Source organism: Cherax quadricarinatus, chromosome 31 (genome assembly GCF_038502225.1).
Source record: "Cherax quadricarinatus isolate ZL_2023a chromosome 31, ASM3850222v1, whole genome shotgun sequence".
In the NCBI taxonomy this organism is placed as follows: Eukaryota; Metazoa; Arthropoda; class Malacostraca; order Decapoda; family Parastacidae; genus Cherax; species Cherax quadricarinatus.
In genome coordinates this window covers 23,193,873-23,311,372 of record NC_091322.1, presented here as the reverse complement: position 1 = coordinate 23,311,372, position 117,500 = coordinate 23,193,873, and the positions used below count along the sequence as shown (strand labels likewise).

General features: G+C 39.4%; 2 protein-coding genes across 4 annotated transcripts; one reads left to right on the top strand and one right to left on the bottom strand.

The window, feature by feature from the left end:
• Window positions 1-10,739: 10,739 nt before the first annotated feature.
• Window positions 10,740-76,630, bottom strand: LOC128697304 (glucose dehydrogenase [FAD, quinone]). Of its 3 annotated transcripts, XM_053788939.2 has the most exons (14): window positions 75,950-76,626; window positions 68,509-68,723; window positions 59,406-59,614; window positions 58,063-58,252; window positions 57,635-57,766; window positions 46,240-46,364; window positions 45,152-45,208; window positions 42,101-42,214; window positions 37,655-37,814; window positions 34,445-34,605; window positions 28,860-29,037; window positions 14,035-14,108; window positions 13,709-13,860; window positions 10,740-13,192 (listed from the first exon to the last, which is right to left on the bottom strand). In XM_053788939.2, exons 2-14 carry the CDS (start codon window positions 68,696-68,698, stop codon window positions 13,021-13,023), a joined length of 1,914 nt encoding a protein of 637 aa, XP_053644914.2. In that variant the 5' UTR covers window positions 68,699-68,723; window positions 75,950-76,626; the 3' UTR covers window positions 10,740-13,020. The 3 variants fall into 3 exon arrangements, with proteins under 3 accessions (XP_053644914.2, XP_053644922.2, XP_053644929.2); XM_053788947.2 differs by lacking the exon at window positions 68,509-68,723 and having other exon boundaries at window positions 75,950-76,022; XM_053788954.2 differs by lacking the exons at window positions 10,740-13,192; window positions 13,709-13,860; window positions 14,035-14,108 and adding an exon at window positions 28,496-28,746 and having other exon boundaries at window positions 75,950-76,630.
• Window positions 76,631-96,915: 20,285 nt separating this feature from the next.
• Window positions 96,916-117,337, top strand: LOC128699002 (phosphatidylinositol N-acetylglucosaminyltransferase subunit H). The gene is made up of 5 exons (XM_070090254.1): window positions 96,916-99,186; window positions 105,682-105,780; window positions 105,919-106,009; window positions 106,705-106,832; window positions 117,110-117,337. The coding sequence occupies exons 1-5, from the start codon at window positions 99,058-99,060 to the stop codon at window positions 117,197-117,199; spliced, it is 537 nt and encodes a 178-aa protein (XP_069946355.1). The 5' UTR covers window positions 96,916-99,057; the 3' UTR covers window positions 117,200-117,337.
• Window positions 117,338-117,500: the final 163 nt, after the last annotated feature.

Sequence of the window (117,500 nt, the reverse complement as noted above, 5' to 3'; positions counted from 1 at the left end):
GATGAATATTATTTACCGATTAGCTGTATAGCCCTTGTGGCTTAGCGCTTCTTTTTGATTATAATAATAATAATATTTACCGATTAATTCGAGACAGCACAACAAAGGTAGCTCGGGGCTAAGGTGATAGCACCTTCAGCTCACATATGAAGGATCTCAGCTCGACCCAAGCACAAGTGGAAAAGTTGGATGTTTCCTGACACTTGTTGCCTCTTGCTAACTTAGCAGTAAGTAGGTAATTGGCTATTAGCCGATTGCTGTGAGTTGCATTCTGGAGATTATTATTATAATCAAGAGGGAAGTGCTAAACCCGTAGGATTATACAGCGCATGTGGGGGGATGTGGAAGGTATTCAGGTTTAATTCAGGGAACTGGAACACAGATTCAATTCCCTAGATCAAGAGCCCCTCACCAGTGTCAAGGAACCTCCCTTGAGGGAATTTTGAAGAGGGTCAAAGGACCCCAGTGGAAATAAGCCAAGCATAGTGGGTTACTAATCCTCCAGATTCTTTTGAGGCTCGGGTGGCTAACGCTCTCGCTTCACACGGCGAGGGCCTGGGTTCGATTCCCAGCTTGAGTAGAAACATTGGGCGTGTTTCTTTCCACCTGTTGTCTACGTTCCCCATCAGTAAAATGGGTACCTGGGTGTTAGTCGACTGGTGTGGGTCGCATCTTGGGACACTGACCTAATTTGCCCGACATGCGGAGCATAACAAGGGGCTTTCTATATAGTAGTATTGTTGTATAGCCCTTGTGGTTTAGCGCTTCTTTTTTATTATAATAATATGTAGTATGTCGTTGTCAGCTAGGCCTGTATACCATGTACATGTAGTAAATAAAGATATTATTATTATTATTATTATTATTATTATTATTATTATTATTATTATTATTATTATTATTATTATTATTAAAAAAGTATGTTTTTTAATTACAGGAATGCTATCTAGACTCCGGCGCAAATTAGTTCTTGTGAAATTATTTTGGGACGTACAGCACGTAAGGACCAGTCAACGATTCAAATTCAAAGTTTATTCTCTATAAGGATTACAATGCTTAGTTTACAGAATTTGGTTATTGTGTGGTTTACATGTAGTAAAATAATAATTACAGAGTGTACCACTAGAACACCTAGCATGGCTAGGCATTTCGGGCAGACTTAGTTTAATTCTTAATTTTAAAATATTACAAATTATGAGGTAAGCTTGGCAGACGATGTCGGAGGATCTCACCTTCAAGGACCATAACATTGTATCAATCGCATCTGCTAGAAAAATGACAGGATGGATAATGAGAACCTTCAAAACTAGGGAGGCCAAGCCCATGATGACACTCTTCAGGTCACTTGTTCTATCTAGGGTGGAATATTGCTGCACACTAACAGCACCTTTCAAGGCAGGTGAAATTGCTGACCTAGAAAATGTACAGAGAACCTTCACGGCGCGCATAACGGAGATAAAACACCTCAATTACTGGGAGCGCTTGAGGTTCCTAAAACTGTATTCCCTGGAATGCAGGCGGGAGAGATACATGATTATATACACCTGGAAAATCCTAGAAGGACTAGTACCGAACTTGCACACGAAAATCACTCACTACGAAAGCAAAAGATTTGGCAGACGATGCAACATCCCCCCAATGAAAAGCAGGGGTGTCACTAGCATGTTAAGAGACCATACAATAAGTGTCAGGGGCCCGAGACTGTTCAACTGCCTCCCAGCATACGTAAGGGGGATTACCAACAGACCCCTGGCAGTCTTCAAGCTGGCACTGGACAAGCACCTAAAGTCGGTTCCTGACCAGCCGGGCTGTGGCTTGTACGTTGGTTTGCATGCAGCCAGCAGCAACAGCCTGGTTGATCAGGTTCTGATCCACCAGGAGGCCTGGTCACAGACCGGGCCGCGGGGGCGTTGACCCCCGGAACTCTCTCCAGGTAAACTCCCCCCAATGAAAAGCAGGGGTGTCACTAGCACGTTAAGAGACCATACAATAAGTGTCAGGGGCCCGAGACCGTTCAACTGCCTCCCAGCATACATAAGGGGGATTACCAACAGACCCCTGGCAGTCTTCAAGCTGGCACTGGACAAGCACCTAAAGTCGGTTCCTGACCAGCCGGGCTGTGGCTCATACGTTGGTTTGCGTGCAACCAGCAGTAACAGCCAGGTTGATCAGGCTCTGATCCGCCAGGAGGCCTGGTCACAGACCGGGCCGTGGGGGCGTTGACCCCCAGAACTCTCTCCAGGTAAACTCCAGTTGGTATTATGAGTAAGTGACTAAATACTAGTTTGTGAGTTTAGCAGTGTGAATGCTTTTGTTTTGGCACAGTACATAGTTTCAGTATTGGAGTATCACAGGATTCATTATTTTAAGATTGAGATTAATATTTCTGTTTATGGTCAAATGGGTGAGTGTAAATGTGAACCACCAGGCGGTATTCATGTAGTTAGTTGACGGGGTGTATCAGGGAGATAAGATGTTTTCTAATGGTAGTTTTGAAGGTGATGAATGTGTCTGCAGTTCTAGAGTTCTCAGGTAGGGTGTTCCAGATTTTAGGGCCTTTGACATACATTGAATTTTTGTAAAGGTTTAGTCGGACATGGGGAATGTCGTAGAGATGTTTGTGTCTGGTGTTATGCCTGTGGGTTCTGTCACAACTATCAAGAAAGCGTTTTAGGTCAAGGTTGATATTGGAGTTTAAGGTCCTGTAGATGTAGATTGCACAGAAGTAAGTGTGGATGTACTGAACAGGGAGTAAGTTTAGATCTATGAAGAATGGGGGGGGGGTGTTGCCAGGGATGGGATTTGGTGATTATTCTTACTGCAGCTTTTTGTTGGGTTATTATTGGCTTTAGGTGTGTTGCTGCAGTTGATCCCCAAGCACAAATAGCATAGGTGAGGTATGGATAAATAAGTGAGTGGTATAGTGTGAGAAGGGCATTTTGCGGCACGTAGTATCGTATCTTGGAGAGGATCCCAACCGTTTTGGATACTTTTTTGGTTATGTGTTGGACATGGGTGCTGATATTCAGGTTGTTGTCAAGGTATAGGCCTAGGAATTTGCCCTCATTATGTCTGGTAATTAGAGTGTTGTCGATCTTAATGTTAATTTGTGCATCTCCTGCTCTGCTACCAAACATAATATAGTAGGTTTTGTCAGTGTTAAGCGTAAGTTTATTGGCTGTCATCCAAGTCGATATTTTGATCAGCTCCTCGTTAACAATGGTGTTGAGGGTGGCAAGATTAGGGTGAGAGATGACATAAGTCGTGTCGTCAGCAAAGAGAATGGGTTTCAGGTGTTGGGATACGTTTGGAAGATCATTGATGTATATGAGGAAGAGCAGGGGACCAAGGACACTTCCCTGCGGAACTCCAGTATCAAGTGGCCGTGTTGTTGATGCTGTGTCTTTAATGGTGACATACTGATACCTATTAGTAAGGTAAGATTTGAAATAAGCAAGTGCATGACCTCTTATACCGCAATGGTCAAGTTTGTGGAGTAGGATGTCGTGGTCTACTGTGTCAAAATTTTTTCTTAGGTCAATAAAAATTCCTAGTGGATATTCCTTATTTTCCAATGCTGTGTAAAGCAGATCTAGCATTTTTATGATTGCATCATTAGTGCTTTTATTTTTCCTGAATCCAAATTGGCAGGGGTTGAGTATGTTTTGTGCCGTTATAAATGAATATAGTCTCCTGTGCACGAGTTTCTCAAAGATTTTGGATAGCAATGGTAAGTTTGATATTGGCCTATAGTTGTTTAAGTCTGTGGGGTCACCACCTTCATGTATTGGTGTAACCCTTGCCATCTTAAGTAGTTTCGGGAAGGTGCTAGTTTCTAGTGACTTGTTAAAAAGTAATGAAATAGCATGCGAAAGGACATGCGCCGCTCGCTTGTACAGTAATGGTGGGACATGAGACAGATTCCCTGAGTTATTTTTAAGTGACTTTATAATCTCGGTGACTTCCGTGGGCTCAGTTGGTGCAAGATAGAAGGAATTTGGGAAATTCACATCTAGGTAGTCCCCGGCATGGGCATTGGTATGTGGGATTTTATTAGCGAGATTAGATCCTATGGTTGAGAAGAAGTCGTTTATCTTGTTAGCTGTGTCAGTGGGATGTAGTGGTGTTTTATTAGGTTTAGTTAGGACAATATTCTTGTTTTTTTTTCAGTTTGTGGGTCCCTAGAATCTGAGAGAGTGTTTTCCAGGTCTTTTTTATATCTCCTCTAGTGTCTGTGAATCTACTGGAGTAGTATAGTTGTTTGGCTTTCTTTATTACTTTGGTGAGAACTGATGAATAGTGTTTAAGAAAATCTTTGTGTATTAAGCCCTGTCTATATTGCTTTTCATATTGGTGTTTCTTATCAATGGATTTTAGAATGGTGCTGGTTAGCCATGGGCAACCAAGCCGTTTGTTTGCGATCTGTTTCGTTTTTATAGGACAATGTTTGTTGTATAGTCTAAGTAATTTGTTAAGAAAAATGTCTGTCCAGTCATCAATACCATTGGCCTTTCAGAATTCTGTAGGGCAGTCAACAGTCTCTAGGTCAGCTGTGAACTTCCTTACTGAGGCCTCATCATGGAGTCTAAATGAGACTTTGTTGTATTCAAGTGGTGGTTTACAAATGTTTGTCAGGAGGAAGGTAGGGTAGTGGTCTGTAATGCTATCTGTGATTATCCCTGATTTAAGGGGGGCCAGTATATTGGTCTATATGTGGTCTATTATGGTTGCACTTGTCTTAGTGAGCCTGGTTGGTTTAGTTATTGTTGGTATGAGAAGTGTGTTGTTCATATTGTTGATGAAATCAGTTACAGGCTGATCATCTAGTATGCCAAGGTTGATATTGAAGTCTCCAGCTAAGAGAAGGTGGTGCTTATTCATTTGTCTGTTTGTTATTAGTGACTTTAATTTCTCACTGAAATTTGGGATGTTTGTGTGGGGTATCCAGTAAATGGCACCGATTGTTTTAGGTGCCTTAAGGTTTTTTACAGTAAAATTAGTATTGATTAGTATTGATGGTCCTGCCCAGTCACAGCTAACATAAACAAAGACGAATCAAATGTAACAAAGACGTGCCAGTCCCATTCTACTTGTAGAAGCCTGGTGGCAAAAGCTCTCGCTTCACACGGTGAGGGGTCCGGGTTCGATTCCTGGCGAAGGGGTGGAAACATTGAGTGTTACCTTACACCAGTTGTCCATATTCATCCATCAGTAAAATGGGTACCTGGGTGCTAGTGGGTGGCATCCTGGGACAAATCTGACCTAATTTGCCCGAAATTTGCCAAAATCACCGACTAGTATGTTTTAAATAAGTGACCCACTGATTAGATCAGATCGACTGGTCCGAACCCTCGACTGGTCCGAACCCTTGATGGTCTGAACCCTTGACTGGTTTCAAATGGATTCGTTGGACAATAAAGCAGACTGTAAACGGATGGGGTTGTAGGCGCCCTTAACAAACACAAACAATAAATATAAATCAGGAACGTACACGGTAAGCTGTCCAACATACAAGTACAGTTAGAAATAGAAATACAAATAGCTAGAGCTTCATTTAAGGAGGTTATTAATAGAGTATTCAAGAGGTTGCTAGTAGAATTACAGTAAATCAACCATTCAAATCATTATGAAGCTCTGTATAGTCTGCAGTCAATCAAACAAACGGGCTTCCACATGGATAAATTGTCATTTTTGTGGAAATTGGTGTCACACCCCTTGTGCAGATATCCAAGAACTATCTACAAGCAGTATTAAAACACGGAAGTGTTTTTGGGTATGCCCAAATGAGGAAAATCTGTGGACTAAAATCACAAGGGTATTAAAAGAGGATAACATCAAAGCTGCTTTCATAGACAACCTGGAAGCTTTCTACAACAGATCGGAACATTAAAAGTCTGGGCTGAATGGTACTGCCCTTGATACTGGCCATGTAGTCAGAAACTGTAAGGCTGGAGGTGATGTCCTGGTAGTCAGTAAATGTGGGGCTGATAGTGCTGTCCTGGGAGACAGTAATGGTGAAGCTGGAGGTGCTGTCCTGGGAGACAGTAATGGTGAAGCTGGAGGTGCTGTCCTGGGAGACAGTAATGGTGAAGCTGGAGGTGCTGTCTTGGGAGACAGTAATGGTGAAGCTGGAGGTGCTGTCCTGGGAGACAGTAATGGTGAAGCTGGAGATTTTGTCCAGGTAGTCGGGAATTATATGCAGGAAGGAATACATATAAATGACCTCATAGGGGACAGGAGCCGTAGTGGGGAAACAAATGTAGTCAAAGATAAGATAAAACCAATATTGCAAACTAGAAATACCACAGGAAATAGCAAACAAGAGGACTCCACTAGCAATAGTGAGGATATATTACCAAAAACAACTGGTGGGAGCTCCATTGTTGGTGCTAGGAGGATAGGAATAAGACAGGGAAACATGCACCAACAGGGAATAGTCACAGAAACCCAAGGCAAACGGAAACCAAGCCTGTGCACATACTTTGCACTTGGTATCTGCAGACATGGGAAATCTGGAAAAACAGACGGGACGTGCAACTATGACCACCCTAGAAAATGCCATGCCCATATGACAACAGGAAAATGCAAACTCCCTTCCTGTAAGCTTTTTCACCCTGAAATGTGTACCTCTTCATTACAGGAAAGACTGTGCTATAACTTAAATTGCCAGGCACACCATCTAAAGGGTACAAAAAGATACAAAACATCCAGGCCATGGGAAAACCTGGGTAGCCACAGCCACTCAAGAGGGAGAGGTTTTTTAGTGTCAGGAAGGAGAAAAAAACTGGCAGGAAATGGCAGAAATCGTACACCAAATCCAGTCATTCCTAGAGTGGAACCACAGTCGATGGCCTCCACTCCAAACCAACAGATACAGATACTAATGCCGGAAAAAAAAATCCCCCCCCAGTACCAACAATACCACCAGTCCGATGACATTCTTCTTTGCAAATATACAGGGTCTAAAGCCAGCAACAAACAACAAAATACCTTTCATCCGTGGCCTGCTTGCAGAGGCAAAGACAATGTTCGCGGCTTTCACTGAGACCCACATAAAGGATCACTTGGACAACGAAATATGGATCCCAGGTTACAACCTATACAGATGTGACAGAGTGAACAGGCAAAAGGTAGGGGGTTGGCCTGTACATTGCAGAGTCACTTGTATGCACAGAACTGCTAAATGCCTCAAATGATGTAGTGGAAGTTTTAGCAGTAAAGGTCGAGAACCAAAACCTAGTCATTGTGGTAGTCTACAAGCCTCCGGATGCAACATTCCAGCAATTCCAGGAACAGCTGTTAAAAATTGACCACTGTCTGGAAAATCTTCCAGCTCCTGCACCCAACATCTTGCTCCTGGGGAATTTCAACTTAAGGCACCTAAAATGGAGGAATATAGCAAATAATATTGTTGCAGTAATAACACCAGGAGGCAGCTCTGATGAAAACTCATACTCACACGAGCTTTTAAATCTCTGCACAAAATTCAATTTAAACCAGCAAATAATAGAGCCTACTAGACTGGAGAATACACTAGACCTCATCTTCACTAACAATGATGATCTGATAAGAAATATCACCATATCAAAAACAATATACTCAGATCACAACATAATTGAGGTTCAGACATGTATGCGTGGAGCCCCAGACAGACATAATGAGACTAGTCACGAGGGAGCATTCACCAAATTCAACTTCAATAACAAAAACATAAAGTGGGACCAAGTAAACCAAGTCCTAACCGATATAAGCTGGGAAGATATACTAAGCAACACAGACCCCAACATATGCCTAGAACAGATTAACTTGGTGACACTCGATGTATGCACAAGGCTTATTCCTCTATGAAAAAGGAGGAGTAGATGTAAAATAGAAAGAGACAGGCGCTCCCTTTACAGGCGACGGAAAAGAATAACAGAGCGGCTAAAAGAGGTCAATATATCTGAAATGCGTAGGGAGACACTGGTCAGAGAAATAGCAAGCATCGAACTTAAGCTAAAGGAATCTTATAGGAGTCAGGAATCGCGGGAAGAACTAAAAGCCATAAATGAAATCGAAAGAAACCCAAAGTATTTCTTCTCCTATGCCAAATCAAAGTCGAGAACAACGTCCAGTATTGGGCCCCTACTTAAACAAGATGGGTCCTACACAGATGACAGCAAGGAAATGAGTGAGCTACTCAAGTCCCAGTATGACTCAGTTTTTAGCAAGCCGCTAACCAGACTGAGAGTCGAAGATCAAAATGAATTTTTTATGAGAGAGCCACAAAATTTGATTAACACAATCCTATCTGATGTTATCCTGACGCCAAATGACTTCGAACAGGTGATAAATGACATGCCCATGCACTCTGCCCCAGGGCCAGACTCATGGAACTCCGTGTTCATCAAAAACTGCAAGAAGCCCCTATCACGAGCCTTTTCCATCCTATGGAGAGGGAGCATGGACACGGGGGTCGTCCCACAGTTACTAAAAACAACAGACATAGCCCCGCTCCACAAAGGGGGCAGTAAAGCAACAGCAAAGAACTACAGACCGATAGCACTAACATCCCATATCATAAAAATCTTTGAAAGGGTCCTAAGAAGCAAGATCACCACCCATCTAGAAACCCATCAGTTACACAACCCAGGGCAACATGGGTTTAGAACAGGTCGCTCCTGTCTGTCTCAACTATTGGATCACTACGACAAGGTCCTAAATGCACTAGAAGATAAAAAGAATGCAGATGTAATATATACAGACTTTGCAAAAGCCTTCGACAAGTGTGACCATGGCGTGATAGCGCACAAAATGCGTGCTAAAGGAATAACAGGAAAAGTCGGTCGATGGATCTATAATTTCCTCACTAACAGAACACAGAGAGTAGTCGTCAACAGAGTAAAGTCCGAGGCAGCTACGGTGAAAAGCTCTGTTCCACAAGGCACAGTACTCGCTCCCATCTTGTTCCTCATCCTCATATCCGACATAGACAATGATGTCAGCCACAGCACCGTGTCTTCCTTTGCAGATGACACCCGAATCTGCATGACAGTGTCTTCCATTGCAGACACTGCAAGGCTCCAGGCGGACATCAACCGAATCTTTCAGTGGGCTGCAGAAAACAATATGAAGTTCAACGATGAGAAATTCAATTACTCAGATATGGTAAACACGAGGAAATTAAATCTTCATCAGAGTACAAAACAAATTCCGGCCACAAAATAGAGCGAAACACCAACGTCAAAGACCTGGGAGTGATCATGTCGGAGGATCTCACCTTCAAGGACCATAACATTGTATCAATCGCATCTGCTAGAAAAATGACAGGATGGACAATGAGAACCTTCAAAACTAGGGAGGCCAAGCCCATGATGACACTCTTCAGGTCACTTGTTCTATCTAGGCTGGAATATTGCTGCACACTAACAGCACCTTTCAAGGCAGGTGAAATTGCTGACCTAGAAAATGTACAGAGAACCTTCATGGTGTGCATAACGGAGATAAAACACCAATTACTGGGAGTGCTTGAGGTTCCTAAAACTGTATTCCCTGGAACGCAGGCGGGAGAGATACATGATTATATACACCTGGAAAATCCTAGAGGGACTAGTACCGAACTTGCACACGAAAATCACTCACTACGAAAGCAAAATACTTGGCAGACGATGCAACATCCCCCCAATGAAAAGCAGGGGCGTCACTAGCACGTTAAGAGACCATACAATAAGTGTCAGGGGCCCGAGACTGTTCAACTGCCTCCCAGCATACATAAGGGGGATTACCAACAGAGCCCTGGCTGTCTTCAAGCTGGCACTGGACAAGCACCTAAAGTCGGTTCCTGACCAGCCGGGCTGTGGCTCGTACGTTGGTTTGCGTGCAGCCAGCAGGAACAGCCTGGTTGATCAGGCTCTGATCCACCAGGAGGCCTGGTCACAGACCGGGCCGCGGGGGCGTTGACCCCCGGAACTCTCTCCAGGTAAACTCCAGGTAATAACAAGTGGCTTTCTGTACAGTAGTATGTTGTTGATGTCAGCTAGGTCTGTATACCTTGTACATGTACTTGTAGAAATAAATATATTATTATTAGTATAACTATCGCTGGTGGAATACGAATAGTATGTTTATTTAGGTATAGGTACACTTAGGTACAGTTATCATACATTCTTCAACGTGTAAATGCCTAGGATAACCAAAAAAGTCAGTGATTTGTTTCCATTGGGTTATTTTAGGTTGGATTTCATTAGGTTAGGTTACATTTCTTACACTTACACAAAATGAAACAACGTCCATGACAAAAACCTACCTAATATTGGACATTTTTAAGACTGAATTAACGCCAAAGTCAAGTAAGGACTGGATCACCATTATTATTGTTATAATCATGGGGAACGCTGAATTCGTAGGATTATATAGCGCATGTGGGAGGATGGAAGGTATTCAGACTTAATTCAAGGAACTGGAGCACAGATCCAATTCCCTAGATCAAAAGCTCCTCACCAGTATCAAGGAACTTTCCTTGAGGGGGTACTGGATCGCCATAATGACCAAATCTTGGAAGGCAAGCATTGTAGCATAATTCCGTTGAGTCCTCTTTCCTAGGATGCGAACTACATTTGTATCCCACAGGGGTCATACAGTGCCTTAAGGTATGAGAGATAATCAGGTTTGAACCAAGCAAGGGAGGGAGGGGGTCAGGTCCAGTTCCTTAAATCAAGAGCCCCTCGCCACGAGATGGAACTTACATAGATGACAGCTAGTTTAATATGTTTATTATGCACCCCATACCCATCCTGTGGGCGGTAGTCAAAGGATTACAGAGATACATAATTGGTCCAGGGACTGGACTCCAAAGTTTTGATAGCTGAGCAAGTTACAGAGGTAATGAACTCACAATTTACAAAGGTAATGAACTCACAATTTACGAAGGTAATGAACTCCAGGTAGGTCTGGTCACAATCATGACAAGTTACAAAGGTATTTACAGATTACAGAGGTACGTAATGGGTCCAGGGACTTGAGTGAAATACTGAAGTCGCAATATGACTCAGCATTTAGTGAGCCGTTAATCAGACTAAGGGTCGATAATCTAAATGAGTTTATGACCGAGACACAAAATTTGGTTAATTCAAGAATTTCTGATATAATCCTGACACCAGAGGACTTTGAAAAAGCAATAGAAGACATGCCTATGCACTTTACCCCAGGTCAAGACTCGTGGAACTCCGTGTTCATCAAGAGCTACAAGAAACCTCTTTCACAAGCCTTACATATTTTATGGAGAGGGAGCATGGACACAGGTGTCATCCCACAGCTACTAAAAATAACGGATATACATAGCCCTACTCCACAAAGGTGGGACTTAAGCAACTGCAAAAAATAGACTGATAGCACTAAAGTCCTGCATTATAAAAATCTTTGAGTTTAAAGAAGCAAGATCGCCAACCAATTTGATATCCAACAGTTGCACAGCCCAGGGCAGCATGGGTTTAGAGCAGGTTGCTCCTGCTTCTCACAACTGCTGGACTTACGATAAAGTCTTGGGTTCACTGGAGGACACACAAAGTGTAAAAGTAGTATACACAGACTTTGCAAAAGCCTTCGACAAGTGCGATCATGATGAAACAGCACACAAAATGCGTGATAAAGGAGTAACAGGAAAAGTGGGTAGATGGATCTATAATTTCCTAAAACAGAACACAAAGTAATAGTAAAGAGAGGTAAAGTCAGAGGCGGCTACAGTATAAAGTTGTTCCACAAAGTACTGTACTCGCTCCCATCCTTTTTCTCATCCAAATATCTGACAGATATGTAAGCCACAGCACCGTGGCTACACTGTCTACAACTCTACCATAGCTCCCCTCAAGGAAGGTTCCTTGATGCCGGTGAGGGGCTCTTGATCTAGGGAACTGGATCTTTGCTCTAGTTCCCTGAATTGACCCTGAATACCTTCCATGCCCCCACAGGAGCTGTATAATCCTACGGGCTTAGCGCTTCCCCTTGATTATAATAATAATAATAATCTACCATAGCTGTGTCTGGCTTCAGACAATATCAAATCACAATTGATACTCATGGAGTTAAGAACATTTATTGATCGATCGACACCATGCCTAGCTCTTCTAGGGTAGGGTAGGTGCCTGAGCTAGAGCTTGCAGCTCAGAAGACTGCCATTCCCATTCCCCCCTTGGGGCGGGGATGGCAGACCAGAGAGGTCTAGCTTGTGGCTAGGCCTGGGGACAGTTGGTCCCAAAGATGAGGAGGTACTTGTGCCTCCTCCCATGGGAGACTTAGGTCTCAGACACTCCCTAAAGAGGGAGCCAAGGCCGGGCCACCACTTGGAAAAGGCCCGGGCAGGGAGAATACCGGCGAATCTTCAATAATAATAAAATAAATAATTTATCGATGATACAGAGACAGACAGTATAATAACCTATGTGACATGTCAAGATATCTTATTAATGAAAATAAGATACCAGATATACTAAGCAAATTTCCTAAATTTGCTTGTAACAGATAAGTGAATTATAGATATGTAGATATAAATCCATATGTATTCCTGTTAACCCTTTGGGGCCTAGTTCCTAGGCCTTTTGTGTATCCATATGCTCTCGCGCTACCCTCCACAGGATGGATATGGGGTGCACAATACACTAGCCACTTCGGTGGCAAAATCTGAAATCTGAAAATCATGTTCAGTTAACGTATCAGCTTTAAATACATTGACACATTTATATTTGAAGGGTGGAAGCCCAATTATTAATACGTGCTACAGTTTCTACATCGCTGCAAGACAACAACTGCACTATCAGCTGCATCACTGGGTTGGTGAACAATCATCAACATAATTTGTGGAAGATAGTGCAATTGTAACTAAAGCATTAATACAACCTAAAGCATAGTGCTAAGCTTCACCACAAAACTCTGATTGTGATCTTTTAACATCTTTGGGAAAAAATGAGGAATACTGATTTGGAAAGTTGGAATTTTTCCATGGTGTAGGAAAATGTAGATGCTGTTATAATTAACTGATGACATTTATTAGGCCTTGCAACAATGGAAGAAGAGAAAATTAGCTGCGAGGTTCCAGTCTTCCTTGATGACGTCAGCGGCTTTCTCTGCTATCATGATTGTTGGGCCGTTGGTGTTACCAGAGACGCTGGAAGGCATGATGGACGCGTCTACCACTCGAAGCCCAGACACTCCACGGACCCTGCCAGGAACAAGAGAGTGTTATCCCGGCATGCTGCAGCAGGTAGGTAATTAGGTGTCTAGACACCGGCAATAGAGTTTATATGGCGATGCCATACCCTAGAACATTTTCTCTTGGTGTCCCAATGTCTAACTGTTTAGAGACACGTCCGAGCAAATACTAAAGGAAATCGCAAATCATTTCCTTGTTAATGATAATGTATCTGAAATCTTGAGACTGTATCCACATTTTTCACCAACATGATTAATGGACTGTTATTTGATAAGACTATAACTTAATAATGGTCAATGTTTTAGTACTAAAGGTAATACGATACATGTACTTGAATGTTCCTATAGTGTAGATTAGCTATGTGAAATATTATATGAAATGGCGATATATATAGCTGTGTCCAGAGGGATCTGATAAAGACTCATTGTGACCTACAATTCTGGTCCTTTTTATTATCGCTCATAGGATGAACACGAGATATATAATAAACTAGCAACACAAAGTAAAAAGTAAGCTGGCATGTACCTCAGGTGAGTGTCGACCACGCCAAGGGGGTCAGAGGGTGGAGCCATCTTGCAGGTGCCGGCCACATGAACATAGGTCGTGGCCATGTGAGTTACGTAGCAGGCCCAGTAGGCGTTGCTGTTGGAGGCTTCCCCAGCACACTCTGGCAGCGGCTGTCCTCATATTGTGTAGATAGAAACATGAATAGAGATAATGCAGTGGCTGCTTTGAAACTTAAAATAGGGCAGAGAAAATGAGAATTAAAATCAAGTATCGAATGTCCATTCACATATGACTTGAGATCCAGGTCAGGTAATTTTTTCTTGACAAATAAATAAACTACTCACCTTATCGAAGAATTTAGCTTGGAAGTCGTTGACAAAGGCTGAAGTATTACCCAAAGCCAGAATGAGCTTGATACCTGCCGGAGCAAACTTATTCTCAAATCTCTTAAAAGGTAGAAATAGTATTTACAAAAATATGAAGTTATACGAATGAAAAATTAGTTACTGTTATATGTTAAGCAGTCAGAAGGATTAATTTTTTGAAGTAGTAAGACCAAGTTTTAATGCTTTGTGGACTAGAAAACTACATTAAACACACACAGAAATACTCGTAGTTATATGTACTTGAAATATTTCCCTCAAACCTCATATACTATATATGCCATCTTTGTACCATCAAAATTTCTTTTAAGCCTTGTTCCCGGTAGGTTTAGCGCTTCATTTTGATTATAATAATAATTTTAAGCCTTGTGTACCATATTATGTAATAAAATATACATATTTGTAAAAAACAAAATAAGAGTGGAAGGGGAAGAGGAATATTCAAATGTCATCAGAATGATTATTACAATAAAAAAGAAGCGCTAAACCTACTAGGGTCATAGGATGAAATCCAAATATTTTTTCTTGAAGCTTTTTTTTATCCAATTTTCCGAGACTATGGGTACTACAATTTGCACTAGAGAGGGACCCCTTTCACACACACACACACACACACACACACGGAGGCGGGAACCATACATAGTTTTAAGGCAAGGTATGATAAAGCTCGTGGGGCAGGGAGAGAGAGGACCTAGTAGCAATCAGCGAAGAGGCGGGGCCAGGAGCTGTGACTCGACCCCTGCAACCACAAATAGGAGAGTACACACAACACACACACACACACATACACACATACACACACACACACCCACATACACCCCCCCCACACACACACACACACATATACACACACCCACATACACACACACACACACACACACACACACACACACACACACACACACACACACACACACACACACACACACACACACACACACACACATACACACACGCACACACACACACTGTAAGTGCGGTAAATCCCAGGAGGTTGGTCAGGTCACAAGAAGGTGTGGGCAGCCAAGGACCACTGAGACTTACCTTAAACGCACAAGCCACCTACCTTTCAGTACATAATAAACCCACACATAATTCCACACACAATTACACACAAAATTACACACTCACACACACACACACACACACACACACACACACACACACACACACACACACACACACACACACATATCCAGACACACACACACTCCCCCCTCACCACCGACATCTCACTACTTCCCCTGATCCATCCCCTCCCTCGATCACCCTCCCCTCCCCCGTTCACCCCAAACCCTCCCCACCCCTCTCCACTCAGCTCCCAAATAGCCACAGTTCCTCCACTACTTCCCCCCCCCCCCACACTCTGACACACACACTACTAACCTAACATACAGAACTACATAGGTTTCCCACTCTGAGGCAATCAGGATAAAACAAAAATGGGTTGCCAGAGAGCAACAAGAAAAACCAAGTGACAGGAGGAGGAAAATGCAAAGGAAGATTGGGCAGCAGAGCTCATAAAAAGGGATCATGAATGGGAAAAGAAACTAGAAGAACTTAGCATGAGAATGGAAGAGAGGATAGATATGGAAAGCAGGAAGTGGGAGGTGCATGTCAAAGCAGCAGAAGCTAGGATACAGAGTTTAGAAGAGGAACTGAAAAATCTGAAACAGCATAAAGAACTAAAGAACATTTTGGGATTGACAACAGAGACTGCTACCTCAGCCACAAATAAGGGGACTGTAGGGAAAGAAGGGGCACAACTGCATGGAGATGCTCTATCAGAGGAGACTGTAGCAAATGAAAGAGCTAAGCTTTATGTGGAGGCCCTAACAGACAACAACAGAGCCCAAGGAAAGCCGAGAAGGGAAAATGACAGGCCACTGAGCCCAAGTACATTAGCCAGTGAAACTGATGAAAGGAAAGCTGCAGTGGAGGAAACCAAATTAAATGAGGGGATACACAGGGATATGCAGTGGGAGAATGAAAGGGTGAGGTCAGTCTTTGTGTATGGGCTCCAGGAAGTCGAAGGGGAAACATATGAAGCAAGAAAACAAGGGGAAAAAAAAGCAATTGAAAGCATCATGAAAGCAATAGGAGAAGACGATATGACCCAGCTGGAAAATTTTCGGAGAATAGGGGGGTTTGTAAAAAAAAGAACCCGGCCAGTGAGAGTGACCTTCAAGGCAGAAGCGACTCGGACCAGGATACTGCAGGAGAAAGCACGATTAAGGGACATGACGGCATACAGGAGGGTGTATCTCGACCGCGACAGAACACAAGAAGAAAGGAAGAAACTGAGAGAGATGGTACAAAGGCGAAAGGAGGAAAGAGAGGGGATGGAGAAGACAGACAGGAGATCCCAGACCCAGGAAGAAGATCTAATACAGCCTCCCTCACAACTTTCTATAGAAGCCTCCCAACCAGGTCAACCCCAGTGCAACCAAACACTCTAAATCAAAACACCCATGCCATATCCAATGCCCCCACCCACTACATTACAAACTTCACCCCCACAGCAACAACCCATAGTTCCTTACCAGGTCTCCCACTTCCCAACCCCAATATACTTCCCAGACCACAGTCTTAGAAAAGAAGTTGAAGGTGTGGTATACAAATGCAGATGGAATAACAAACAAGTATGAGGAGTGGCACGAAAGAATCAAAGAGACATCCCCAGACATAATAGCACTCACAGAAACAAAACTCACCAGAATAATAACAGATTCAATCTTTCCATCCGGATATCAAATCTTCAGGAAAGACAGAGGGAGGAGAGGGGGAGGAGGAGTTGCACTGCTCATTAAAAACCAGTGGGGTTTTGAGAAAATGGAAGGAATGGATGGCATGGGCGAAAGGGACTACTTAGTAGGAACAATCCAGTCTGAGGGACATAAGGTGATAATTGCAGTAATGTACAACCCACCACAGAACTGCAGGAGGCCAAGAGAAGAATACGATGAGAGCAACAGAGCAATGATCAACACACTAGCCGAGGTGGCCAGGAGAGCACACATGGGGGGAGCAAAGTTACTAGTTATGGGTGATTTCAATCACAAGGAGATTGACTGGGAAAACCTGGAGCCCCATGGGGGTCCCGAAACATGGAGAGCCAAGATGATGGATGTGGTACTGGAGAACCTCATGCATCAACATGTTAGAGACACTACCAGAGAGAGAGAGGAGAGGATGAACCAGCAAGGTTGGACCTTGTATTCACCATGAGTAGTTCGGACATCGAGGGTATCATGTATGAAAGGCCCCTGGGAGCTAGTGATCATGTGGTTCTGTGCTTCGACTACATAGTTGAGCTCCAAGTGGAGAGAGTAGCAGGAATAGGCTGGGAAAAACCAAACTACAAAAGGGGGAACTACTCAGGCATGAGGAACTTCCTTCAAGACATTCAGTGGGAGAGGGAACTGACAGGAAAACCAGTACAAGAAATGATGGACTATGTAGCAACAAAATGCAAGGAGGCAGAGGAGAGGTTTGTTCCCAAGGGAAACAGAAATAATGGGAAGAACAGAACGAGTCCTTGGTTCACCCAAAGGTGTAGGGAGGCAAAAACTAGGTGTACTAGAGAATGGAAAAGGTACAGAAGACAGAGAACTCAGGAAAATAAAGAAATCAGCCGAAGAGCCAGAAACGAATATGCACAGATAAGAAGGGAGGCTCAGAGACAATATGAAAATGACATAGCATCAAAAGTAAAGACTGACCCGAAGCTGTTGTACAGCCACATCAGGAGGAAAACAACAGTCAAGGACCAGGTAATCAGACTGAGGAAGGGTGATGGGGAATTCACAAGAAACGACCGAGAGGTATGTCAGGAGCTCAACACAAGATTTAAAGAGGTATTTACAGTGGAAACCAGTAGGACTCCAAGAAATCAGAACAGGGGGGCAACCAGCAAGTGCTGGATGAGGTACATATAACCAAGGAGGAGGTGAAGAAGCTGCTATGCGAACTTGACACCTCAAAGGCGGTGGGACCAGACAACATCTCTCCATGGGTCCTTAAAGAGGGAGCAGAGATATTGTGTGAGCCATTAACAAAGATCTTCAACACATCATTTGAAACTGGGCAACTCCCTGAGGTATGGAAAATGGCAAATGTAGTCCCAATTTTTAAAAAGGGAGACAGACATGAGGCACTAAACTACAGACCTGTATCTCTAACGTGTATAGTATGCAAGGTCATGGAGAAGATCATCAGGAGGAGAGTGGTGGGGCACCTGGAAAGAAACAAGTGTATAATTGACAACCAGCACGGTTTCAGGGAAGGAAAATCCTGTGTCACAAACCTACTAGAGTTTTATGACAAGGTGACAGAAGTAAGACAAGAGAGAGAGGGGTGGATCGACTGCGTATTTTTGCACTGCAAGAAGGCTTTCGACACAGTTCCTCACAAGAGGTTACTGCAAAAGCTAGAGGACCAGGCACACATAACAGGAAAGGCACTGCAATGGATCAGAGAATATCTGACATGGAGGAAACAACGAGTCATGGTACGCGACGAGGTGTCAGAGTGGGTGCCTGTGACAAGCGGGGTTCCACAGGGGTCAGTCCTAGGACCTGTGCTGTTCTTGGTATACGTGAACGACATAACGGAAGGGATAGACTCAGAAGTGTCCTTGTTTGCAGACGATGTGAAGTTAATGAGAAGAATCGAATCGGACGAGGATCAGGCAGGACTACAAAGAGATCTGGACAGGCTACAAGCCTGGTCCAGCAACTGGCTCCTTGAATTTAACCCTGCCAAATGCAAAGTCATGAAGATTGGGGAAGGGCAAAGAAGACCGCAGACACAATATAGTTTAGATGGCCAAAGACTGCAAACCTCACTAAAGGAAAAAGATCTGGGGGTGAGTATAACACCGAGCATATCTCCTGAGGCGCACATCAATCAGATAACTGCTGCAGCATACGGGCGCCTGGCAAACCTACGGATAGCGTTCCGATACCTCAGTAAGGATTTGTTTAAGACTCTGTACACCATCTACGTCAGGCCCATACTGGAGTATGCAGCACCAGTTTGGAATCCACACCTAGTCAAGCACGTCAAGAAATTAGAGAAAGTGCAAAGGTTTGCAACAAGACTAGTCCCAGAGCTACGGGGATTGTCCTATGAAGAAAGGTTGAGGGAAATCGGCCTGACGACACTGGAGGCCAGGAGGGTCAGGGGAGACATGATAACGACATATAAAATACTGCGCGGAATAGACGAGGTGGACAAAGACGGGATGTTCCAGAGATGGGACACAGACACAAGAGGTCACAATTGGAAGTTGAAGACTCAGATGAATCAAAGGGATGTTAGGAAGTATTTCTTCAGTCATAGAGTAGTCAGGCCATGGAATAGCCTAGAAAGTGATGTGGTGGAGGCAGGAACCATACATAGTTTTAAGGCGAGGTATGATAGAGCTCATGGGGCAGGGAGAGAGAGGACCTAGTAGCAATCAGCGAAGAGGCGGGGCCAGGAGCTGTGAATCGACCCCTGCAACCACAAATAGGTGAGTAGGTGAGTACACACACACACACACACACACACACACACATATATAGCGAGCCACTAACCAGATTGAGAGTCAAAGCCCTAAATGAATTTTTTATGAGAGACAGAATTTGGTAGACACACACCTCTCTGATATTATCCTGACGCCAAATGACTTCGAAAAGGCGATAAATGACATGCCCATGCACTCTGCCCCAGGCCCAGATTCATAGAACTCCGTGTAGTTACCAGCGGTCGCAATATACACAACGAGAAGCAATTATTACTACAGAAAAAGCGTCCTTCCTCCAAAATTTCCACCAGTCAACTATAGTGATAATATAGCATTTATTGCGGTGGAGACGAAAAAAAACTAGAAAAGCTAGATACAGCGATTGATAAACAAGGGTTGAGGCTCGACCGTTCGTCATTGTAGGAGCTGCCAGAAATCACCGGTTTCTTCAACACGCAAGTTATACTTTTGTATCAATCAAATCACATATTACTCGGGTAGATAATTTCCAGTAGATCCTTCATGTGTTAGCCCAAATCACCGACCAGTATGTTTTAAATAAGTGACCCACTGATCAGATCAGATCGACTGGTCCGAACCCTCGACTGGTCCGAACCCTTGACTGGTCCGAACCCTTGACTGGTCCAAACCCTTGACTGGTTTCAAACGGATTCGTTGGACAATAAAGCAGACTGTAAACAGATGGGGTTGTAGGCGCCCTTATCAAACACAAACAATAAATATAAATCAGGAACATACACGGTAAGCTGTCCAATATACAAGTACAGTTAGAAATAGAAATACAAATAGCTAGAGCTTCATTTAAGGAGGTTATTAATAGAATATTCAAGAGGTTGCTAGTAGAATTACAGTAAATCAACCATTCAAATCTTTATGAAGCTCTGTGTAGTCTGCGGTCAATCAAACAAACGGGCTTCCACATGGATAAATTGTCATTTTTGTGGAAATTGGAGTCACGCCCCTTGTGCAGATATCCAAAAACTATCTACAAGCAGTATTAAAACAGGGAAGTGTTTTTGGGTATGCCCAAATGAGATAAATCTGTGGACTAAAATCACAAGGGTATTAAAAGAGGATAACATCAAAGCTGCTTTCATAGAAAACCTGGAAGCTTTCTACAACAGATGGGAACATAAAAAGTCTGGGCTGAATAGTACTGCCCTTGATACTGGCCATGTAGTCAGAAACTGTAAGGCTGGAGGTGATGTCCTGGTAGTCAGTAAATGTGGGGCTGATAGTGCTGCCTTGGGAGATAGTAATGGTGAAGCTGGAGGTGCTGTCCTGGGAGACAGTAATGGTGAAGCTGGAGGTGCTGTCCTGGGAGACAGTAATGGTGAAGCTGGAGATTTTGTCCAGGTAGTCGGGAATTATACGCAGGAAGGAATACATATAAATGACCTCATAGGGGACAGGAGCCGTAGTGGGGAAACAAGTGTAGTCAAAGATAAGATAAAACCAATATTGCAAACTAGAAATACCACAGGAAATAGCAAACAAGAGGACTCCACTAGCAATAGTGAGGATATATTACCAAAAACAACTGGTGGGAACTCCATTGTTGGTGCTAGGAGGATAGGAATAAGACAGGGAAACATGCACCAACAGGGAATACAGTCACAGAAACCCAAGGCAAACGGAAACCAAGCCTGTGCACATACTTTGCACTTGGTATCTGCAGACATGGGAAATATGGAAAAACAGACGGGATGTGCAACTATGACCACCCTAGAAAATGCCATGCCCATATGACAACAGGAAAATGCAAACTCCCTCCCTGTAAGCTTTTTCACCCTGAAATGTGTACCTCTTCAGTACAGGAAAGACTGTGCTATAACTTAAATTGCCAGGCACACCATCTAAAGGGTACAAAAAGATACAAAACATCCAGGCCATGGAAAAACCTGGGTAGCCACAGCCACTCAAGAGGGAGAGGTTTTTTAGTGCCAGGAAGGAAAAAAAACTGGCAGGAAATGGCAGAAATCGTACACCAAATCCAGTCATTCCTGGAGTGGAACCACAGTCGATGGCCTTCACTCCAAACCAACAGATACAGATACTAATGCCGGAAAAAAAATCCCCCCCCAGTACCAACAATACCACCAATCCGATGACATTCTTCTTTGCAAATATACAGGGTCTAAAATCAACAACAAACAACAAAATACATTTCATCCGTGGACTGCTTGCAGAGGCAAAGGCAATGTTCGCGGCTTTCACTGAGACCCACATAAAGGATCACTTTGACAACGAAATATGGATCCCAGGTTACAACCTATACAGATGTGACAGAGTGAACAGGCAAAAGGGGGGGGGGGTTGGCCTGTACATTGCAGAGTCACTTGTTTGCACAGAACTGCTTAATGCCTCAAATGATGTAGTGGAAGTTTTAGCAGTAAAGGTCGAGAACCAAAACCTAGTCATTGTGGTAGTCTACAAGCCTCCGGATGCAACATCCCAGCAATTCCAGGAACAGCTGTTAAAAATTGACCACTGTCTGGAAAATCTTCCAGCTCCTGCACCCAACATCTTGCTCCTGGGGGATTTCAACTTAAGGCACCTAAAATGGAGGAATATAGCAAATAATATTGTTGCAGTAATAACACCAGGAGGCAGCTCTGATGAAAACTCACACTCACACGAGCTTTTAAATCTCTGCACAAAATTCAATTTAAACCAGCAAATAATAGAGCCTACTAGACTGGAGAATACACTAGACCTCATCTTCACTAACAATGATGATCTGATAAGAAATGTCACCATATCAAAAACAATATACTCAGATCACAACATAATTGAGGTTCAGACATGTATGCGTGGAGCCCCAGACCGACATAATGAGACTAGTCACGAGGGAGCATTCACCAAATTCAACTTCAATAACAAAAACATAAAGTGGGACCAAGTAAACCAAGTCCTAACAGATATAAGCTGGGAAGATATACTAAGCAACACAGACCCCAACTTATGCCTAGAACAGATTAACTTGGTGACACTCGATGTATCCTCTAAGAAAAAGGAGGAGTAGATGTAAAATAGAAAGAGACAGGCGCTCCCTTTACAGGCGACGGAAAAGAATAACAGAGCGGCTAAAAGAGGTCAATATATCTGAAAAGCGTAGGGAGACACTGGTCAGAGAAATAGCAAGCATCGAACTTAAGCTAAAGGAATCTTATAGGAGTCAGGAATCGCGGGAAGAACTAAAAGCCATAAATGAAATCGAAAGAAACCCAAAGTATTTCTTCTCCTATGCCAAATCAAAGTCGATAACAACGTCCAGTATTGGGCCCCTACTTAAACAAGATGGGTCCTACACAGATGACAGCAAGGAAATGAGTGAGCTACTCAAGTCCCAATATGACTCAGTTTTTAGCAAGCCGCTAACCAGACTGAGAGTCGAAGATCAAAATGAATTTTTTATGAGAGAGCCACAAAATTTGATTAACAATCGCATCTGCTAGAAAAATGACAGGATGGATAATGAGAACCTTCAAAACTAGGGAGGCCAAGCCCATGATGACACTCTTCAGGTCACTTGTTCTATCTAGGCTGGAATATTGCTGCACACTAACAGCACCTTTCAAGGCAGGTGAAATTGCCGACCTAGAAAATGTACAGAGAACTTTCACGGCGCGCATAACGGAGATAAAACACCTCAATTATTGGGAGCGCTTGAGGTTCCTAAACCTGTATTCCCTGGAACGCAGGAGGGAGAGATACATGATTATATACACCTGGAAAATCCTAGAGGGACTAGTACCGAACTTGCACACGAAAATCACCCACTACGAAAGCAAAAGACTTGGCAGACGATGCACCATCCCCCCAATGAAAAGCAGGGGTGTCACTAGCACGTTAAGAGACCATACAATAAGTGTCAGGGGCCCGAGACTGTTCAACTGCCTCCCAGCACACATAAGGGGGATTACCAACAGACCCCTGGCAGTCTTCAAGCTGGCACTGGACAAGCACCTAAAGTCAGTTCCGGATCAGCCGGGCTGTGGCTCGTATGTTGGTTTGCGTGCAGCCAGCAGCAACAGCCTGGTTGATCAGGCTCTGATCCACCAGGAGGCCTGGTCTCAGACCGGGCCGCGGGGGCGTTGACCCCCGGAACTCTCTCCAGGTAAACTCCAGGTATCCGATGTTATCCTGACGCCAAATGACTTCGAACAGGCGATAAATGACATGCCCATGCACTCTGCCCCAGGGCCAGACTCATGGAACTCCGTGTTCATCAAGAACTGCAAGAAGCCCCTATCACGAGCCTTTTCCATCCTATGGAGAGGGAGCATGGGTACGGGGGTAGTCCCACAGTTACTAAAAACAACAGACATAGCCCCACTCCACAAAGGGGGCAGTAAAGCAACAGCAAAGAACTACAGACCAATAGCACTAACATCCCATATCATAAAAATCTTTGAAAGGGTCCTAAGAAGCAAGATCACCACCCATCTAGAAACCCATCAGTTACACAACCCAGGGCAACATGGGTTTAGAACAGGTCGCTCCTGTCTGTCTCAACTATTGGATCACTAAGACAAGGTCCTAAATGCACTAGAAGACAAAAAGAATGCAGATGTAATATATACAGACTTTGCAAAAGCCTTCGACAAGTGTGACCATGGCGTAATAGCGCACAAAATGCGTGCTAAAGGAATAACAGGAAAAGCCGGTCGATTGATCTATAATTTCCTCACTAACAGAACACAGAGAGTAGTCGTCAACAGAGTAAAGTCCGAGGCAGCTACGGTGAAAAGCTCTGTTCCACAAGGCACAGTACTCGCTCCCATCTTGTTCCTCATCCTCATATCCGACATAGACAAGGATGTCAGCCACAGCACCGTGTCTTCCTTTGCAGATGACACCCGAATCTGCATGACAGTGTCTTCCATTGCACACTGCAAGGCTCCAGGCGGACATCAACCAAATCTTTCAGTGGGCTGCAGAAAACAATATGAAGTTCAACGATGAGAAATTTCAATTACTCAGATATGGTAAACACGAGGAAATTAAATCTTCATCAGAGTACAAAACAAATTCTGGCCACAAAATAGAGCGAAACACCAACGTCAAAGACCTGGGAGTGATCATGTCGGAGGATCTCACCTTCAAGGACCATAACATTGTATCAATCGCATCTGCTAGAAAAATGACAGGATGGATAATGAGAACCTTCAAAACTAGGGAGGCCAAGACCATGATGACACTCTTCAGGTCACTTGTTCTATCTAGGCTGGAATATTGCTGCACACTAACAGCACCTTTCAAGGCAGGTGAAATTGCTGACCTAGAAAATGTACAGAGAACCTTCACGGCGCGCATAACGGAGATAAAACACCTCAATTACTGGGAGTGCTTGAGGTTCCTAAACCTGTATTCCCTGGAACGCAGGCGGGAGAGATACATGATTATATACACCTGGAAAATCATAGAGGGACTAGTACCGAACTTGCACACGAAAATCACTCACTACAAAAGCAAAATACTTGGCAGACGATGCAACATCCCCCCAATGAAAAGCAGGGGTGTCACTAGCACGTTAAGAGACCATACAATAAGTGTCAGGGGCCCGAGACTGTTCAACTGCCTCCCAGCATACATAAGGGGGATTACCAACAGACCCCTGGCAGTCTTCAAGCTGGTACTGGACAAGCACCTAAAGTCGGTTCCTGATCAGCCGGGCTGTGGCTCGTACGTTGGTTTGCGTGCAGCCAGCAGGAACAGCCTGGTTGATCAGGCTCTGATCCACCAGGGGGCCTGGTCACAGACCGGGCCGCGGGGGCGTTGACCCCCGGAACTCTCTCCAGGTAAACTCCAGGTTCATCAAGAACTGGAGGAAGCCCTTATCACGTGCTTTTAACATCCTGTGGAGAGGGAGCATGGACATTGGGGTCGTCCCACAGTTACTAAAAACAACATAACCCCACTCTACAAAGGGGGTAGTAAAGCAATAGCAAAGAACTACAGAACGATAGCGCTAACTTCTCATATAAAAATCTTTGAAAGGGTTCTAAGAAGCAAGATCACCCCCCATCTAGATACCTATCAGTTACACAACCCAGGGCAGCATAGGTTTAGAGCAGGTCTCTCCTGTCTGTCCCAATTACTGGACCACTACGACAAGGTCCTGGATGCTCTAGAAGACAAACAGAATGCAGATGTAATGTATACAGACTTTGCAAAAGCCTTTTACAAGTGTGACCATGGTGTAATAGCGCACAAAATGCGTGATAAAGGAATAACAGGAAAAAGTCGGTAGATGGATCGAAAATTTCCCAACGAATAGAACACAAAGAGTAGTAGTCAACAGAATAAAGTCTGAGGCGGCTACGGTGAAAAGCTGTTTCACAAGGCCCAAGACTCGCCCCCATTTTGTTCCTCATCCTCATATCGGACATAGACAGGGATATAAGCCACAGCACCGTGTCTTCCTTTGCAGATGACACTCGAATTTGCGTGACAGTGTCCTCCATTGAAGACACTGCAAGACTCAAGGCGGACATCAACCAAATTTTTAAATGGGCTGCAGAAAACAATATGAAGTTCAATGATGAGAAATTTCAATTACTCCGATATGGAAAACGTGAGGAAATTAAAACCTCATCCGAGTATAAAACAAATTCCAACCACACAATACAGCGATAAACTAATGTCAAAGACCTGGGGGTGATCATGTCAGAGGATGTCACCTTCAAGGACCATAAAATTGTATCAATCGCATCTGCTAGAAAAATGATAGGATGGATAATGAAAACCTTCAAAACCAGAGATGCCAAGCCCATGATGACACTCTTCAGGTCGCTTGTTCTATCTAGGCTGGAATATTGCTGAACACTAACAGCACCTTTCAAGGCAGGTGAAATTGTTGACCTAGAAAACCTTCACGGCGCGCATAACTGGGATAAACCACCTCAATTACTGGGAGCGCTTGAAGTTCCTGAACCTGTACTCCCTAGAACGCAGGAGGGAGAGATACATGATTATATACACCTGGAAAATCCTAGAGGGACTAGTACCAAACTTGCACACAAAAATCACTCCCTACGAACGCAAAAGACTTGGCAGACGATGCAACATCCCCCCAATGAAAAGCAGGGGTGTCACTAGCACGATAAAAGACAACACAATAAGTGTTAAGGGCCAAAGACTGTTCAACTGCCTCCCAGTATACATCAGGGGGATTAGCAATAGACCCCTGGCTGTCTTCAAGCAGGCACCTTAAGTCAGTACCTGACCACCCGGATTACATGTGGCCAGCAGTAATAGCCTGGTTGATCAGGCCCTGATGCACCATGAGGCCTGGTCACAGACAGGGCCCCGGAACTCTCTCCATGTATACTCCAGGTATATATAATGTCGTGCCAAATATTTAAAACTGGCCAATTAAGTCCTTTCAAAAATTTTCTCTTATACATTTAAGATATATTTTTTCATTTATGATAATATAAATGTTAATGATTTTCTACCAAAAGAACCTTAGGAAATTGGACTAACCTTATTATAACAAGCACAATTTAATTTAGCCTACTCCAGCTAAATACATTTTATATTAGTTTATAATATTATTATTATTAAATAACAAAAAAAGGCACAATACCGTGACTGGAACGATACACAAATAACCCGCACATAGAAGAGAGAAGCTTACGACGACATTTCGGTCCGACTCGGACCATTTACAAAGTCACACTTTGTAAATGGCCCAAGTCTGACCGAAACGTCGTCGTTAGCTTCTCTCTTCTATGTGCGGGTTATTTGTGTATTATTATTAAAGATTCGCCGGTATTCTCCCGGCCCGGGCGTTTTGCAAGTGGGGGCCCGGCTAGTAGTGTCTGAGACCTAAGTCTTCCATGGGAGGAGGCACAAGTACCCCCTCATCCTCTGGACCAACTGTCCCCAGGCCCAGCCACATTCCCCGCCCTCACGGGGCTCGTAGGGAGAAGCTAGGCCTCTCTGGTCTGCCATCCCCGCCCCAAGGGTACTAAGGGAATGACAGTCTTGTGAGCTGCAACCTCTGGCTCAGGCACCTACCCTGCCCTAGAAGGGCTGGGCATGGTGTCAATGTCAGTTTATTATTATTATTACAGATTCGCCGGTATTCACTCGGCCTGGGCCTTTTCCAAGTGGTGGCCCGGCCTTGGCTCCCTGTCTAGGGAGTATCTGAGACCTAAGTCTCCCATGGGTGGAGACACAAGTACCCCCTCATCTTTGGGACCAACTGTCCCCAGGCCTAGCTTCGGAGGGAGAAGCTGGCCTCTCTGGTCTGCTATCCCCGCCCCAAGGGGGCTAATGGGAATGACAGTCTTGTGAGTTGAAAGCTCAGGCACCTACCCTACCCGAGAAGGGCTGGGCATGGTGTCGATGAGTTTATAATACTTTAATAATTAACAAAGACAATGAAACATATTTTTTTCATTAGGTTCAGAATGATTTATGCGAAATTATTTCATACACAAATTTTCGCTTGCCCTATTTGGCATATATATATATATATATATATATATATATATATATATATATATATATATATATATATATGCAATAAGATCACAGTAAACAGGTGATTTCAGAATATGCAAAACAACCACTGTGAAAGAATAGAGATTGTTCCTTGATAATGTGTGTAGTCACGAAAGCACTTGGAATTTCTCTATTCTTTCACAGTGGTTGTTTTGCATATATATATATATATATATATATATATATATATATATATATATATATATATATATATATATATATATATATATATATATATATATATATATATATATATATATACATATATATATATCACCATTTCCTAACAGAAATATCAAAATTTGGGTATAAACATTTGTCTAAATGCCTATATTTAAATCATATAATCTGCAAAAAAAAAATTCTAATCAAGTTATTAAAATTTCAGCCCAATAAACAATTACAATAAGGTGTCCCGTAGCTGGATCACTAGCGCACTCAGCTCACACACTGAGGTCCGGAGTTCAAATCTCCTCCGGTACGGCTGGAAAACATTAATAAGGACGTGTTTCCATAAGACACCTGGGGTCCATGTTCACCCATCAGTAAAATTGGTACCTGGTAGTTAGTTGACTAATGTGGGTCGCATCATGGGACAAAAACTGATCTAATTTGCCCGAAATGCTCTGCAAAAGAAGGGTCTTTCTATATAGTAGTATGTCATTGATGTCAGCTAGGACTGTATACAACGTACTTTTAGTAAATAAAGATATTACTAACATTTGAGGTTAGTGCTCACCATTTACGAGGGTGTTGATGTCATCAGGATGGCTCAAATAATTTGGGTTAATAATGGGTAGGTAGGTGGGATCACTGGACTTGAGGGTGATGGAGCCTCTGCTCTTGGGGTGAACGAGAATTGGCGTCATGCTGAACCCATCTCTGCCGTAAATCTCATGTAGGTAATTTCTGAATTTCTAAAATATTAAAAAAAAAGGCAGAATAAGATTATAATGGGTGGTGCTTGTAAGTATTATTGACATGAGTGTAACCTTATGTCAAGAATAATAATATTAAGAAGTTAGTTTTATATCCGTAATAATAATGGTGTTATGAATGAACTCTTATATATGTTTCAAATATTGTTACTGTATCAATTAATGACAGAATAACACCGAGACTTAATTATTGCATCTATTAAAGTAAAGAAAGAGGTATACATAAACGAGTGTCTTACCAAAAAACGTCAGAACCTCCTGTATAGAGTCAGAAAACTTAAGCGGGAGAATAACGGCACAATACACCAATGCTTCACACGGGATGGGAAAATTCTTGTTAGGAAAACAAATGTAGGTCAACTGTACACAATCACGAACGAGAATGATCTATCACGATTTCTCAGGGATACTAATCTTACAGAGAATAACTAAACAATGTCCAACTTAAAAGCCTACGTAGTGTAGTGTATGTTTTGCTCCATTATTGTTCAAATTTCATTGTGCAATCTCTTAGTAATTAAATAATCAACTACCTCATTTTGTGATTTTACTAGTAAGCATAAGTCACCTTATGTGATTTTGTTATTTACTATTGTTCGCTTAAACATTAGCTGAATTGATACTTTCTCTGTCCATATTACTACCTCATATTTTTTTAAATACTATCAATTGATATTACTTACTAAAATTAATAATTATCATTTTTACTAAAATTTCAATTTACTCTTAACATTTTTGACATTTAATAACCATTACTTGTCTAATTACCTTTACCTGTTTTAATACCACATTTACTATCTTAGATTACTCTTAATTACCTTGTACTGCCATATAACCTCAAGTATAACTACCAGTGCAATATTGAATGAAATAAACATTACTTTTTCACTTTTTTTGTAATCATTATTACTTACTAAAATTTTATTAAACACCATATTTACTACCAGTCAATTTTACTTTTGTACATTAAACATTATTTTATACTTCCCATAACATTTTGTTGCCAAATTTTCAAGTTTGTATATTCAACCCCAACCTTTATATTATCCTTTGTACCTGTGTACCTGTGTACCTGTGTACCTGGGTACCTGTCTACCATCTTACTATCATATTATAACCAAGACATTACCATTGTTATTTTTTTACTATTATTCTTTTGGTACTTTAATTGTGAATTTTATTTTGTCAATTTAAATCTAGTTATAATCTTGATCTTGTCAACAACCTATACCAGACTCTAGTGCAATTGCAAGTACCATTTCAAATTGTATTTTTATATTATAAGTTTATATTATAATTCCTACCATCTGTCCATTTAACTTTGTTTACCATTACTTAATTTTAGTCCCTTATATATTTTCTCCTTTATCTTAGCTTTATATAACTACCCTAGTTTATATATTCACAATTGTTAAAATAATCAAGGTGCTATTCTCAGGTGCTAAAGTAGAATAAGTTCACAATTTTGCCATTATATTCCAAAGCTCATTTATTTGATTACCACTTTATTGTTCACCACAACCTATATTAATCCCTTTTATATTATAATTTTATACTATAATTCTAACTTTAAAAAATTACCTTTATAGTACTACCTACTATCATATTCCCAAGCTCCATTATTTGATCATCACTTTATTTGTATTAGTCCCTTTTATATTGTCTCCTTTATTTTAGCTTAAAAAAAAAAAACTACCTTAGCTCATTATCTGGAGAGAGTTCCGGGGGTCAACGCCCCCGCGGCCCGGTCTGTGACCAGGCCTCCTTAGGACAGTGTCCCAGGATGCGACCCACACCAGTCGACTAACACCCAGGTACCCATTTTACTGATGGGGAACATAGACAACAGGTGGAAAGAAACACGTCCAATGTTTCTACTCTGGCTGGGAATCGAACCCAGGCCCTCACCGTGTGAAGCGAGAGCGTTAACCACCAGGCCACCATTTATTTATTTTACATTTGTTAAATAATTCAGGTGCTATTTTTTAGCTTAAGACTATTTACTTTGTTTTATACTTAATTCTAACTATAGATTCACTACAAATCTTATGATTACAAGCATTGATCCTGATACCAACCTCTTATTTAATGACTTAAATGAATCAAACAGTTACTGTAATTACTACACTGCAGAACAAAGGCACTTCTCAGTGCCAACAACAACATAACTATCTTTAACTACAATATCAGATCTTTAAGCAAGCATTACGATGACCTCATAGCATTACTAAATTCCTTACATGCCAATATGTCCATCACTACACTAACTGAAACCTGGCTAAAGCCTGATAGTACAGATGTCTATGCCATTCCTGGTTACACAGCCATACACAACTGTAGGCCAGACCAACAAGGGGGTGGCACAGCCATATACTACTCAGACCAACTAGAATGTATCACTAATACTTGCACAAGGGATGAACATGGGGAATATATAATAGCTAAATTCAAATCCAAATACCTACAAAAACCTCTCGCATTGATAAACATCTACAGAGTTCCACAGTCAAACATTAGCCAATTTAGTCAAAACCTCGGAAGTATGATGACTGATGCACGCATGAACAAAGATCACTTACTACTCTCAGGTGACTTCAATATAAATCTCCTGCAAGACCAGGACCCACACGTTACTGAATTCACAAACACAATGAGTAACTGTATGTTACTACCAACAGTAACAAAACCTACAAGAGTTACAGAGACTAGTGTTTCCCTACTTGACCACATCTGGACCAACACCATATCCCCTTTAAAATCAGGCATAATTACAGATAATACCACAGACTACTACCCTACTTTCCTCATAACAACTCTTGGTAAACTACCCCAAGACACTATTAAAGTCACCTTCAGACTTCACAATGAGGCAGCCATTAATGACTTCACAACAGCAGTAGCAAACATTGATTGGCACACTGAGCTAGAAATCTATACAGATATTGACGAATGTATTAATAATTTTCTAAAAAAGACCAATACCTCTATAACAAGCACTGCCCTAAAAAAACTAAACAGATGACAGCTAAGAGACTGAACAGTCCCTGGCTAACACCCAGCATTCTCAAATCCATAAATACAAAACACCAATATGAAAAACAGTACAGAATGGGTCACATAACCAGAGACCAAACAAAACGTTACTCGTCAGTCCTAACCAGCCTGATAAGAAGGGCAAAAAAATTGTATTATGAGAACAGATTATCCAACTTACGAGGTGATATAAAAAAGACCTGGAAAACCCTATCAGAAATTCTGGGAACAAAAAAGATATCACGAAATAGCGAAATAAAATTAGCAAAATTAGATGAACCCCAACTCCCACCAACAGAAACAGCAAACAGACTCAATGATTTCTTCTCCACTATAGGACAAAACCTTGCCAATAAAATCCCAAGCTCAGATACCCCACCAAATGACTACCTCACCGGCAACTACCCGAACACACTGTTCCTAGCTCCGGCTATCCCATACGAAGTCTCCCTTATTATCAACGCACTAAAAAACAAGGCAGGAGATTTAAATACCTTACCACCCTTTATACACAAAAAAGTGTCACAAGTGCTATCACCAATCATTGCAACACTCTTTAACAAATCCATTGAATCCTCCACCTTCCCTACAGTACTCAAAATAGCAAGGGTCACCCCGATCCACAAAGGAGGAGACCAAACAGAGTTGAATAACTATAGGCCAATATCCAACTTACACCCTCTCTCAAAAATCTTCGAAAAATTAATTCATAAACGAATCTACTCCTACCTTATCTCCCAAAACATACTCAACCCCTGCCAATTTGGATTCAGGCCTAATAAAAATACTAATGATGCTATTATACACATGCTAGAACATATATACACTGCAATAGAGAAAAAAGAAGTCCCACTGGGGATCTTCATTGACTTACGTAAAGCTTTTGATACAGTTGACCATGACTTGCTCCACGTAAAATTGTCACACTATGGTATAAGAGGGCACTCCCTCAACTACCTCAAGTCATACCTCAGCAACAGAAGCCAATATGTGTACGCAAATGGGGCAAACTCTTCTGCGCAACCAATTACAGTTGGTGTCCCACAGGGAAGTGTCCTTGGCCCTCTTCTCTTTCTCCTGTACATAAATGACCTTCCAAATGCTTCGCAATTACTCAAACCCACACTATTTGCAGATGACACTACATACGTCTTCTCTCACCCGAGCCCAGTCACGCTAGCCAATACTGTAAATACCGAATTACAGAAAATATCTACCTGGATGAGGACTAACAAACTTACACTAAACATTGACAAAACCTACTTCATTCAGTTTGGTAACAGAGCTACAGATGTCCCTCTTAACATAATGATAAACGGATCACCTATCACAAAGCTAACAGAGGGAAAATTCTTAGGAATCCACCTTGATAATAGACTCAAATTTCATACACATATACAACAAATTTCTAAGAAAATTTCCAAGACTGTAGGCATACTATCGAAGATACGGTACTATGTTCCACAGTCAGCCCTCCTGGCCCTATATCACTCTCTTATTTACCCCTATCTCACCTATGGAATTTGTGCATGGGGCTCAACAACAATTAACCATCTCAGACCACTAATTACCCAACAAAAGGCTGCAGTTAGAATGATAACAAATTCTCACTACAGGCAGCACACTCCACCAATATTCAATACACTAAACCTACTCACCATACAAAACATCCATACTTATTACTGCACCTATTACATACATAGAACACTCAACTCTGATATTAACCCTCCCCTCAAACATCTCCTTGCCAACCTCAACAGAACACATGACCATAACACAAGGCACAGATCACTCTTTGATGTTCCTCGTGTCCATCTCACACTATGCAAAAACTCAATGCACATAAAAGGCCCTAAAATCTGGAATTCATTACCTGTAAATATAAAAGAAACACTACCTGTTTATAAATTCAAGTCTCTTTTCAAAGATCACTTACTCACCCAAAACCAAATAAATACTGAATAACTGAACCTTATAAATTGTATATCTTAAATGTTTCTCACAATTATATCACATAAATGTTAAACCTAAAACCCAATCTAACTTTATTATTTTTTAAACACACTACCTAACAGAATACTCCATACGACTGAATGTACAACAATGCAAGCAACCATATGACCTGTCTTTGTAATACTCATTTGTGCTTTATAGTTATCTGTTTACAATAATGTATTATCACTGATTTCATCATTGCTTAGTTAATTTTAAGCCAGCCCGTAATGCTATGCATAGTATAAGTGGCTTTGGCATGCTGCTCTTATCATTATTTTTTTGTACCTCTGTATGTATGCTCAAATTGTTAATAAATAAATAAATAAATAAATAAATAAATAAATAAAAGTACCCTTACCTGATCATCAAGACCGAAAACAGCTGGAGAGACGAAGCCGTTGTCATAGGCTAATGAAATAGGTGTTATGATTATTTGTGTGTCTGGCCAGAGGGGGTCTCCGTCTGGCCTCACCTTCACCCAGGCATTGTGCATGTTTTCAGAAGGCGCTGCCATTGGCCCTGCACAAGAAAAGTACAACCTGTAAGTCTAGTTTCGTATTTTTGTGTGTTTGGACGGGCGATATGCTGCTGGTTAATTTAAAAGTTTGACTGTGAATGAAAGGAGTCCTATCCCTTGAAATATATATTTCAGTTAATTTCCATTCAAGGGGATGCCTGGTGATGGTGAAAGGCTTCTGATCCAAGGAATTGGATCTGTCGTACCTTTCCTTGGATCAAACCTGTCTATCTCGTGTTGCCTAAGTGCTGTATGATCCCTGCAGGTGTAGCGCTGCCCATGAATAGAATAATAATAAATTCAGTTAAATCACAGAACGGGTAGGACTCGAACCCAAGGCAGGCGAGTCCCACCACTTCTGTGATTGTTTACAGTTGTCTTATTAGGATTTCGGGAGTCAAAAATTTAGTTAGCCTGTTCATAATGAGGAATTTTAAGGATTCCTAGATTAATAATAGGTATATTTATATATTATATGATATTCCGTTTTCGATGCTTAATGCATTTTAATGAAATCTTTGTTTTAAAATTATTCTTTTCATGTTATTGGCCAAAAAGCAGTACCATGTATTACTGTGAAAAATTAACCATAACATAACATTGTATCAATCACATCTGCTAGAAAAATGACAGGATGGATAATGAGAACCTTCAAAACTAGGGATGCCAAGCCCATGATGACACTCTTCAGGTCACTTGTTCTATCTAGGCTGGAATATTGCTGCACACTAACAGCACCTTTCAAGGCAGGTGAAATTGCTGACCTAGAAAATGTACAGAGAACCTTCACGGCGCGCATAATGGAGATAAAACACCTCAATTACTGGGAGCGCTTGAAGTTCCTGAACCTGTACTCCCTGGAACGCAGGCGGGAGAGATACATGAATATATACACCTGGAAAATCCTAAAGGGACTAGTATCGAACTTGCACACGAAAATCACTCACAACGAAAGCAAAAGACTCGGCAGACGATGCAACATCACCCCAATGAAAAGCAGGGGTGTCACTAGCACGTTAAGAGACAATGCAATAAGTGTCAGGGGCCCAAGACTGTTCAACTGCCTCCCAGCATACATAAGGGGGATTACCAATAGACCCCTGGCAGTCTTCAAGCTGGCACTGGACAAGAACCTAAAGTCGGTACCTGACCAGCCGGGCTGTGGCTCGTACGTTGGATTGTGTGCAGCCAGCAGTAACAGCCTGGTTGATCAGGCTCTGATCCACCATGAGGCCTGGTCACAGACCAGTCCGCGGGGGCGTTGACCCCCGGAACTCTCTCCAGGTAAACTCCAGGACCCCAGTGGAAATAAGTCACTTTGACTTTTTTTTTTTTGGGGGGGGGGTTATCCTAGGTAATTTACACTATGTATGACAATTGTACTAATGTGTACCTGTACCTAAATGAATTTACTTACTGTGAGAAAAGAACCATCGAGGTAGTGGCCTGAGGTTATGCTTAAGCGGTACTGTCACAAGGCACAGTATTTTTCTGACAATCAAATAGTTTGATTAGATTAATACTTATTTACGCGTGACAGTTGATAAATTAGACACATGTGCAACTCTTGGGTATCTTTATTGAGGAAACGTTTCGCCACACAGTGGCTTCATCAGTCCATACAAAGGAGAATATTGAAGAACAGGAGGAGAATGAGGTAATCAGTCCCTCAACCTTGAGTCGATGTGGTCAGTCCATCAATCTTGAATAGAATACGGCATACGTGCGGAGAAGGAGCTTATAAACCGTAGGCAGGAGAGGTGCAGCAGTCATAGGTGGTGTCACATTTGTTCAATGTGGAAGTAGGTCGTGCCCAAGAATTAGGCAAGACCTACTTCCACATTGAACAAATGTGACACCACCTATGACTGCTGCACCTCTCCTGCCTACGGTTTATAAGCTCCTTCTCCGCACGTATGCCGTATTCTATTCAAGATTGATGGACTGACCACATCGACTCAAGGTTGAGGGACTGATTACCTCATTCTCCTCCTGTTCTTCAATATTCTCCTTTGTATGGACTGATGAAGCCACTGTGTGGCGAAACGTTTCCTCAATAAAGATACCCAAGAGTTGCACATGTGACTAATTTATCAACATGTCGGTTCTCTGAACCATTCATCTACAAACGTGTGACAGTGTATGTCACGTAATGTAATATTTATGGTTATGATTTTCATGATAAAATACTTTTCCAGTTGTAACATACTGTCATGTATTAATTGTTTTTGTAATGACAGCTACTCTGAACGGTCTGCTTCAGTCTTTACACAGTCCACTTTAAATTTCTCATTAATTCAATCTTACACTTATTAAAATGATTATCATTAAAAATAAAAGTCCTAAATGTGGTGAATATTCTTCCAGAGTGACAATTTCGGAGGAGACGCCGAGTGAGGACCCTGGAGCTCATTAAACCACTTGGAATGTAAGTAGAACCTATGTTTCCTCAGTGTTTTCTACATGTACCTCACTTTCCAGTATAAAAGCGTCTGGACACATGCTTCTACTTTAGGCTAGGAGTCATGTTATTTTGCACCAAGGTTGATGAACTGATTACATTAAGCTACCTCTCCACCAAGACTGATGTATCCAGAAGTTAACTCGTCGCTATATTCGATCGATGAAGCTTGCAGCGCAGGTGAAACGTTATATCAATAAAGATTCCCAGTAATGCATGTCTTACTCATCATGTTATGTTTTATTGGAAAATATTTAAACACTTTTCTTAATATGTTCATGCAGTTTGATCATTGTAAATATTTGAATTGTCACCCCTTTATTTTTGCAACATTCCAGATTAACATGCAACATTCTAGATTAATACGGAGTGAGCATTCATTTCTCTGATCCTTAAAGGTTTGAGTTTTCTAAGGCCAACTGCTCTCTTTGTTTCATTTAATGCTTTAAGTACGTTCTCAGTGTAAATTCTGAAAAAAAAATGTTTTACTTCTGACAAGTAATTGTTGTTAATATATGAATAAGATTAACCTATTCTACAATAAATTGAGAATAAAAAATCAAATTTAAATGTTTGACGTAAGCACCTACCTGACCTGTTGGCTATGTACTGTTTGAGAGAGGAGGGACTGGCAGAACGTATGATGGTGGAGCTGGAAAGGCCCTTCCTGGTGGTCCAGCTGAGGCCATTCACTGATACATGATCATGCAGGTTCTGGCCCACCCCCGGTACATCTGCCACCATCGTCACCTATATGTAACACAACTACAGTATAATGTGCCATTTGGTTATGCGTTCAGAACGTATTAATTAATATGCAATGCATACTTTCCTGATCATATTTCACGAGCTTTGCAGTCAGCCTACTGACGTCAGTTAGGCAAATCCTATTGAAACTCGGTCATTCCTATTCGCGTACTTGTCTAACTTAAGTTTAGTGCATCTCGAACTTCTTTTTAAACTGTGCTTTCAGAATCTAAATTGATCACACACTTAATCCATTCCTGCAAGTTCTGTCTTAGTTCAAACATTTTTAACACGATTTATATCCCCTTCATTCATGCATACTCACCACTCAGGCACTTTAATTATGTATATATTCCCAAGTTCTTTGCCTTTATCGAAAGAGGAAGTAAAAATTCCAACAACCAACTGACAATAATAAGGGACCCCAAACAAGCAACTTTGTAAGAAACGCCATATTTATAAATAACAGGCTGATTATTACGATTTGAGTAACAATGATTTACATAGATATTTTACACTGAATCATTTACACACACACACAAACACACACACACACACACACACACACACACACACACACACACACACACACACACACACACACACACACACACACAAGAAACTTTATTAACAATACTAATATAGTAATCAATCAAGTGCATTCGCGTGTCTTTAGCAGTAACAGGTGGTGTTGTGGTTCCTTACCTTGAAGCACCACAAGTGGTGTTGTGGTTCCTTACCTTGAAGCACCACAAGTGGTGTTGTGGTTCCTTACCTTGAAGCACCACAAGTGGTGTTGTGGTTCCTTACCTTGAAGCACCACAAGTGGTGTTGTGGTTCCTTACCTTGAAGCACCACAAGTGGTGTTGTGGTTCCTTACCTTGAAGCACCACAAGTGGTGTTGTGGTTCCTTGTTGCACCACAGGTGGTGATGTGGTTCCTTGTTGCACCACAAGTGGTGTTGTGGTTCCTTACCTTGAAGCACCACAAGTGGTGTTGTGGTTCCTTACCTTGAAGCACCACAAGTGGTGTTGTGGTTCCTTACCTTGAAGCACCACAGGTGGTGTTGTGGTTCCTTACCTTGAAGCACCACAAGTGATGTTGTGGTTCCTTGTTGCACCACAGGTGGTGTTGTGGTTCCTTACCTTGAAGCACCACAAGTGGTGTTGTGGTTCCTTACCTTGAAGCACCACAAGTGGTGTTGTGGTTCCTTACCTTGAAGCACCACAAGTGGTGTTGTGGTTCCTTGTTGCACCACAGGTGGTGATGTGGTTCCTTGTTGCACCACAGGTGGTGTTGTGGTTCCTTACCTTGAAGCACCACAAGTGGTGTTGTGGTTCCTTGTTGCACCACAGGTGGTGATGTGGTTCCTTGTTGCACCACAGGTGGTGTTGTGGTTCCTTACCTTGAAGCACCACAAGTGGTGTTGTGGTTCCTTGTTGCACCACAGGTGGTGTTGTGGTTCCTTACCTTGAAGCACCACAAGTGGTGTTGTGGTTCCTTGTTGCACCACAGGTGGTGTTGTGGTTCCTTACCTTGAAGCACCACAAGTGGTGTTGTGGTTCCTTGTTGCACCACAGGTGGTGTTGTGGTTCCTTACCTTGAAGCACCACAAGTGGTGTTGTGGTTCCTTGTTGCACCACAGGTGGTGTTGTGGTTCCTTGTTGCACCACAGGTGGTGTTGTGGTTCCTTACCTTGAAGCACCACAAGTGGTGTTGTGGTTCCTTGTTGCACCACACTTGTTGCACCACAGGTGGTGATGTGGTTCCTTACCTTGAAGCACCACAAGTGGTGTTGTGGTTCCTTGTTGCACCACAGGTGGTGTTGTGGTTCCTTACCTTGAAGCACCACAAGTGTTGTGTTGTGTTTCCTTGTTGCACCACAGGTGGTGTTGTGGTTCCTTACCTTGAAGCACCACAAGTGAAGCACCACAAGTGATGTTGTGGTTCCTTCCTTGTTGCACCACAGGTGGTGTTGTGGTTCCTTGTTGCACCACAGGTGGTGTTGTGGTTCCTTGTTGCACCACAGGTGGTGTTGTGGTTCCTTACCTTGAAGCACCACAAGTGGTGTTGTGGTTCCTTGTTGCACCACAGGTGTTGTGGTTCCTTGTTGCACCACAGGTGGTGTTGTGGTTCCTTGTTGCACCACAGGTGGTGTTGTGGTTCCTTGTTGCACCACAGGTGGTGTTGTGGTTCCTTACCTTGAAGCACCACAAGTGGTGTTGTGGTTCCTTGTTGCACCACAGGTGGTGTTGTGGTTCCTTACCTTGAAGCACCACAAGTGGTGTTGTGGTTCCTTGTTGCACCACAGGTGGTGATGTGGTTCCTTGTTGCACCACAGGTGGTGTTGTGGTTCCTTACCTTGAAGCACCACAAGTGGTGTTGTGGTTCCTTGTTGCACCACAGGTGGTGTTGTGGTTCCTTACCTTGAAGCACCACAAGTGGTGTTGTGGTTCCTTGTTGCACCACAGGTGGTGTTGTGGTTCCTTGTTGCACCACAGGTGGTGATGTGGTTCCTTACCTTGAAGCACCACAAGTGGTGTTGTGGTTCCTTGTTGCACCACAGGTGGTGATGTGGTTCCTTACCTTGAAGCACCACAAGTGGTGTTGTGGTTCCTTGTTGCACCACAGGTGGTGTTGTGGTTCCTTACCTTGAAGCACCACAAGTGGTGTTGTGGTTCCTTACCTTGAAGCACCACAAGTGTTGTTGTGGTTCCTTGTTGCACCACAGGTGGTGATGTGGTTCCTTACCTTGAAGCACCACAAGTGGTGTTGTGGCTCCTTGTTGCACCACAGGTGTTGTGGATCCTTGTTGCACCACAGGTGGTGTTGTGGTTCCTTACCTTGAAGCACCACAAGTGGTGTTGTGGTTCCTTGTTGCACCACAGGTGGTGTTGTGGTTCCTTACCTTGAAGCACCACAAGTGGTGTTGTGGTTCCTTGTTTCCTTGTTGCACCACAGGTGGTGTTGTGGTTCCTTACCTTGAAGCACCACAAGTGGTGTTGTGGTTCCTTGTTGCACCACAGGTGTTGTGGTTCCTTGTTGCACCACAGGTGGTGTTGTGGTTCCTTGTTGCACCACAGGTGGTGCTGTGGTTCCTTACCTTGTAGCACTGAGGAAGTTAAAAGGTGATTCATTGTACTTATAAGTGCCGTGAAAGTTATATTCTCCAGGTCTGCGATTTCGCCTGCCTTAAAAGGCGCCGTTAGAGTACAGCAATATTCCAGCCTAGAGAGAACAAGCGATTTGAAGAGAGTTATCATGGGCTTGGCATCCCTGGTTTTGAAGGTTCTGATTATCCATCCTATCAACCCCCCGAGCTGTGGCTCGTACGTTGGATTGCGTGCAGCCAGCAGTAACAGCCTGGTTGATCAGGCTCTGATCCACCAGGAGGCCTGGTCACAGACCGGGCCGCGGGGGCGTTGACCCCCGGAACTCTCTCCAGGTAAACTCCAGGTCCAGGTATCATTTTCCTAGCAGATGTGGTAGATACATTGTTGTGATCTTTGAAAGTGAGATCCTCTGACATTATCACTCCCAGGTCTTTCACATTGGTTGTTTGCTCTATTGCATGGTTGGAATTTGTTTTATACTCCAATACAGTTTTGATTTCCTCGAGTTTTCCATAGTGGAGTAGTTGAAATTTGTCTTCATTGAACTACATATTTTTTTCTGCGGCCCATTTAAAGAGTTGGTTGATGTCCACTTGGAGACTTGCAGTGTCTTCGACGGATGACACTATCACGCAGATTCGGGTGTCATCCGTAAAGGCTCAAGTCCCCTCAAAGCCGTCATGTTGACGGCTTTGAGAGGACTTGAGCTAGAGTTCATCACGGCCACGCTAGCTGTAGTTTACATCTCTGTCTGTGTCAGATATGAGGATAAGGAACAGGATGAGAGCAAGTACTGTACCTTGTGGACATAACGCTGTCTTACCGGTCCACCCCCTTAAAAATTATGGTTATAGTTATAACCATATATATGTATAAGGCTTAAGGTGAATTTGTTGCCGAGATTTAATAGCTCATATGTGTGTGAATTTTCATCTGAGCTGCCTCCTGGGGTTATCTCTGCTAGAATAAAACTAAGTCTGCCCGAAATGCCTAGCCATGCTAAGCGTTCTAGTGGTACACTCTGTAATCACAATTTTACTACATGTAAACCACACAATAACCAAATTTCTGTAAACTCAACATTGTAATCCTTATAGAGAATAAACTTTGAATTTGAATTTGAATTTGAATTGTGGTTCCTTACCGTGTAGCACCTCAGGTGTTGTTATTCCTTACCTTGTGGTGCTGCAGATGGTCTTGTGGTCCGACCCCTGACACCAACAGCAGATGGGGCGACCGTATTGCTCCGGCAGACAACACTACCTCCTTCCGGGCTCCAATTGTCATCACCTGTCACAACACATTCTTATTGTTTTTATATTCATAGAGAACTGCTAAACACGTAAGAATCATACAACACCTGGGAATGTATAGTAATCAGATCTGATCCAAGAAAAAGGAAGGTAGTTCAAATTCCTTGCTTCACGAGCCCTTCACCAGCTTCAAGGCACTCCAACTGAAGGACAGTTACGTCAACAACCTATGGTGGAAAGTATCTATGTGCAGTCGCATGATTAAGGAATATTAGAGACTGTTGAGGAGTAATACGTCAAGTGTCGTAATTACCCGTGTGTTCTGCAGTGCTCGTAAGACTTCTTTATAAATGCAGCCTCTCTTATCTTGGTCGCATAATTTTAGTGTAATGCACACTTTTCTTGCTTTAACAATCATTTATACTTATCAATATAATGGCTGCATTATAAAAATAACCTGCACATAAGAGAAAGAAACTTACAACGGCGTTTCTGTTCGACCTGGACCACCACACGCCGTCGTAAGTTTCTTCTGTGTGCTGGTTATTTGTCGGTGCCGGATCAGCCGGATTGTGGTTCGTATGTTGGACTACGTGCGACTAGCAGTAACAGCCTGGTTGATCAGCGCTGATCTACTGAGAGGCCTGGTTATGGACCGGGGCGCGGGGGGGGGGCGTTGATCCCCAGACTATCCTCCAGGTAGACTCCAGGTATATTGTTCCAGTAGCCGTATTGTGCCTTTTTATTCTTCATAATGGTTGCATATTTGATTTGGAAAATAACATCATTATAACTGATGAACCCCTCAAGGGAGGTTCCTTGATGCTGGTGAGGGGCTCTTGATCTAGGGAATTGGATCTGTGCTCCAGTTCCCTGAATTGAGCCTAAATGCCTTACATCCCCCTCCTCAGGCGCTGTATAATCCCTACGGGTTTAGCGTTTTCTCATGATAATAATAATAATAATAATAATAATAATAATAATAATAATAATAATATAACCGATGAAAGATATTATTTAATATTATTTAATATTTAACATTTAACCTTGCACTAATATAATGCAATAATCGATATCCGTGGAAAAATAAATATTGCATACACGAGTTGCAACTTACAAGTGAAACAGGTTCTGGTAAGAGCCTGAGGCACCTGCTACTGGACACAGGGTCCAAAGCTACATTTTTTCTTTTTTTTTTTTTTTGCCAGAGTAGCTAGTATGAGGTGCACCCGCACCACAGCCTTTGAAGAATACGGAAAGGATTCCAGTTGTCACAATGGGTCTTTGTTAAAAGTTCATTGGGTAATTATATCATATGGGCTTTAAAAAAAATATATGGATTATTAAATTATCGTAAAACCTTAATTTAATCAAGATTTCAGAAGTAATTAACAATAAAGTCCACAAGTAATTATATAATTATGACCTCATCTTAGATTTTCCCATTTACGCTACAATTTAATTTTACTGTACTATACTTGACTTGGAGGTCTCCAGGTCATATTAGCATTGGACCCGGACCCATTATCTGATCTAGGAAATTCAGAGGTAATAATCTAATCATAATTGTATTTATAATCAAGTTATATGATGCAACCTAAGTAACCTGTCTGAGATTGCTGAGACATTGCTAAGACTATTACTGACCCGGTCACAAATCATCGTATTGAAATTATATTGACTTCCAGACAAACTGAAGTTAGGAACTGAAACAATAGTTTGAGTCATCAGTTTACTTCATCGTATAATTATCAAATTTAAGTATAAATTTGATATTATCAAAAATCTATATTATGAAAAGCAGGGGTGTCACTAGCACGTTAAGAGACAATACAATAAGTGTCAGGGACCCGAGACTGTTCAACTGCCTCCCAGCATACATAAGGGGGATTAGCAATAGACCCCTGGCTGTCTTCAAGCAGGCACTGGACAAGCACCTAAAGTCGGTACCTGACCAGCCGGGCTGTGGCTCGTACGTTGGATTGCGTGCAGCCAGCAGTAACAGCCTGGTTGATCAGGCTCTGATCCACCAGGAGGCCTGCTCACAGACCGGGCCGCGGGGGCGTTGATCCCCGGAACTCTTTCCAGGTAAACTCTAGGTCACACATGACAACATAACCATGCTCTCATTGTGGGTTTTAGCATCCATAAACACGCTTATTACAAGGTGTTTGTGGAATATTTTGAGAATGAATTATAGTTTAGCTCAGATGTCACTTCCTGATCAAATTTGGTTGCGATATGTAGTAACTGTGATATCGTTGGCCTTTCTAAGAGGTTATCCTGTGCATCAACAAAGTCAGAGATGGTCAAATATAGGAATAGACAAATTCAACACAGGATATTTAACTAAGAGACGTTCCACCCAATCTATTACAGAGAACAGAAAATCACAGGGCTAGGAAGTCGGGTGAGCTAAGCAAGACTGTCGAAACTAACGCAAGTTATGCCATCTACGGGAAGTGATAAGGTATATGTTGGTGAGACAGTCAGGAGCTTGAATTAATACCTTGGCGAACCAGCAGCTTGCAGCGTTTCTTCGCTCTTGTGTGAACACAAATAGGCATACAATAGAGACAATATAAATAACGCTTGCATAATATACAGGAATTCGCAAGGGAGTTTACGAGATGGAAAGACGCCAAATTAGTCGATAAGTAGGTTAACCTGAGGAAGCGTCACTTTCTTGAGGGTGCCTTAATCGCTGTTTCTGCAACAATAACCCAGACTTAAGGTAGTTTTATCATCTCGGGAGTACTTACCAAGCTGGTCTACAGTACAGAACTTCAGTCACACTACACGAGCAGATAAGTACCACACAACGCTGAACCTGATCTTACCTTATTTCTTTTCTCCATATTTGTAGTAGTTTTACTATCCTATTATGTTTTGCCTTAACAGTAATTAATTAATGATCCATCTAGAAATTTTAATGGTAATTTATATTCCTGTAGTAAAGATAACGTTAGTTTACCTTTCCTTTGTATTCCAGTTTGACGCCAGCAGCTCTCTTGTTGTTATCAAACACCACCTGTTAATGATAAGGTAATTTAAATTGGCATTATTTTTCATGAAGAACCACTAAACCTGTAGGGGTTATGCAGTATCTTGGGAATGGTAGGTAATCAGGCTTAATATGTGGAAAAAGGAGAATTCTAATTTCTTGGATCAAGAGCCCTTCACCTTTCAAGGAAGTGCAATAATAAAAGCATTAACAAATTAAGCTGAAGCTGTAGTAAACTAAGCATCCTGGGTAGTTGACAAAAAAAATGAGAAAAACTTGCATAAAAAAGTAACATTAAAGTTATATATATAAAAAAAAGAAGCAATTGGAAGCTAGTAGTGCTTAATCCGACTAACAACATGTCTAAAATATTTAAAAAGACAAATGTTCTTAGATCTGTTGACTAAGGTGTGAACTATAACGGCGTTTCAAAAAATGGAGGCCATTTCTTTATTAGTTTTCTTACCACCCTTTTACCCCAGCTTGCCAAAAAAAGTAGTCTATCCTTTTAAAGGCAATTTAGGATGAGTATTTTAACCTCTTTATTTTCATTGTAAATGCCAGATACAATTCTATTTTTTTATTTTCTTCATGCCCATTTCTAGATTTAAATATTAAACTATCAGACATGGTGAATCAAGTTAGAACAGTTGGCAAAAGATTACGATTGCAGCAACAGGTATACCACAGACACACACGGAAGTTATGGGAGGAGGCCAGAGACCTTGGGACTGACCTGGAGGTTGAGGAAAGATGTTGGTGGACTTACGATAAGCCTGTAGATTGAGGGAAAACAGTTGGAGGTTAGCGACTTTAGGACTGACCTGAAGGTTGAGAGATAAAGCTAGTTATCTTAGGATTGACTTGGAGGTTGAGGGAGATCAGAGGCCTTACGGCTGACCTGGAGCCTGAGGGATGGAAGTCAGTGTCCTTAAAATATAGACTTGGAGGTTGAGAGAGGTTAATGGCCTCAGAGTAACTTGGAGGTTGAGGAAGGTCAGTGACCACAAATACTGACCTGGAGGCTGAGGAGGAAGTTAATGGTTTGAAAGACTGACCTGAAGAACGGTGGCACTGTGGAGGATGTGGAGGTTGGGTCTGGAAGAGGCGGGCCTGAGGTAGGCCTCAGAGGTGGAGCTCCGCACACCATCACGAACGGTAAACAGACCATGGGTAGGAAACCCTGAGGCATACCCAAGTATATTGTATATTACTGTGAAGCCTCAGATACGCATTATTGCGAAGTTTTAAGTAAAGAGAAGTATATTCATTACTAAGAAGTTTTAAGCATGCATTACCGCGAAGCCTCAAGCATGAACGAGTATATATATACTGTAACTAAAAAGCCTCAAGTATACATTACTGTGAAGCCTAAAGCTGAAGCTATATAAACAATTAGTTTTAAAGTGGTAGAGGCATCCTCCCCATGGAAATGTATACACATACATACGTAAGAGGCGATTAAAATGCCAGGTGCAAGGGGATAGTAACCCCTTCTCCTATATAAATTACTAAATATAAAAAGAAGAGAAGCTTTCGTTTCTTCTTCTTTCGTGTTTGTTTGTATGTATGTATGTATGTATGTATATATATATATATATATATATATATATATATATATATATATATATATATATATATATATATATATATATATATATATATATATATATATATATATATATATATATATATATATATATATATATATATATATATATATATATATATATATATATATATATATATATATGGTAGGTAAGACACAAAGGCAACAGTTAGGCAACTTTATTCCGAAACGTTTCGCCTACACAGTAGGCTTCTTCAGTCGAATACAGAAAGTAGGCAGGAACAGTAGAGATGTGAAGACGATGTAATCAGTCCATCACCCTTGAAGTCGTAGAATTTGAGGTTGTCAGTCCCTCAGCCTGGAGAGTTCAGTTCCATAGACTATGGAACTGAACTCTTACTGTGTCTTACCTACCAACCTGTCGGTATTTTATACCATTTTGATGTTCATATACATATATATATATATATATATATATATATATATATATATATATATATATATATATATATATATATATATATATATATATATATATACATACATATATATATATGTATATATATATATATATATATATATATATATATATATATATATATATATATATATATATATATATATATATATATATATATATGCAATAAGATCACAGTAAACAGGTGATTTCAGAATAGAGAAATAGAGAAGAATAGAGAAATTCCAAGAGCTTTCGTGACTACTCACATTATCAAGGAACTATGAAAGTAAAGCATCCAAGGAAGCTATATAAGGGGTCTGAAGAATGAGACACTTATGCAGCATATGGGAATCTTTATTCAGGAAACGTTTCGCCACACAGTGGCTTCATCAGTCCAATACAAAGAGGAAGATTGATGGACTGAACACATCGACTCCAGGCTGAAGGACTGATTACCTCATACTCCTCCTCTCCTTACGCCTTCCTCTTTGTATTGGACTGATGAAGCCACTGTGTGGCGAAACGTTTCCTGAATAAAGATTCTCATATGCTGCATAAGTGTCTCATTCTTCAACTTGTCGGTTTTTCCCAGTGATATGAACCAAACAAACAGTAAAGAAATTACTCTGCAGATCATAAAGGACCAAACAAGTGTTATTGTACCAGAGTCTGAAATAAAAGAAGCCAGGTTACTAGGATCCCATGGTAGAAAAAGTGTTATGCTTAGATTCCACTCACATGACAGGAAAAAAGACTTAATTATTGCATCTATTAAAGTAAAGAAAGAGGTATACATAAACGAGTGTCTTACCAAAAAACGTCAGAACCTCCTGTATAGAGTCAGAAAACTTAAGCGGGAGAATAATGACACAATACACCAATGTTTCACACGGGATGGGAAAATTCTTGTTAGGAAAACAAATGTAGGTCAACTGTACACAATCACGAACGAGAATGATCTATCACGATTTCTCAGGGATACTAATCTTACAGAGAATAACTAAACAATGTCCAACTTAAAAGCCTACGTAGTGTAGTGTATGTTTTGCTCCATTATTGTTCAAATTTCATTGTACAACCTCTCAGTAATTAAATAATCAACTACCTCATTTTGTGATTTTACTAGTAAGCATAAGTCACCTTATCTAATTTTCTTATTTACTATTGTTTGCTTAAACATTAGCTGAATTGATACTTTCTCTGTCCATATTACTACCTCATTTTTTAAATACTATCAATTGATATTACTTACTAAAATTAATAATTATCATTTTTACTATAATTTCAATTTACTCTTAACATTTTTGACATTTAATAACCATTACTTGTCTAATTACCTTTACCTGTTTTAATACCACATTTACTATCTTAGAGTACTCTTAATTACCTTGTACTGCCATATAACCTCAAGTATAACTACCAGTGCAATATTGAATGAAATAAACATTACTTTTTCACTTTTTTTGTAATCATTATTACTTACTAAAATTTTATTAAACACCATATTTACTACCAGTCAATTTTACTTTTGTACATTAAACATTATTTTATACTTCCCATAACATTTTGTTGCCAAATTTTCAAGTTTGTATATTCAACCCCAACCTTTATATTATCCTTTGTACCTGTGTACCTGTGTACCTGGGTACCTGTCTACCATCTTACTATCATATTATAACCAAGACATTACCATTGTTATTTTTTACTATTATTCTTTTGGTACTTTAATTGTGAATTTTATTTTGTCAATTTAAATCTAGTTATAATCTTGATCTTGTCAACAACCTATACCAGACTCTAGTGCAATTGCAAGTACCATTTCAATTTGTATTTTTATATTATAAGTATATATTATAAGTCCTACTCTAAGATTGTCTTCATATCTTAGTGACTATATTGTGTGTGCAATTAGTGTATATTTCAATTATATTATTGTACAAGGCCCTTAAATCTTTTGCTAACTAGTACCAACTACCTCATATATCTTTTTTTTTTCTACTTTTTTTTTATTCTTTTGCTACCTTAACTTGTATATTTTATCTTGTCAATTTAAATCTAGTTATACTCTAATTCTTGTAAACAACTTATATAACACCTTAGTGCAATTACAATTGAGAGTCTTGTGCCTTTTTTATATTATTAGATTAAACTCAGTTGTACTATAGTCAATACCAAATTCATTATATTAGACCATATTGCAATTACTAGTGAGAGACTGGTGCTATTTTTAATTTGTATTTTTATATTATAAGATTAAATCTAGTTGGACTATAGCTCATTCTAGCTCAAAACATAGACGCCACAAAAGTCATTATATTAGACCTTAGTGCAATTACAAGTGAGAGTCTTGTTCTATTTTAAATTTGTATTTTTATATTACTAGTTTATACCTAGTTGTACTTTAGTTCATTCCAGCACAACACATAGACAACATCAACTTCATTATGTGTAGTAGTGACTATACTCTATATGACCAAAATACTCTAGCTATATACTTATCCAAGCTTCCCACCACTACAGATATCAGTACTAGAACTCAACACATAACTCAGGATATAAATAACCATAATTTAAACCTAGAAGATGATTGATCACGTTGACCCTGATCTAAACCTCCATAATCTGACACCCAATCAAAACCTATTGGAAAGTAACTGCCTTTATTACACAGCATCACAAGCCAGCACTATCCTAAACAATGCTAAAAGCCTCTCAGTACTTAACTACAACATCAGGTCCTTAAGCAAACACTATGATGACCTCCTGGCACTCCTTGAATCACTAAAGACACCCTTCTCCTGCATTATTCTTACTGAGACCTGGCTTAAGCAGGACACAATAGATATCTACCCTCTACCAGGATACACAGCAATTCACAACTGCAGACCAAACCAAGTTGGGGGTGGTATTGCAATCTATTACTCTAACCAATTATCTTGTATTAGCACCACTTGCTTTAGTGATGAATATGGGGAATACATTTTTGCTAATTTTACTGTAAAAAATCTTAAGACACCTATAACAATCGGTGCCATTTACCGGATACCTCACACAAACATCCCAAATTTCAGTGAGAAATTAAAGTCACTAATAACAAACAGACAAATGAATAAGCACCACCTTCTCTTAGCTGGAGACTTCAACATCAAACTTGGCTTACTAGATGATCATCCTGTAACTGATTTCATCAACAATATGAACAACACACTTCTCATACCAACAATAACTAAACCAACCAGGCTCACTGAGACAAGTGCAACCATAATAGACCACATATGGACCAATATACTAGCCCCCCTTAAATCAGGGATAATCACAGATAGCACTACAGACCACTACCCTACCTTCCTCCTGACAAACATTAATAAACCACCACTTGAATACAACAAAGTCTCATTTAGACTCCATAAGGAAGTTCACAACTGACCTAGAGATTGTTGACTGGCCTACAGAATTCTCCAAGGCCAATGGTATTGATGACTGGACAGACATTTTTCTTAACAAATTACTTAGACTATACAACAAACATTGTCCTATAAAAACAAAACAGATCACAAACAAACGGCTTGGTTGCCCATGGCTAACCAGCACCATTCTGAAATCCATTGACAAGAAACACCAATATGAAAAGCAATATAGACAGGGCTTAATACACAAAGATATTCTTAAACACTATTCATCAGTTCTCACCAAAGTAATAAAGAAAGCCAAACAACTATACTACTCCAGTAGATTCACAGACACTAGAGGAGATATAAAAAAGACCTGGAAAACACTCTCTCAGATTCTAGGAACCCACAAACTGAAAAAAAAAACCAAGAATATTGTCCTAACTAAACCTAATGAAATACCACTACATCCCACTGACACAGCTAACAAGATAAATGATTTCTTCTCAACTATAGGATCTAATCTCGCCAATAAAATCCCACATACTAATGCCCATGCCGGGGACTACTTAGATGGGAATTTCCCAAATTCCTTCTATCTTGCACCAACTGAGCCCTCGGAAGTCACCGAGATTATGAAGTCACTTAAAAACAACTCAGGGAATCTGTCTAATGTCCCACCATTACTGTACAAGCGAGCGGCCCATATCCTTTCGCATGCTATTTCATTACTTTTTAACAAGTCCCTAGAAACTAGCACCTTCCCGAAACTACTCAAGATGGCAAGGGTTACACCAATACATAAAGGTGGTGACCCTACAGACTTAAGCAACTATAGACCAATATCAAACTTACCATTGCTATCCAAAATCTTTGAGAAACTCGTGCACAGGAGACTATATTCATTTATAACAGCACAAAACATACTCAACCCCTGCCAATTTGGATTTAGGAAAAATAAAAGCACTAATGATGCAATCATAAAAATGCTAGATCTGCTTTACACAGCATTGGAAAATAAGGAATATCCACTAGGAATTTTTATTGACCTAAGAAAAGCTTTTGACACAGTAGACCACGACATCCTACTCCACAAACTTGACCATTACGGTATAAGAGGCCATGCGCTTGCTTATTTCAAATCTTACCTTACTAATAGGTATCAGTATGTTACCATTAAAGACACAGCATCAACAACACGGCCACTTGATACTGGAGTTCTGCAGGGAAGTGTCCTTGGTCCCCTGCTCTTCCTCATATACATCAATGACCTTCCAAACGTATCCCAACACCTGAAACCCATTCTCTTTGCTGACGACACGACTTATGTCATCTCTCACCCTAATCTTGCCACCCTCAACACCATTGTTAACGAGGAGCTGATCAAAATATCGACTTGGATGACAGCCAATAAACTTACGCTTAACACTGACAAAACCTACTATATTTTGTTTGGTAGCAGAGCAGGAGATGCACAAATTAACATTAAGATCGACAACACTCTAATTACCAGACATAATGAGGGCAAATTCCTAGGCCTATACCTTGACAACAACCTGAATTTCAGCACCCATATCCAGCACATAACCAAAAAAGTATCCAAAACATTTGGGATCCTCTCCAAGATACGATACTACGTGCCGCAAAATGCCCTTCTCACACTATACCACTCACTTATTTATCCATACCTCACCTATGCTATTTGTGCTTGGGGATCAACTGCAGCAACACACCTAAAGCCAATAATAACCCAACAAAAAGCTGCAGTAAGAATAATCACTAAATCCCATCCCTGGCAACACACCCCCCCACTCTTCATAGATCTAAACTTACCCCCTGTTCAGTACATCCACACTTACTACTGTGCAATCTACATCTACAGGACCTTAAACTCCAATATCAACCTTGACCTAAAATACTTTCTTGATAGTTGTGACAGAACCCACAGGCATAACACCAGACACAAACATCTCTACGACATTCCCCATGTCCGACTAAACCTTTACAAAAATTCAATGTATGTCAAAGGCCCTAAAATCTGGAACACCCTACCTGAGAACTCTAGAACTGCAGACACATTCATCACCTTCAAAACTACCATTAGAAAACATCTTATCTCCCTGATAAACCCCATCAACTAACTACACGAATACCACCTGGTGGTTCACACTTACACTCACTCACCCATTTGACCATAAACAGAAATATTAATCTCAATCTTAAAATAATGAATCCTATGATACTCCAATACTGAAACTATGTACTGTGCCAAAACAAAAGCATTCACATTGCTAAACTCACAAACTAGTATTTAGTCACTTAGCCATAATACCAACTTACCTCATAATTTGTAATATTTTAAAATAAAGAATTAAACTAAGTCTGCCCGAAATGCCTAGCCATGCTAGGCGTTCTAGTGGTACACTCTGTAATCATTATTTAACTACATGTAAACCACACAACCAAATTCTGTAAATTCAACATTGTAATCTTTATAGAGAATAAACTTTGAATTGAATTTGAATTTGAATTCATCATAAGGGGTCTGGCCAGCACCTCACTATCAGATCCCACAACGGTTAAACACGTGACGCGCGCCGACCCAACTTGGATAGGTCCTTTGCACAACTCACCCACAAACTATTCTACCCAAGAAAATTTAAAAATTATTATTTGTCCAGTGTATTATTAAATTCTTCCCAAATTCTATTAATTTTAAATGGATCTAATTTATATAAACCGAAGGAAATATTCATATTATTGTCAAAACTGCTTTTTATGAAACAAGATTCAATTATATTCCTGTCGACCATGGACTTGCTTGATACTACTTTCTCAACTTTTTGAAAATCAATTGGATGGTTAAAATCTCTTACATGAATAAATAGAGCATTGGAAACTTGTCCAGTTCTAATGCTATATTTATGTTGTTTTAATCTTAGTTCGAGATTTTTACCAGTTTGACCGTAATAAACTTTATTGCAAATTTTACAAGGAATCTTATAGACACATCCATCAACATTTTGGGGGGAATTCTTTATCAAAAGTTTTTTTACTGTATCAAGATTTTTGAATACAACTTTAATATTAAAAGTCTTAAGAAGAGAAGGCATATCAACCAAGTTTTCATGGTAAGGGAGAACCAACATATTTTTAGTTGAATAAGGCTGGTTGTCCCTTTTTGGATTGTAAAAAGTATTTCTAGCAACTTTAAAAGATTTTTCAATTACATTTCTTGGGTATTTTAAATCATTACCTATTTCATAAATTTTGGATATTTCCTCATCTATGAACTCAGGACTACAAATTCGTAAAGCTCTCAAAAACATTGATGAGAAAACAGACAGTTTGACTCTATCTTGATGCGAGGAATAATAGTGGACATAGGAACAGTTATTTGTAGGTTTTCTGTAAATTTTAAATTTGAATTCATTATTACCCTTATTATTACCAGTATTGTTTGTAATGGCTTGATAAAGCTCCTGGAGAGCGAAACGTTGCCACAATAAAATGTCACATTAGTTGCACTTGTGTCCTTTTACTTTACACATTATTACCCTTAATAATTAAAACATCTAGAAAAGGCAATGAGTTATTTTCTTCAAACTCAACAGTAAGGTTAATAGAATGGGCTAAGCTATTTAATTTTCCAAGGAAATGGTGTATATCTACATTTTTGGGAATAAGACACAAAATATCATCAACATATCTGAACCATTTAGCTCTATTAGGGAGGATTGCGTTAAGCAACCTTGTTTCAAAAAATTCCATGTATAGGTTACTAAGAACAGGTGAAAGAGGATTTCCCATTGCCATACCAAACTTCTGAGTGTAAAACTTATTAAATACAAATTTTGCATCAACAATGCAAAGTTTAATAAGTTTAATGATAGTAGGAACTGGCAATGGTAAATCATAGTTAACGAGTTCTTCAGATAAGAAACTTAATAAATCATCATCGTAAACAAGGAAGTAACATCAAAACTAACCATGTTAAAATCATTTAAGTCAGTCAAGGAGCTTAATTTATCAACCAAGTCTATGTTGTTTTTAACATTCCCAATTGCCCTCAAAGATTCTTTAAGTCTTATGATACACTTAATAACAATAAAAATTTGCGCCTTACTAAAGTAGACAAAATAAAAGCAATAGTAATTATGAAAGAAAATGATTACCAAGAAAAAATGAATAATCTCTTAGATGATACTGAAACCTATTCTAAACTTAGGAAAAATCCCCTAGAAACCGTTAACAGTAATTTCAATAAAACAATAAAACTTCTACTGAAAGGCAAAGATGAATTAGTCAAACAATTTACTTCCACTAATCCATCTTTACCTTACATGTATGGACTAATAAAAACACACAAACCAGGGAATCCAGTCAGACCAATTATTAGCTCCATAGGGTCAGTTTCATATAAATTATCCAAATGGCTTGTTGATATTTTGAGCCCTATTGTTGGCAAAATTTCTAACTTTAATGTTAAAAACAACATAGACTTGGTTGATAAATTAGGCTCCTTGACTGACTTAAATGATTTTAACATGGTTAGTTTTGATGTTACTTCCTTGTTTACGAAAATTCCTGTTGATGATTTATTAAGTTTCTTATCTGAAGAACTCGTTAACTATGATTTACCATTGCCAGTTCCTACTATCATTAAACTTATTAAACTTTGCATTGTTGATGCAAAATTTGTATTTAATGATAAGTTTTACACTCAGAAGTTTGGTATGGCAATGGGAAATCCTCTTTCACCTGTTCTTAGTAACCTATACATGGAATTTTTTGAAACAAGGTTGGTTAACACAATCCTCCCTAATAGAGCTAAATGGTTCAGATATGTTGATGATATTTTGTATCTTATGCCCAAAAATGTAGATATACACCATTTCCTTGGAAAATTAAATAGCTTAGCCCATTCTATTAACCTTACTGTTGAGTTTGAAGAAAATAACTCATTGCCTTTTCTAGATGTTTTAATTATTAAGGGTAATAATGAATTCAAATTTAAAATTTACAGAAAACCTACAAATAACTGTTCCTATGTCCACTATTATTCCTCGCATCAAGATAGAGTCAAACTGTCTGTTTTCTCATCAATGTTTTTGAGAGCTTTACGAATTTGTAGTTCTGAGTTCATAGATGAGGAAATATCCAAAATTTATGAAATAGGTAATGATTTAAAATACCCAAGAAATGTAATTGAAAAATCTTTTAAAGTTGCTAGAAATACTTTTTACAATCCAAAAAGGGACAACCAGCCTTATTCAACTAAAAATATGTTGGTTCTCCCTTACCATGAAAACTTGGTTGATATGCCTTCTCTTCTTAAGACTTTTAATATTAAAGTTGTATTCAAAAATCTTGATACAGTAAAAAAACTTTTGATAAAGAATTCCCCCCAAAATGCTGATGGATGTGTCTATAAGATTCCTTGTAAAATTTGCGATAAAGTTTATTACGGTCAAACTGGTAAAAATCTCGAACTAAGATTAAAACAACATAAATATATAGCATTAGAACTGGACAAGATTCCAATGCTCTATTTATTCATGTAAGAGATTTTAACCATCCAATTGATTTTCAAAAAGTTGAGAAAGTAGTATCAAGCAAGTCCATGGTCGACAGGAATATAATTGAATCTTGTTTCATAAAAAGCAGTTTTGACAATAATATGAATATTTCCTTCGGTTTATATAAATTAGATCCATTTATAATTAATAGAATTTGGGAAGAATTTAATAATACACTGGACAAATAATAATTTTAAAATTTTCTTGGGTAGAATAGTTTGTGGGTGAGTTGTGCAAAGGACCTATCCAAGTTGGGTCGGCGCGCGTCACATGTTTAACCGTTGTGGGATCTGATAGTGAGGTGCTGGCCTGACCCCTTATATAGCTTCCTTGGATGCTTTACTTTCATAGTTCCTTGATAATGTGAGTAGTCACGAAAGCGCTTGGAATTTCTCTATTCTTTCAGAGTGGTTGTTTTGCATATAATATATATATATATATATATATATATATATATATATAATATATATATATATATATATATATATATATATATATATATATATATATATATATATATATATATATATATATATATAAATGCAACCACAAACAAGTGGTTTTTAAGCAATTAAACTGCTGTTAGCCGGGGATTGAACCCGTGTTATTTTAGCCCGCCTCGTGGGAAGCAAATCAGTATTCCCGACACTAATTACTGGGCCAACAATCCCAAAAAAAAAAAAATTATATACCCAGTAGTACTAGGCATATTTCATGATGCGAAGGCATACGTGGCTGTGGTACGATCGGAATTTCATTCTACTCCCATTTGATAGACCAGCTCTCATGAGCAGTATATATATTAATGCAACCACGAACAAGGGGTTTTTAAACAGTTAACAAACTGCGGCTAGCCGGAGATCAAGCCCATTATTTTAGCCCGCCTCGTAGGAAGCAAGTCAAAATTCACGGTAATATGTATACTGCTCGTGAAGGCTGGCATATCAAACGGGAGTAGAACGAAATTAGTTCTGAGTTTACCACAACCTAGTGCCTAGTGCTACTGGGTACAAGTTTGATGTAGTTAGAGCGTCGTGAAATTTGATTTACTTCCCACGAGGTGGGCTAAAATAACACGGTTTTGATCCCCACAATGTAAAATGCAAATAATGAAATAATATAAATTTTATCACAAAAATATAGCTATTTTATTGACTGCAGTAAAGCATGAGCTTTGTAAATAATAAAGTGTTTGAAATAAATGTTAATCTGAGATTTTCGCAAGCAATTTAAACATTTCCAAACATGAGAAAATAATTACTGGCTTATTAGTCAAACGATATTTATCCTTGACCTGAACAACTAAACACTGTGACAACACAATTAGCAGCCTTACGTTGGACCTTGTACTTCAACCAGAGTTGCCATTTTCATAAAAATACACATTAATTGGCATGACTAAGATCCAAATATGAATAACTGTTTATCATTTTGTGTTTTAATAAAAACTTTTACCTATCTGCTCAGGTCCATTGGGGTCGTTTGACGGGTAGCCCAGCTCACGCCCTCCCTGGATAAAGGCTTGTTGCAAGGACCCTGATAGGCCAGGGATGACCCCCAGAGGACCACTTCTCCCGTAGTACTTCTCTATATCACCACAACAACACTAGTTATTGACATGTAATAATAGCGAAAATATTACAAGTATTATTATTAACAAATAGCAAACCAAAGTTAATAAGATTCTAGCGTAGCTTAGTTTTATGTACAGGAAAGTCCTTTCTGAGGTAAGCGTGGAAGATGGGATAGTTTAAGAATAGGTTGGTGAGAGGGGTGTCATAAGGGAGGGAAAATGCCAGGGCTTAGCCTAGCTACTAGGATTCAAAAGTAGGTACACAAGAGTTGTACATAATTCTAAAATGTTAAAATAACACACAACCCACCTGTACTAGACATCAGTGGACCACTGTAGTTCTCAGCCTTGAGAAAGTATGGAAGAATAGAAGCCGAGTCCCAGCCTTGGTTACCCATGGCTGCCCATCGATCATAATCACGCCTGTTACTGCGGTTGTATATATACCCATTCACTGCTGATCCACCGCCCACTGCCCTACCCTGCATCATTGCCGCCTCCTGAACCAAAAATACAAATTTAGGTAATGGAAAAATTTTCGGCTCATTTCCTTGACCCCATGATGTGCCTCTGTAATCGTTTAATTGCTACCAACACATTAGGTATAGAGTACATAATAAATATTTCAAATCATAAGTAGAATGCGTTAGTAACATTTGTCTTGGATGTGATGTTATTGTAATAGTTAAAAAGTTCCATAAATTTATCATACTCGAAGCTTAAACAAACAGTAGAGGCACACTTTTAATACAAATTAAGTCAATAAGGGCTGCAGCAATGATTGAGGAGTTTTTGATTACTTTGTTTCATTAGATTCTAGTACACGAGAAAAATATTCGTTTTTTTTTTTAAACTATCGGCCATCTCTCACTACGGCAAGGTGATCAAAAAAAGTTTACACATTCTCCATCTTTCATTCAAAAGCTGTCTTGCCAGAAATATACGGTCATCAAAATTCAAATGATCCACCAAAATGTATTATCCATAACCATTGTCTTCGAGTGTAGGCGCTGTACTTCTCACCTCTAAGATGGAAGTCAGGATAACCAGTTTTCCTGAATCCCTACATAAATATTGACTTACATTCTAATAGCACATCAAGGTATTAAAAACTCTTATCTCCACTCCGATCTAACACGACTAATAAACCTGTTTAATGCTTAAGCCATTAGCTCTCACACCTTTCTTGATCCCTTCCATGTATGATTATTTGTCCCTTGAACTAACTGGTCCATTAGGTTTTGTGCTCGTGTGCATTTACACTAAGTTGTCTGAGTTTTACAGGGTTAGAACATGAGCTAACTGTTTAATCTAACACCCATCATGCAGGTGAGCTTTAAAATCATACTGCATCACACAACATCCCTTCATGAGGGAGCTCTAATCTTGGTGAAAAAATCTTGATCCAAGGAACAAACGTTTCCCTACCTTTCCTTTCCACCACAGGAAAATCATCATGTGTGATGGAGTATGAGAGTAAAACCATCTTATAACGGAATATAATAGGAAAAACCATCCTGCATGATGGAGTATGACATGAAATACCATCCTGTGATAGGTTATTAAATTCATTAAGAAACCCTTAAGCCTTAGGAGTTACAAAGCACCCTGGGAAATAGGAGGTCATAAGTAGGAAAAACAAAATTATATTACCTGGTTTACATAATTTTTAAGTCCATGTTTTTGTGGAGTGGATCTGTAATGCCAAAGAGCAGGGCTGTTGGGAAGGAAGGACATTGGTAAAAGAGCAGGTACGTAGGTCTCTGGAGGCGGGGGCTGTCCAGCCTCCACCACCAACACCTTCCAGTCACCCACCTCAGACAACCTGGCAGCCACCACACATCCAGCCGTGCCTCCACCAACTGTTGTAACATTACAATGCAGAAGCTTAGTGCGTAAACTAATTGAAAAAATGTGTTGAGCAACCTGTGAAGCTGGAACTGTAAATAAGTGGTCAACAGAGTTATATAACGTAATGACTTTCGTATGCCTCGGCATATAAATGATGTGACATGAGTTAAAGAAGGCGTCACACCTTCAGTATTTGACCTGGTATTTATTGAAAGGGGAACAAATTTTCATCACAGGCCATCTAAATCCACTTGGATAATGTTCGGGACCCAAGACTGTTCAACTGCCTCTCACAATACATAAGGGGGATTACCAATAGACCCCTGGCTGTCTTCAAGAAGGCACTGGACAGGCACCTAAACTCAGTGCCTGACCAGCCTGGCTGTGGCTCGTACGTTGCGTGCGGCCAGCAGGTGCGGGTTGCGTGCGGCCAGCAGTAACAGCTTGGTTTATCAGGCCCTGAGCCACCATGATGCCTGGTCACAGACCGGGTCGCGGGGCCGTTGACCCCCGAAACCCTCTCCAGGTATACTCCAGGCAATGGAATTAACACATGCTGTTAAATATGACTTAAGCGAGGAGAAAGAAAATACAAACGGGAATGACACGATGATAAGAAAAGATAATACAATATATATACATATTTATAAATATATGTATATATATAAATATATATATATATATAAATATATATATATATTTATATATATATATATATATATATAATATATATATTTATATATATGTGTCGTGCCGAATAGGCAGAACTTGCCATCTTGGCTTAAATAGCAACGCTCATCTTGCCATATAGGACAAGTGAAAATTTGAGTATGCAATAATTTCGCCAAAATCATTCTGAACCTAACGAAAAAAATATATTTGATTGTGTTTGTTTAGTACTAAATTATTGTAAACGTATTTAAAATATATTTAGTTGGGTTAGGTTAAAATAAATTGCTCTTGTTATAATAAGGTTAGGTAAGTTTTCTAAGATTCTTTTGGAGTAAAATTATTTTTTTTTAAATTAACATTAATGAAAAAATATATCCTTAAACGTATAAGAGAAAATTTCAGAAAGGACTTAATTTTAAATGAGTTCTTGCTAATTGACCAGTTTTACATATTCGGCACGACACACACACACACACACACACACACACACACACACACATATATATATATATATATATATATATATATATATATATATATATATGTGTGTGTGTGTGTATGTGTGTGTGTATGTATATATCTTTCTTCTTTCTACAAACCGGCCGTATCCCACCAAGGCAGGGTGGCCAAAAAAGAAAAACAAAAGTTTCTCTTTTCAAATGTAGTAATTTATACGGGAGAAGGGGTTAATAGCCCCTTGCTCCTGTCATTTTAGTCGCCTCTTACAACACGCATGGCTTACGGAGGAAAAATTCTGTTCCACTTCCTCATGGAGATAAGAGGAAATAAACAAGAACAAGAACTAGAAAGAAAATAGCAGAAAACCCAGAGGGGTGTGTATATATATGCTTGTACATGTATGTGTAGTGTGACCTAAGTGTAAGTAGAAGTAGCAAGACGTACCTGAAATCTTGCATGTTCATGAGACAGAAAAAAGGACACCAGAAATCCTACCATCATGTAAAACAATTACAGGCTTTCGTTTTACACTCACTTGGCAGGACGGTAGTACCTCCCTGGGCGGTTGCTGTCTACCAACCTTCTACCTATATATACATATATATATATATATATATATATATATATATATATATATATATATATATATATATATATATATATATATATATATATATATATATATATGTCGTGCCGAATATGTAAAACTGGTCAGTTAGCAAGAACTCATTTAAAATTAAGTCCTTTCTGAAATTTTCTCTTATACGTTTAAAGATATATTTTTTTCATTAAGGCTAATGTAAAAGTTTTTAATTTTACACCAAAAGAATCTTAGAAAACTTACCTAACCTTGTTATAACAAGAACAATTTATTTTAGCATAACCCAACTAAATATATTTAAAATACGTTTACAATAATTTAGTACTAAATAAACACAATCAAATATATTTTATTCGTTAGGTTCAGAATGATTTTGGCGAAATTATTGCATACACAAATTTTCACTTGTCCTATATGGCAAGATGAGCGTTGCTATTTAAGCCAAGATCGCAAGTTCTGCCTATTCGGCACGACATATATATATATATATATATATATATATATATATATATATATATATATATTATATATATATATATATATATATATATATATCTATCTTATATATTTTTCTCTATTTTTAGTAAGAAGATATATATATATATATATATATATATATATATATATATATATATATATATATATATATATATATATATATATATATATATATATATATATATATATACGTATATATTTCTGAAGGAGGGGTGTTAATGTTGCAGCTTAAAAACTGTAGTGTAAAGCACCCTTCTGGCAAGACAGTGATGGAGTGAATGATGGTGAAAGTTTTTCTTTTTCGGGCCATCCTGCCTTGGTGGGAATCGGCCAGTGTGATAATAAAAAAATATTGTATATATATATATATATATATATATATATATATATATATATATATATATATATATATATATATATATATATATATATATATATATATATATATATATGTCGTGCCGAATATGTAAAACTGGTCAATTAGCAAGAACTCATTTAAAATTAAGTCCTTTCTAAAATTTTCTCTTATACGTTTAACGATATATTTTTTCATTAATGTTAATGTAAAAATTTTTAATTTTGGACCAAAAGAATCTTAGAAAACTTACCTAACCTTATTATAACAAGTGCAATTTATTTTAGCCTAACCCATCTAAATATATTTTAGATTTATTTACAGTAATTTAATACTAAACAAATACAGTGAAATATATTTTTTTTCGTTAGGTTAAGAATGATTTTGGCGAAATTATTGCATACACAAATTTTCGCTTGTCCTATATGGCAAGATGAGCGTTGCTGTTTAAGCCAAGATAGCAAGTTCTGCCTATTCGGCACGACATATATATATATATTATATAAATATAAATATATATATATATATATATATATATATATATATATATATATATATATATATATATATATATATATATATATATATATATATATATATATATATATATATATATATATATATATATATATATAAATATGCAATAAGGTCACAATAACAGGAGATATTATCACAATATACAGGACAACCACTGTGAAGAAATAGTGAAATTCCAAGCGCTTTCGTGATTTCTCATATTAGTAATTTATACATGGGTTTTTTTGGATACAAGAGTGCTTAACACAATCCTTCCTAATAGAGCTAAGTGGTTTAAAGATGTTGGTGCTTTTTTGTGTCCTATGCCTAAAAATGTAGATATAAACCATTTCCTTGTTAAATTAAATAGCTTAGCTCATTCTATACATTTTACTGTTGAGTTCGAAGAAAATAACTCATTGCCTTTCCTAGATGCTTTAATTAATAAGGGTAACAATGATTTTAAATTTTAAATTTATAGAAAACCAACAAATAACTGTTCAGTATTCTCATCATTGTTTTAGAGTTTTACGTATTTGTAGTCCAGAGTTCATAGATGAAGAAATATTCAAAATTTATGAAATAACTAATGATCTAAAATATCCAAGAAACTTAACTGATAAATCCTTTAAAATATTTAGAAACACTTTTTACAATTCAAAAAAAGGGATAACCAACCTTATTCAACTAAAAATATGTTAGTTCTCCCTTACCATGAAAATTTGGTTATGTCTTCTCTACATGAGAATTTTAATACCAAAGTTGTGTTTAAAAATCTTGACACTGTTAAAAAACTTTTGATAAAAAATCCCCCTAAAATGCTGGCAGGTGTGTCTATAAGATTCCTTGTTAAATATGTGATAAAGTTTATTACGGTCAAACTGGTAAAAGTCTTGAACTTAGGTTAAAATAACATAAATATAGCATCAGAACTGGACAAGATTCTAAAGTTCTGTTTATTCATGTGAGAGATTTTAACCATCAAGCAAGTCCATGGTCGACACGAATATAATAGAATCATATTTCATAAAAAGTAGTTTTGAAAATAATAAGAATATTTCTTTTGGTTTATATAAATTAGGGATCGATACCATGCCTAACCCTTCTAGGGTAGGGTAGGTGCCTGAGCCCGAGCCTTTAGCTCATAAGACTGTTATTCCCATTTGCTCCCTTGGGGCGGGGATGGCAGACCAGAGAGGCCTAGCTTGTGGCTAGGCCTGGGGACAGTTGGTCCCAAAAATGAGGAGGTACTGGTGCCTCCTCCCATGGGAGACTTAGGTCTCAGACACTCTCTGAAGAAGGAGCCAAGGCCGGGCCACCACTTGGAAAAGGCCCGGGCTGGGAGAATACCGGCGAATAATTAATAATAAATATATAAATTGGATTCATTTATAATTAATAAAATTTGGGAAGAATTTAAGGTACATTAGACAAATTTTTGAGTAGAATATAAGCTGTGTTTCAGGGATCACTGACTACCTACCTACATCATCATAAAAAGTCAGGTGTTGTTATTGGAAGGGAGGGGAGGGAGGGGGGGAGGGGAGTGAGGTGTAGTCTCGTCCTTATAATGTCTTCCTGTTAACCTTTTATTGTCATAGTTCCTTGATAATGTGAGAAGTCACGTAAACCCTTGGAATTTCACTATTTTTACGCAGTAGCGGTTCTGCATATATATATATATATATATATATATATATATATATATATATATATATATATATATATATATATATATATATATATATATATAAAATATATATATATATATATATATATATATATATATATATATATATATATATATATATATATATATATATATATATATATATATATATATATATATATATATATATATATATATATATATATATATATTCTTCCTTGAAGTCTTTTTATGCACTTCTATATATATATATATATATATATATATATATATATATATATATATATATATATATATATATATATAAATATATATATATATATATATATATATATATATATATATATATATATATTCTTCCTTGAAGTCTTTTTATGCACTTCTATATATATATATATATATATATATATATATATATATATATATATGCAATATATATATATATATATATATAATATATACATATATATATATGTAATATATACATATATATATATGTAATATATACATATATATATATATGTAATATATACATATATATATATATATATATATATATATATATATATATATATATATATATATATATATATATATATATATATATATATATATATATATATATAATATAATTTTATTATTTTTTTTTTTTTTTTTTATTATCACACTGGCCGATTCCCACCAAGGCAGGGTGGCCCGAAAAAGAAAAACTTTCACCATCATTCACTCCATCACTGTCTTGCCAGAAGGGTGCTTTACACTTCAGTTTCCAAACTGCAACATTAACACCCCTCCTTCAGAGTGCAGGCACTGTACTTCCCATCTCCAGGACTCAAGTCCGGCCTGCCGGTTTCCCTGAATCCCTTCATAAATGTTACTTTGCTCACACTCCAACAGCACGTCAAGTATTAAAAACCATTTGTCTCCATTCACTCCTATCAAACACGCTCACGCATGCCTGCTGGAAGTCCAAGCCCCTCGCACACAAAACCTCCTTTACCCCCTCCCTCCAACCCTTCCTAGGCCGACCCCTACCCCTATTATATATATTATATATATATATATATATATATATATATATATATATATATATATATATATATATATATATATATATATATATATTATATATATATATATATATATATGTCGTGCCGAATATGTAAAACTGGTCAATTAGCAAGAACTCATATAAAATTAAGTCCGTTCAAAAATTTTCTCTTATACGTTTAAAGATATATTTTTTCATTAATGTTAATGTAAAATTTTTTAATTTTGCACCAAAAGAATCTTAGAAAACTTACCTAACCTTATTATAACAAGAACAATTTATTTTAGCCTAACCTAACTAAATATATTTTAGATTTGTTTACAGTAATTTAATACTAAACAAACACAGTGAAATATATATTTTTCGTTAGGTTCAGAATGATTTTGGCGAAATTATTGCATACACAAATTTTCACTTGTCCTATATGGCAAGATGAACGTTGCTATTTAAGCCAAGATCGCAAGTTCTGCCTATTCGGCACGACATATATATATATATATATATATATATATATATATATATATATATATATATATATATATATATATACATATATATATACAGGATGGGGTCCACCTCTGGTGTAAATTGTGGGACCCATAGCCTCGGAGAAGTGGATAAAAAGGCTTCAAGGAAGAATATTTGGATTTCTTCCTGAAGCCGTTTGAATATTCCACTTCCCCTACCACCCCATCTTTTCATTCTTTTTTTTACCAATAGGAATATTTTATTACATAATATGGTACAGAAGATTTAAGAGATACATTGTTGATATAAAGGTGGCATATACGGTACATGTTGTTACGTGTGTATCACCGATTATAAGGCGAAATCTCATCCAGCTCCTCAGAGCTGGGGCGTGTGCCCAAAATACAGCAGGCATTACCTCTTTGAACAGCCGCACTGACCCGCTGGAACAGAAAACTAGCTGCCCTGGGATCCCTAGTTACCCTGATGAGTCTTTTTCCCAGCTCCTTAAGGAATTTAGATGCATTCTTTCTCCATGAGCCAAGGGTCTCTGAACCTATGGGAATAAACATATAGTGATGGGCAAGTTCTCCATATTTTCTAGACTTTTGGGACTCCCTGAAGCTGGCAGCTGCCCTTCCTTCCTCCCTGGTATATATATATATATATATATATATATATATATATATATATATATATATATATATATATATATATATATATATATATATATATATATATATGCAAAACAACCAATGTGAAAGAATAGAGAAATTCCAAGCGCTTTCGTGACTACTCACATTATCAAGGAACGACATATATATATACACACACACACACACACACACACACACACACACACACACACAAATATATATATATATATATATATATATATATATATATATATATATATATATATATATATATATATATATATATATATATATATATATATATATGTCGTGCCGAATAGGCAGAACTTGCGATGTTGGCCTAAATAGCAACGTTCATCTTGCCATATAGGACAAGTGAAAATTTGTGTATGCATTAATTTCGCCAAAATCATTCTGAACCCAACGAAAAAAATATATTTGATTGTATTTGTTTAGTACTAAATTGTTGTAAACGTATTTAAAATATATTTAGTTGGGTTAGGCTAAAATAAATTGCTCTTGTTATAATAAGGTTAGGTAAGTTTTCTAAGATTCTTTTGGTGCAAAATTAAAAATTTTTACATTAACATTAATGAAAAATATATATCTTTAAACGTAAATAGAAAATTTCAGAAAGGACTTAATTTTAAATGACTTCTTCCTAATTGACCAGTTTTACATATTCGGCACGACATACATACATATATATATATATATATATATATATATATATATATATATATATATATATATATATATATATATATATATATATATATATATATATATATATATATACATATATATATATATATATATATATATATATATATATATATATATATATATATATATATATATATATATATATATATATATATATATATATATATATATATATATATATATGCAAAACAACCACTCTGAAAGAATAGAGAAATTCCAAGCACTTTCGTGACTACTCACATTATCAAGGATAATGTGAGTAGTCACGAAAGTGCTTGGAATTTCTCTATTCTTTCAGAGTGGTTGTTTTGCATATTCTGAAATCACCTGTTTACTGTGATCTTATTGCATATATATATATATATATATATATATATATATATATATATATATATATATATATATATATATATATATATATATATATATATATATATATAATTATTGTGACCACGAACGAGTAGTATTGATCAATAACAACACTGCACTAGCCAAGGACTCGAACCCATGCTGCTTTGGCCTGACTCATGGTGAGAAAAAAAACACATGACGCCCTAATCCACTGGACCATACGATCCTTAAGAGTAGCGCATCCAGCGGAACTGTATGTTGTACTGGCTACCCAAAGACACACGATTGTGTGGATGACTCTAGACCAATTTCATTCTAGTCCCTGTTTGGTGTATTAGTTCAACGAGCAGTATTTTATATTACTGTGACCACGAACGAGTGATATTGATCAATAACAACACTGCACTAGCCAAGGACTCGAACCCATGCTGCTTTGGCCTGCCTCATGGTGAGCTACTCTTAAGGATCGTATGGTCCAGTGGATTAGGGCGGTATGTGTTTTTGCCCACCATGAGGCAGGCCAAAGCAGCATTGGTTCGAGTCCTTGGCTAGTGCAGTGTTGTTATTGATCAATACTACTCGTTCGTGGTCACAATATATATATATATATATATATATATATATATATATATATATATATATATATATATATATATATATATATGTTTGTTTAAAAAGCTTTTTGTAACATTTACGAAATTGGGATTAAACTTTATTGGAAAACTGTATAGCCAACATAATATAGTTAAGGTTTATAGAGGATAATGGAAGAACATTATGTACATGTCTATACAAACTAATAGTTCCTACATAATTCCAAATGAGCAGGAACAAAAACAGTTTTTTACAGTTAGAACTTATCCTTATGACTAAGACAACTTACCAACAATAAAGTCGTACTTGGAAACGAGGGGACTGGAGAGGTCGTAGTCTTTGTGAACAGAGTTATTGATGACTGCGAGCAACAGGAGGCGCAACAGAGGCAACATTCCACTAAGAATCAGTCCTCTGCCCGCCATCATAGTACCATAATTCGTCAGCAGTGCCCTAGTGACTCGAAGTGTAGGCCTCATCCTGCTTCTCGGGGCCTCCCACAAGCTGCAAAACACGAGTAATGCCAACTATCCCACAGTTTGCAGAGGAAATTTTAGGTGGAGGTTTGGTGGTCCAGGACGGACCGAAATGTCATCTCTAGTGCTTCAGATGACATTTATTCATCATTTAAGCAATACGAAAACCGAATGACAATTTACATTAAGCTCATTGTTCTTTATGTGAAATGGGGTATTATATACAGATGTATGCATATAATCCAGTGTAAATACTCTCAGCGTATATACTCTGAGAGTACTTTAATTCCTGTGTATACCTTGAGGGTGTTTCGGGTGCCACCGCTTCTGCGTCCCGGTCCTTGACCAGGCCTTACGGGGCATTAGGGCCTGCTTAACCAGGTTGTTAATGGTAGCCGAACGCAAGCCGACGTACAAACTACAGCCCAGTTAGTCGGGAACTGACTTAATGTGCCTGCCTAGCTCCTTGAAGACAGCCAGGGGTCCATTGGTAATCCACCCATATGTATGTTGGGAGGAAGTTGAACAATCTTGGGCCCCTGACAATTATGTGTTGTCTCTTAACGCAGTTCTTGGCCCGCTTGATTTTCATGGGGGAGGGGGGAATATTACACTTCCTGCCGAGTTTTTTGCTTTCGTAAGGACTGATTTCCGTGTGTAGATTTGGGACTAGTCTCTCTAAGATTTTTCATGTATATATTATCATGTATCTTTCTCGCCTGCATTCCAAGGAGTACAGGTCAAGGGACTTCACCTGTTCCCTGTAACTGAAGTGCTTTATTGTACTTATACGTGCAGTGAAATTTATATATAATATATATATATATATATATATATATATATATATATATATATATATATATATATATATATATATATATATATATATATATATATATATATATCTTCTTCAGGTCTGCAATTTCACCTGCCTTGAAAGGGGGCGTTAATGTACAGCAATATTCCAGCCAAGAGAGAACAAGCGATCTGAAGAAAATCATCATTGGCTTGGCATCCCTACCTATGAAGGTTCTCATTATCCATCCTATCATTTTCCTAGCAGATGTGGTACTCCACATTAGTTTTTCGCTCTGTTTTGTAGTTGGAATTTGTTTTATACTCTGATCCAGTTTTTAATTCCTCGAGTTTTCCATAGTAAGACATTAAAATAACCTTGATTCTTGTGTACAAGTGAATTTTCAGCCTTATTAACGCCATGTAGTCAACAAGCTTCAAACATATTAATTTGACTTTATATTTAGGATATGTCAAAGAAGCAAGTCAGGAACAAGGAGGGCGGTAGGAAGTGAGCAAGTTATCTTCACTCGCCACTACCGCCCACAGGATAGGTGTGCATCATAAAGATATAAAAACATAAGAAAGGAGGAACACTGCAGAAGGCCTACTGGCCCATACAAACTAAATTAACTAAACTAGCAAGAGATAAACTATTAATGTTGCAGTGGTTCTTGACAGATGTACTCGAGTCAGTGGCCTTCTCGATGTAAACATTGGAATTATTGTTACATAAGACTATTCAAGGGAAAGTACCTTGATGTTGGTGAAAGGCCCTTGATCAAAGAAATTGGAGCTTCCCTACCATTTTTTAATCAATCCTGATTAAATCCCATTCCCAGACGCTGTATAACCTTATGGATTTATTGCTTCACCGTGAATATAATAACTTTACAACAGAATTAAACGAAGTTAAACTTAATTTTTAATATGTTATAAGCATACAAATTAATTTAACATATTTGTAGAGGGACTGTAATTAGCTCGTCATGAAGTTGTGTGAATATTATTATTATTATGCGATGTTGCTCCTTCAAGGGCTGTACCTTGATGCTGGTGAAGGCTTTTTGATCCAAGGAATTAGAACTACCATTCCCTCTCCTTGGATTAAATCTGATTGCTTCGGATGGAAACATTAGGACGTGTTTTCTTAAGACACCTGTTGTCCCTGTTCACCCATCAGTAAAATGGGTACCTGGGTGTTAGTCGACTGGTGTGGGTCGCAACCTTGGAAATAAAGTAATTTCCAGTGGGTTTATTGCAGTTTTATTTGGCTATATTTTATAGTTGTAGCAATGACGTCAAACAGGTCTTCAAAAGAAATATTAATGGAGACAGGTCTTCTATTAATGGAGACAGGTCTTCTATAAATAAACTAGTTGAGACAGGTCTTCTTGGCAGTCCAGTGGCCACCCGTCTCCTATTAATTAATGGAGACAGGTCTTCTATTAATGGAGACAGGTCTTCTATTAATGGAGACAGGTCTTCTATTAATGGAGACAGGTCTTCTATTAATGGAGACAGGTCTTCTATTAATGGAGGCAGGTCTTCTATTAATGGAGACAAGTCTTCTATTAATGGAGACAGGTCTTCTATTAATGGAGGCAGGTCTTCTATTAATGGAGACAAGTCTTCTATTAATGGAGACAGGTCTTCTATTAATGGAGACAGGTCTTCTATTAATGGAGACAGGTCTTCTATTAATGGAGACAGGTCTTCTATTAATGGAGACAGGTCTTCTATTAATGGAGACAGGTCTTCTATTAATGGAGACAGGTCTTCTATTAATGGAGACAGGTCTTCTGAAGACAGGTCTTCTCTTTAATGGGACAGGTCTTCTATTAATGGAGACAAGTCTTCTATTAATGGAGACAGGTCTTCTATTAATGGAGACAAGTCTTCTATTAATGGGGACAGGTCTTCTATTAATGGAGACAGGTCTTCTATTAATGGAGACAGGTCTTCTATTAATGGAGACAGGTCTTCTATTAATGGAGACAAGTCTTCTATTAATGGAGACAGGTCTTCTATTAATGGAGACAGGTCTTCTATTAATGGAGACAGGTCTTCTATTAATGGAGACAGGTCTTCTATTAATGGAGACAGGTCTTCTCTTAATGGAGACAGGTCTTCTATTAATGGAGACAGGTCTTCTATTAATGGAGACAGGTCTTCTATTAATGGAGACAGGTCTTCTATTAATGGAGACAGGTCTTCTATTAATGGAGACAGGTCTTCTATTAATGAAGACAGGTCTTCTCTTAATGGAGACAGGTCTTCTGTTAATTGAGACAGGTCTTCTATTAATGGAGACAGGTCTTCTATTAATGGAGACAGGTCTTCTATTAATGGAGACAGGTCTTCTATTAATGGAGACAGGTCTTCTATTAATGGAGACAGGTCTTCTATTAATGGAGACAGGTCTTCTATTAATGGAGACTATTAATGGAGGCAGGTCTTCTATTAATGGAGACAGGTCTTCTATTAATGAAGGCAGGTCTTCAGGTCTTCTATTAATGGAGACTATTAATGGAGATGTCTTCTATTAATGGAGACAGGTCTTCTATTAATGGAGACAGGTCTTCTATTAATGGAGACAGGTCTTCTATTAATGGAGACAGGTCTTCTATTAATGGAGACAGGTCTTCTATTAATGGAGACAGGTCTTCTATTAATGGAGACAGGTCTTCTATTAATGGAGACAAGTCTTCTATTAATGGAGACAGGTCTTCTATTAATGGAGACAAGTCTTCTATTAATGGAGACAAGTCTTCTATTAATGGAAACAGGTCTTCTATTAATGGAGGCAGGTCTTCTATTAATGGAGACAGGTCTTCTATTAATGGAGACAGGTCTTCTATTAATGGAGACAAGTCTTTATTAATGGAGACAGGTCTTCTATTAATGGAGATGTCTTCTATTAATGGAGGCAGGTCTTCTATTAATGGAGATGTCTTCTATTAATGGAGACAAGTCTTCTATTAATGGAGATGTCTTCTATTAATGGAGGCAGGTCTTCTATTAATGGAGACAGGTCTTCTATTAATGGAGACAGGTCTTCTATTAATGGAGACAGGTCTTCTATTAATGGAGACAAGTCTTTATTAATGGAGACAGGTCTTCTATTAATGGAGACAGGTCTTCTATTAATGGAGACAGATCTTCTATTAATGGAGACAGGTCTTCTATTAATGGAGACAGGTCTTCTATTAATGGAGACGAGTCTTCTATTAATGGAGACAGGTCTTCTATTAATGGAGGCAGGTCTTCTATTAATGGAGACAAGTCTTCTATTAATGGAGATGTCTTCTATTAATGGAGGAAGGTCTTCTATTAATGGAGACAGGTCTTCTATTAAAGGAGACAAGTCTTTATTAATGGAGACAGGTCTTCTATTAATGGAGACAGGTCTTCTATTAATGGAGACAAGTCTTCTATTAATGGAGACAAGTCTTCTATTAATGGAAACAGGTCTTCTATTAATGGAGACAGATCTTCTATTAATGGAGACAGGTCTTCTATTAATGGAGACAGGTCTTCTATTAATGGAGACAGGTCTTCTATTAATGGAGACAGGTCTTCTATTAATGAAGACAGGTCTTCTATTAATGGAGACAAGTCTTCTATTAATGGAGACAAGTCTTCTATTAATGGGGACAGGTCTTCTATTAATGGAGACAGGTCTTCTATTAATGGAGACAGATCTTCTATTAATGGAGACAGGTCTTCTATTAATGGAGACAGGTCTTCTATTAATGGAGACAGATCTTCTATTAATGGAGACAGGTCTTCTATTAATGGAGACAGATCTTCTATTAATGGAGACAGGTCTTCTATTAATGGAGACAGGTATCCACTAAGACAGGCCTTTAGTTAATGAAGACTAGCCTCCAATTTCCATTAATGGAGACCATTAGCGGCTAGCAGACACCTCCAACTTTTCTGTGTCAATGTCAATATACCGAGAAATTTATCATAAATGAATGTAAACTGGTAAGCTCGGAGCTTTGGAATGAAGGTACGAATCCAAATGGTTCTCTTCTTGAACTGGCTCATGCTATGACAGGTTTTGATATATGCAGACAGTCTATTCCACTCTTTTATCGCAGTACAAAAAAAAAGTCTTTGAACCCCTTGGAGCATCAATTTTTTTTTTTGTACTCGGACTAGTTTTGACCGGTCCATTGCAGCCCACGTGTCAGTAAGATGAAGGTTGGGTATATGATTTTAGCCAAAGCTGAGAGGCTGCTGGAGGCTTCCCAACCACTGTACCCGCTGGTATTAAACACGACTGATAGTGGGGCGCATGTATTGCTACCTACCACGGCTGGTGTGATGAAGGGACGCACTACAGAGCAAGTTTTTTATTGGAACGACGTTTTGAGTTTTGAGGATCTTTATCAAGATATAGAGAGGGGTCCGTGGTTCGATCCCCGACAAAGTGAAAACGTTTGGCATGTTTCCTTACACCTGCTGTCCCTATTAACCCAATAATAATATAGGTACCTGGGGTGTTAGTCGACCGTTGTGGGTCTACCCCAGAGAGTGGAAGTATACCTTAGATATGCCTGGGCTTTGAAATCAGCATATAATCATGTTAGGGTAAGAAGTATTATTGAGATATTTTATTTTACCTAATTAACTTAAGACACTGTTTTCTTACTTTTACCCTTTAGTGAATATTAGAATCATAACTGACATAGACAGAGATATAAGCCACAGCACCGTGTCCTCCTTTGCTGACGATATCAGAACTTGAATGACAGTGTCATCCACTGAAGACACTGCAAATCTCAAAGCAGACATTAATCAAGTCTTAAATGGACCTCAGAAAATAAAATGAAGTTCAATGAAGACAAATTTCAATTACTCTGCTATGGAAAACTCGAGGAAATAAAAACTGGATCGGAGTATAAAACAAATTCCAACCACATAACAGAGCGAGAAACTAATGTGAAGAACCTAGGAGTGATAATGTAAGAGAATCTCACTTTCAAAGATCACATCAATGTCTCTACCTCATCTGCTAAGAAACTGAAAGGATGGATAATGAGAACCTTCAAAACTAGGGATGCCAAGCCAATGATGATTCCCTTCAAATTGCTTGGTCTCTCTTGGCTGGAATATTTTTATTCACTTTCGGCCCCTTTCAAGACAGGAGAAATTGCAGACCTAGATAATATACAGAGAACTTTCAGTACACATATAAGTACCATAAATTAAAACCTAAATTACTGGGAACGGTTGAAGTTCCTTAACTTATACTCCCTGGAACACAGGCAGGAAAGATATATGAGAATATGAACTTTGGAAATCCTAGAGAGACTAGTCTCAAATCTGCACCCGGAAATCACTCCCTTCGAAAGCAAAAGACTCGGCAGGAGATGCAACATCCCTCCAATGAAAAGCAGGGGCGCCGCGAGTACGAAAAGAGACAACACTACGTGTGTCAGGAGCCCAAGACTGTTCAACTGCCTCGCAGCATACGTAAGGGGGATTACCAATAAGGACCTTAATGAAAATAAGCCACTTTATCTGACTTCTTTGGGTTATCCTAGATTCTCTACACATATGCTGCTGTGTATGATAATCTATGTAACTGTATTTTTGTGTACCTGAATAAACTTACTAATAGACCCCTGGCTGTCTTTAAGGCGGCGCTGGACAGGCACCTAAAGTCAGTTCTTGAGGACAGGAGGGTCAGAGGAGACATGATAACAACATACAAAATACTGCGTGAATAGACAAGGTGGACAAAGACAGGATGTTCCAGAGAGGGGACACAGAAACAAGGGGTCACAATTGGAAGCTGAAGACTCAGACGAGTCACATGGATGTTAGGAAGTACTTCTTCAGTCACAGAGTCGCCAGGAAGTGAAATAGCCTAGCAAGTGATGTAGTGGAGGCAAGAACCATACATAGCTTTAAGACGAGGTATGACAAAGCTCAGGCAGTAGAGAGAGAGGACCTAGTAGCGAGCAGTGAAGAGGCGGGGCCAGGAGCTGAGTATCGACCCCTACAACCACAATTAGGTGAGTAAACACACAAGGTGGACAGAGACAGGATGTTCCAGAGATAGGACACAGAAACAAGGGGTCACAATTGGAAGTTGAAGACTCGGATGAGTCAAAGGGATGTTAGGAAGTATTTCTTCAGCCACAAAGTTGTTAGGAAGTGGAATAGTCTGGGAAGTGATGTAGTGGAGGCAGGATCTATACATAGAGCGGGTAAAGTGACTGAGTAGCGACCAGTGAAGAGGCGGGGCCAGGAGCTGAGACTCAACCCCTGCAATCACAACTAGGTGAAGCGCAATTTATTTCAGCCTAACCCAACTAAATATATTTTAGATTTGTTTACAATAATTTAATACACACACACACACATATATATATATATATATATATATATATATATATATATAGTGTGTGTGTGTGTTAGTATATTCGACTGTGACTTTACCTGTGACTGAACGCTGCACCAATCCCGAGATTAGTTGTCCTCACCTAGGCAGTTCTTCGACTGTGACCACTGTCATGTACATACATCCCACATTAACTCTCTGACCTTGGTGTATCCCACGTCTTTCAGGTTTCATACGCCAGTCTAATTTTCACTAAACCTGTTTTGAGTTACTTGGCAATAAGTGGAAGCTCGATATTACGTCTGCTAAGCGCGAGATCCACCAAACGTACGTAAAGAATAAAAATGGCACAATACCCTGACTGGCTAATGGTCCAAGTCGAACCAAAACGTCGTCGTAAGCTTCAGTCTCCTACGTGCTGGTTATTTGTGTACTCGTGTGTAGCCAGCGATGGGGCTGATTCATCATGTGTGTAGACAACGATGTTGGTGATCCATCAAGTGTGTAGACAACGATGTTAGTGATCCATTATGTGTGTAGACAACGATGTTGGTGATCCATCATGTGTGTAGACAACGATGTTAGTGATCCATTATGTGTGTAGACAACGATGTTAGTGATCCATCATGTGTGTAGACAACGATGTTCGTGATCCATCATATGTGTAGACAACGATGCTGCTGATTCATCCCACTTGTGTTGTCAGTGACGCAGCTGATGTATCACAAGGGTACAACGAGTGATCAACTGGTTTATCGCACGTGTGTAGCCAGTGACGCAGTTGCCTCACACAAGGTCGTCTGGCCTTGACTCTTGCCAATAATCCAGTACCCTGGCAATAAGGAAATTCTTTTAGAATTCTTTTAGAATAATTATATTTGTAAAATTATCTAAACTCTTTCTCTATTACAGAAAAACAGATTTAAGGCCAAAAGGTTCAATTAAGCTCCCAGGTTATCTTATAATTTCATTGCCAGTCCTGATAGTTAAAAAAGAAATCGGTTCTGTCCCCCTGGAACCCAATATTTTTCCATGTTTTCTTATGTATCGAAAGTAAAGCTTGTTTATGTAGAGGTATGAGCATTAAAAACACATAACTCAATCTGCCGTGAGTCAGCGTAACCAGTCTAGCCGATAAATCCCAACAAGTAGCATGAGATATATATAACTTGGCAGTGTCAAGACGCAGGGATTTTCCACGTCCTCTCACAATGTTTCCTAGAAACTCTATCTCTGAGCTTGCATTCTATGCCTTGGTTTTCACGTTGCTGCTCAAATACCCACACTGTTTACTTCTGAGCCTCATTATTCTCCTTGCTGTATCACATCTATTGCCGTTTCCTTGTTACAGCTAAGGAACTCTGTTCTTTAACTGATGTTAAAATGCTAGAGTAACTGACATAACTTGGGGTGGCCCGGTGGCCTGGTGGCTAAAGCTCCCGCTTCACACACGAGGGCCCGGGTTCGATTCCCGGCGGGTGAAAACGTTTCGACACGTTTCCTTACACCTGTTGTCCTGTTCACCTAGCAGCAAATAGGTACCTGGGTGTTAGTCGACTGGTGTGGGTCGCATCCTGGGGGACAAGATTAAGGACCCCAATGGAAATAAGTTAGGCAGTCCTCGATGACGCACTGACTTTCTTGGGTTATCCTGGGTGGCTAACCCTCCGGGGTTAAAAATCCGAACGAAATCTTATCTTAACTTTTGGGTCAGGGTGTTAGTTTGATGCTGCCGTGTTTCACCTGTTCTTGATTGTCTATCATCTACTGTTTCACCTGTTCTTGATTGTCTATCATCTACTGTTTCACCTGTTCTTGATTGTCTATCATCTACTGTTTCACCTGTTCTTGATTGTCTATCATCTACTGTTTCACCTGTTCTTGATTGTCTATCATCTGCTGTTTCACCTGTTCTTGATTGTCTATCATCTGCTGTTTCACCTGTTCTTGATTGTCTATCATCTACTGTTTCACCTGTTCTTGATTGTCTATCATCTACTGTTTCACCTGTTCTTGATTGTCTATCATCTACTGTTTCACCTGTTCTTGATTGTCTATCATCTACTGTTTCACCTGTTCTTGATTGTCTATCATCTGCTGTTTCACCTGTTCTTGATTGTCTATCATCTACTGTTTCACCTGTTCTTGATTGTCTATCATCTACTGTTTCACCTGTTCTTGATTGTCTATCATCTACTGTTTCACCTGTTCTTGATTGTCTATCATCTACTGTTTCACCTGTTCTTGATTGTCTATCATCTACTGTTTCACCTGTTCTTGATTGTCTATCATCTGCTGTTTCACCTGTTCTTGATTGTCTATCATCTACTGTTTCACCTGTTCTTGATTGTCTATCATCTACTGTTTCACCTGTTCTTGATTGTCTATCATCTGCTGTTTCACCTGTTCTTGATTGTCTATCATCTACTGTTTCACCTGTTCTTGATTGTCTATCATCTGCTGTTTCACCTGTTCTTGATTGTCTATCATCTACTGTTTCACCTGTTCTTGATTGTCTATCATCTACTGTTTCACCTGTTCTTGATTGTCTATCATCTACTGTTTCACCTGTTCTTGATTGTCTATCATCTACTGTTTCACCTGTTCTTGATTGTCTATCATCTGCTGTTTCACCTGTTCTTGATTGTCTATCATCTGCTGTTTCACCTGTTCTTGATTGTCTATCATCTACTGTTTCACCTGTTCTTGATTGTCTATCATCTACTGTTTCACCTGTTCTTGATTGTCTATCATCTACTGTTTCACCTGTTCTTGATTGTCTATCATCTGCTGTTTCACCTGTTCTTGATTGTCTATCATCTGCTGTTTCACCTGTTCTTGATTGTCTATCATCTGCTGTTTCACCTGTTCTTGATTGTCTATCATCTACTGTTTCACCTGTTCTTGATTGTCTATCATCTACTGTTTCACCTGTTCTTGATTGTCTATCATCTACTGTTTCACCTGTTCTTGATTGTCTATCATCTACTGTTTCACCTGTTCTTGATTGTCTATCATCTGCTGTTTCACCTGTTCTTGATTGTCTATCATCTACTGTTTCACCTGTTCTTGATTGTCTATCATCTACTGTTTCACCTGTTCTTGATTGTCTATCATCTACTGTTTCACCTGTTCTTGATTGTCTATCATCTACTGTTTCACCTGTTCTTGATTGTCTATCATCTACTGTTTCACCTGTTCTTGATTGTCTATCATCTGCTGTTTCACCTGTTCTTGATTGTCTATCATCTGCTGTTTCACCTGTTCTTGATTGTCTATCATCTGCTGTTTCACCTGTTCTTGATTGTCTATCATCTGCTGTTTCACCTGTTCTTGATTGTCTATCATCTGCTGTTTCACCTGTTCTTGATTGTCTATCATCTACTGTTTCACCTGTTCTTGATTGTCTATCATCTGCTGTTTCACCTGTTCTTGATTGTCTATCATCTACTGTTTCACCTGTTCTTGATTGTCTATCATCTGCTGTATCACCTGTTCTTGATTGGCCATCATGCTGAATATTTTCAGTCACTTTCTCAGGCTATTACAGAGTACAGTATATACTAGCTCCAAATCTGGAAGGCGTGACACAGCTGCAAGTTTTTTTCTACTCTCTTGATCCATGGATACTTAGTGGAGATAACATACCTGAATAACCTTTACAGTTAATTTTTTTGTGTAAAAATAAAATAATAGTAATGGTAACAGACAGTTATTTTTATTTCTGAGTTATACACCAGTCATCCTCACGGTAATAATGTTGGTAGAATTACCAACAATATGTTAGGTAAAAGGACACATGTGCAATTAATGCGACATTTTATTGTGGCAACGTTTCGCTCTCCGGTAGTTTTGTCGCATTATACAATACATTACAACATTATATATTTTCTGCAGTATACAAAATGTAGTTTACAGGTAATAAAATATTGTTAAGCATGCGTGTCCTTTTGCCTAACATCCTCACGGTATTAAGTCTTCATATCCAGAACTTTGACTCCCCACATATACTTGTACTTTGCACTCAGTACTTCTTCAGTTGCATCATAAGCAGATACAAAGCTATTTTTTTTTTTAACTCGGCTCTTGTAAATTAAGGTGTTCTTGGTACACAAAACTGCGATAAAACACCTGGGAACGCTTGAAGTTCCTCAACCTGTGTACTCCATAGAACGCAGACGGGAGAGATACACGATTATATACGCTTGGAAAATCCTAGAAGGATTAGTACCAAACTTGCACACGAAAATCACTCCCTATAAAAGCAAAAGACACGGCAGACGTTGCAACATCCCCGCAATGAAAAGCAGGGGCGCCACTAGCACGATAAGAGACAACACGATAAGTGTCAGGGACCCAAGACTGTTCAACTGCCTCCCAGCATACATAAGGGGGATTACCAGTAGACCCCTGGCTGTCTTCAAGAAGGCTCTGGACAGGCACCTGAAGTCAGTACCTGAGCAGCCGGGCTGTGGTTCGTACGTCGGGTTGCGTGCGGCCAACAGTAACATCCTGGTTGATCAGGCCCTGATCCATCATGAGGCTTGGTTACAGACCGGGCCGTGGGGGCGTTGACCCCCGAAACCCTCTCCAGGTATTCTCCAGGTATACTGAACTCACGGATTCTTCTGTGAGTTCAACTGTTCAAGATCTTTCAACCTCTTAACATGTGCCCTTTTACGAATATTCCAGCACTTTGAGACCATTGGTAAAGTCGCTGATCCTTGAGGGGGAGGCTTTTTGAAGTCTATGAGGGGCTCTTGATCATAAGAATGGGACATCCTCTCCTCTTTGGATCAAACCGGAATGCCTCCCATTTCCCTTGCGCTGAATGACCCCTACGGGTATACCTGGGGAGGGTTTCGGAGGTCAAGTTCCCCTCGGCCCGGTCTGAGACCAGGGCCTGATCAACTAGGCATAGAGTTCCCCTCCTAAATATATTAATAATAATAGTAAGGCCGCTGGCCCTATAATAATTTCCATTATTCGTGTATTTCCACAAGCACACTTCTAAATTATATATGTGATGTAGTTAAAGTTTTGGCGGTAAAGATCGAAAACCAAAACCCTGTCATTGTGGTACCTGGAGAGAGTTCCGGGGGTCAACGCCCCCGCAGCCTGGTCTGTGACCAGGCCTCATGGTGGATCAAGGCCTGATCAACCAGGCTGTTACTGCTGGCTGCACGCAATCCAACGTACGAGCCACAGCCCGGCTGATTAGGTACCGACTGTAGGTGCTTGTCCAGTGCCTGCTTGAAGACAGCCAGGGGTCTGTTGGTAATCCCCCTTATATATGCTGGGAGGCAGTTGAACAGTCTTGGGTCCCTGACATTTACTGTGTTGTCTCTTAACGTGCTAGTGACACCCCTGCTTTTCATTGGGGGGGATGTTGCATCGTCTGCCGAGGCTTTTGCCTTCGTAGAGAGTGATTTTCGTGTGCAAGTTCGGTACTAGTTCCTCTAGGATTTTCCAGGTGTATATAATCATGTATCTCTCCCGCCTGAGTTCCAGGGAGTACAGGTTCAGGAACTTCAAGTGCTCCCAGTAATTGAGGTGTTTTATCTCCGTTATGCGCGCCGTGAAGGTTCTCTGTACATTTTCTAGGTCAGCAATTTCACCTGCCTTGAAAGGTGCTGTTAGTGTGCAGCAATATTCCAGCCTAGATAGAACAAGTGACCTGAAGAGTGTCATCATGGGCTTGGCATCCCTAGTTTTGAAGGTTCTCATTATCCATCCTGTCATTTTTCTAGCAGATGCGATTGATACAATGTTATGGTCCTTGAAGGTGAGATCCTCCGACATGATCACTCCCAGGTCTTTGACGTTAGTTTTTCGCTCTATTGTGTGGCTGGAATTTGTTTTATACTCTGATGAAGTTTTAATTTCCTCATGTTTACCATATCTGAGTAATTGAAATTTCTCATCGTTGAACTTCATATTGTTTTCTGCAGCCCACTGAAAGATTTGGTTGATGTCCGCTTGGAGCCTTGCAGTGTCTGCAATGGAAGACACTGTCATGCAGATTCGGGTGTCATCTGCAAAGGAAGACACGGTGCTGTGGCTGACATCCTTGTCTATGTCAGATATGAGGATGAGAAACAAGATGGGAACGAGTACTGTGTCTTGCGGAACAGAGCTTTTCACAGTAGCCGCCTCAGATTTTACTCTGTTGATTACTACTCTTTGTGTTCTGTTTGTGAGGAAACTATAGATCCATCTGCCAACTTTTCCTGTTATTTCTTTAGCACGCATTTTGTGCGCTATTACCCCATGGTCACACTTGTCGAAGGCTTTTGCAAAGTCTGTATATATTACATCTGCATTCTTTTTGTCTTCTAGTGCATTTAGGACCTTGTCGTAGTGTATACAAATCATGAAGGTCTCTTCACGAAATTCAATTTCAATAACAAAAACATACAGTGGGATCAAGTAAACCATGTCCTAAATGAAACAAGCTGGGAAGATATCCTAAACAACACAGATTCGAACATTTGCCTTGAAAAATGAATTCTGTGGTTGTTGAGATCTGCTCGAGACACATTCCATTAAGAAAAAGAAAGAGAAGATGTAAACTAGAAAGAGAGAGACGTTCCCTATACATACGAAGGTGAAGAGTCACAGAGCTGCTGAGCGGGGTCAATATGTCTGAAATACGAAGGGAGACACTAGTCATTGAAATTGCAAATATCAAACTTAAGCTGAAAGAATCTTATAGGAGACAAGAATCACAGGAAGAACTAAAAGCCATAAAGAAAATTAAAAAAACAAACAAAATACTTCTTCTCTTATGCCAAATCTTAGGGAAAAACAACATTCAGTATTGGGCCCCTGCTTAGACGGGATGGGACATACCCAGATGACAGCCAAGAAATGAGTGAGATACTAAAGTCCCAATATGACTCAGTGTTCAGCGATCCACTGCCCACTCTAAGGGTCGACAATCCAAATGAATCTTTATGAACGAAACCCAAAATTTGGTCATCCCAAAACTCTCGGATATTATTCTAACTCCACAAGATTTTGAAGAGGCAATTAAGTAAGTAAGTTTATTCAGGTATACACAAATACAGTTACATAGATTATCATACATAGCAGCATATGTGTAGAGAACCTAGGTTAACCCAAAAAAGTCACACAGAGTGACTTATTTCCATTGGGGTCCTTAATGACATGCCCATGCACTCTGCCCCAGGCCCAGACTCATGGAACTCCGTGTTCATCAAGAATTGCAAGAAGTACCTATCGCGTGCCTTCAGCATTTTATGGAGAGGAAGCATGGACACAGGGGTCATCCCACACACACCAAAAACAACAAACACAGCCCCACTCCACAAGGTGACACTAAAGCAATTGCAAAGAACTACAGACCGATAGCACTAACATCCCATATCATAAAAATCTTTGAGAGGGTTCTAAGAAGAAAGATGGCCAACCACCTAGATATCCATCAATTACACAACCCAGGGCAACACGGGTTTAGAGCAGGTCGCTCCTGCCTGTCCCAGCTACTGGACCACTATGACAAGGTCCTGGATGCTGTAGACGATAAACAAAATACAGTTGTAGTATACACAGACTTTGCAAAAGCTTTCGACAAGTGCGACCATGGTGTAATACCGCACAAAATGCGGGATAAAGGAATAACGGGAAAAGTTGGTAGATGGATCTACAACTTCCTGACTAACAGAACACAAATAGTAATAGAAAACAGAATAAAGTCCCAGGCAGCCATGGTTAAAAGCTCTGTTCCACAAGGTACAGTACTCGCTCCCATTCTATTCCTCATCCTCATTTCTAGCATAGACATAGCATAGTCTTCCTTTTCGGATGACACTCGGATCACCTTGGCAGTGACCTCCATCGAAGACACTGCGAGACTCCAAGCGAACATCAACCAAATCTTCGAATGGGTCACTCAAAACAATTTGAAGCTCAATGAGAAGAAATTTCATCTACTCAGATATGGAAAACTTGAAAAAATTAAAAATGTGTCAGGGTATACCACAAATTCTAACCATACAATAGAGCGGAAAAGTAATGTGAAGGACCTGGGAGTGATAATGTCAGAGGATCTCGCCTTCAAAGACCACAACAATGTATCTACCTCATCCACTAGGAAAATGATAGGATGGATAACGAGAACCTTCAAAACTAGGGACGCCAAGCCCATGATGATTCTCTTCAAATCGCTTGTGCTCTCTAGGCTGGAATACTGCTGTACACTAATGGCCCCCTTCAAGGCTCGCGACATTGCAGACCTGGAGATTGTACAAAGAACTTTCACGGCACACATAAGTGCGATAAGGCACCTAAACTACTGGGAACGGTTGAAGGTCCTTGATCTGTATTCCCTCGAACGCAGGCGATACATGATAATGTACACTTGGAAGGTCCTGGAGGGATTGGTACAAACCTGCACACGAAAATCACCCCATGTGAAAGCAAGACTCGGCAGGAGATGCAAGATTTCCCCGATGAAAAGCAGGGGCACCACGAGTACACTGAGAGACAACACAATAAGTGTCCGGGGCCCAAGACTGTTGAATTGCCTCCCAGCATACATAAGGAGGATTACCAATAGACCCCTAGCTGTCTTCAAGAAGGCACTAGACAGGCACCTAAAGCCAGTACCTGACCAACCGGGCTATGGTTCGTACGTCAGCTTGCGTGCGGCCAGCAGTAACAGCCTGGTTGATCAGGCCCTGATCCACCATGAGGCCTGGTCTCAGACCGGGCCGCGGGGACGCTGACCCCCGGAACTCTCTCTAGGTAAACTCCAGGAAGGGGAGCTAGTAAGTTTATTTAGGTACAGATACACCTAAGTACAAATCACACAAGTTTTATATGGTTACAACTGTCTTACATAGTAACATATGTGTAAATTACCTAGGATAACCCCAATAAAATGTTAGATAAAGTGGGTTATTGCTATTTTCCTTGTAATATCTTATTATTAGCAGCCTAGCGGTTAGATGCAGTAGAAATCAGTCATAATTATATCTAAAAAAAATTCAAATAATTAAGTATCTGAACTGCGTGAAGATGTTACAATAAAAAAGAGGTACAATAGGAATAAAGTAAACTGGGTAATTCACATCAACAATGAATGGAGAAAATCAGCTGAATATAATAGGCACACGAATGGTAACGATACAAGAAATCACCTTTCTCCTTTTAGCTTCTTTCATTTGGAATCCTAAACTGGCTTGTGCTAAGATTAAACTGGCTTGTGCTAAGACTGGCTTAGGCATGTTCAGGTAAACCATACCACGGGCGGGGTTAGAACCCGCGATCAGAGAGTCTCAAAACTCCAGACCGTCGCATCAGCAACTGGACCAGCTAGCTACAATAAGATTCATCCAACTAGGTATATTTATACACCAGGAAGGTGTATAAATATACCTAGTTAGACTGATTTTATTGTGGCTAGCTGGCCCAGTGGCTAACGCGACGGTCTGGAGTTTTGAGACTCTCTGATCACGGGTTCTAACCCCGCCCGTGGTATAGTATGGTTTGTTTACAATCGTGTCGTTCCGATTTCGTGAGTCATGTTCAGGTAATCCGTTCTGCTCTTTTATTACTGTGTAATAAAAGTTGTTTGATGCTCGACCACCTACTGTAGGAACTATAAAATTGTGTTCGCTTCCACTAGTACCATACTGGTTTTGGTTCCTAACCTTGACAAACGTGGCAGCAAGATATTAAGATAAGATTTCGTTCGGATTTTTAACCCCGGAGGGTTAGCCACCCAGGATAACCCAAGAAAGTCAGTGCGTCATCGAGGACTGTCTAACTTATTTCCATTGGGGTCCTTAATCTTGTCCCCCAGGATGCGACCCACACCAGTCGACTAACACCCAGGTACCTATTTGCTGCTAGGTGAACAGGACAATAGGTGTTAGGAAACGTGTCGGAATTTCCACCCGCCGGGAATCAAACCCGGGCCCTCCGTGTGTGAAGCGGGAGTTTTAGCCACCAGACCACCGGGCCAGTGCTTGTGAGTAATTATTTAAATGATTTAACTCCAGCTTTTTTACTCTTGTTTTCGACATACAGCAAATCCAGTTATAATTTATCTTGACCTTCACGTTCTCTTTATCCCAGATCCGAGATGAAGCCTACCATTTTGTCCATGATTTATAGTCTCTTTCAGGCTTCTATTTTTTATAGAGCATAAAAATAAGAATAATCTACATGACATTATATAAGAACTCGATATAAGCTCATGCGAGTCACAATAGGTAGACATTGTAGCGAAGGACGTAGTTTTCATACTCTAAGTTCCAGAATGTCTGGTTCTTGGTAAATTTCATATTATTAGGGCAGCCGCACAAAACATGTCTATAACTTTGTCAATAAAAAAATGTCCGTCCTAGACCATTATAGGAGTCATAATGTGATATTAGTCCAGAACGGACAAACAATTATGGGTTAGTTGTAGGTTCAACATTGCTACTGATACTGTTTTTTATATTCTTATATCTTATTATTGGTATTATTATCTCCAGGGAGCAACTCCCCATCCTCGGATCAACCCTGATTTCCTAGCATTTCCCTGGTGGGTTTAGACCTTCCTCATGATAATAACGACAAAGACAGTAGCACCAATGACAACAGTTGCATCAACCACAATAATGGCAACAACTACAATAATGTCAACAACGACAGTAGTGGCAACGACAACAGCAGTAGCAACTACGACGACAACAGCAACAACAACAATAATAATGCACAAGAAGCAACTTGAGTTATTAGACGTATGGTTGAGTAAATACAGTAGGGAGTGAAAGTGAGAAATATTATTACTGGACGACATAAGATCATTGACGATTATGTGCAGAAGGTGCAAGAATATGGTGGCGCAGGTATTATGGTGCTGGATTGAAAGTGGGGCTTATACATTATACATTATACATCTTGAGACGATGTGCACTGGGGAGAATTTGTTAAGGTGGTTTTGGACTTTGCACTTCAGGCCAGGTATTCTAATTCAATTACATAGTAAATTAGGTTCTTCTACTTCCTCCCCCCAGGCTTTCTTCCCTTCGCGATTCTGTGTGACTAGTTAATGGTACAAGTCGGATCGAAACGTTGTCATCAGTTTCATTCTCCTACGTGCTGATTATCTGTGTATTGTTCCAGTCTCGGTATTGTGCCTTTTTATTTTTGTCTGGGTAGACAGTAGCATGACCAAAGACATCTGCCAAGGCTGCTAACTCTCCTAACCTCTACTTGCCGTTTATAAAGCAGCTAGAATTAAACAGATCACTAAAGGTAGGAAGACGCATCTTGCCATCTGTTGTTGGATATGACGATGATACAACACTATTACTAAATGAGGAGACTGAGCGAGTTATACAGTACAATATAATTATATGAAAAATAATAATAATAATAATAATAATAATAATAATAATAATTATAATAATAATAATAATAATAATAATAATTATTATTATTATAATAATAATAATAATAATAATAATAATAATAATAATAATAATAATAATATCTAGGCTGGAATATTGCTGCACTCTAACAGCACCTTTCAAGGCAGGTGAAATTGCCGACCTAGAAAATGTACAGAGAACTTTCACGGCGCGCATAACGGAGATAAAACACCTCAATTACTGGGAGCGCTTGAGGTTTCTAAACCTGTATTCCCTGGAACGCAGGAGGGAGAGATACATGATTATATACACCTGGAAAATCCTAGAGGGACTAGTACCGAACTTGCACACGAAAATCACTCACTACGAAAGCAAAAGACTTGGCAGACGATGCACCATCCCCCCAATGAAAAGCAGGGGTGTCACTAGCACGTTAAGAGACCATACAATAAGTGTCAGGGGCCCGAGACTGTTCAACTGCCTCCCAGCACACATAAGGGGGATTACCAACAGACCCCTGGCAGTCTTCAAGCTGGCACTGGACAAGCACCTAAAGTCAGTTCCTGATCAGCCGGGCTGTGGCTCGTACGTTGGTTTGCGTGCAGCCAGCAGCAACAGCCTGGTTGATCAGGCGCTGATCCACCAGGAGGCCTGGTCACAGACCGGGCCGCGGGGGCATTGACCCCCGAAACTCTCTCCAGGTAAACTCCAGGTAGGTACATGGGACTGGGATGATAGTAAGGGTTGGAACAGTATGTTAAAAGATGCAGGATTAGGTATGTTGCAGAGAGGTGTGGTAAAATAAGAGATAAGATTTCGTTGGGATTTTTAACCCCGGAGGGTTAGCCACGCAGGATAACCCAAGAAAGTCAGTGCGTCATCGAGGACTGTCTGACTTACTTTCATTGTGGTCCTTAATCTTGTCCCCCAGGATGCGACCCACACCAGTCGACTAACACCCAAGTACCTATTTGTTGCTAGGGGAACAGGAGTAAGGAAACGCGTTGAAATGTTTCTTCCCCGCCGGGAATCGAACCCGGGCTCGCCGTGTGTGCAACGAGAGCTTTGCCAACCAGGCCACAGGTGTCATACATTTTTGTTCTCGAAAACATTATATACGTATATCATATATATATCCATTGAAAGGTGAAGTAATTCGTGAAATAAACTGCTATTTTTAAGTGTATAAGATATGCATTTGAACTGGTGAGAAGAGTAAATGGTTGCATAGAAGATAGTAATGCTATCAGTAAAACTAAGTGGTATTGGTCTGATAGACATGGCTAGAAAGTCTGTATGTATTATCATAGATTAGTCCAGCATAGAGGAATATTTCATACCAAGATTATTATTATAATCAAGGGGGAAGCGCTAAATCCAGAGGATTTAGCAGGAAGGAATACATATGAATGACCGCATAGGGGACAGGAGCCATAGTAGGGAAACAAGTGTAGTCAAAGATAAGATAAAACCAATATTGCAAACTAGAAATACCGCAGGAAATAGCAAACAAGAGGACTCCACTAGCAATAGTGAGGATATATTACCAAAAACAAATGGTGGGAGCTCCATTGTTGGTGCTAGGGAGGATAGAAGTAAGACAGGGAAACATGCACCAACAGGGAATACAGTCACAGAAACCCAAGGCAAACGGAAACCAAGCCTGTGCACATACTATGCACTCGGTATCTGCTGGCATGGGAAATCTGGAAAAACAGATGGGACGTGCAACTATGACCACCCTAGGAAATGTCATGCCCATATGAAAACAGGAAAATGCAAACTCCCTTCCTGTAAGCTTTTTCACCCTAAACTGTGTACCTCTTCAGTACAGGAAAGACTGTGCTATAACTTAAATTGCCAGGCATACCATCTAAAGGGGACAAAAAGATACAAAACATACAGGCCATGGGAAAACCTGGGTAGCCACAGTCACTCAAGAGGGAGAGGTTTTTTAGTGCCAGGAAGGAAAAAAAACTGGCAGGAAATGGCAGAAATCGTACACCAAATCCAGTCATTCCTGGAGTGGAACCACAGTCGATGGCCTCCACTCCAAACCAACAGATACAGATACTAATGCCGGAAAAAAAATCCCCCCCCAGTACCAACAATACCACCAGTCCGATAACATTCTTCTTTGCAAATATACAGGGTCTAAAGCCAGCAACAAACAACAAAATACCTTTCATCCGTGGACTGCTTGCAGAGGCAAAGGCAATGTTCGCGGCTTTCACTGAGACCCACATAAAGGATCACTTGGACAACGAAATATGGATCCCAGGTTACAACCTATATAGATGTGACAGAGTGAACAGGCAAAAGGGGGGGGGTTGGCCTGTACATTGCAGAGTCACTTGTTTGCACAGAACTGCTAAATGCCTCAAATGATGTAGTGGAAGTTTTAGCAGTAAAGGTCGAGAACCAAAACCTAGTCATTGTGATAGTCTACAAGCCTCCGGATGCAACATCCCAGCAATTCCAGGAACAGCTGTTAAAAATTGACCACTGTCTGGAAAACCTTCCAGCTCCTGCACCCAACATCTTGCTCCTGGGGGATTTCAACTTAAGGCACCTAAAATGGAGGAATATAGCAAATAATATTGTTGCAGTAATAACACCAGGAGGCAGCTCTGATGAAAACTCACACTCACGCGAGCTTTTAAATCTCTGCACAAAATTCAATTTAAACCAGCAAATAATAGAGCCTACTAGACTGGAGAATACACTAGACCTCATCTTCACTAACAATGATGATCTGATAAGAAATATCACCATATCAAAAACAATATACTCAGATCACAACATAATTGAGGTTCAGTCATGTATGCGCGGAGCCCCAGACCGACATAATGAGATTAGTCACGAGGGAGCATTCACCAAATTCAACTTCAATAACAAAAACATAAAGTGGGACCAAGTAAACCAAGTCCTAACCGATATAAGCTGGGAAGATATACTAAGCAACACAGACCCCAACTTATGCCTAGAACAGATTAACTCGGTAGCACTCGATGTATGCACAAGGCTTATTCCTCTAAGAAAAAGGAGGAGTAGATGTAAAACAGAAAGAGACAGGCGCTCCCTTTACAGGCGACGGAAAAGAATAACAGAGCGGCTAAAAGAGGTCAATATATCTGAAATGCGTAGGGAGACACTGGTCAGAGAAATAGCAAGCATCGAACTTAAGCTAAAAGAATCCTTTAGGAGTCAGGAATCGCGGGAAGAACTAAAAGCCATAAATGAAATCGAAAGAAACCCAAAGTATTTCTTCTCCTATGCCAAATCAAAATCGAGAACAACGTCCAGTATTGGGCCCCTACTTAAACAAGATGGGTCCTACACAGATGACAACAAGGAAATGAGTGAGCTACTCAAGTCCCAATATGACTCAGTTTTTAGCAAGCCGCTAACCAGACTGAGAGTCGAAGATCAAAATGAATTTTTTATGAGAGAGCCACAAAATTTGATTAACACAAGCCTATCCGATGTTATCCTGACGCCAAATGACTTCGAACAGGCGATAAATGACATGCCCATGCACTCTGCCCCAGGGCCAGACTCATGGAACTCTGTGTTCATCAAGAACTGCAAGAAGCCCCTATCACGAGCCTTTTCCATCCTATGGAGAGGGAGCATGGACACGGGGGTCGTCCCACAGTTACTAAAAACAACAGACATAGCCCCACTCCACAAAGGGGGCAGTAAAGCAACAGCAAAGAACTACAGACCAATAGCACTAACATCCCATATCATAAAAATCTTTGAAAGGGTCCTAAGAAGCAAGATCACCACGCATCTAGAAACCCATCAGTTACACAACCCAGGGCAACATGGGTTTAGAACAGGTCGCTCCTGTCTGTCTCAATTATTGGATCACTACGACAAGGTCCTAAATGCACTAGAAGACAAAAAGAATGCAGATGTAATATATACAGACTTTGCAAAAGCCTTCGACAAGTGTGACCATGGCGTAATAGCGCACAAAATGCGTGCTAAAGGAATAACAGGAAAAGTCGGTCGATGGATCTATAATTTCCTCACTAACAGAACACAGAGAGTAGTCGTCAACAGAGTAAAGTCCGAGGCAGCTACGGTGAAAAGCTCTGTTCCACAAGGCACAGTACTCGCTCCCATCTTGTTCCTCATCCTTATATCCGACATAGACAAGGATGTCAGCCACAGCACCGTGTCTTCCTTTGCAGATGACACCCGAATCTGCATGACAGTGTCTTCCATTGCAGACACTGCAAAGCTCCAGGCAGACATCAACCAAATCTTTCAGTGGGCTGCAGAAAACAATATGAAGTTCAACGATGAGAAATTTCAATTACTCAGATATGGTAAACATGAGGAAATTAAATCTTCATCAGAGTACAAAACAAATTCTGGCCACAAAATAGAGCGAAACACCAACGTCAAAGACCTGGGAGTGATCATGTCGGAGGATCTCACCTTCAAGGACCATAACATTGTATCAATCGCATCTGCTAGAAAAATGACAGGATGGATAATGAGAACCTTCAAAACTAGGGAGGCCAAGCCCATGATGACACTCTTCAGGTCACTTGTTCTATCTAGGCTGGAATATTGCTGCACACTAACAGCACCTTTCAAGGCAGGTGAAATTGCCGACCTAAGAGGATTATACAGCGCCTAGGGGGGGATGTGGAAGGCATTCAGGCTTAATTCGGGGAACTGGAGCACAGATCCAATTCCCTAAATCAAGAGCCCCTCACCAACATCAAGGAACCTTCCTTGAGGGGCTTCATACCAAGAAATTAACAGGATTATATAAATGCACTTAAACAGATTTGAGTTATAAATAAATAAGATTTATAAGGTGTGTGTTAAACAATGTGATGTGCGTGCCTGATGTGGCTACAATTACTGTCGAAGTATTATATAAGTTTAGTGTAGATAAAGATATCCACCCTAAAAATACAATATATGTACCCATTCTTATAAATTGAATCGGATGTAGTTGGCAATAACTAAAATGAAAGTTGAACGTTAGCAATGTGAGTTTATGTATAAATATTTGCATAATATTTTGCCTTTCCTCATGAAGAGAATAGTTACCTGCAGAGGGTTTCGGGGGTCAACGCCCCCGCAGCCCGGTCTGTGACCAGGCCTCATGATAGATTAGGGCCTGATCAACCAGGCTGCTACTGCTGGCTTCACGCAATCCAACGTACGAGCCACAGCCCGGCTGGTGAGGTACCGACTTTAGGTGCTTGTCCAGTGCCTGCTTGAAGACAGCCAGGGGTCTATTAGTAATCTCCCTTATGTATGCTGGGAGGCAGTTGAACAGTCTCGGGCCCCTGACACTTATTGTGTTGTCTCTTAACGTGCTAGTGACACCCCTGCTTTTCATTGGGGGGATGTTGCATCGTCTGCCAAGTCTTTTGCTTTCAGAGAGAATGATTTTCGTGTGCAAGTTCGGTACTAGTCCCTCTAGGATTTTCCAGGTGTATATAATCATGTATCTCTCCCGCCTGAGTTCCAGGGAATACAGGTTCAGAAACTTCAAGCGCTCCCAGTAATTGAGGTGTTTTATCTCCGTTATGCGCGCCGTGAAGGTTCTCTGTACATTTTCTAGGTCAGCTATTTCACCTACCTTGAAAGGTGCTGTTAGTGTGCAGCAATATTCCAGCCTAGATAGAACAAGCGACCTGAAAGTGTCATCATGGGCTTGGCATCCCTAGTTTTGAAGGTTCTCATTATCCATCTCAGGATTATATAAAATTGTAAATTACAGGCTTCTCATAATTTGTTATATTAGATAAATTTCATATGTAAATCCTATTTAGATCGTTTTATCCTAAATTCTACCCCACAATATTCAACACTATCTTATGCTCAGTATATTATTATGTTCTTCATTATTGGATAACTCAAGGACCCCATTGGAAATATGTCACTTGGTCTTTTTAGGGGTTATCCTTGGTAATTTACACATATGTTACTATGGATGATAATGTGTGTAACTATACTTGTGTGTATCTGTGCCTACATAAACTTACTAACCCAAGAAAGTCAGTCTATCAGCGAGGGTTGTCTTATTTCCATTGAGATTCTTCAGTCTCGTCCCCCAGAGTACCACCTACAACAGTCGACTAATAACCTAATAAGTTTATTTAGGTACAGGTACACATAAGTACAGGTATCATATATAGTTCAACATATAGATCACCACCCATCTAGAAACCCATCAGTTACACAACCCAGGGCAACATGGGTTTAGAACAGGTCGCTCCTGTCTGTCTCAGCTACTGGATCACTACGACAAGGTCCTAAATGCACTAGAAGACAAAAAGAATGCAGATGTAATATATACAGACTTTGCAAAAGCCTTCGACAAGTGTGACCATGGCGTAATAGCGCACAAAATGCGCGCTAAAGGAATAACAGGAAAAGTCGGTCGATGGATCTATAATTTCCTCACTAACAGAACACAGAGAGTAGTCAACAGAGTAAAGTCCGAGGCAGCTACGGTGAAAAGCTCTGTTCCACAAGGCACAGTACTAGCTCCCATCTTGTTTCTCATCCTCATATCCGACATAGACAAGGATGTCAGCCACAGCACCGTGTCTTCCTTTGCAGATGACACCCGAATCTGCATGACAGTGTCTTCCATTGCAGACACTGCAAGGCTCCAGGCGGACATCAACCAAATCTTTCAGTGGGCAAGAGGTATAAGGCTCGTGGAACAGGGAGAGAGTGGACCTAGTAACGACCAGTGAAGAGGCGGGGCCAGGAGCTATGAATCGACCTCTCCAACCACAATTAGGTGAATTAGGTGAGTATGTGTGTAAATCACTAAGGACAACCATAAAAAAAAGTCAGTGAACAGGAACAGCAGGTGAAAGGAAACATGCCCAACGGTTCCAAAATATCAGGAAAGTGTAAAGTACCCTCAGGAAATAAATAACCTACAGGAGGACCCATCAATATTATTATTATTATTAATACTGCACCCAGTGTGACTGATCGCAGGTTCTAACCCCACCCATAATATGGTTTTTTCTTCACACAGTGGTTGTGAACGTTCGTGGTAGATAAGGATTCTGACGAACGATGATGATGTAAACATGGGTCGGGTTAGTCTGCTGCTGCTGCAGCTGCTGTGAGGTACATACACATTCAAATTCAAAGTTTATTCTCTATAAGGATTACAATGTTGATTTTACAGAAATTTGGTTATTGTGTGGTTTACATGTTGTAAATAGTGATTACAGAGTGTACCACTAGAACGCTTAGCATGGCTAGGCATTTCGGGCAGACTTAGTTTTATTCTTAATTGTAAAATATTACAAATTATGAGGTAAGTTGGTATTATGGCTAAGTGACTAAATACTAGTTTGTGAGTTTAGCAATGTGAATGCTTTTGTTTTGGCACAGTACATAGTTTCAGTAGTGGAGTATCACTGGATTCATTATTTTAAGATTGAGGTTAATATTTCTGTTTATGGTCAAATGAGTGAGTGAGTGTAAGTGTGAACCACCGGGTGGTATTCGTGTAGTTAGTTGACGGGGTGTATCAGGGAGATAAGATGTTTTCTAATGGTAGTTTTGAAGGTGATGAATGTGTCTGCAGTTCTAGAGTTCTCAGGTAGGGTATTCCAGATTTTAGGGCCTTTGACATACATTGAATTTTTGTAAAGGTTTAGTCGGACACGGGGAATGTCGTAGAGATGTTTGTTTCTGGTGTTATGCCTGTGGGTTCTGTCACAACTATCAAGAAAGCGTTTTAGGTCAAGGTTGATATTAGAGTTTAAGGCCCTGTAGATGTAGATTGCACAGTAGTAAGTGTGGATGTAGTGAACAGGGAGTAAGTTTAGGTCTATGAAGAGTGGGGGGGTGTGTTGCCAGGGATGGGATTTACTGCAACTTTTTGTTGGGTTATTATTGGCTTTAGGTGTGTTGCTGCAGTTGATCCCCAAGCACAAATAGCATAGGTGAGGTATGGATAAATAAGTGAGTGGTATAGTGTGAGAAGGGCATTTTGCGGCACGTAGTATCGTATCTTGGAGAGGATCCCAACCGTTTTGGATACTTTTTTGGTTATATGCTGGATATGGGTGCTGAAATTCAGGTTGTTGTCAAGGTATAAGCCTAGGAATTTGCCCCCATTATTTCTGGTAATTAGAGTGTTGTCAATCTTGATGTTAATTTGTGCATCTCCTGCTCTGCTACCAAACATAATATAGCAGGTTTTGTCAGTGTTAAGCGTAAGTTTATTGGCTGTCATCCAAGTCGATATTTTGATCAGCTCCTCATTCACAATGGTGTTGAGGGTGGCAAGATTAGGGTGAGAGATGACATAAGTCGTGTCGTCAGCAAAGAGAATGGGTTTCAGGTGTTGGGATACGTTTGGAAGGTCATTGATGTATATGAGGAAGAGCAGGGGACCAAGGACACTTCCCTGCGGAACTCCAGTATCAATTGGCCGTGTTGCTGATGCTGTGTCTTTAATGGTGACATACTGATACCTATTAGTAATGTAAGACTTGAAATAAGCAAGTGCATGGCCTCTTATACCGTAATGATCAAGTTTGTGGAGTAGGATGTCGTGGTCTACTGTGTCAAAAGCTTTTCTTAGGTCAATAAAAATTCCTAGTGGATATTCCTTATTTTCCAATGCTGTGTACAGCAGATCTAGCATTTTTATGATTGCATCATTAGTGCTTTTATTTTTCCTGAATCCAAATTGGCAGGGGTTGAGTATGTTTTGAGCCGTTATAAATGAATACAGTCTCCTGTGCACGAGTTTCTCAAAGATTTTGGATAGCAATGGTAAGTTAGATATTGGCCTATAGTTGTTTAAGTCTGTAGGGTCACCACCTTTATGTATTGGTGTAACCCTTGCCATCTTGAGTAGTTTCGGGAAGGTGCTAGTCTCTAGTGACTTGTTAAAAAGTAATGAAATAGCATGCGAAAGGACATGGGCCGCTCGCTTGTACAGTAATGGTGGGACATGAGACAGATTCCCCGAGTTATTTTTAAGTGACTTTATAATCTCAGTGACTTCCATGGGCTCAGTTGGTGCAAGATAGAAGGAATTAGGGAAATTCTCATCTAGGTAGTCCCCGGCATGGGCATTGGTATGTGGGATTTTACTGGCGAGATTAGATCCTATGGTTGAGAAGAAGTCGTTTATCTTGTTAGCTGTGTCAGTGGGATGTAGTGGTGTTTCATTAGGTTTAGTTAGGACAATATTCTTGGTTTTTCTCAGTTTGTGGGTCCCTAGAATCTGAGAGAGTGTTTTCCAGGTCTTTTTTATATCTCCTCTAGTGTCTGTGAATCTACTGGAGTAGTATAGTTGTTTGGCTTTCTTTATTACTTTGGTGAGAGCTGATGAATAGTGTTTAAGAATATCTTTGTGTATTAAGCCCTGTCTATATTGCTTTTCATATTGGTGTTTCTTGTCAGTGGATTTCAGAATGGTGCTGGTTAGCCATGGGCAACCAAGCCGTTTGTTTGTGATCTGTTTTGTTTTTATAGGACAATGTTTGTTGTATAGTCTAAGTAATTTGTTAAGAAAAATGTCTGTCCAGTCATCAATACCATTGGCCTTGGAGAATTCTGTAGGCCAGTCAACAGTCTCTAGGTCAGCTGTGAACTTCCTTACTGAGGCCTCGTCATGGAGTCTAAATGAGACTTTGTTGTATTCAAGTGGTGGTTTACTAATGTTTGTCAGGAGGAAGGTAGGGTAGTGGTCTGTAGTGCTATCTGTGATTATCCCTGATTTAAGGGGGGCTAGTATATTGGTCCATATGTGGTCTATTATGGTTGCACTTGTCTCAGTGAGCCTGGTTGGTTTAGTTATTGTTGGTATGAGAAGTGTGTTGTTCACATTGTTGATGAAGTCAGTTACAGGCTGATCATCTAGTAAGCCAAGGTTGATGTTGAAGTCTCCAGCTAAGAGAAGGTGGTGCTTATTCATTTGTCTGTTTGTTATTAGTGACTAATTTCTCACTGAAATTTGGGATGTTTGTGTGAGGTATCCGGTAAATGGCACCGATTGTTATAGGCGTCTTAAGGTTTTTTACAGTAAAATTAGCAATAATGTATTCCCCATATTCATCACTAAAGCAAGTGGTGCTAAGACAAGATAATTGGTTAGAGTAATAGATTGCAGTACCACCCCCAACTTGGTTTGGTCTGCAGTTGTGAATTGCTGTGTATCCTGGTAGAGGGTAGATATCTATTGTGTCCTGCTTAAGCCAGGTCTCAGTAAGAATAATGCAGGAGAAGGGTGTCTTTAGTGATTCAAGGAGTGCTAAGAGGTCATCATAGTGTTTGCTTAAGGACCTGATGTTGTAGTTAAGTACTGATAGACTTTTAGCATTGTTTAGGATAGTGCTGGCTTGTGATGCTGTGTAATAAAGGCAGTTACTTTCCAATAGGTTTTGATTGGGTGTCAGATTATGGAGGTTTAGATCAGGGTCAACGTGATCAATCATCTTCTAGGTTTAAATTATGGTTATTTATATCCTGAGTTGTGTGTTGAGTTCTAGTACTGATATCTGTAGTGGTAGGAAGTTTGGACAAGTATATAGCTAGAGTATTTTGGTCATGTAGAGTATAGTCACTACTACACATAATGAAGTTGATGTTGTCTATGTGTTGTGCTGGAATGAACTAAAGTACAACTAGGTATAAACTAGTAATATAAAAATACAAATTAAAAATAGAACAAGACTCTCACTTGTAATTGCACTAAGGTTTAATAATGACTTTTGTGGAGTCTATGTTTTGAGCTAGAATGAGCTATAGTACAATAGGTTTAATCTAATAATATAAAAATACAAATTAAAAATAGCACTAATCTCTCACTAGTAATTGCACTATGGTCTAATATAGTGAATTTGGTATTGACTATGTATTGAGTTAGAATGAGCTATGGTACAACTTAATTTAATCTAATAATGTAAAAATACAAATTAAAAGTAGCACCCGTCTCTCACTAGTAATTGCACTATGGTCTAATATAGTGAATTTGGCATTGACTATGTATTGAGCTAGAAATAGCTATAGTATAACTAGGTTTAGTCTAATAATATAAAAATACAAATTACAAATAGCACCAGTCTCTCACTAGTAATTGCACTATGGTCTAGTATAGTGAATTTGGTATTAGACTATGTATTGAGCTAGAATGACCTAGAGTAAAACTGTGATTAATCTAATAATATAATAAAGGCACAAGACTCTCAATTGTAATTGCACTAAGGTCTTATATAAGTTGTTTACAAGAATTAGTGTATAATTAGATTTAAATTGACAGGATAAAATACAAAAATTATGGTAGCAAAAGAATAATAAAAAAAATGATAAAAATAAAAATGGCAATGACTTGGTTATAATATGCTAGTAAGATGGTAGACAGGATAATATAAAAGTTCTAGTTGAAAATACTAGTTTAAAAAAGTATGGAATAAAAATGGTCAATAAAAGAAGTTTACAATAAGTTTGATCAATATAGTTTAAAGTAAAATTGGGCAATAATAGGGATTTAGAATAAAATTGGGCAATTGAGTATTTTTTAAAGTGAGGTAGAATTATTGAAGACAAGTCATGGTTAGTTTGTAATAAAATAAGATGGAACAGTGATGTGGTAAGTTGTAAAAAAGGAGATAGATTCTGTAGATATTAAACACAATTAAGACTATGAGGTAGAATGGTCGTTGAATACAACAATGACAATCAAAAGTAGTTGGGGTATTAGAATTTTAGGGGGGCACAAATTTATGACAATATAACACTAACTTGTTTGCAGACAATATTAGGAGAAAAACGTTCGTGTAGCTCATATGTATAACCAGAAGAAGATGTCGGGTACTTTTTCTAGCCCTGTCGAGGAATATAGAAATGTTGTAGGGGAGATTATCTTTGTGGATGTTCGACTGCAGCCATCTCTCTGCCACGGACGAGCCTTGGAGGTCAGTATTATAATAATAATCTTTGTTTCTACAAGTATATGTACAAGATGTACAGGCTTAGCTGACATCAGTGACATACTGCTATGTAGAAAGCTCTTTGATAAGCAGAGCATTTTGGGCAAATTAGTTCAATTTTGTCCCCAGGATGCGACCCACACCAATTGACTAACACCCAGGTACCTATTTACTGATAGGTGAACATGGGCAGCAGGTGCCTTAAGGAAACACGCCCTAATGTTTCCACCCATATCAAGGATCTCAAGTGTATGAGCTACGAGATACCAAGGGTGAAGTTTTTTTTTTTATTCATTTATAATTAATATTCTACTGTACATCTATGAAATAATTACTATCCTACTGTACTACTATGATACACTTCTTAGTGTTAAGTAGACTGTAAGCCAATAATGTTAAGTTGGCCCATAATGTCTAGGCATAATAGAGGCTCTCTTTGCATTGCAACCCACTATTGTATACAAAATCTCAATGTACTGTTTGCAAAGACATAAAATAAATAAATAAATGAATAAATAACTGAAGAAATTAAAACCATGCCACTTTGGATCAAAACCTCTCAAATGAGGTTCCTTTCTGCTGATGAGGGATTTTGGATTAAAGGAATTAAACCTCTCCCTTTCCTTGGATGCTGTATGACTCGGGTTTATTGCTTAATTTAATTATTTTATTATCATATCCCTTTCTTTGGATCATACCTGATTGCCTCCCATTCCCCAGGTGCTGTATGACCCTTTCTGATTTAGTGCTCCTAAATAATAATAATAATAATAATAATGAAGTTCAGTACAGTGGAACCTGAAATATCGAACTTAATCCATTCCAGGAGCCAGTTCTAAATTCGAAAAATCTGAAAAGCAAAGCAATATTCCCATAAGAAATAATGGAAATACAATTAATCCATTCCAGAAACCCAAAAATATTCACAAAAAAATGCATTTTATAGTGGTTAATTATAGTTTTACATACACACAACAAATATAGTGTTCAATTATGTATTAATAGATTTAAATAAACATAAAATAATATTTTACTTACCTTTACTGAAGATTGGTGATGGCATCTGGAAGATAGGGAGGAGGAGAGAGGGAGTTGGGGTTAGTGTTTGGAAGGGGAATCCCCCTCCATAAGGACTTTAGGTATCAAAGTCCTCTCTGGGGTTACTTCCCTTCTCTGTCTTTTAATGCCACTAGGACCAGCTTGAGAGTCACTGGACCCCTGTCTCACAAAATAACTGTCCACAGTCCTCTGTTTCTGGTGCCTCTTTAAGATTTCCCTAAAATGGGACGTGGTTCTGTCACTGAACTTGTTGCAAAGATGGCTTGTTTCAGCTTGCTCAGGGTGGTACTTCTCCACAAACATTTGGACATCATTCCACTTGGCGCAAATCTCCTTAATCTTTGAATTGGCATGCAGCTTCCTTGCCTTTTCACAAATAATCGTATCTAAAACACTATCACCTGCCATCTCTTTATTCTTGATCCACACCAGCAACAACTTCTAAACTTGATTGATTATCTGTGATCTTTTTTTGGTTAGCATATTAACACTTTTCGCAACATCAGCTTCCTTGATTTGTTCTTTCTTTGCCAGGATAGAACCGATGGTCGACTTGTTTTTCTCATACATCTTGGCAAACTCAACAAGTTTTACACCACTCTCATACTTCTGTATTATTTCCTTCTTCACATCCATGGTGTTTCTCACTTTCTTTACCACAGGGGTACCACTATCAAGTTTCTTTGGGCCCATGGTAGCTTATTTCACAGTCCCACAAGCACTAAACACAATGAAATAATCGTAAAGTGTTTGAATGAGAGTGCAGGTTAGTGTTCACTCAAGCATTAACAAAACCAGACTGGCTCATGGCGGCGGCGCAGAGACGCAGACAGAGCGGGCTGCTGGACGGGTCCGGTACCCGGCGGTTCGAAAATAGGGACGAGTTTGATAATAGGGACAAAGTTGGTTCGAAAAAAGCGGTCGATTTTTGAAGAGTTCAATAAGTGATATGTTCGAATTTTGAGGTTTCACTGTGTATAGTGTACTACAGTTCTAATTTTCAAGTGCCAATCCAGGCACTATGACCTTACAGGTTTAACACTGCCAATAATATGTAATACCAGTGCCACTTCTTCACTGGCATTAAGTCAAATTTCTCACACCTGGCCCTCACCATGATTAATTTTTACTTATGGTAGGTAAAAATGCAGTTCTTTTATGTTTTAAAAGTAATTTCCCGAAAGTTGTCTAGAAGTAAGCATAAATTAGGAATATTAATTGGTCAAGCCAGTAAAGAAAAACATAGATAAGATAAGTTGTATTAGGCTATGTGAGGTTTTATTAGTTTGTAATAAATAGAATAAAAATTATTTGCCATAATCAAGTACTGTAACTTTAATTTTTTTTTATCCTAGAATAATTCAACCAAGTTGTATAATGTGATTTGTTTCCATTTGGTTACCCCAAGGATGTAATCCATAATAGCACAATTTTTTTAGCGTAAAATAATTAAACAAATCTAAATAATGTGATCTATTTTCGTTTTGGTCTCATTAGGATATTACCCAAATTAGCAGAACCAGGTACCTATTTTACTTAAAGTTGAACATGAGAAGCAGGTGTAAGGAGCCTTTCCCTTATGTCTCACCTCACGTGAGCACATAATCTGGGTCTTTATGGCTGTGAGCCATGTACGTACTCTGTTGCAGCTACAGGTCTCCTAACATATTTTTATATGCTGTGGAATGTATACTGTTTGTTTGCCAGTTTGCCAAAGGAGCTACCAGTTATTTAACCTCATAATTAAGCTGCCAATGACATAAATTTATCCTGACTGGGAAAATGCCATTGATGTATACATACACCAAAATTCTATAGCCTACAAAATGGTGCTTTTCAGCCTGATAAAACCTACATCAGAGAAGACAGGTCTGGCCCTGGTGTGTGTAGTATAAAAAAATTGTGTTGTGTGCAGACCATCGTAGGAGCCAGAAAATGCCATTTCCTTACTATTATTGAAAAGTAAATTGAAATATCATACTATAAGAAAACAGGAATAAATCAGCTTTAAACCTTCATATCTTCATCAGTAATACTCAGATTTTACTCATTCTTTTCTTATTACATTTCTAAAATAAGGGGATAAATTTTGGTAGGACCATTATTTTTTTTAAATTAGTGGCACTAATGGTACTTGTATTTTATACCCTGCAGCAGATTAAGGGTTAAGGTTAATCTCTCTCATGACCCCTGTGAGGGGCCACTATCCACTATTTAAAAAATGATTATGTAAAGGATTGGATCACTTTAAATCTGCTACCCCACAAAGATAGGTTTATATGAAAATGAAGACACTGTCACTCATTTAATCACTGTCTTGCCAGAAGAGTGCTGACATCACAGTTCAAATGGCTCTCTAAACTGCAACATCCCCACTCCTTCAGAGTGCAGGCAATATGCAGTAACTGGTTTCTCTGAATCCCTTCATAAATGTTTCTTCTGCTCACACTCCAAGAGACATAAAGTTGTAAAAATTGCTGACCTCCACTCCTATCATGCTCACACAGGCTTGTTAGATGTTCAACACTTAGCACTCGAGACCTCCTTTATCCTCTCCCTTTACCCTCTCACTTCAACCTTTTCTGGCACAACCACTACCCCTTTTCTCATTATTTCAGATTTATGCACCCTACTAGTCATTCTATTTTGCTCCATCCTCTGCAAATGTCCAAAACTTCCTCACTCTTCTGATTAATATTTTTGGTAACCCTTCACCTTCTAATCTCCATGCTCCAAGTTCTCTACATAATATTAACACTACACATTTCCCTCATACACAACATCTCCACCAGGTGCAACAGTATAATGAACACTAGTCAGTAAATAGGTCAAACTCACATGGCAAAAAGCAAAATAGAAAATGAGTATGCCTCAAAGGAAGTTTCTTGATGCTGGTGAGGAGCCCTTGATCCAAGGAATTGGACATGATCTCAGCTTCTTTCAATCAAATCTGATTGCCTCCTGTGGGTATTTTTTGTATTGATAAATACATTGAATACCATGAAAAGGCACTTATCTTATTGGTTTACAGTTCAGGACCCTAGCAGCTGCAGGTCTGGGGATCTCTTTCAGTGTTGGATATCTGTATCCCATGGGGCTGTGTGGATGGTGATTACAAATAGGGTTAATACATGCCCTGTTGACATATAATTCCAATATGTCAGGTATGTCACTTGTAAGTCAGAGGTAGCCCTTACCTGTGTTGAGCTTCACATTGCTGATGTATATGTCACACTGAGGCTCTTTTTCAGCAGTTTTAAGTCAAAATATATATGCCACTCTTCTATTTTATTTTTCCATGTGATTTTGTGTTATGCTAAAGAAAATATACCTGTCTATTCTCACTTGTTTCAGTCAAACAAGACTGGATTAGTACAGGACTGTAATGGTGTAGTTTATTTTTTACTCACTAACAAACATTTTGTCATGATAAATATTTTGTGTGCTGCATGCCCATAAAGGACTGTTCAAGATTTTAGGAAAGATTTACTTAAATGTTTTCCTGGATGATACAGTGGCCGCAAAAAAAAATCTATACACTAGATTTTGGTGTATACATTTCAATTGAGTTTCCACCATAAGAAAAGTGGGCGGAGCTTGTGATGGCTTAGTGTACTGGAGCCCATCTTGCTCCAATGTTCCCCACCACCCCACATGTCAGTGCTCTTCCAGAGCTCGATGAGGAAGGAGGATTGCTACGTTGTTACTTATTACCCATTTTTTCACTCAACCACGAACTCTGCTCCAAGTGGTCAGAATGGGTCAAATAAACTTTCAATTGTAGAGAAGACTCATGCACTCACCCTATTAGAGCAAGGCATGTCTGTGATATCCATAGGCGCAGACCTGAAGGTGACTAGGATGGTAAATTACAACCTCAAGAAAGCAGCTGTCTCACTCCCACCTGGCACCGTACCACCTAGGAAAGTGGGATTTGGGGCCCCCAAAATGACTTCTCTTCGCACAGACAAGATCCTGAGGAGAGAAGTGTTATCAGGTCCTGCCATAACAGCCACAGACCTCATGAAAAAGCATCCTGCACTTCTGAAAGACGTCTCAGTGCGAACCATTCAGCACTGACTGCAAAAGGACCTAAAAATGCCTGCTCGATGTGCTGCCAAGAAGCCCATGCTAATTGAAACCATGAAGAAGAAGAAACGGCTTCAGTTCTGCAAAAAGTACAAGGATTGGACCTCAGACAAGTGGCAGAAGGTGATGTTCAGCAATGAGAGTACCTTCAGGCTCGTCAGGATTGGCTCTAAGACTGCCCGTAATCCCAGTGGTGTGTCCTGTTATGACCTGTGGTATGCCGTGAAGACAGTGAAGAACCCCGACAGCGTTATGGTCTGGGGTGCTTTTAGTAGTTATAAGGTCAGAGGTGGACTATATTTTCTTCCTAAGAACATTACGATGAAGGGAAGTAATTATATCGAGGTGTTAAGGGGCCACATGCTGACATTTTGGAACATTCACAAGTGTGATGTTTTTATTCATGATCGTGCTCCTGCCCATAAGTCAAAACGAGTGAAAAAGTTCCTCGACGACAATAATATTAGTGTTTTGGAGTGGTCAGGCACTTTCCCTGACTTAAATCCTATCGAGAATGCCTGGCATATGATGAAAAATGAAATTGCAAAAGCTCGACCCACCAACATCACGGACCTGCAGGAGGCACTGAAGAAGCTTTGGATCAACATAGATGCCTCCTTCTTCTCCACCCTTGCCACTTTGATGCCCAGGCGACTTCAGATGGTGATAAAGAACATTGGTAACATGACTAAGTGCTAGTTGGATGCTAAAAAGTGAAAATAAAATACATGTGCATACATTAAGTTGCATTTTTTCATTTTATTGTCCAAAAATTGTTAATGTATAGATTTTTTTTGCGGCCACTGTATGTATGTACTTTCCTCCATAAAGTAGAATATATTTTAAAATTGAAATTCTTGAGTTCCATTTGCAGAATATGACTGCAGAAGCTGGGTAGGACTCTCTTCATTAATCAGTTTCTGTGGTGCTTAAAGAGATCCTTACTTGACCTTTCCTACCCTATTGTAACTTATTATGACTATGAAATTAATAACTTTTCTCACAGTAAGTGAAAATTTTATTTTTTAAAAATTCAACACGCTTCTCTGAAGTCACTTTCCAGTAAGGAATAATGTTCAGTCAAAATATGAATATAAAATGCCTCAACCCTGTTGGAAATTTAAATAAAAAAAAGGCAAGGAAAATTTTGCTTCATATCTTCATTTAATAAAGTAACAGCCGTGAACCAAAACTTCAGACATTTTAAATGATATCTTAATATATTTTTCAATATTAAGTGATGTTTAATTCCCATTATCAAGGATATTGCTTGGAGTTTATAGTTGCCCTGTATTTGATTAATGCTTATTGAGGCAATATTTTATCCATCAGGTTTGCGTGAGTGGTAAACACATTCAGCTCATACCATGGCTTGGGTATACAAGTATTTTGGCAGTGATTGCCTTCATGAGAGGGGGCAGGCGCAGTTATGTAAACAAACCAGGGGAAGGTAAGTTTTGTAAACAAACGAAGTGTACACGTCTGGTTTGTGTACAAGTTACATTGTGTACAGGTTGTCTCTACATTGATACGGTAGAATTAATAAAGAAGAACACTCCCATCACAAAGTTACACACGCTTCACTTAGCATGGCTTGTCACAGTTGTCATCATACAGCTGGTAACTTTTCTTTATAGGATTCATGGAAAAGTTGTTTCAGGTTAGTTTTTGCATAGTATGTTTATAAGATGATGAAGTACAGTACATGTATATAACTAAATGTGGAATACTTTAAAATGGATTACCAAGATGATGTATATTTTTTGCACAAATTTTATATTTTATGTAAATGGTGCAAGTCACAGGAAAGAAAATCTTAACCATAAAAGATGGGAAAATGAGTCTCTGTTTTTCTTCTTGCAACTGATGCCATATAATCTGTTGTATAATTATTTACATTGGTACATTAAACAAGTAATGAATGTAGAGTAGCTACATCCTTGTGGCATGTTAAACTGATGTTCACAATAATATTATAATGATAGTGTATTACAGTATATCACACTGAACCTCACTAGTTTCTCTTTTTTTTTTTTTGGAGGGGGGGAGGAGGGAGGAAAGGATGAATTCATTTCAGTCTACATACATCCATTCATGTCAAGTTATTATATTATACTTCAAAACTGTTTTCTTTCTTCATCATCAATTCTTGTCTCATATAGTATGTGAAATCTTTCTTGGCCAGTTTCACATCTCCCTGAAACTTCCTAATGCTTGTTTTAAGCCCTCTTCTAATAAAACATTTATTGTGCATCCTTAAAAACCTTTCTTACATTTTTTTTTATTGCAGATAGCATTTTGTAGATAATAATTAGTACAAATATATATTAAAGGTTATTTATTTAAAATTTTCAGAGACATTGCTGCTTATGGCAGGTACTGGCGTACAAACCACTGCAACCTTTTATACAGGGAAACAGCGCATGCGCTTTATCCCCTGGAAGAATGTAATTGATGTTATTATTGCCGAAACTATATCATTGGTAAGAACAGTACAGTATATGTATATGTACTTGTTTCACTTGACATTTAATGTTTTCTGATTTATACTGCAGGAGAAATGAATTATCCTTTGCTTTATTACGCTTATATTTAGAATGGCATGTACATGCTGAAAATGTCAGCCTTTGCTTGACATGGATTTTGTTGGTCACTGTGCTGTGTCATTAACTAATTTGCTTATTAAGACATCAGTTAACAGTAAATATTTTTTTAATCTCATTCACTTCATATTTTTTAAACTACTGTATTATCAGGCACAATCTATCTATTTTTTTTTTAACATGTCAGCCATTTTCCACCAAGGCAGGGTGACCCAAAAAGAAAGAAAAACACACATAAAGAAAGAAAAAACTTTCATCATCATCTCATATCTGGGTGCCTCTGCTCCCAGATATGAGAGTTCAAATGTCCCTCCAAACTGCCAATATCCCTAACCCCTCTTTTAAAGTGCAGGCATTATACGTCCCATTTCCAGGAGTCAAGTCCGGCTAACCAGTTTCCCTGAATCACTCACAAAATATTACCCTGCTCACACTCCAACAGCTCGTCAGGTCCCAAAAACCATTTATCTCCATTCACTCCTATCTAACATGCTCACACATGTTTGCTGGAAGTCCAAGCCCCTCGCCCACAAAACCTCCTTTACCCCCTCCCTCTATCCCTCTATCTATACATATATATTATATTTTAATTAGCATTTGGGTTGGGAACATTCAGTTTTTAAAATACACCAGCAAATTACACTAGTCAACAAAATTTAACTTTTTATCTAGTTCAGAAATCAAATTGGTTGCTTTAAAATAACTTTATGTGCCTGATCATGAATCTGACTTGTTTAGTCTCTGTCGTGTAAGGTTTTTTGAAATCTTATGATCATTATCCTGACTTAAATATTTAAGGTTGAAAATTCATATAGGTATTATATTATGCACAGATATTAAGTGTGGTGAATGCAGTAACCAAAAATAATCTTTGTTAATGTAAATTCATTGTTTGTATGCATATATGCACTGTAGCAAAAATAACAGAAATTTCTATGGTCATACAAGCATTTTTACATCACAGTTCACACTTTTCAGACTTTTTTGCTTGTGTTCAGTATTGTGTTCTTGCACCAGTGTGTAGCAATAGTCAGTCATCCAATAGTCAGGTTTCCCTGATAGCTCTTATCTAGGATGGCTCTCTCTCACAGAAACTGTAGATGTTAACAAACCATACCCCCGGCCGGGATTGAACCCGCGGTCATAGAGTCTCAAAACTCCAGCCCGTCGCGTTAGCCACTAGACCAGCTAGCCACAATAAGATTCATCCAACTAGGTATATTTCTACACCATAGGAAGGTTAGCACAGGCACCTCTGTGACCACAAATGCAAGTTTTTACAGACGAATCTCCAGCTAGTGTGGCCGTGACGAACTCTAGCTCAAGTCTCTTCACTGCCGTCAACATGACTCAAGAAATCGTAATGACACGATTGTGGCTAGCTGGTCTAGTGGCTAACGCGACGGGCTGGAGTTTTGAGACTCTATGACCGCGGGTTCAATCCCGGCCGGGGGTATGGTTTGTTTGCAATCGTGTCATTACAATTTCTTGAGTCAACTGTAGATGTTGTAGCAAAACTAAATTCAGAGTTGAATTCAGCATCCCAAAATTAGTTGGAAACATGCCTTTAAATATGAAATGAAGCCATTATTGGCCAGTTATTGATGTCTGATAATTGTAAAAGTTTTGCACTTTTTATAATAAAAATAATAAAGATGATAGAGATTAATTAAATTGTAATAAGAGAAATTGGGTTAAATTAGTGGAGTTTTAAGGTCCAAAAACAAAAAGCAATAGAGGGTAGTACAACAGTAAATATTTTATACAAGGAAAATTTAAGAGAACACTCGCTAATAAATTAGCTTAGTAACATAATTAACTGCGTATTAAGATTTTAATACCCATTGCAGTCCTGATCAGTCTTGATTTTCTTTGCTGTATTTAACACAAGTTGAGGATAAGTCAATTTTTTTTTTCCAGTTTTATATTGGGATGGGTCATCCATTCTTTCACAGTTAGCAGGTCTTTCCTTCTCCCCATTTCCCCCACACCCTATTAAAAAAAATACGTATATATATTCCAGTTCTGGGAACCCTCTGCTTATTTATTCTTACCTTGCAATACCTCTTGTAACATCAAAGGAGTATTATATATTCCAGCTGAGACACAACCTTAAAAGTTTATACACAAGAATATTTTTTTTTTATTTTTTTTATTATCACACTGGCCGATTCCCACCAAGGCAGGGTGGCCCGAAAAAGAAAAACTTTCACCATCATTCACTCCATCACTGTCTTGCCAGAAGGGTGCTTTACACTACAGTTTTTAAACTGCAACATTAACACCCCTCCTTCAGAGTGCAGGCACTGTACTTCCCATCTCCAGGACTCAAGTCCGGCCTGCCGGTTTCCCTGAATCCCTTCATAAATGTTACTTTGCTCACACTCCAACAGCACGTCAAGTATTAAAAACCATTTGTCTCCATTCACTCCTATCAAACACGCTCACGCATGCCTGCTGGAAGTCCAAGCCCCTCGCACACAAAACCTCCTTTACCCCCTCCCTCCAACCCTTCCTAGGCCGACCCCTACCCCGCCTTCCTTCCACTACAGACTGATACACTCTTGAAGTCATTCTGTTTCGCTCCATTCTCTCTACATGTCCGAACCACCTCAACAACCCTTCCTCAGCCCTGTGGACAACAGTTTTGGTAATCCCACACCTCCTCCTAACTTCCAAACTACGAATTCTCTGCATTATATTCACACCACACATTGCCCTCAAACATGACATCTCCACTGCCTCCAGCCTTCTCCTCGCTGCAACATTCATCACCCACGCTTCACACCCATATAAGAGCGTTGGTAAAACTATACTCTCATACATTCCCCTCTTTGCCTCCAAGGACAAAGTTCTTTGTCTCCACAGACTCCTAAGTGCACCACTCACTCTTTTTCCCTCATCAATTCTATGATTCACCTCATCTTTCATAGACCCATCCGCTGACACGTCCACTCCCAAATATCTGAATACGTTCACCTCCTCCATACTCTCTCCCTCCAATCTGATATTCAATCTTTCATCACCTAATCTTTTTGTTATCCTCATAACCTTACTCTTTCCTGTATTCACCTTTAATTTTCTTCTTTTGCACACCCTACCAAATTCATCCACCAATCTCTGCAGCTTCTCTTCAGAATCTCCCAAGAGCACAGTGTCATCAGCAAAGAGCAGCTGTGACAACTCCCACTTTGTGTGTGATTCTTTATCTTTTAACTCCACGCCTCTTGCCAAGACCCTCGCATTTACTTCTCTTACAACCCCATCTATAAATATATTAAACAACCACGGTGACATCACACATCCTTGTCTAAGGCCTACTTTTACTGGGAAAAAATTTCCCTCTTTCCTACATACTCTAACTTGAGCCTCACTATCCTCGTAAAAACTCTTCACTGCTTTCAGTAACCTACCTCCTACACCATACACTTGCAACATCTGCCACATTGCCCCCCTATCCACCCTGTCATACGCCTTTTCCAAATCCATAAATGCCACAAAGACCTCTTTAGCCTTATCTAAATACTGTTCACTTATATGTTTCACTGTAAACACCTGGTCCACACACCCCCTACCTTTCCTAAAGCCTCCTTGTTCATCTGCTATCCTATTCTCCGTCTTACTCTTAATTCTCTCAATTATAACTCCACCATACACCTTACCAGGTACACTCAACAGACTTATCCCCCTATAATTTTTGCACTCTCTTTTATCCCCTTTGCCTTTATACAAAGGAACTATGCATGCTCTCTGCCAATCCCTAGGTACCTTACCCTCTTCCATACATTTATTAAATAATTGCACCAACCACTCTCATATAATTTTACATTCACTCTCCAAGGTGCTGGTCTGTACAGCTGTTACTTTATTTATGGGAATATGAATGGGAATATGAATATGAATGTCACATTTGCTGTTTTACACTCAGTGGCCACTTAATCAGGTACAACTGCACCTGCTTATTAATGCAAATATCTAATCACCTAATCACACGGTAGCACCTCAATTCCTAAAAGCATGCAGACATAGTAAAGACGTTCGGTTGTTCTCCAGACTAAATATCAGAATAGGGCAGTAATATGATAAAGGTGACTTTGACCGTGGAATGATTGTTGGTGCTAGATGGGGTAGTTTGAGTATCACAGAAACTGCTGCTGCTCTTGGGATTTTCATGTACAACAGTCTCTTAGAGTTTACAGAGAATGGTGTGAAAAACACAAAACATCCAGTGGGCAGCAGTTCAGTGGGCAAAAACATCTTGTTAATGAGAATACAGAGGAGAATGGCCAGACTGGTTGAAGCTGACAGGAAGGCGACAATAACTCTCATAACCATGCATCACAACAGTGGTATGTAGAAGAGCATCCCTGAATGCACAACACATCAAACCTTGAAGTGGATGGGTACAACAGCAGACCACACTCAAGTTCCACTCCTGTCAGCTAAAAACAGGAAACTGAGGCTACAGTGGGCACAGGCTCACCAAAACTGAACAAACCCCATAATACCTGTTGAGCATCGTTTAAATACCATAGTTTACCTAAGTGTTGCTGATGACCATGTGCATCCCTCTATGGGGTTGCATAGTCTACCCATCTTTCAGTGGCCACTTCCAGCAGGATAATGCATCATCTCATAAAGCACATGTCATCTCAAGCTGGTTCCATGAACATGACTATGAGTTCAGTGTACTATGATGGCCTCCACAGTCACCAGACTGGTGGAATGGGAGATTTGCAGCATGGTTGCAGCTGACAAATCTGCAGGAATTATTTGATGCTATCATGTCAGCATGGATCAGAATGTCTAAGGACCTTGTTGAAGGTTTTGTCAGTGTTAAGTAGAAGTTTATTGGCAGTCATCCAGGATGATATTTTTATTATCTCTTCATTAACAATAGGCAAGATTTAGGGTGGGAGATGACATAAGTCGCATGGTCACAATACAAGGCACAAAGCACTCTTTGACAGCCCTCGTGTCAGTCTCACACTTTGCAGAAATGCAATGCACATAAAGGGCCCGAAGATCTGGAATTCACTACCTGAACCTGTAAAAGATCCCCTGATTGCATACACAGTTAGGGCTATGCTTAAAAATTGTCTCTTCTCTCATCTCTAATCAGTTTGAAGCAATTCTCCCAAATATTATATGACCTTTAGTCTGTTAAAACATCTGCTGATCTATAAAATAGTACTGTTCAAACCATTATTTGTAATATTGTTATTTATTATATGCAACTTCAAGATTATTATTCTTATAAATCTCCATCTTCGACTACCTCGCATTAGTTATTTTTTTTTATTAACACTGGCCAATTCCCACCAAGGCAGGGTGGCCCGAAAAAGAAAAACTTTCACCATCATTCACTCCATCACTGTCTTGCCAGAAAGGTGTTTTACACTACAGTTTTTAAACTGCAACATTAACACCCCTCCTTCAGAGTGCAGGCACTGTACTTCCCATCTCCAGGACTCAAGTCTGGCCTGCCGGTTTCCCTGAATCCCTTCATAAATGTTACTTTGCTCACACTCCAACAGCACGCCAAGTATTAAAAACCATTTGTCTCCATTCACTCCTATCAAACACGCTCACGCATGCCCACTGGAAGTCCAAGCCCCTCGCACACAAAACCTCCTTTACCCCCTCCCTCCAACCTTTCCTAGGCTGACCCCTACCCTGCCTTCCTTCTGCTATAGACTGATACACTCTTGAAGTCATTCTGTTTCGCTCCATTCTCTCTACATGTCCGAACCACCTCAACAACCCTTCCTCAGCCCTCTGGACAACAGTTTTGGCAATCCCGCACCTCCTCCTAGCTTCCAAACTACGAATTCTCTGCATTATATTCACACCACACGTTTCCCTCAGACATGACATCTCCACTGCCTCCAGCCTTCCCCTTGCTGCAACATTCATCACCCATGCTTCACACCCATATAAGAGCATTGGTAAAACTATACTCTCATACATTCCCCTCTTTGCCTCCAAGGACAAAGTTCTTTGTCTCCAAAGACTCCTAAGTGCACCGCTCACCCTTTTCCCCTCATCAATTCTATGATTCACCTCATCTTTCATAGACCCATCTGCTGACAAGTCCACTCCCCAATATCTGAAGAAGAAGGAGAAGAGAGGAATGTAGAGGAGAGAGAGAGATTTTGGGAGATTTTAAGTGAATGTATAGGAGCCTTTGAACCAAGTGAGAGAGTAATTATGGTAGGGGATCTGAATGCTAAAGTAGGAGAAACTTTTAGAGAGGGTGTGGTAGGTAAGTTTGGGGTGCCAGGTGTAAATGATAATGGGAGCTCTTTGATTGAACTTCGTATAGAAAGGGATTTAGTTAGAGGTAATACATATTTTAAGAAAAAGAGGATAAATAAGTATACAAGATATGATGTAGGGCGAAATGACAGTAGTTTGTTGGATTATTTATTGGTAGATAAAAGACTGTTGAGTATACTTCAGGATGTACATGTTTATAGAGGGGCCACAGATATATCAGATCACTTTCTAGTTTTAGCTACACTTGAGAGTAAAAGGTAGATGGGATACAAGGAGAATAGAAGCATCAGGGAAGAGAGAGGTGAAGGCTTATAAACTAAAAGAGGAGGCAGTTAGGGTAAGATATAAACAGCTATTGGAGGATAGATGGGCTAATGAGAGCATAGGCAATAGGGTCGAAGAGGTATGGGGTAGGTTTAAAAATGTAGTGTTAGAGTGTTCAGCAGAAGTTTGTGGTTACAAGAAAGTGGGTGCAGGAGGGAAGAAGAGCGATTGGTGGAATGACGATGTAAAGAGAGTAGTAATGGAGAAAAAGTTAGCATATGAGAAGTTTTTACAAAGTAGAAGTGATGCAAGGAGGGAAGAGTATATGGAGAAAAAGAGAGAGGTTAAGAGAGTGGTGAAGCAATGTAAAAAGAGAGCAAATGAGAGAGTGGGTGAGATGTTATCAACAAATTTTGTTGAAAATAAGAAAAGTTTTGGAGTGAGATTAACAAGTTAAGGAAGCCTAGAGAACAAATGGATTTGTCAGTTAAAAATAGGAGAGGAGAGTTATTAAATGGAGAGTTAGAGGTATTGGGAAGATGGAGGGAATATTTTGAGGAATTGTTAAATGTTGATGAAGATAGGGAAGCTGTGATTTCGTGTATAGGGCAAGGAGGAATAACATCTTGTAGGAGTGAGGAAGAGCCAGTTGTGAGTGTGGGGGAAGTTCGTGAGGCAGTAGGTAAAATGAAAGGGGGTAAGGCAGCCGGGATTGATGGGATAAAGATAGAATTGTTAAAGCAGGTGGGGATATAGTTTTGGAGTGGTTGGTGCAATTATTTAATAAATGTATGGAAGAGGGTAAGGTACCTAGGGATTGGCAGAGAGCATGCATAGTTCCTTTGTATAAAGGCAAAGGGGACAAAAGAGAGTGCAAAAATTATAGGGGGATAAGTCTGTTGAGTATTCCTGGTAAAGTGTATGGTAGAGTTATTATTGAAAGAATTAAGAGTAAGATGGAGAATAGGATAGCAGATGAACAAGGAGGCTTTAGGAAAGGTAGAGGGTGTGTGGACCAGGTGTTTACAGTGAAACATATAAGTGAACAGTATTTAGATAAGGCTAAAGAGGTCTTTGTGGCATTTATGGATTTGGAAAAGGCGTATGACATGGTGGATAGGGGGGCAATGTGGCAGATGTTGCAGGTGTATGGTGTAGGAAGTAGGTTACTGAAAGCAGTGAAGAGTTTTTACGAGGATAGTGAGGCTCAAGTTAGAGTATGTAGGAAAGAGGGAAATTATTTCCCAGTAAAAGTAGGCCTTAGACAAGGATGTGTGATGTCACCATGGTTGTTTAATATATTTATAGATGGAGTTGTAAGAGAAGTAAATGCGAGGGTCTTGGCAAGAGGCGTGGAGTTAAAAGATAAAGAATCACACATAAAGTGGGAGTTGTCACAGTTGCTCTTTGCTGATGACACTGTGCTCTTGGGAGATTCTGAAGAGAAGTTGCAGAGATTGGTGGATGAATTTGGTAGGGTGTGCAAAAAAAGAAAATTAAAAGTGAATGCAGGAAAGAGTAAGGTTATGAGGATAACAAAAAGATTAGGTGATGAAAGATTGGATATCAGATTGGACGGAGAGAGTATGGAGGAGGTGAATGTATTCAGATATTTGGGAGTGGACGTGTCAGCGGATGGGTCTATGAAAGATGAGGTGAATCATAGAATTGATGAGGGGAAAAGGGTGAGTGGTGCACTTAGGAGTCTGTGGAGACTAAGAACTTTGTCCTTGGAGGCAAAGAGGGGAATGTATGAGAGTATAGTTTTACCAACGCTCTTATATGGGTGTGAAGCATGGGTGATGAATGTTGCAGCGAGGAGAAGGCTGGAGGCAGTGGAGATGTCATGTCTGAGGGCAATGTGTGGTGTGAATATAATGCAGAGAATTCGTAGTTTGGAAGTTAGGAGGAGGTGCGGGATTACCAAAACTGTTGTCCAGAGGGCTGAGGAAGGGTTGTTGAGGTGGTTCGGACATGTAGAGAGAATGGAGCGAAACAGAATGACTTCAAGAGTGTATCAGTCTGTAGTGGAAGGAAGGCGGGGTAGGGGTCGGCCTAGGAAAGGTTGGAGGGAGGGGGTAAAGGAGGTTTTGTGTGCGAGGGGCTTGGACTTCCAGCAGGCGTGCGTGAGCGTGTTTGATAGGAGTGAATGGAGATGAATGGTTTTTAATACTTGATGTGCTGTTGGAGTGTGAGCAAAGTAACATTTATGAAGGGGTTCAGGGAAACCGGCAGGCCGGACTTGAGTCCTGGAGATGGGAAGTACAGTGCCTGCACTCTGAAGGAGGGGTGTTAATGTTGCAGTTTAAAAACTGTAGTGTAAAGCACCCTTCTGGCAAGACAGTGATGGAGTGAATGATGGTGAAAGTTTTTCTTTTTCGGGCCACCCTGCCTTGGTGGGAATCAGCCAGTGTGTTAATATAAAAAAAAAAAAAAAAAAAATCACCTCCTCCATACTCTCTCCCTCCAATCTGATATCCAATCTTTCATCACCTCGCATTAGCATTAAGATAAAATAAAGATTTATTAAAAAGATAATCATTCTTATCTTGTCTAGTTTTAAGTAGTTTTTAAGTATTAGGATTAGTCTGCCCAAAATGCCCCAGCATGATAGTGGCTTTCTTTGCATTTAACAAATCAAAATTGTAATTACACAATGTAACCTATGCAAAGAAATAAAATCTTTATCTTTTATCTTCAGTATATGCCACAAAGAATATAGGCTGTTCTGGGGGCAGAGGGGGGGCCTTACCCAGGACTAGAAGGGTGTACCAAAATAAGTGGCCATTGAGCATACATACTGTATATAAATCTTATTTCTAATAATACGAATTAGTCTATTCAGGGAAAATGATATTTAAAGTATACAGTAAACCCTTAATATAACAAACTAATAGGGAGGTTGTCCGAGTGTATGTTCAATCAGAATGATGTTAAAAAACAGCAATAAAATGCAGTAAAGTGCTCTACTGCATACCAAATGTAACACTGTACATGCAATCTACATACATACTCTAATAAACATTGAAAATAAAGGTGTTCAAAATACATTTAGCCAATGGATTTTGTCCATAATTTTAAAAGTCCATTATATCAAGGTCTGTTATATTTACTGTATTTAATACTTTACTGTATTTAATATTTATATTTTACAGACTACAAGTCTACAAAATGTGACATATTTAAGGTTTCAATTACTTTGATGTACTTTGCATATACGTACTGTATATGTATTTGTGATGCCGATTCCGAATACTGTACATATATCAATTTTTCTCTATCATGTAAGATTTCTTCACAGCATGATGTAGACCTTTACTTGGTGTATGCATAAAATAATATATTATCACAAAGAATGCACTCCTTTGCTTCATAGGCCAAAAATAGCGCAACAAATTCTTTGTCTTGGATATAACTGTTATGGCTTTCATAATCTTATAAATGTTGCATAACTCTTAACCAGGTCTGAGATTCTAGGCAAGTCTTATTCTAAAATATAGAAAAAAACTTAAATTATCATACCTAATGTGAAGTAATATATAAATTTTTGAATTCATGCATTATACCTATTATTGTGTGTGAATATGTAATGGTATGAACCTCTCTCTCAACAGCAACGAGTTTTGTTTTATATGGCTCTTCTTGTAAGAGGAGAGAAAGCAGTTCAAAATCCAAAACTAATACCTCTCTTTTTGGTAAGTTAAGTTATGAATCTCAACTTCTAGATCAGAATGAGAAAATAGAACAGATTGTATTAAATTAATTAATAGATACCAGCTTAAAGTAAAAAATCCTTGGATGTTGTGAGGTGCTACATTTATATATTTGATTTACACAACTGAAGTGATCTTTATATGTGTATGCTTCTAGACTGTTGTATTCTTAGCACCTCTGCAAAAACAGTGATAATGTGCGAGTGTGGTGAAAGTGTTGAATGATGATGAAAGTATTTTCTTTTTGGGGATTTTCCTTCTTTTTTTTGTGTCACCCTGCCTCGGTGGGAGA

What these genes read in the sequence shown, in the direction of transcription:
- LOC128697304 (XM_053788939.2), bottom strand. Translation starts at nt 68,698, where the DNA reads ATGAGGCCTACACTTCGAGTCACTAGGGCACTGCTGACGAATTATGGT. An exon ending in CAAGTACGACTTTATTGTTG is followed by an intron (nt 59,615 to 68,508) that starts GTAAGTTGTCTT and finishes ATGTTACAACAG; the next exon opens with TTGGTGGAGGCACGGCTGGA. An exon ending in AACTGGAATACAAAGGAAAG is followed by an intron (nt 42,215 to 45,151) that starts GTAAACTAACGT and finishes GTGTTGTGACAG; the next exon opens with GTGATGACAATTGGAGCCCG.
- LOC128699002 (XM_070090254.1), top strand. Translation starts at nt 99,058, where the DNA reads ATGTATAACCAGAAGAAGATGTCGGGTACTTTTTCTAGCCCTGTCGAG. An exon ending in TCATGGAAAAGTTGTTTCAG is followed by an intron (nt 106,010 to 106,704) that starts GTTAGTTTTTGC and finishes TAAAATTTTCAG; the next exon opens with AGACATTGCTGCTTATGGCA. An exon ending in TTGCCGAAACTATATCATTG is followed by an intron (nt 106,833 to 117,109) that starts GTAAGAACAGTA and finishes CTCTCTCAACAG; the next exon opens with CAACGAGTTTTGTTTTATAT.